Source organism: Chionomys nivalis, chromosome 7, assembly GCF_950005125.1.
Source record: "Chionomys nivalis chromosome 7, mChiNiv1.1, whole genome shotgun sequence".
NCBI classification, from domain to species: Eukaryota; Metazoa; Chordata; class Mammalia; order Rodentia; family Cricetidae; genus Chionomys; species Chionomys nivalis.
The window spans coordinates 87,288,714-87,430,710 of record NC_080092.1 but is presented as its reverse complement, the minus strand read 5'-3'; the positions used below and the strand labels follow the sequence as shown (position 1 = coordinate 87,430,710).

At 42.3% G+C, this 141,997-nt stretch overlaps 5 protein-coding genes across 8 annotated transcripts in view; 3 read left to right on the top strand and 2 right to left on the bottom strand.

Annotated features, from left to right (window-relative positions):
* The window catches only part of Smurf2 (SMAD specific E3 ubiquitin protein ligase 2), a 104,715-nt gene extending 38,394 nt beyond the window's left edge, over window positions 1-66,321 (top strand). The window contains exons 2-19 of the mRNA XM_057775267.1: window positions 5,573-5,611; window positions 16,535-16,643; window positions 19,993-20,126; window positions 23,323-23,388; window positions 25,757-25,841; window positions 28,650-28,733; window positions 31,428-31,630; window positions 35,090-35,174; window positions 40,130-40,288; window positions 45,156-45,351; window positions 47,333-47,436; window positions 51,366-51,480; window positions 54,021-54,199; window positions 55,290-55,427; window positions 57,951-58,071; window positions 61,469-61,670; window positions 63,207-63,282; window positions 63,593-66,321. Of these exons, the coding sequence (XP_057631250.1) occupies window positions 5,573-5,611; window positions 16,535-16,643; window positions 19,993-20,126; window positions 23,323-23,388; window positions 25,757-25,841; window positions 28,650-28,733; window positions 31,428-31,630; window positions 35,090-35,174; window positions 40,130-40,288; window positions 45,156-45,351; window positions 47,333-47,436; window positions 51,366-51,480; window positions 54,021-54,199; window positions 55,290-55,427; window positions 57,951-58,071; window positions 61,469-61,670; window positions 63,207-63,282; window positions 63,593-63,692 (2,195 nt within the window). The 3' untranslated portion in view covers window positions 63,693-66,321. The remainder of the gene's footprint in view (window positions 1-5,572; window positions 5,612-16,534; window positions 16,644-19,992; window positions 20,127-23,322; window positions 23,389-25,756; window positions 25,842-28,649; window positions 28,734-31,427; window positions 31,631-35,089; window positions 35,175-40,129; window positions 40,289-45,155; window positions 45,352-47,332; window positions 47,437-51,365; window positions 51,481-54,020; window positions 54,200-55,289; window positions 55,428-57,950; window positions 58,072-61,468; window positions 61,671-63,206; window positions 63,283-63,592) is intronic.
* A 1,825-nt stretch (window positions 66,322-68,146) lies between these two features.
* Cep95 (centrosomal protein 95) lies at window positions 68,147-95,939 on the bottom strand. 3 transcript variants are annotated; one of them, XM_057773514.1, is made up of 20 exons: window positions 95,778-95,939; window positions 94,344-94,472; window positions 92,639-92,746; window positions 88,441-88,551; window positions 87,145-87,250; window positions 85,226-85,341; window positions 81,598-81,723; window positions 80,830-81,020; window positions 78,505-78,617; window positions 78,073-78,202; window positions 77,079-77,232; window positions 75,933-76,072; window positions 74,386-74,484; window positions 72,772-72,901; window positions 71,914-72,083; window positions 71,744-71,818; window positions 70,767-70,919; window positions 69,028-69,174; window positions 68,690-68,761; window positions 68,147-68,453 (listed from the first exon to the last, which is right to left on the bottom strand). In XM_057773514.1, the coding sequence occupies exons 1-20, from the start codon at window positions 95,794-95,796 to the stop codon at window positions 68,262-68,264; spliced, it is 2,481 nt and encodes an 826-aa protein (XP_057629497.1). In that variant the 5' UTR covers window positions 95,797-95,939; the 3' UTR covers window positions 68,147-68,261. The 3 variants fall into 3 exon arrangements, with proteins under 3 accessions (XP_057629497.1, XP_057629498.1, XP_057629499.1); XM_057773515.1 differs by having other exon boundaries at window positions 80,830-81,017; XM_057773516.1 differs by lacking the exon at window positions 72,772-72,901 and having other exon boundaries at window positions 74,382-74,484.
* A 57-nt stretch (window positions 95,940-95,996) lies between these two features.
* On the top strand, window positions 95,997-104,717 carry Ddx5 (DEAD-box helicase 5). 2 transcript variants are annotated; one of them, XM_057773518.1, is made up of 14 exons: window positions 95,997-96,138; window positions 96,646-96,830; window positions 97,998-98,166; window positions 98,546-98,642; window positions 98,726-98,859; window positions 98,969-99,034; window positions 99,557-99,698; window positions 99,782-99,942; window positions 100,025-100,197; window positions 100,644-100,754; window positions 101,004-101,065; window positions 101,150-101,209; window positions 102,479-102,703; window positions 102,881-104,717. In XM_057773518.1, exons 2-14 carry the CDS (start codon window positions 96,787-96,789, stop codon window positions 103,285-103,287), a joined length of 1,851 nt encoding a protein of 616 aa, XP_057629501.1. In that variant the 5' UTR covers window positions 95,997-96,138; window positions 96,646-96,786; the 3' UTR covers window positions 103,288-104,717. The 2 variants fall into 2 exon arrangements, with proteins under 2 accessions (XP_057629501.1, XP_057629500.1); XM_057773517.1 differs by lacking the exon at window positions 95,997-96,138 and adding an exon at window positions 96,251-96,372.
* Window positions 104,718-105,567: 850 nt separating this feature from the next.
* Window positions 105,568-116,867, top strand: Polg2 (DNA polymerase gamma 2, accessory subunit). Its single transcript, XM_057775590.1, has 8 exons — window positions 105,568-106,098; window positions 108,440-108,566; window positions 108,696-108,801; window positions 110,720-110,893; window positions 112,815-112,955; window positions 113,076-113,156; window positions 113,765-113,865; window positions 116,628-116,867. The coding sequence occupies exons 1-8, from the start codon at window positions 105,633-105,635 to the stop codon at window positions 116,791-116,793; spliced, it is 1,362 nt and encodes a 453-aa protein (XP_057631573.1). The 5' UTR covers window positions 105,568-105,632; the 3' UTR covers window positions 116,794-116,867.
* Window positions 116,868-123,120: 6,253 nt separating this feature from the next.
* Window positions 123,121-141,160, bottom strand: Milr1 (mast cell immunoglobulin like receptor 1). Its single transcript, XM_057775215.1, has 7 exons — window positions 141,049-141,160; window positions 140,744-140,785; window positions 137,432-137,698; window positions 132,817-132,927; window positions 129,263-129,352; window positions 124,522-124,590; window positions 123,121-123,734 (listed from the first exon to the last, which is right to left on the bottom strand). Exons 1-7 carry the CDS (start codon window positions 141,152-141,154, stop codon window positions 123,682-123,684), a joined length of 738 nt encoding a protein of 245 aa, XP_057631198.1. The 5' UTR covers window positions 141,155-141,160; the 3' UTR covers window positions 123,121-123,681.
* Window positions 141,161-141,997: the final 837 nt, after the last annotated feature.

The window sequence follows — 141,997 nt, the reverse complement described above, 5'->3', positions numbered from 1 at the left end:
GTCTACCCAAGTTAGTATGCTTCATGCTCATCAACATAAGGTGGAGAATGAGGTAAATATCTCAACCTCTGGCCTTCATCTGTGTGCACACATGCACTCACACACATACAATAATAATTTGACCAGTTCTGATATTTCTTGCTTTAAATCTTTTTTTTTTTTTTTTTTTTTTTTTTGGTTTTTCGAGACAGGGTTTCTCTGTAGCTTTGGTGCCCGTCCCGGAACCAGCTCTTGTAGACCAGGCTGGCCTCGAACTCCCAGAGATCCGCCTGCCTCTGCCTCCCGAGTGCTGGGATTAAAGGCGTACGCCACCACCGCCCGGCTCTTGCTTTAAATCTTATTTCTTCTAGTACTCTTAATTTTTCTTCTTTTCCTTCTTTCTGTCTTCTGTCTCCCTTCTCTTTTCCCACTAGCCTCTGTGAGTGCCAGGATTACAGATGTTTACCAGCATGCCCAACTTTTCTGTAGTTTGTGATTTTTTTCATAAATTTATAAATAAACTGTATCTAGGTTTTACTCTTGAGTCTCCAGTATCATTTTTATTTTATGTATATTAATATTTTGCCAACATGTATGTTGGTGTACCATGTGTGTGCCTGTGGAGGCCAGACAGCCCATTGGGTTCCTTGGAACTGGAGTTGCAGGTAGTTGTGAGCAGCTATATGGGTACAGGAAGTCAAACCTTTGCAAGAGCAGCCAGTGTTCTTAACTGCTGAGCCATCTCTCTGCAGCTCTGACCCTGACTGTCCTGGAACTCACTTTATAGACCAGTCTGGTCTTGAATTTACAGATAACCCTCTGCCTCCCAAGTGCTGGGATTACATGCATATTCCACCACACCCAGTTGATAGTTTATGTTTTATTATTGAAGAAAAATAATCACCATTTTAGTGGAATTTACAATACTTTTGAGTTCTGTTTTGTTCATTCAACAATTACCAGTTGAATGCTGATCAGATGCCAGGTCCAATGTATAGAATTCTGGGGATACTAAGATGTGAAGGGAACATGCATAACTCATGCTGTAAGGTGTTTGCAACCTGCATAGCCACATTGTAAACTTAAAACATTTCTAGTAAAGTGTAATTCTTTGTGGTAAGTATGGGTTGCAGTGAAAATGGGAGAGTTGAAAGAAACATGTTCTGAAATGCTTGCTTCCCTTTTAAGATAGCAAAAATGAGTAGGTGAAGAAGCTTGGGACAGATGCTTTGGGTGCAGGGAGGAATGTGAAATTTATGGTCAAGTGAGAGATAGAATACCTTTGAGAATTATGGTTGGATCTTTTATTGGACTAGGGAACTTAGCTGGGAGTTGTGGTGATGAGAATGAAGTTAGGAAGGTAGGTGAGCAGTAGCCAAGGTTTTGAAGAGAAAGAAAATAAGTTTGATCCAGAGATCTTTAAGGATGGAGAGGGGAAATGAGAGGGTGTAATCAGGTGTCTGGAAAAATCACTCTGTGTCCTGTGTTGGCACATGGAAGCTGGTGAGGCTTGAGACAGAGACCCAGTTAGAAGGTTGTAGTAATTTCTGTGACTGAACTGGCTGGAGAGAAGTAAACAGATGAGGGTATCCCAGAGTTTGTCATGTAGGCGATGATGGTTAAATATACCCATTCACCTCAAACTGCCCCCCTCTACTGGGCAGAGGAATGGGCCTAGGTCCTTGTGCATGCTGAACAAGGACTTCTGAACTACACCCCAGCCTTGTTTACTGAAAGTAAACTGGCGGAGTAGTAGTTTGGGGCTTTGTGATTTATTTGGGAGCATACTTAGTTTTGTGGACCTGAGGCTTAGAGTTCTAGATGTTGAGTTTTAAAAAGTTTAGATGTTATCAGAACTATAGAGTAAATGGCAAAGACCCAGGAGAATATCTAAAATGTGATGTTTTATTTATTTATTTATTTAGATGGAAGAGTTTTATTACTCTGCTAAACTATGAATTCTCTTAGAGGTATGAGCTCTTGCTATAGAAAAATAAGAATATCGGGGCTGGAGAAATGGCTCAGTGGTTTAGAGCACTGTCTGCTCTTCCAAAGGTCCTGAGTTCAATTCCCGGCAACCACATGGTGGCTCACAACCATCTGTAATGAGGTCTGGTGCCCTCTTCTGGCCTGCAGACATACACACAGACAGAATATTGTATACATAATAAATAAATAAATATTAAAAAAAAGAAAAAAGAAAAATAAGAATATCAATAATAGTTTACTTAGAATTTCAAAGTTAATAAAGATGGGCAACTTTTTTTTTTTTTTTTTGAAACAGGATTTCTCTCTTATCCCTGACTGTCCTGGAGTTCTCTATGTAGACCTGACTTGCCTCAAATTCACAGAGATCCACCTGCTTCTGCCTCTAAGTCCGGGGGGAATCAAAGGCATGCACCACCATGTCAGGCTTTGGCTCTCTCTCACGTGCTCTCTCTCTCTTATATACTAAGCCATAGGTATACCGTAAAAGGGGACCTAGGGCATTACCTTAGAGAACCTCAGCTTTCATGGATGGAACACAAGATCTGGCAAAGAAGTCTTAGAATGAGGTGATTGATTTATTGATTGATTGATTGATTTATTGATGCCATTCGAGACTATGCTGTTAAATAGAACCAAAAGAAGAGATAGCTTCCAAAAGAGTGAGTAATCAGTAGTGGCAAATTCCCCTGTGGGATCAAATGCAACAAAGGATGAAAAGTATTCATTGACTGGATTTGATAATTAAGTCTCTGGGCTTTAGATAAGTAATTTAGGTGCTGTGATGAGGGGAAAAAGCTAAATTGTAGAGGGCTGAGGCATTGATGGGCTGTAAAGAAGTGGATCCAGAAGATAGCTACTTGAATTTTCCTTATGAAAGAGCAGAGGTAGCTGGAGGGAAGCTTGGGTAGTCAAAAGAGACAAGACCAGGCTGTCGGTGGTGGCTCTCAAGGTCCATGAGAGGAAGTCAGATCAAGAATGGAAAGATAGTCTTGTACAAGAGAGCAGACTTTGTGAGTGAAGGATGAAAACAGTAAATTTATGGCAGGAAGTTAGGGGAATTCCCAGATTGCCTGTTTCTCTGAAGCTATAAATCAGAATGAATGGCAGTTTAAAAATCATTGCTTTAGGGCTGGGCAGATGGCTCAGAGGTTAAGAGCACTGCTTGCTCTTACAGAGGTCCCGAGTTCAATTCCCAGTGACCACATGGTGGCTCACAACCATCTGTAATGAGATCTAGTACCCTCTTCTTGGATAGCAGGCATTCATACATACAGGCAGAACATTGAATATATAATAAAATAATAATAAAATAAAATCTTTAAAAAAATCATTTAGTCGGGTGGTGTGGCGCACGCCTTTAATCCCAGAACTTGGGAGGCAGAGGCAGGTGGATCGCTGTGAGTTCGAGGCCAGCTTGGTCTACAAGAGCTAGTTCCAGGACAGGCTCCAAAGCCACAGAGAAACCCTGTCTCGAAAAACCAAAAAAAAAAGCAGGGCAGTGGTGGCGCACGCCTTTAATCCCAGCACTTGGGAGGCAGAGGCAGGCGGATCTCTGTGAGTTCGAGGCCAGTCTGGTCTACAAGAGCTAGTTCCAGGACAGGCTCCAAAGCTACAGAGAAACTCTGTCTTGAAAAAAAAAAATCATTGCTTTATTACTGTTAAAGGCTATAATTTGAGACTTACATGTGTTGTGTGTGTGTGTGTTTGTACACACATATAGAAATCAAGCCATTAGGATATATTTATATTGATGAGCTCCCATTAGATCAGTCCCACCGTCTCCATGGGTGGACACACCCCTTGCGGTCCTGACTTCCTTGCTCATGTTCTCCCTCCTTCTGCTCTTCATCTGGGCCTTGGGAGCTCAGTCCAGTGCTCCAATGTGGGTCTCTGTCTCTCTATCCTCATCCATCGCCAGATGAAGGTTCTATGGTGATATGCAAGATACTCATCAGTGTGGCTATGGGAGAAGGCCAGTTCAGACACCCTCTCCTCTGCTGCCCAAGGACCTAACTAGGGACAAAAAGGCAACCTGCTGAATGGGAGAAGATCTTCACCAACCCTGCATCAGATAAAGGTCTGATCTCCAAAATATATAAAGAACTCAAGAAACTAGACATTAAAGCTCTAATTAACCCAACAAAAAAATGGGGTACTGAACTGAACAGAGAATTCTCAACAGAAGAACTTCAAATGGCCAAAAGACACTTAAGGTCATGCTCAACCTCCTTAGCGATCAGGGAAATGCAAATCAAAACAACCTTGAGATACCATCTTACACCTGTCAGAATGGCTAAAATCAAAACACCAATGATAGCCTATGTTGGAGAGGATGTGGAGTAAGGGGAACACTCATCTATTGTTCGTGGGAATGCAAACTTGTGCAACCACTTTGGAAATCATTGTGGCGGTTTCTCAGGAATCTGGGAGTCAACCTACCTCAGGATCCCACAATTGTACTCTTGGGAATATACCCAAGAGATGCCCAATCATACTACAAAAGCATTTGTTCAACTATGTTCATAGCAGCACTATTTGTAATAGTCACAAATACATTTTTAAAGTGCTGAATTTGGTGATTTTTGGTAGATTCAGAATGTTGTGCATGTATTCACATTACAAGGTACTCAGATTTGAGATATTTTAAATTTAATTTACCTTTAAATTATATTTATTAATGAGTGTGTTGGGGTGGGGGGTACGGAGGTCAGAGCAAACAACTTTCAGGAGTTGGTCCCCTTCTTCTATCTTGTTGGTCCTGGGGATCAGACTAAGTAAGGTCAGACTGGCAGCAAGCAGTTTTTTACCTGTTGTGCCATCTAGCCAGCATATGGGAGACCCACCTTGTCACTGAGCTGTTGATGTTTAGAGGAAGGCAGATCTCTCCTGTAAGGTTTCTGTGGTGTTTAGATAAGAGCACAGAATGTTAGTTTTTTAAAATCAAATTATATCAGGAAACTTTTATTTATGATCCTTTTCTGTAGACAGTTATTTCATCTTTAAATAGATATGTTAACCTGAATTTATGTATCTTCTCCTTAGAGTCATTTTCCCCATTACCACAGATCTTTTTATTTTTAATTCATTTTTATTTCTCTCTCTCTTTCTCTGTGTGTGTGAGGCGCGAGCCCACGCGCGTGCATACATGTGTATTCGCACTCACCTCTGGAGTTCAAAAGAGGGCATTGGATCCCTTGGACCTGGAGTTACAGACATTTGTGAATAGTCTGACCTGAGTGCTGGAAACTAAACTGTGGTCCTCTGAAAGTGCAAGTGTTCTAAACTACCAAGCCATCTCTCTAGTAGTTTTATGAAAAATTTCCCTCTTAAGAATAATAGATCTTGGTGAAAATGGGAATTGGTTCCCAGTTAAAATCATCAGATTTGCAATTTTGTTCCTCTGCTGTTACTGGTAATAATTGCTAAGGTTACAGTTGTTAATAATCAGCTTCTTTTGTTGGCTAGACTATTAAAAGTTTACTAACTACCTCATTGTAGTTAGAGTTTAATTATCCACTGCTGTTTTCAATGTTTAAAAATGAAGTAATCCAGTCTTTCCATTTTAATTTAATTTTCCCATGTATTTGTTTTTGTTTCTTTACAGTACTCTGTGCAAAAAACCTGGTGAAAAAGGATTTTTTCCGTAAGTAAATTAACTTTACTACAATCTTGTCTATCCTGTGTAGATTTTGGATGAGTTGTATTTTCAGAACTTCCTGGTTTAGGGATTCAAAACCAGACTGTTATTTTATGAATGCTATAGTTCCAAGTCATTTAGCCCCAGACTTATCTAGAGGATTTGGGGGTTTGTTTTACCCCCTTTCTCTATCCACGTCTGCACATCCATACAAATGTGTGTATGCAGGTAGATAAATGCAAGTGTTTAGGTTTCTAGAAAAGGCTTAAAATTTTTTGTTAATACTCTCTTACTTTAACATTTTAAGGAAAATTCACCTATGCCTTTAGGATTCATTTGGAGGTACAAAATTGAGTCTGCTTTTAGTTTCCAGAGTTGTTGGAAAGAAACCACTGCCAGTTTCCAGAGCAGGCACTGGTTCCACATATATAGTCTATTTGCCAATTGAATGTAGTTTTCTTTTCTATTTTAGGACAGGGTTTTGCTATGTAGCCTAAGCTGGCCTTGACTTTACTGTTAGGATTACAGGGATTAACAATGCCTAGAAGTTGTGAAAAATTTTGTAGCTTTATTTAGGATTAAGTTTTATGAGAGAGGATTAGGAATTCCCTTTTATGTATTAAAAATCTTCAGCTGGAGAGAGGGCTCAGCAATTAAGAGCACTGGCTGTTCTTCCAGAGGACCCAGGTTCAGTTCTCAGCACTCACATGGCAGCACACAGCTTCCTGTAGTTCTGATTCCAGGGGATCCAGCACCCTCACACAGACATACATGTCGGCAAAACACCAATGCACATGAAATAAAAATAAGATATATATATATATATATATATATATATATATATATACCCATAATCTCTTTCCCTCGTCCTCACTTTGTACTTTTTGTTTTGAGAAAGGGTTTCTGTAGCCCAGTCTAGCCTTGAATTCCTGAGCCTGCTGTGTAGTCTCTGCTAGCAGTTTACTGGTGTGCACTACCACATCTAGCTCTTTCTTTTTAATTTTAACCTTGTAATTTCATACTTTGCATTAGCTTTAAATTGTAAATAAAAACTTTTAGTCAAAAATTTTGTATGTAAAATGTTTGAAATTAGAAATAATTGTTTTATTAGATTTTTAAATCTAAGTTCTGTCAGGTAACAAACATGTTGATGTTTAGTATGACACTAGGTAATTTCAGGTTGGTTAAAAGAGTAAATTCTCAGGCCTAGAGAGATGGCTTAGCAATTAAGAGCTCTTAGCTGCTCATCTAGAGGATCCAGGTTTGATTCTCAGCACCCACATGGAGGCTCACAACCCTCTGTAACTCCAATTCCAGGTGATCTGATGCCCTCTTATGACCTCCACAGGCACTGCATGGATGTGGTACACAGGGATACATGCAGGCAAAACATTCATACACATAACAATAGTAAGATTTTTTTAAGGACTAATAATTTTTAACGCATGGATGTGGTACACAGGGATACATGCAGGCAAAACATTCATACACATAACATTAGTAAGATTTTTTTAAGGACTAATAATTTTTAACAAGTTTAAAATACATATTGAATTTCACCAGTTACTTTACATCTTTCTATAGTAGAACTTGACTGTAAGCTTAAAGAACATAATTTTATATAGTTATAGTTATGGATGTTTATGTTATCTTTGTGCTTATATGGGGAAGTGTGAAATAGAATAGCTTGAAGCAGACGAGGACAATTGGGAGTACCTTTCCACTTCTGTTTGATATACTGTCTGCCCCACAAACATTTCACAGGAGAGGAGGGCCCAAGGGCCAGAAAACTCCCAACTGTGTCTGCTAACACCAATTTTATTCTCTCCTGGGCTACTGCTCAGTTTTACCTCCTTATCACTAATAAACTAAAGGCCAAGCTGTAGTTTCTAAAAATTCTCCTAAAGTTGAGTTTCAGTATTTGTTTCATATTGACTTCCTTTTCACATTTTTTCCCTTTCCTCACAGCACCATTCACAGCTTCCCTCATAAAACATCCAGATATTCTTGTCTTAGTGTTCCTCAAAAATCTGGAAGAGTCTTCAATCCTTTGTAAGCCTCTAAGAATTGACAGTGGTACTAAATAGTAGCTGAAGGGAAGAAACCCTTTTTCATTAGTGTCGGCAATAAATACTGCCAGAAATAATTTAAGAATGTGAGCTTGCTTCATGCATAAGGTTTAGAGGCAGCATAATTATCTTTTTTTTTTTTTTTTTTTTTTTTTTTTTTTTGGTTTTTCGAGACAGGGTTTCTCTGTGGTTTTGGAACCTGTCCTGGAACTAGCTCTTGTAGACCAGGCTGGTCTCGAACTCACAGAGATCCACCAGCCTCTGCCTCCCAAGTGCTGGGATTAAAGGCGTGCGCCACCACCGCCCGGCAGCATAATTATCTTTAAAACTCAGAGTGGAAGATACCTGATGGCCTAGAAAGGGGAGCAGCAACAAGCCAGCTCTTTAGCTTTATAGAGGAGCCAACCAAGGATGGAAGTCATTTGCGACTCACCCTGACCAGCATTCCAGATTTCTGCTGGTTTAGGTTCATACCTGCACTTCAGTGTAGTTTTGTCTACCCACATTAATCTCAGAGAAAGACAGATCCTAAATTCTTTCAATTTTAGTGTGTTTACTGATTAAGAGTGGCATTAAAAATATTTATTATCTCAATTTTACGTATTTTTCTTATATGTATGTAAGTGTACTGCCTGCACCTTAGTGCCTTGGAGGCTAGAAGAGGGTACTGGGTTCTCTGGAAGTGGAATTATGGACAGCACCCTCATGAGTGCTGGGAACTGAACCTGATTTTCCTGCAAGAATAGCAAGTGTTCTTAACTATTGGGCTCTCCAGTCCCCAGAGTAGAGTTGCTAATAGTAAATATAGCCAAGTTTTGTTTGTGAGTTAGGTTGTCTTAAGTGATTAAAGTCCATTTTAAGGTGGAACATGAGTACAAGTTAGGAAATAAATATATATTTCACTGTAGGGAAAAAAACCTGTCATGTGGTTTTTATATGCTAATTTATATGTGAGATGGTGCTGTTTATTTCCAGTTATAACCCTTGTAAGGAAGGGGGTTTTGTGTTTTTTTGTTGTTGTTTTGGGTTTTTTCTTTTTTCTTTCTTTTCTTTCTTTTTTTTTTTTTTTTTTTTTCTGAGACATGGTTTGGAGCTTTGGAGCCTATGGTGGAACTAGCTCTTGTAGACCAGGCTGGCCTCAAACTCACAGAGATCTGCCTGCCTCTGCCTCTCAAGTGTTGGGATTGGAGGTGTGTGTCACTACCACCTGGCTAAGAAAAGTTATTTTGGCTCATACTTTGGAGCTGTTTTCAAGCTTCTTGACCTTTAAAAATCAATCTCTCCCTACCTTCCCACCCCCGTTCTTTTACATTTTCTGCAGGAAAAATTTCAACTATGAAGCAACAGGTAAAAGAATTTTATAGTGAGTTATTTTACAAGTAGATTCTACAATTAAATTGATGACACATCTTTTCATTTATCCATTATCTGAGTTTTCTTTAAGGAATGTTTTATTGGTGTCAGTTTTTAAAAACATTAGTATGAATTGGGTGTTGACTTGTGTCATGATCCTGGCATTTGGGGTGTGGGGGTGAATGATCAGCAGTTTAAGGCCAGTCTAGAGTAGTGAGCTTCAGAGATCCACCTGCCTCGTTCTCTGGAGTCCTGGAATTAAAGATGTGTGCCACCACACTAGACTGAAAGTAACTGAGTTTTAAGTTTAAAATTTTTAAAAATGATAATTTACTTATTATGTGCTTGTATACATGAATAAGTCAAAGGATCCCATTCTCTCTTCCTCCCATGTCAGTCCTGGAGACAGACCTCAGGTTGTCAGCTTGGTAGTAAGCACCTGCTGAACCAACTTTCTGGCCCCGTTTTACGTTTTGATTTTATAATTATTTGCAGCTCACTAGTGTATTTGTCTGGTCAAATGAACCTAACCCTTGCCATCTTACCTGTCTGAGGTGATGGGAGAATGAACATTTTTTTACAATTTGGGAAATGTAGTGACTAGTTTGTATTTACCATTAGAAGTCTCTCTAGCTTCTGAAAACTTGACAGCTTTGGGTATAATTTGTCCTTGATGATAAATTTTTGTACAAAAGTGATACTGCCAGGTTAAGGGGAAGCTAATATTTCTCTTTGAGTTAAGGAATAAAACAAAGTATTGAGTTGTAATTATTTAGCAGAAAGTAAACCATAAGAGCCTGTGACAAAGAGTACTGCATAAATAACAATCTAGAAGCTATACTGAAGAGGTTTTTGTGTGGAAAACATTTTTTTTCTTTTTCTTAAATTTTTTTCTTGACATTGATTTATTTTGTGTTTGTGTGTGTACAAAAGCAGTCACATATAGGCACACACTATGTCAGGAAAACTTGTGGGAGTCAGTTATTATCTTCCACCATATTGCTTCCCAGAATCCAACTTAGTTTGCCAGACTTGATGGCAAGTGCCCCTAACGCTGATGCATCTTGCTAGCCTAGCATTTTTTTTCTTATAAGTGTTTTTCCTGCTTGTATGTATGTGTATCACATATGTGTCTAATGCTTATGGAGGTAAGCAAGGGCATTGGATCTTCTCAAATAGGAGTTATAGACAGCTGTGAGCCATCATGTTGGGAACTTAACCTGGATCCTCTGCAAGAGCAGAAAATACTCTTAACTGCTGAGCCCCTTAATTATTTTTAAATTATTTATTATTATTTGTGTGTATATTTATGTGTGTGTATATTATATTTATTATGATGTCTATATGGGTGCATGTGTCATGACATTCATGTGAAGGTCAGAGAACAGCTTTTGGAAGACAGTTTTCTTTTTCCATTGAAGTAGCATCTCTCTTGTTTCTGCCATGCTGCATACTCCAGACTAGCTAGCAGACCTGGGAACTTCTGGAAAATTATCTTGTCTTCACCCTCCCTCTTCTAATAGAAGTGCAGGGATTACAGTAGTGTGCCGCTGCATTGGTGTTTTTTTTTTAATATGGGTTCTGGGCATTGAATATGGGCTATCAGGTTTGTGTGGCAGGAACTTTTATCCATTGATCTCTTTTGCTGGGCCACAAGCCTCTTTTAATGAATCATTTTTGTTCTATTTTTTGTTTTAGAGACAAGGTCTCAATATGTCATCCCAGTTGTATTGGAGCTTTTTTAATGTACATTAGGCTAGCCTCAAACTAACAGAAATCTGCCTGCCTCTTCCTCTTATGTGCTGGAATAAAGCAGTGAACCACCACATCTAGTGTGCCACCGCATCTTAGCCTTTTCTGTTTTCTCTCTTCAGTAATAGTTTTATTTTATTTTATCTTTTTTTTTTTAATTTTCCAAGAAAGGGTTTCTCTGTATATTGCTCTGGTTGTCCTGGAACTCTCTTTGTAGACCAGGCTGGCCTCAATCTCAGAGATCTGCTTGCTTCTGCCTCCCAAGTGCTGAGATTAAAAGCATGCACCCTTCACCCCTTGCAATAGTTATATTTTCTAAATATATAGTTTTTAAATGTTTGTTGTTTTTTATTTGTGTGTATGTTTATATTTGAGTGAGTTTATATGTACCACACATAGTGTAGGTGCCCTCAGAGGCCAGAAGGTATTGGTTTCCTGGAACTAAAGTTATATTCAGTTGTAAATTGACCAAGTTGAGTGTTGGGAACTGAACCTGAATCCTCTTAACCACTGAGCCTACACCTTAGTACACATTCTTTGGTTGGACTCCTTAGGGTCCTGTAAAAAAAAAAAAGAAGAAGAAATAAGGTTTTCCAAGTACTATCCTCTCTTCAGAGCTCTACTGTGTTAAAGTCCTCCCGCCTCTGTGCTTTGCAGCCAAGTTGCATTCATTGCCCTTTCTTCCTATTCACATTCAATCTGTTCTCTGGCTTTCTGTGCCTTAGCCTAACTCACTTTAGTGTAGGAGGCTGCTTATTCATTTTCCAGCCTCCCAGACGTGAAATAATCACATAGAAACTGTACTAATTAAAACACTGCTCAGCCTATTAGCTCAGGCTTCTTATTAACTAACTCTTACATCTTAAATTAACCCATTTCTATCAATCTATGTATCTTACCACGAAGCTTGTGGTTTACCAGTAAGCTTCCTGGGCATCTGTGTCCTTTGGTGGCTACATGGTGTCTCTCTGACTTTGCCTTCTTTTTTCCTCTATCTCTACTTGGAATTTCCACCTTATTCTTTCTATTCTGCTCTGACATAGCCCCAAGTAGCTTCTTTATTAACCAATGGTGATAAAACATTCACAGCACACAGAGGGGAATCCCATATCACCTCCCCTTTTCTGTCTAAATAAAAAGATAAAAAGGAAGGTTTTAACTTTAACATAGTAAAATTATGTATACCAAAACAGTTACCAAGCAAGAATTATAGTTAGAATATTTAGTCCATTTACATTTGGCAAATTAAGGAAAATATTTTATTATTTATCCTATCTTTGTGGGTCTAAAGTTTTATATCTAATTTATCTTTTATATTTTAACTATCTTTCTTCAACGTCATCAAAGACTCCAGAAGGATATAATATTACCTGAGTAGCCGGGCGGTGGTGGCGCACGCCTTTAATCCCAGCACTTGGGAGGCAGAGGCAGGTGAATTTCTGTGAGTTCGAGACCAGCCTGGTCTATAAGAGCTAGTTCCAGGCTCCAAAGCCACAGAGAAACCCTGTCTCGAAAAACCAAAAAAAAAAAAACAAAACAAAACAAAAAAAAATTACCTAAGTAAACATGAAGTACATTGTGAACCACTTCCAAAACTTTAGAATTGACAGAGATATCTTGCTGCCTGGACAGTTACCCAAAGGTCTTCTGAAATGTTGTGGCATCCATCTTCAGCCTACAGGCCCATAGTATCTGGCAGCCTTTTCCATGAAGCAGGAAATTTCAAAGACATTTCCACCTATATTGGCAGTTTGTCAGTCACTTTCTTCTATATCCTGCAGAATGTCTTACAGACTCTTTCATGAAGTAGGAACCCTAAAGTACTATCTCACCTTCTTTAGGCAACTTCAGCAGTCATTTTTCTGTGGATACTGCATGTCTAGTTTTCACAGAGTACCATCAAGCAGTCCAGGCAAGAGTGGTTTCTTGCCTAAATGGCTAACCAATTCCATAAGGAACCTCTTCGATGCCCATCATCCTTTTGAAATAGATTGGTGCTGCCAAAAGCAGATGTGTCTCATTGTTCATAAAAGTTCTAATTTCTTTTTTTTTAAATATTTATTTATTTATTTATTTATTCTGTATACAATATTCTGTCTGTGTGTATGTCGCAGGCCAGAAGAGGGCACCGAACCTCATTACAGATGGTTGTGAGCCATCATGTGGTTGCTGGGAATTGAACTCAGAACCTTTGGAAGAGCAGGCAATGTTCTTAACCACTGAGCCATCTCTCCAGCCCCCAAGTTCTAATTTCTTAAACATTTTAAATGCCATATTCTGTTAGTCTTTGAATGGTTTGAAGAATAACTATCCATCTGAAATATATCTTTGTACATCTAGAAAATCTAACATGACTCCAAGCTTGACTATTATAGGTGACTATCTATTAATCTGTATTTCTTAATTATACATTATATTTTTAAGTGAGCTGCACAAACAATACCTTAAACAAGAACAGAAATATACATATGACAAAATTGGCCTTAAATTTGTATCAATAAACCAAGATCCATATCAATGCAAAGTATTCATCTCTATAGCATATTCCCTTTTAAATTTAAACATTTATAAACAATCATTTAGAGAATTTGGGTGTTGTTCTCTAGACTACTTCCTTCAGATTAGGGGTGCTGTTAATCATGTCTTTAATGGGGTATCCTCTGTGGTAGGTCCATCTCATCTAGCAGTCCTGAAGCTATCATGGATGTTGGACCATCTGGGCCATTGCTTCGGGGGGTCTTGCTTGACCAAACCATATTAGCCAGTAAGATAACATACATACATACATACATACATACATACATACATACATACATACATACATATATTTAGCTTAGCAGCCAGTACAATGAAATGCCTCTCTGTATTTAGCTCATTCACAGTCAAAAAATTCAAAGAAAACTCAATAATATACATAATCTAGACTCTCTGTGAATTTTCTATCTTTATGTGATTTAACTTTTACTCCTTTAATCTATGACTACCTGTACTCTGTCTCTTCAAAGACTTTGTTTTATTTTTTAAAACCATTTAATTTTTTTAATGATTTATACTCCTTTTCTTTTCTTTCCCATGCCTATGTACATGTTTTTTTTTTTAAAGACTGTGACCCATTTAGAGGTCTTTTCCATCCGAATTTGTCTTATTGCATGTGTATCTATAATTATTTTTTGACCAGGAGCACTTTTTTCCTTTTAAATGCTTAGTGGGCGTGGCTAGGTCCAGCTCTGTGGCCCTGCCTCTTGACTCCACCCAGTCCAACATGGTGGAGGCATGTTTACTGCCTCTGAGAGCCATTCACATTGCCCCAGCTCCAGGGCCACAGCGGGTCTCTCACCATTAAGCAATTTGTAACACGGCTGCTCACAGACCCCATTTAAGTGCTTGACCTCCTGAAAGAGCCAGAGCTATTTGTGCAGCTAGCATGAATCAGCAAGCCCTCACCTAATGAAGCTGTGCAGCCTCCACTGCCAAATACTGAGTCAGGAAGACCTCTCTTAAAGGAGCCGCAGTGCCCCTGTCTCTCCACCAGCAAACAGCTCCATCTGGGCTACCAAGAAGCTGTGCTAAATTCTGTTCTTTTGTGTCTAGAATTCCTTTTCAAGCTCTCTTAGGTTTTACATGGATGTAGTTGCCCGCGTTGGTAACACTTACATCTTAAATTAACCCATTTCTGTTAATCTGTGTATCCTACCATGAGGCTCATGGTTTACTGGTAATGTTCCTGGGCATTTGTCTCCTTTGGTGGCGACATGGTGTCTCTCTGACTTTGCCTTCTTTTCTCCTCTATCTCTGCTTGGAATTTCCACCTTGTTCTATTCTGCTCTAATGGTAATAAAACATTCACAGCATACAGAGGGGAATCCCACATCAGCTGACTCTTGAACCAAATTGTAAATTGGTGGTATGTCCGTTTTCCATTACTGACAGAATATCTGACAGAATCAACTAAAGGAGGAACTGATTTTTGTGTTTGGTTTTTTGGTTTTTGTGGCTCACAGTTCTAGAGGTTTCCAACTCATGTTTAACTGGCTCTGTTTGTCTGGGCCTGTTTTACCAGCAGAACATAGTGACAGCAAGAACATGGTGAAACAGCTCACTTCATGGCTGCAAAACACAGATAAGAGGAAGGAGGAGGACCAGGGCAGGGACAAGGTATACCTCAGGGACCCAGTTCTTCAGTGAGGTTTTATCACCTCCCAGAATAGCCTATCATATTATGAAGACATCAGTGGATTACTCTGTTGATAAGATCAGAGCCCTCATAAACCAGTCCTTTCCCAACCACCTCTGAGTATTGCTTTGTTTGGGATGAAACCTTTAACATAGCCTTTGGGGGCCGGGCGGTGGTGGCGCACGCCTTTAATCCCAGCACTTGGGAGGCAGAGGCAGGCAGATCTCTGTGAGTTCGAGACCAGCCTGGTCTACAAGAGCGAGTTCCAGGACAGGCTCCAAAACCACAGAAAAACCCTGTCTCGAAAAACCAAAAAAAAAAAAAAAAAAAAAAAAAAAAAACATAGCCTTTGGGTTACATTCCAGATCCAAATTATAAATACAGCACGGTGGTTGAGAACTAGCCAGTATGTGCATGGGTTCAGAGTCTAAACTTACAGTGGTTCTCAACTTTACTAATGCTACAAGCTTTTAATACAGTTAGTTCCTCATGTTGTAGTGATCCCTAACCATAAAAGTGTTTTCGTTACTACATCTTGACTGTAATTTTGTTACTGTTGTGAACTGTAATGTAAATCTCTGTGTTTTCTCATGGTCTTAGGTGACCCTGTGAAAGGGTTGTTTGACCTCCACCCCCAAGGTGTTACAACCCACAAGTTGAGAGCTGCTGCTTTAGACTCTGTCCATACTTTTCACTACTGTGTAGCATTGAGCTAGTTATTTAATATTTTTGTTCTTTGTTAATAAAATATGGATTAACAACATTCATTTCCATCAGAGGATTATTGTAAAGATTTAAGATGAAGCATTTTGAGTAGTCCCCATTGTTTGCTGTTTTAGTCAGTACAGCCATTTACTTGCTGTCAGTCACCTCTCCCATGTTTGCTATTTTCATTTCTTTTCTATTGAGTCTCTTATTACTTGTAGTCATTCGTTATTCAGTAACAGTTTTTAGCTAGTTTGACTTTTCTATAGTTAATGTTCAGTATGACAGCCTATGTTTAATAAGCTCTTTAAATGAACTAAGACAGTTGTGTGGAGAGAGTAGATGTTTTGAGCATTCACCTTCTCAGAGTTCAATGACTGCTTACAATATTCAAGCACTCAGGCACCCGCTAGACCCTGGTAGTATGTATGTGATTTTTTAAAAATGATTTATTAATTTTTATATTGGTGTTTCGCCTATCTGCATGTATGTTTGAGGGTGCTGAATCACCTGGAACTACAGACAGTTGTGAACTGCCATGTTGATGCTGGGAATTGAACCCAGGTCCTCTGAAAGAGCAGCCAGTGCTCTTAACCACTGAGTTTTCATCTCTCCAGCATCAACCCTGGTAGTATTTAGCAGAATGTTCTGAGTTGGGAACAAGAAAAAAAGTACAGTTTGATATCAAATATGTAAGTGACTCCAATGTCTGGTTTAAAATAGGTCTCTGTGTGTGTCTGTGTGTCTGAATGTTAGACTTTAATAAAAGAATGGAAAAATCCTTTATCTTCTATAGCAAATGGTAATTCTTAATAATCTTCTATTTTACATGTCAAAGTATTTTTTAGTTTAACATACTTCCTTTTTTTTTCACAGGACTCCCTGATCCATTTGCTAAGGTGGTAGTTGATGGTTCTGGGCAGTGCCATTCTACAGATACTGTGAAGAACACACTTGATCCAAAGTGGAATCAGCATTATGACCTGTAGGTGTATATGATTAGTTGAAATGAAACACAGAGTTAATGTAATATAATCTTTGAAAAGAACCATAGAAAGTGTTTTTAGTTTGTATATTATATAGATCGATCATTTTCTTTTCCTTTTTCAAAATAGTACTAAGGATTGAGCCGTGGGTCTCAAACATGGTAGGCAGTCACTCTAACCCTGATCTGTACCCCCACCTCATTTATCCCCTTTTATATTTGTATGCATTTTATCTCCTTGAACTTGGAATCTTCCTACTTCGCCCTTCTAAATAGCTGGGATTGCAGGTATGCCAACACCACAGGTTCAACCTTACGATTTTACGTTTATAAAAGAGGAACAAAACCCAGTGGAAAAGTGCTTTGGATTATTGAAGTGTGCGCGTGCACACACACATGCATGCATGCACACACTTATAACCTACACGAATAATAAAAACCAAGGGACAGAAATTGGGGTTCAGCCCGAAAAGCAAAGCAGCCAAGCCACTAGAGAAGTCTTATCTCTACTAAGACTGGATGACCGTAAACTAAAGCAGACTAAGCTTTTCTCTCTTCCCATTTTATATTTTCTCTAGTGCTGGGGTTAAAGGTGTGTGACTCCCCAGGACTGGGATTGAATGTGTGAGCCACCACCACCTGGATTTGTTTCTGCATTGATCTTGTATAGCCCAGGGTGGCCTTAAACTCACAGAGATCCATCTGACTCCCAAATTCTGGGTTTAATTCTGTCACCATTGCCTGACCTCTAGTGGCTTTAGCTTTGCCTCTGGTATTCAGGCTAGATTTATTTATCAAAATACAAAAAATAGACCACTACACACACAGTAAGAAGAAAGTAAACATGTTACAGCTGTACTTCAGCTAGGTTCAGTTTACCTTTTCCTGAAGACTAGTGATGTTGAGATCTTTTCACATTTTGATGGGACTAACTGTATAGCTACTGTTAACTGGCTACCTAGGGAGGTCTGTCTTACATGTTTCAAATGCAATGAAGAGATCAGAATAATACTTGGTATCATTTTTATCAAATCTTTTCATTAGATTGGGTAGGTCTATAAAGTATAACAGTTATATTTGAGCCAAAGTCTTGGCTGTATATATATATATTATTTCCTCTTATAGAGAAATTCCTTGTTAGAACCTCTTGAATTTTGTTTATAAATCTTATACTTGTTGGGGAAGTTGAGGTTCTAATAGAACAAAGTAGAGATTTCTGTTTAACTTTAAAGCTGAGTATAGTGGTGTGTACCTGTAGGACTATCTATCTGTTCAGGAGAATTGCAAGTACTCAGCCCCTTGGACAACAGAGCAAGATCCTGTCTTAAAAACAATGGCAATAGCACAAAAAGTGTTTAATTTACATGTTTAAAAGAATTTATTTTTCTTCTAACTATGTGTTAAATTACACGAGTTTTCCTTAAAATGAAGGCAAAGACACCTTAAATGCAATTTCTGGTTAGTTTCTGACCCTCAAAGATTTTGACAGAACACTGAACACTTTGACCTGTAAAACCTAAGTACCTTCCAGTTATTTTAAATAATTCAGTTATTTTCAGAAGACCAAAACTTAAGAAATTATTAGTTTAGAATTTCAAATATTTTTGTATCATGGTATGCATAAAGAATATGCAGATACATTGTACTAAATAGAGTTCCTTAGGCCAGTAATGGACTACCCTAGGCCTCACGAGTCAATGTTAGAATAATTACAAACTAGTTAGGAAACACTAATAATTTTTTAAGTGTTTGTTTTTGGGTGTTACTTGTTGCAATGTGATATAACATACAGTAGTTACTTACCAGTATATATCTGGTAGATGTATTTGAAAATTGATGCATGCATACTAAATGATAGTTTAGAACATCTCATTTGTAAACAATAAAAAATTAGCTTAATTTTAGAGCCAGGTTTGATGGCCCACCACTCGGGAGGCAGGAGGCAGGAAGGTTAAAAACTATACTGGTCTAATCAAACAATAACAAAGGCCTGGGCATGTAACTTAGTTGGTAGAATACTTGCCAAGCATGCATGAAGCTCTGGGTTTGAGTCCCAGCACTACATAAATTTAGTTATGGTGTGGTTTGCCTGTAATCCCACCTAGCAAGCAAGTTCAGTAGTTCAAGGTCATCACAGTGAGTTCAAGGCCAGACTGAGCTGCTGTTGTTCCCCCCCCTCAAAAAAAAAACCCACCACCACCACCAACAAAAAAAACCCACGGTAACAACAAAAGCAAAGGACTTGCATGATAAAAGCTTCCGAGGTTGAGGTTGTCAGCAGCATGGTGGTGGTGGTTTACACCTTTAATCCCACCACTTGGGAGGCAGTGACAGGTGGGTCTCTGAGTTTGAGGCCTGCCTGGTCTACAAGAGCTAGAGGAACTGTCTTGAAATCCTGTCTCAAAAAACCAAAACCAAACCGAACAAAACAAAAAAGCTAGCATTTTTTTTAATACAACTGGATCCAGGGCTCAAGTGAATCTTCCATATTCCTTGTTTTAGTTTTATAAAATGATAGTGTAAGATCAAGGTTGCTGGACCAAAAATTTGACCTCTTAGAATCACTGAAAGAAAGTTAGGTTCTACTCACATGATTATGTTATTAACCATGTTTTTGCATGACTTGATGCCATGTTAATAATTGGCCATGATAGAGCTTTTGCATATTTGCAGGCATATGCACAAACAAGTACAGTAACGCTTTTCCCTGCTCTGCTTGTCTGCAGGCAGTGAAGTGAAACCTACAAGAGTCCTGCTCGCTCAAGGCCTGCATATAGGAAAGAAGCAGGGGAAAAGCGTTACAAGCAGCTTTTGTTCTGCAGCATTTAAAAATATAACAGGTAGGTCAGAGTTTTGGTCTATCAGCCTTGACAGTGCCTTTTGAAGGTGAACTAAGTATCTGAGGTAAAAACTAAAACCTGTCCAAAATGGGACTGTGATAAAAGTTTTTAGGATTTTTAGTCTTATAATCATTATAAAATGCCTTAGTGTTATGGAGTAGTAGCTATACTTTTTTTTTCTCTTTGGCTGTGCTGGGGACTCAAACCCTGGGTCTTGCACTTGCTAGGTGACTATTCTCTCTGCATCTCAGTGACTTTCCCAAACTCTAAAATAGCCTTATTTTTTTTTTTTTAAATTGTTGCCAAATCTAAGATTGGAAAAAAGGGATTATATTAAAAATTATTTTTGAATATTTTTAAAATTTTAAGGTGGATTGATTGAATTTAAGACAATTTGCTTTTTTAGCTGTACTCTGAAATATACTTATGACTTTGAGATATTAAAAAGTTAAATTTTGTACTACTTATAACTACCACCAAGTCATTCATGTAGCATTTTTTTCTTTCAGGTATATTGGAAAGTCTGATTCAGTTACAATCAGTGTATGGAACCATAAGAAGATCCATAAGAAGCAAGGTGCTGGATTTCTTGGTTGTGTCCGTCTTCTTTCCAACGCCATCAACCGCCTCAAAGACACTGGTTGTGAGTGATTGTTTTAAATGAGAAAATATGTATGAGAACTTTTATGTAGTAGGTGTCCAAAAACTGAAGTTTCCATATATATTTGAATCACTGATTAAAAATACCTGGTCTATATTTATTTAACAGACACAAAAACTGAAAACATTTTGGACTGGCAAAATGGTTTGGTGGGTACCAACCACTAAGGCAATAGCGCTCTCTCCCTCTCCATCTCCTTCTCTCCTCCCTCCTCCCTCCCTCTCTTTTCTCTTTCTCTTCCCTAACACATTCTAAATAAATCCTTAAATGTATTTTTTTTTTTCAAAAATGAAACATTGTAAAGATGTGATCCTGGAGATGAATCAGAGATGATACTTAGCTTCCAGTAAATTTGGGGCTTCTCTCAGCCAGAGGAAGGTAGCTCTTAACCTTAAACAGAAAACCCTCTCCTTGCATAAATGGAGTTAAATGCAAAAACCCATGACAGTACAGGATACTAAGAACAAAGGATGACTGAGTCCTGACCTCTAGGCAAAATTTGCACCATTCCTTTACAGCTTGGAAACTTTGAGGAAGAGGGCTAGAATAAATGTGAGCCACAGAATGGGGAGAGGGAGCTCCAAAATGCCACGTGCTAAGCACAGCCTGCCACAGTGGCCATGAACCCACAGCAACTGTGTATACGGACACTGGGGGCACAGAGGTCCAGCCCTCCTAACATTTAGCTGTGGAGACTCTTGGGACCTACCACTCAGTAGGCAACTAACAGATCCTGGAGGGAGGAAGACTAGTACACAGGCTTTCATGTGGTTAGCTACAAACTTGGAGTTACCAGATGGCCTTAGTTAATCTAACAAAGCAAAACAAAACCACAGAGTTGGCAAATAGGCAAAAGAGATTTGTAGAAAAGAGAGATGGAGGGGTGGTAGAGGTGGATAGTGTCATGTACGTGTATGAAATTGTGAAAGAACAAGTTTTACTAATAAAAGAGAGAGAAGTGATTGATAATCCAGAAGGTTAGAAAGAAAGGAATCAATATACATGCATTTATTATTTTCTTTAGCACCTAGTTTTGGTGGATATTTGAAATGGAAGTGAGAGTTTTTATAGGCAATTGTAATCAGGTGGCAATTAAAGAATAATTATTAGTAGCAAAATGATAGAGTAAATAAAACTGCTGTGGTAAAAGTTTTAAAAAAGACATTTTGAGAATAAAATAGTTATATTAACTACTTGACTATAGTCTGTTTTTCACCATCCTGCATATTAGAAAACAAAGACATTAGAAATGATTTCTATAGTGGATTGATAAATTGACTTACCATGTCTATTTCATATAACCCGTGACAAAGAGTCTTTTGTAGGGGTTGTAGAAATTGAGGACATGGCTACTCTAATGTATGGTTGAGGGGGAAATTTTATTGTAGATATGAAGAAGAGAATAGCCAGAGGCATTTGGAAAAGTCCAGAACGGGGGGGGGGGGGGGAGTAGTAGACTAAACATGTCCAGCAGATTAGACCATGAGAGGAGAAGAGGAGGTGGCAGGCAAGAGTGGAGGACCTCTAAGAGAGAAAGAGAGCATCAGGAGGGCCTATGGCTGGAATGACAGAGTAATATAGGAATGAGAAGCTGCGGGGAGGGAGTCCCATGAGCTGGAGAAGTGTAGGGCAGTAGGTGGGGTGCAAAGGGCTAGGAAGAGTCTGTAACCGGTATTTGTTGTGTTGAGAGAGCCCAGAGGCTAGCATGTACCTTGGTATGCTAGTAGGCACCACAGCCATTTGTTTGGTTCGTTTTGGCCCTGCCAAGAGTGTCTTTTCATTGGTACATAGTTGGAAAGATCCTTTTCAGCAGATGTTTTGATTGTATGTTTCTATAAATTTTCTTATATAATGTAAAAAAAAAAAATCAGTTATCTAGGATTCCTGAGCTAATAAGATGTTGAAGGACCTGCAGACTGTGTTCCTGCCACCCAGCTCCCAGATGCCTGGCTAGCTTATGCCCCGAAATAACAACACACAAATTGTATTCATTTAAACACTGCTTGGCCCATTAGCTCTAGCCCTTACTGGCTAATTCTCATATCCCGATCAACCCATCTCTAATAATCTGTGTAGCACCACTCTTACCGGGAAAGATTCAGCATCGTGTCTGCCCCGGAGAGCAGCGGCCTGGCATCTGTCTGAGGCGTCTTACCTCACTTCCTCTTCCTCCCAGCATTCTGTTCTGTTTACTCCACCCACCTATGTTCTAACCTATCAGGGCCAAGCAGTTTCTTTATTAATTAACCAATGACCTTCCTCCCTCAAGGAGACTCACATGAATTTTATCTAAGGAAATTAGTTAACAAAACCACTATAAATTTAGCTTTGAATGCTAGATTTATTAAGAGATGATTTTTTAAAATGTTAATATGATGTTATAATGGTATGTATAAATATTGGCCTCTTACAGAAGGGGGAGATGACTGAGGTGCAGGTTCTGAGTCAGAAGAACTCAAGCTATTAAGTGGCTGAGAAAAATCTTAGCTTCTGGGTTAGCAGAGTAATGAGCTATAGGGCAGAAATGCTCGGTTTACAAAGTTCTATACGTGGATGCAAACTGTTACACTGTTGAGTTAAGCAGGAAGATTTAACATTTATGAACCAGGCCAGCTTGCTGTGGGGACATTGTACCTTATAACTTTGAGGGTAAGCCAGTATTGTATTTACCTTACAGATGAAGGCATCTGAAAGAGCTGTCTCCAAAATGATTACCTCAAGCCTAGAGCTTAACGTTTTTTTCTCCTTGGCTTCTTACTGATACTTATTTTGTGTACCTTTTGGGATAGTTATATTTAAAAAAAACAGGTATTGTTATTCAGCATTTAGCCAGGTATTGAGAATTTTATATAATTTATTTAATCCTTGAAAACTTATTAGGTAGCTTCTGTTACATATGAGAGTACCAGGGCTTGGGATCTGAAAGCTTTGGAGAGAACTGCTAGTTACCAATGTAGTGTACCAGTGCTTCATGGTGTTTGGAATCTAAAGTTGATAAAACTTGCTGTGATGTGTAACTACATATGCAGTTAGAGAATTTTAAACATTCGTTTTATAGTTAAAACGAATATTTAAAAAGTATAGGTCAGGTTTTCAATGGTTTGTGAAAATTAAATATATCACTTATAGATTATAGATATTATAATTTCTGATACCAGCTAACTTTTTATTTGAATAGATCAGAGGTTGGATCTATGCAAACTGGGGCCAAATGACAATGATACAGTTCGAGGACAGATTGTAGGTAAGTGTGGGATTTAAAATTCTGAATTTTAGCTTTATTTGTATTGCCATATGTCTAAATAATTTTTTTTCCTTTTCAAGATAAGGTATCATGTAGCCCAGGCTGTCCTCAAACTTGCTGTCTAGCCAAAGCTGACCTTAAACTTTTGACCCTCCTGCCTTTGTCTCCTTGAGTACAGCTTTTGTGAGGTGCGTGACTCAAATCCAGGGCCTTATGTATGGTAGGCAAGTTCTACCAATTGCGTCTCATCCCCAGTCCTCTAAATACCTCTAAATACTTTGTATTGGCATGAAATAAATATGAATCATATAAGAAGCTACAATGGGGGCTAGAGAGTTGGCTCAGCGGTTAAGAGCATTGCCTGCTCTTCCAAAGGTCCTGAGTTCAATTCCCGGCAACCACATGGTGGCTCACAACCATCTGTAATGAGGTCTGGTGCCCTCTTCTGGCCTGCAGACATACACAAAGACGGAATATTGTATAAATAAATAAATTAAAAAAAAAAAAAAAGCTACAATGGCCCAGAATCAGCCTAACTTAATTTAAAATATATACATAAAATGGGTGGGGAGATAGCTCATGTGGAAGCATGAGGACCAGAGTCCAGATCTCAGTACCCATGTAACAAACTACCATAGTACCCACAGTCGTTAAGTCCTAAAGAAATCACACAGAGGTCTACTTTAACTATAAACTGATTGGCCCATTAGCTCAGGCTTCTTATTAACTCTAATAACATATTAACCCATTATTTTTATCTATGTTAGCCATATAGCTCGGTACCCTTTTCAACAAGGCAATCACATCTTCCTTCTTCTGTGGTTGGGACAGGACCAGGGAGGAATGGGCTTCCTCCTTCCCAGAATTCTCCTGTTCTCATTGACCCGCCTCTGCTTCCTGTCTCGTTGTCCCGCCTTTACTCCTGCCTGGCTACAGGCCAATCAGCATTTATTTAAAACATAATTGACAGAATATAGCCAATTGTCCTGCACCACTTCCCCCTCTTTTTTAAAAAAAAAAAAGAAAAGATAAAAGAACATCCATAGTCCATTTTTTGGGAATGTGGGCATAGTTTTCCAGGCTACTTCCTGCTGGTTGGGGGCGCTGATAATCTTATGGGGACCTAAAGAAAATTTAGAATTATGGTCAAGTCTTGACTGGAGTATCCTGTGAGGCTTGATCATCTCAGGCAGCAACTTAAATCTGTTCTGGATGTAGAACAGATGTCTGGGCCATCTGTTCCAACTGGAGATTTTTCAGTTGGTCTTCCTTGATCAAACCTGATTTTTCTTAAATCAGAATGAATCCACAGCCTCTCATTTCCTATGGAAACAAAAGCAAAATCTCTTCTCCAAAGTAACATACCTTTTGATTTCAATTTTGAAGTCAAGTAATTTTCAAAATACCTATCTTGGTTTAATTCAGCAGCATTTATAAACAAATATCTTTTGGCAGCTGTTGCTCCTTCCCCAGCATTCAAACAATTCAAAGAGAATATAATAACATACAGTATCCAGAATCTCTGTATATATTTCATCTTTACATGGCTTTATTTTAACCTCTATTTCTTTTATTTTTACTTTTAATGTTTGACTTTTTGAGAAAGGTTCTCTGTGTATCTTTGGCTGTCCTGGAACTCACTCTGTAAACCAGGCTGTCCTTGAACTCACAGAGATCTACCTGCTTCTGCTTCCTAAGTGCTAGGATTAAAGGTGTACGCCACCACCCCCAGCTTGTGAAAACATTTTTGGTTTTTTTCTTTTCTTTTTAGTTTTTTGGGTTTTTGAGACAGGATTTCTCTGTGTAACAGTCCTGGCTGTCCTGAAACTCACTTTGTAGACCAGGCTGGGCTTGAATTCATTGAGATCCGCTTGCCTCTGCCTCCCAAATGCTGGGATTAAAGGTGCATGTCACCACCACCTGGTTTTTGAAAACATTGATTTTTAATATCACTTCTAAAATGAAAAAATCTATGGGAAAAGAAATGGCAAATTTTAGTAGAAACCAAGGAATTCCAAATGCTTTACTTTGGTTTTTGCAGTGCTGTGTATTGAACCCAGAGCCTCATGCATGCTAAGCTAGAACACTATAACTGAGCTACTTCTTCGTCTCAATCTTTCTAAACTATTAAAATAATCTACGTGTTATGTTATTTTTATTTTCTGAGACAAGGACTCCTCAATATGTACAGGCTGGCCTTAAACTTACTATGTGCCCAAGCTAACATCAATCTTGCAACAATTCTTCTAATACTGAGCGTTGGGATTGCAGACAAATACTACCTCACTGGGCTTAAAATGGATATTGAGCTTGACAGAACTGGACAGTGCTGTCATGGACTTAGTAATGTTATTTGTTTTTTTAATAGTAAGCCTTCAGTCCAGAGATCGAATAGGCACTGGAGGACAAGTTGTGGATTGCAGTCGTTTGTTTGATAATGACTTACCAGATGGGTAAGTGAGCGTCATTATAGTCTTTAGAGAAATGCTGGTGTCCATGCTGTGCTAGGAATGTCTATGGTCCGTTCCAGAATATAGATTTTTTTCTTCTGCTTGGAAAATTAGAAGGATTTGACATAAATTGTATTAAATACCATTTTAAAAAGAGTTTTGAAAAGGAAACAAAGGAAAGTTCTTACCAAATATTACTCTCCTATAAATTTCTTTATTTAAAGGAAAAGATTTTTCTTAATTTTCTAAAACAGAGCATATAAGTACTGTATTTAAATATTGCTTTATTTTTAGAGGTAAGGAAAAGAGAATTGAGTAATCGTAATTATAACATTGCTAGCCTTTCTCATTTTGACATACATTTTATATACAAGTTCTAGTGTTTGCACATTTTGTTTCAACTGTTTAAAATTCTAAAATTGTGGTAGGCATAATGACCCATTCCTGTTCATCTTAGCAACTGGGAGGTTGAGGTAGGAGGAAGTTCATGAGTTTAAGGCCAGCTTGGAGTACATAGTGAGTTCTAAAGTAGCGTGAGTTGTATAGTGAGAGCCTGTCTCAAAAAACACCAAGTTAGGGACTGGAGAGATGTCTCACTAGTTAGTTAAAAGAGCTTTTCCCTCTTACTGAGGACTCTAGGTTCAATTCCCAGTACACATGTTAGGTGGCTCACAACCACCTGTAATTCTGGTTCTAGAAGATCCAACATCTTGCCTCCTTGGGTACACACATGAACATAACACAGATATATACGCACATACATGAAAATAATCTTAAAAATAAATTAGTTGGTGCTGCAGACATAGGTCCGTGGTTAAAGAACACATGCTGTTCTTGGGAAGAACATGAATTCAGTTCTCAACACCCAAGTCAGGCAGTTACAACCCACCGGTAAGTTCAACTCTAGGTAATCTGTTGCCCTCTTCTGGTCTTCTTGGGCACTGCATGCATGTGCACATAGAGACAGACACATTACACATAAGTAAGAATAAATCTTAAAATCAGTTTAAAAATTAGTGTTGGGGGGGTGGGCTGGAGAGGTGGGTCAGTGCTGAAGAGTACTGACTTCTAGAGGACCTGGGGTTGAATTCATAACACCCACATGGCAGCTCACAACTCTCTGAAACTCCAGGATCCAACCTCCTCACACTTAACATCTATACAGGCAAAACAACAATAAAATGCAAAAAAAAAGTCAAAAAATTAGTGTAAGAGCTAGTGAGATGACTTTAGGAGGCAAAGGTGCTTGCCACCAAGCTTGACAATGTGAGCTCACCCCAGAACCCACATAATGGAAGGAGAGAACAGCTTCCCCAAGTTGCCCTCTGACCTGCATACCTGTGTTGTGGCAATGCTCTCCCACACATATTCATGTAGCTATGCACACATAATAAGTAAATGTACAGTTTTTGTTTTGTTGAGACTGGATTTTTCTTTGTGTAGCCCTGTCTGTCCTGGAACTTTCTCTATAGACAAGATTGGCCTTGAGCTCACAAAGATCTGCTTGTCTCCCAAGTGCTGGGATTAATGGTGTGTACCACCACAGCCCAACAAATGTACACATTTTTAATTGGTAGAATTAACTTTATAGATTGTTTTAGCTTTTAAAAATGCTTTAAATTATGTGTAGGTGTGTATATCTGCACAAGTGCATGTGTTCATGTGCCCGTTAGCATTGGACTTACACAGACAGTTGTGAGCCACCTGATGTGTGTGTTGGGAACTGAACTTGGGCCCTCTAGAAGAGCCTCAAGTGCTCTTAACCACTGAGCCATCTCTCCAGTTCCTTGTTTTGGTTTCTTGATAAGTCTGTTCATTTTTGAAAATGAGGAAGTCCGTGGTGTTTTTCACAGGGAAGTTGAGGATGAAGTAATCTTTATTGAGAGACTATACCAATGGGAGAGCTAACCAACCACAGGAGGAATATAGCCATATTTTTATAGTCATTTGGATGTTTTATTAGATGAAATGTCATAAAGAATTTAGGGATGAATAGTATTCTTTGTTTATAAAAGTTGATTTGGAGGATTGGCCCAGCAGTTAAGAGCACTGACTGCTCTTCAGTACCCACATGTTAACTTACAGCCATCTGTAACTGCAGTTACAGATAATAAGATTCCTTCTTCTGGCTGGACAGTGGTGATTTATTCCTTTAATTCCAACACTGAGGAGGCAGGGGCAGGCAGATCTATGTGAATTTGAGGCTAACCTGCTCTATAGAGCAAATTTCAGAACAGGCTCCAAAGTTACAGAGAAACCCTGTCTTGAAAAAATTTAAAAAAAGAAGAAGAAAAAGATACCCTCTTCTGGCCTCTGAGGGCACTAGACATGTATGCGGTACACAGATATACCTACAGACAAAACATACATCACATGCATATAAAATAAATAGATAAAATTTAATAAATGCGTTTCAGTAGGATTATAAATACTTTCAAGAGCTTTTATGTGCTTCCCTACTAAAATTTAGCTTTTTAAAAATTATGGGAACTTAGAAATTTTTAGACTGCTTGTGTTCTAATCTTTCACCATTTGCTTAACTGCTGTAAAATCAGATAAGTTTTATGGCTAATGTGTTAGTTCAGGCATTTACCACAAAATTCTTGGGAAATTACTTCAGTTTAAATGTTATTAAAGTTTTTAAATGTTCTCAGTCTGGCTGATAGAAAAATGTAACCTCAGCAAAATATCTCAAAAGCTCAGAGTTCTATATAAACACTGTTGTACAGTTCTAATGTAAGTTGAAAACAATATCAGCCTCATTATGAACTGATGTTCTAGATGCCTTATTTTTCAATATTTTTATTGCAGTTGGGAAGAAAGGCGGACTGCCTCTGGAAGAATCCAGTATCTAAACCACATAACAAGAACTACTCAGTGGGAACGCCCGACAAGGTAAAAATCATACACGTTGTTTCCTATGGCCTATGCTTGCCCTTTCTGGATTCTTCTGTTATCTGTCACCTTTATTTGATTTTCCCATTAGTTTATGCTAGTATAAACCATTAGATCTTAGAGCAGGTGCTATTATTATTTTTTAAATATATATATTTGTTAATTCTATTTTATAATTAAAGTGGTTATATTTTAATTATAATTACTTCCTTTAGTTTTTGAGACAGGATCTCTCCATATAGCCCTGGCTGTTTTGAACTCACTCTGCAGACAAGGCTGGCTTCAAAGTCAGAGGTCAGCATGCCTCTGCTTCCTGAGTTGATGGGATTAAAGGCTTATGCTACCATGCCTGGCTACTATTATGGTCAACAAAGACTTTTTACAGGTTCATCCTCTTACTTGTATGTCCATGACCTTCAGTGGTGCTCAGTAAATACTACTAACTGAAACAAATAAATGACTGGATTAAACAGTAATTTTGTTTCTGTCATTTTATAGTTCACATTTGAGTATTACTGAATGGCTGTTATAAAATATTTATTCAAGGTTGTCATAGAGGGATGCTGTTATATCATGGCTAAGTAAAGTGTATGATCAAGAAAACCCATATGGAAGTTGTATACCTGAGAGTCAGTGAGGAGGTGGTAACCTTGCAAAGGAAAAGCCTGAACTAGAATTTGACAGATGGTAGATAGATAGAGCCCCCGTCCACGTAGCAGTTCCTATGTAAAGATCTCAGGATGCAAGGTTGTTCTTGGAAACTGAAAAGGAGTGCCGTTAAAGCTGCTAAAAATGAATAAGGTGATTGGTTTGCATCCTTTGTACTACCTTTTACAAGTAAGAATGAAATTGAGCCGGGCAGTGGTGGTGCACACCTCTCATCCCAGCGCTTGAGGGGCAGAGGCAGGTGGATGAGGCTAACCTACTCTACAAGATCTAGTTCCAGGACAGGATCCAAAGCTACAGAGAAACTTGTCTTGAAAAACCAAAAGGGGAAAAAAAACAATGAAGTTGAATTGCCATCTCTGCTAGTGTATTGGTTCCCCCAGTGATTTCTGAGCAGGCCTGGCACTCAGAACAAATTATTAAATGGTTTTCATTAGCTGTATCTACTTTTGATTATTGATGGTTGTTTAAATCAAGTTGAGTTTGTTATTCTTTTTTCTTTTTGTTTGCTGCTATTGTTTTGAAACAGACTCTTGCTCTGTAGCTCAGGCTGGTCTAGAACTCAGTATATGGTCCAGCCTACCCTTGAACTCAAAATCCTTCTGCCTCAACTCCCAAGGACTGAGATTATATATGCATGCCACCACATCTTCTTAGAATATTTTTTATTATGTTATGATTGTCATCAAAGTCTTGCTATTTAAAATTTTTACATATTTTTTTATTTTTTGAGATTATAATAATGACATCATTTCCCATTTCCCTTTCTTCTCTCCAAACTCACCCATGTACTACTCCTGACTTTTTTCAAATTTATGGCATTTAAAATGTGTTACATATATAGATATATATTCCTAAATAGAAAAGTATAACCTGCTTACTCCATGTAATTAATGTTAGTTGTTTGTATGTGTTCAGGACTGACCATTTGGTATTGGATATCCAATTGCTGTGCTCTTCCCTAAGGAAGACTGGTGTGGGAAATCCTTCTGTGTATGTGTTGCTTTTATTGAATAATGAATAAAGCTGTTTCGGCCAGTGGCTTAGCAGAATAGAACTAGGTGGTAAAACTAAACTGAATGCTGGGAGAAACAAGGCAGAGTCCATGAAAAGCCATGTAGCTGCCAAAGGAGACAGACACCTCTGCTGAAGCCCTCTGAAACTTTGTTGGTAGACCATGACCTCATGGTGATGCACAGATTAATGGAGATGAGTTAGTTTAGGATATAAGAACTAGCTTAAAAAATATGCTTAAGCTATTGCCCAAACAATATTGCAAGTAATATAGTTTCTGTTGTAATTATTTTGGGTCTGAGCAGTCTCTGGCAACATTTCTCCTGCACTCAGCATTCTTTAGTTGCCTGAAGCTTTTTGTTTAGGTTAAGACCTCATGAGCTGTCTTGTCTTGCCATTTAAAAAAATATATATACTCAGTTCAAAATTATATTTCTGTTTTGGTTTTTTGAGACAGGGATTCTCTGTGTAACAGCTCTGACTGCTCTAGACTCACTCTGTAGACCAGGTTGTCCTCGAACTCATGGAGGATTTGCCTGCCTCTGCCTCCCGAGTGCTGGGACCAAAGGTGAAGTAAAGTATTAACTGTGTTTTGAATGAGAAAGAACCATACCTAGGAAGAGATACTGTTTCCAAGGACTGAAGGTCAGATGACTCAGGCAAATTCGAGGAGAGGAGAAACACCTGCTTGGCAAAAGCCATGTGGGAGACAGAATGGAGAAATCTGGTCTAGAGGCCAGCCTGTATTCAAGTCCTTGTACTTAGTGACTCAGGAACACATCTCTAAGTATGCATAGAGTTTTTAAACATCTTAATTGAAACAGCCCTTGAGTTTCTTTGGTCACTAGGACTTTAGGCTTGCTCTTACTAAGATTCTTACAATCATTGCTTGCTCTAGTCATCTCATTTCTTGTCTTATTTACTATATTATTACTATAGTATATGTGACATCTAGAGACTCTGTTTTTGATGTCTAAATTGTTAACCTTTTTACCCCTTGTCACTTTTCAATAGACCAGCGTCGGAATATTCTAGTCCTGGCAGACCTCTTAGCTGCTTTGTAGATGAGAATACTCCAATTACTGGAACAAATGGTGCAACGTGTGGACAGTCTTCAGACCCCAGACTGGCAGAGAGAAGAGTCAGGTCCCAGCGACATAGAAATTACATGAGCAGGACACACTTACACACGCCTCCAGATCTACCAGAAGGCTATGGTATGATAACAGCAAAGGGAACATTTCAACTTGATTTAAGAAAGTCAGAAAACTAACTTTTCTATTTTGTTTTTTCAAGACAGGGTTTCTGTGTGTAGCCCTGGCTGTCCTGAAACTCACTTTGTAGACCAGGCTGGCCTTGAACTCAGATCCCACCTGCCCTTGCCTCCCAAGTGCTGGGATTGAAGGTGTGTGCCACCAATGCCCTGCCAGAGAATTAACTTTAAAAGTTGTTATTTTTGCTAGGTGTAGTGGCACATGCCTTTAGGCGGATCTCTGTGAGTTTGAAGCCAGCTTGGTCTACAAAGTGAGTTCCAGGTAAGCCAAGGCTACACAAAGAAACCCTGTCTTAAGAAACAAAAACACACATAAAAAAAGTGTTATTGTTGTCTGTTTTGAGGTAGGATCTTCTAACAGCTGAGGCTGGCCTCAAACTCACAGTGTACCCAGACTGCCCTTGAATACCTGATACTCCTTGCACCCACCCAACACTCATTGGGATTATAGGTGTGTACTATCTCACTCTGCTTTAGAATTAACTCTTGAAAGTTAATAAGGCCTGGGGATTTAGCTTGATGGTAGAGTACTTGCTAGCATGCTTAAGGCCCTGGAAAGGCCCAGTGTTCATCTTGAATGTATGTGTGGAGTGGTCACAGAAGACACATATTACACTGGACATAGAGACAAAAAGAGAGTTACTAATCAGGGCTTAGGGATTCTGTGTGAAAAGAAAAGTAAATATAAAGCCTAACAATTAAAAAAAGTCTGTAATGGTTAGAAGACTAAGCAACAGTTTGTCCTTAGCTAGTTATTTAAGAACCATAGCTTTTATGCTCAATCATAATAAAATGTGATGAATACTAATGACCTAGTTACTTTTAAGAAGCCTAGGGAATAAAATGAGACAACTTTGCAAGTAGACCCTATAAAGTTATGGCAATACTATTGTGAAGGCTCAACTTAAACCTTTAGTGTGATTTTTTTTTGGGACAGATACTAACTTCCTTTCCTTCTTAACACTGTAGATGTTGGCTGATGGTGACACCTAAAGACCAAAATTAGGAATTACATTGTCTAAGTTATTTTTTACTTGTAAATTTTTAAAAACTATTTGCAAATAAATGATTATAATTTTATTTTAAAATAAATTTTAGCCTCTTACTTTGAAAAAAATCCATCTACTCACTGCTGTGTCCCACAAAGTTTGCCTACTACAAAGTGAGCAGTTCCAGAATGGGAAACAGATTTGGTTTTGCCATGTTACTAATTGTATTATTTAACCTCTGAGAACCTATATTGTATCTTCTATAAAGTGAAAGAAATAATAGTAACAACGATTTGTTTTTGCAACAAATAAATGATATATAATCTCCAGGAAAGCATTTGACCATGTCTGGTATAAAAAGCAGGTTAGCAACTTGTCTGTTGTTACTAATATTCAATCTTAGAGATATTCCCTTGGAGGGTCACTCAGTTTGTTGGGATTAAAGGTGGATTTCATTTTTACAGTGTGTGTATAATTTAGGTTCAGATGTTCTTTTGTAAGAATAAAACGGGAATAAAGTAGCTATCAAGGCTGAAATTATTGCAGCCGTTGTCAGCACTGGGTTTTTTCTTAGTGTTTGAGATTGAACTCAGGCAAATACAAGCCGTGAACTTCTTTCTGTCCTTGCAGCTGTCTTCTAAGTTTGAAGCTTTTTTTTTATCATCTTCATTTATAGATCTATAAATATATTCTAATATTAGCAGTAGTTTTATTTAACTTATATATTGAAATTTCTCACTGTATTTTGTTAAAAGAAAACAGGTTTCCATGCAAAATACAACAGCTAAAAAATAACCATTGAAGAAACCCTTTTACAGATTTTTTTTCTTGACAGCTCTACTGCCTGCTTGGCTTTGAACTCATTTCACCTTTTGAGGTTTTTTTCTCTTCACCATGCACTCCTCCTTCCATTGTGCTTTTTAGTCAGTCCTATGACTATATGATGTGCTTTGTTTACATCAGAATCTCTATTTTATACCCTAGGTGGCCTGGAGTTTTGACAGGTAGCCCAGGCTAGACTTGGACTTGTCTCATTGCCTCTGCTTCCTGCCTGCTGGGATTGCAAGTGTATGGCACCTTGCTAACATCCCAGGAAAACCCTTGATATATCTCTGTTAAGAAAAGAGAAATCACAAATTTGGTAATAAAATTGCCATAGGGAGGAAAAATCATTAGCTGGTGCTGGAGAGACTCAGTGATTAAGAACACTGGCTTCTCTTCCAGAGGATTCAGGTTCAACTCCCAGCACCCATATGGCAGCTCAAGTGTCTGTAACTCCAGTTCCAGGGACCTTCACATAGATGTATATGCAGACATTTATGGAGGCACATAAAATAAATAAATCTTTTTAAAAAATCCTTATCTTATAAATCTTTTGAAATTTTAAAAAGTTTTGTTGAAATTTCCTTAAGGTGGCTAATCTCTTCCTCTGGGCTGTCTGCTTACTTGGGTGCTGACTGTATCCCATCATCACTGTTTATACAGTTGTTTCCAGGAGAGATGGGATGGCTCAGAGGTTAAGAGCACTGACTGCTCTTCCAGAGGTCCTGAGTTCAATTCCCAGCAACCACATGGTGGCTCACAACCATCTGTAATGAGATCTGTTGCTCTCTTCTGACCTGCAGGTATACATACAGACAGAATACTCTATATACAATCAATCAATCAATAAATAAATATTTATTTAGTCATTTAGTTATTTATTTATTATGTATACAACATTCCATGTATGCTTGGATGCCAGAAGAGGGCACCAGATCTCATTATAGATGGCTGTGAGCCACCATGTGGTTGTTGGGAATTGAACTCAGGACCTCTGGAAGAGCAGTCAGTGCTCTTAACCTCTGAGCCATCTCTCCAGCCCCCATAAATAAATCTTTAAAAAAAAAAAAAAAAACCATGCAATTGTTTCCAGAGATTGAAGAGATGATTTGTTTTGTTTTGAGATAGGGTCTCACTATGTATCCCTGGCTGGCTTAGAACTCACTCTGTAGCCGGGCGGTGGTGGCGCACGCCTTTAATCCCAGCACTCGGGAGGCAGAGGCAGGCGGATCTCTGTGAGTTCGAGACCAGCTTGGTCTACAAGAGCTAGTTCCAGGACAGGCTCCAAAACCACAGAGAAACCCTGCTCGAAAAAAACAAAAAAAAAAAAAAAAAAAGGAACTCACTCTGTAGACAGGCTGGCCTCAAAACTCACAAAGATCTACTTGTCTCTGCCTCGTGAGTATTAAGATTAAAGGCATATTCCACCATGCCAGTCTGAACAAATAATTTGTGAAGCTTTTTTTTCTTTTTGTAAGAGAATAAACTGGCAATTGCAAGATGTTTATTCTATTAGAGTATCATCCTATGTAATGGTGTTTGATTGAATATGAAAAACCGAGTGTGTATTCATTATTTTCTTTATTTTACAGAACAGAGGACAACACAGCAGGGCCAGGTATATTTCTTACATACTCAGACTGGTGTGAGCACATGGCATGATCCACGAGTGCCTAGGTAAGAACATGTCTTAGACATTCTTGGTTTGGTTTTGTTTTTGTTTTTTTCAGTCTGGGTCTTATTATGTAGCTCTGGGCTTGCTATATACATCACACTGGCCTCAGATTCACAGAGATCCATCCACTTTTCTCTGTACCCCAAGTGTTGGGATTAAAGCTGTGAGCTACTATGCTTGGCTCTTAAGTTCTCTTCATATCAGCCATAACTATCCATTTTACCCAGGGTTTCTTGATTTAAAAAAATTTAATTTCTAAGGACAGTTTATGTAAAAGTTTGGCTTTTCCTGGTAGTGTTTCAGCTCAGTATTTAGTAGATAGTCTAGATACTGTCTATAGTCTCACCCCAGTTCCCTGCTAGTCTCGGACTCCTTTCCCTTGAGCAACCCCTGCTAAAAAATGTGCAGAAAAATACACATCTTTAGGAGTTTGAAATGTAATTTCAGGAAAAACATGCAAAACATACCCATTAGAAAAAGAGCAGTGGGGAGTTGTTGTCTGGTGACCATGTGTAAAGTACTGAGTAGTATGGCGAGGGTGCAGAGCAGACTGGAATTCTAGTGGGAATCAACCCTGTGCTGCACATACATGTTTATATGATGAGGGAGTTGGATATACAAAATTCAATTCAATCCAAAAAAGAAGCCATACCATGTGGGAGTGGGATGGGATCCAGAGATCTTCCCTCTAGAGCTTCTCTGTCCAAACTTCCATTATGTATTTGAAAAACAAGTGGGTCTGCAGATCTAGGGTCGCTTTGGACACTGTCTTATAAACAAAATGAGTATAATGAAAATAGTTTACTTAATAGTTTAGAATTAGAAACTTTTCAGGGTGACAGCCCAAAAAATGTGTTGTCATTAATTATTCTATCAGGTTTGCCAATTCTGTGTCTCCACAAAGGTAGTGTTTTCTCCTCTCGTCTCTCTCTCTCTCTCAATAAACTGAGTAATTTTTAAAAAGTAGTAGTTGAGGGGGAGTTTACATTTATTAAGTTTACTAAAAGAGCCGGGCCGTGGTGGCGCACGCCTTTAATCCCAACACTCGGGAGGCAGAGGCAGGTGAATCCCTGTGAGTTTGAGGCCAGTCTGATCTACAAGAACTAGTTCCAGGACAGCTAGGACTGTTACACAGAGAAACCCTGTCTCAAAAAAAAAAAAAAAAAAAAAGAGAGAGAGAGAGAGAACTCAAGTGTTAAATTGTGTACTCTCCGACAATAAAATTTAAAATGTAAACAAAAGTCAGGTGTGGTAGGGTCCACCTTTAATCCCAGCACTCTGGAAGCAGAGGCTGAAGATCTAGATCTCTGAGTTCAAAGCTAACCTGGTCTACATAGCAAGTTCCAGGCCAGCCAGAACTAGATAATGAGACCCTTTCAAAAGAAAGAAAAAAAGAAGGGAAAAAGAAGTTTTATGTGGAGGGCCCAGTGGAGTTAGGTGTACATATGCAATCCTAGCACTTAGGAAACAAAAGCTAATCCCATGTTTCAGGCCATCCTAGGGTACAGAGTGAGATTCTGTCTCACACTGATAACAAAAGTTTGTTTGGCGTATAGACATCTATATTTGAATAAGACTTTGAAGTAATAATGCTCTATATGATTTTTCCTTATCTCCATGCCCCAATTATTTTTAAACACTGTTTTGTCTTTTGTTTTGGAGCATCCTTTAGCAAATGTGCCTTTGATATGGGAGGTTATAATCCTTTAAAATATCAGGCATTAAAAAGCTTGGCTAAATCTGCTGAGTCTTTAAAGATAGCAGCAAAGCAGTAAGTACAGTGGGCTTCTTTACAGAGCTTTTCCGTGCAGTGTATCCAGCTTGATTCTGCTTAAAGGTGCGCAGAGCCCTCCAATAGCCAGGGTCTTAGAAGTCCCATTTCATCACAGTTTGCATTTCTCTTTTAATTCTTGTTATTCGGTGTACTGCGTACTGACTGAAGTCTTAAAATATGGACATGTCTTTTTTGTTTTGTTTTGTTTTGTTTTTTTGTTTTTTCAAGACAGGGTATCTCTGTGGCTTTGGAGCCTGTCATGGAGATAGCTCTTGTAGACCAGGCTGGCCTTGAACTCACAGAGATCCGCCTGCCTCTGAATCCCGAGTGCTGGGATTAAAGGCATGTGCCACCACCACCCGGCTATTTTTTAAAGCTTTCTAACTTAACTTTTTGTTAATTCTCCATTTGGGCATAAAAAAGTCATTTGCGGGTTTTTGCTCTTTTAATTAATACTTTAAAGCTCTCCCACACTTCACTGTAGATTTATACATTATAAGTAAAATTCTATAAAATGAAATTTTACATTGCATCAATAGTAGAATTATTTGTCCTTGTTTTCCCCTTCTAAAAGCTTGACTGCAATTATGGGGTTCAAATCCAGGGCTTGTACATGCAAAACAAGTTCTCTTCCATTTGCTGTTACTTCTGCTGTTCTTAGGTCATTTTTATCCTACATAGTTTATAATTGTTTTTTAATTTTTATTTATCTTATGTATGTTTTTTTGTTGTTGTTGTGTTTTGGTTTTGTTTTTGCCTACATGTGTATCTGTACTATAAGCGTACCTAGTGCCCATGGAGACCAGAAGAAGGCATTGGGTCCCCTAGAACTGGAATTACAGATAGTTGTGTGCCACCATGTAGGTGCTGGGAACAAAGTTCAGGTCCAGTGGGAGAGCAGCCAGTGCTCAAAACCACTAAGCCATCTCTCCAGCCCTTGTTTAAACATCTCTCTCTCTCTTTTAATATGTTTTGTCTGTATGTATATCTGTGTAATGTTGTCAGATCGTTTGAAACTGTAGTTTAAAACTGTGAGCTGCCCTGTGGGTTCTGGGAATTGAACCCAGGTGTAGCGCGCCAAGGCGCTCTGCGTACCACGGCTCCGTCAGCTGTCGTGTTCCGATGTAGTGCGCCACGGCGCTCTGCGCACCAGGCCGCTTTGCGCACCTCGGCGCTGTCAGCTGTCATGTTCACAGGGTCTGGCACTAAGCCCGTTGCCACCATTTGCTAGTGTCCCTAGTAGTAAACAACTTCTGCGCACGCTCACTACCGGCCCAAGAGTGGTTTGAATCCACCTATCAATTGCTCACACGTCTTGCTCACGCAATTGCATCAGTGTGGGCCGAGCCAATCAAGCAATGACACATCATAGGCGGACCAGGCGCTGTATGTATTCCCCGCGCGGTCGGGCTCGGGGTCTTTTCGCCTCCATCTTATCTTCAGTCTTCTGCGCTCCAATAAAGTACGTTCCAAGAAGAATCCTGTTGTGGTCGTCTTCTCTGCTGGCAGAGTTGCGCGCCGCACCCAGGCCCTCTAAAAAGCAGACAGTGCTCTTAACTGCTGAGCCTTCTCTCCTTTTTCCAGCTTTTTTCCTTTTCTTCTTTCTTTCTTTCTTTCTTTCTTTCTTTCTTTCTTTCTTTCTTTCTTTTCTTTCTTTCTTTCTTTCGAGACAGGGTTTCTTTGTGGCTATCCTGGAACTCACAGCCATCCACCTGCCTCTTACCTCCCTAGTGCAGGGATTAAAGCAGTATGCCACCACCACCCAGCTTGCTTAAACATCTTAAACAACACACCCTAATTATTTTCTTTGTGGTCTCTTGTACTTAGAGATCCAAGATCCAATTCTGTGGCTGCTAGCTATCATAGTGGTGCTCACTTCTAAAGTCTCTATTGATCTCAGTCTCTGTGGTTGTTACTTGAATTTGGTATGGTTTTTGTTTGTTTGCTTGCTTTTGAGGTGGGATTTTACTGTATAGCCCTGGCTGGCCTAGAACACAGAGATTTCACCTGTTTCTGCTAGGATTAAAAGGGTGTGTGTGTGTGTGTGAGAGAGAGAGAGACAGAGACAGAGACATTTTTCTGCTGGGATTAAAGGTATGGAGTGGGGGTTGAAGATAATACGATCTTGGTGTATAGCCTAGGCTTGGCTTGCACTTGGCACATTTCCTATTTCCTTAGCCTTTGAGTGCTAGGATTGCTTTTGTATGCCACCATGCCTGATGTAAAAGCAGAAGTCACAATCACCGTTTGAAGAAATCTGTGAGAGTTGGAAATGACCTCAGCAGATACTGTACATCTTCACATGCAGCCACCAATACCTCGAGCACTCTGGGATGGTCTCTCTGTAGAAGATGTTGATCTAGCAGAGCAGAGGATGAAAATTTGCAATGTTGTTGCTAGTTTCTGAACAGTCAGAAGGGAGCTAGGAACTTCCATGCCTTTGTGCACACCCCAACCAGCCACCTCAGGGTGTTCAGCTGTATTGCTCTTTACAGTCCTGTACATCCTTATGGTGTGTGATGTGCTAACAGTGGTCCTCATCTTTTAAAATTACTTGAGTTTTTCTTTGTTTCAGCAGTAAGTCTAAAAGCATTTTTCTTAAGTGTCTTTACCAGGTTTTTTTTCATGAAGTTTATAGACTTCAAAATTCAAAATAATGTAGTTATCTTACTAAAAAAATATATATATATACTATGATTATTTCCAGCATCAGGATTTCAGTAATGTTTCCAGTTTTGCTTTGTTGGAGAGCATACAGTCACACATGGCATGCATATTTGTTTGCACCAACTTTATGATATAGTAAAGAAAGAAAATAGTGAAGAGAAATTTCTTAATACCCATTGATGCTTGTAAAACAATACTTTATGTCAAACAAATATTGAAGTATAGTTTATGTTGGCAAGTACTGTGATTGCTCTGTTTGAATTCAAAATGTGTATTACATTAAAGCCTAGGAACTTACTAAAATGCAGACTGTGATAAGTTCTGGGCCATTTAGGGACTGGGTGTTGAATGTGCAAGTTTGGGAAACCATTGGGAATTAAAGATTCCAGCTGAACGTCTCAAGTTTCTGAAACAATACATTTTCTCAGACTTCATGGAATTGCTGTGTGTCACATACACTTGCTTGGCTCAGCAGGCCCAGCAATGAGGTATTTCTATTGTATATTTGTTTTGCAGGGATCTTAGCAACATCAATTGTGAAGAGCTCGGTCCTTTGCCTCCAGGATGGGAGATCCGCAATACCGCAACAGGCAGAGTTTATTTCGTTGACCATAACAACAGAACAACACAATTTACAGATCCTCGACTCTCTGCTAACTTACATTTAGTTTTAAAGTAAGTTTTGATTCCTATGTCATACAGTACATGTGGAAATATTAGTCTAAATAAGGGGACATATCTGTGCTTTTGTAATAAATGTGAAAGAGTATCTGCTCCTTTAAATTTATAATGTTGGTTTATTTTTATGATGCATTCTCAAGGAATAACCCAGGCTGACCTTGTATTAATTGCTGTAGCCTGGCAGGAGCATATGTGTCTCACTGTCATGAAAAGTCTTAAGCTCTTAAAACATTTTAAATGCCATATACCATAGTCTTTGAAAGGTTTGAAGAATGCCTATCCATCTGAAATATATATATATATTTGTCCATCTAGAAAATTTAACATGACTACAAGCTTGACTATTATAGATGAGTATCTATTAACCTATATTTCTTAATTATACATTACATCTTAAAATGAACTACACAATCACAATACCTTAATCAAGAGCAGGAATATACATATAACAAAGTTAACCTTAAATTTGTATCGATAAACCAAGATCCATACAAATGCATACTATTCATATCTATATCATATCCCCCTTTAAATGTAAACAAACATTTATAGACAATATTTGGGAATATGGGCATAGATTCTACAAACTGCTTCCTGCTGTTTATTGAGTGAAGTATTTTCTTTGTGGGGATGTTCATAGCAACCTTTCAGGGTGTCTTGTTCCATCAAACCATATTGGTCTGGAAGCAATCCACAGGTTCTCATCTGTGAAAACAAAAGAACCTCTTTTCCAAAGTAACATATCCTTAGACCCAAACTTGGAAGTCATGATACCTTTATAATATACATGTGGTTTAGCTTAACAGCCCATTCAATGAAATGTCTATCTGTACTTAGCTCATTCACAGTCAAAAAATTCAAAGATAACACAATAATATACATAATTCAGACTCTGTGAATTTTCCATCTTTATGTGTCTTAATCTTTGTTTACGTCTTTTAATCTTTGGCTGTCTGTACTCTGTCTCTTTAAAGACTTTACTTCTTTTTATAACTATATTTTTCTTGTCTATCCCATGCCTACATACATTTATCCAACACTGTGACCCATTTACAGGTCTTTTTTATCTGGATTTGTCTTTATTGTATATCTGTAATTCTTTACTGTCCAGGAGCGTTTTTTAAAATGCTAAGCGCCTCTTAAAACTTAAACTGCGCCATTACTAGGGTTTATATAGTATTTCCTGCTTGCCCAGTCTAAAATGTAAGCTGTGCCATTACTATGATATATATGGTACGCCTGCTTGCTCTGCATAGTCTAGCATGGCAGAGCTGTTTATGCCTCTGAGCTGCCCCACTTCCAGGCAAACAGCCGGTCCAAGTTGCCATCAAGCAGGCCACAGCACACTGCCCACAAACCCCATCCAGATGCTCAGTCTCCCGAAAGAGCCAGAGGTCATGCTGGTTCATGGCAGCATGGCCCAGAAAGACGGCATTTTAAAATGGCAGCGCGTTTTTTTTCCTGCTGCTGCTGCTGCTAAGTCAGGACAACCTCTCTTTTTTTTTTTTTTTTAAATTTATTTATTTATTATGTATACAATATTCTGTCTGTGTGTATGCCTGCAGGCCAGAAGAGGGCACCAGACCCCATTACAGATGGTTGTGAGCCACCATGTGGTTGCTGGGAATTGAACTCAGGACCTTTGGAAGAGCAGGCAATGCTCTTAACCTCTGAGTCATCTCTCCAGCCCAGGACAACCTCTCTTAAAGGAGCTGTAGCATGCTGTCAGCAAACCGCAAGAAGCTGTGTTAAGCTCTGTAATTTTTTTTTTAATTTAGAATTCCTTTTCAAGCCCTCTCAGGTTTTATGTGTATTTAGTTGGCCACGTGGGTGCCAATTTGTAGCAGCAGGCCACTTGGCTGCTTGTTCGTTTCCTGGCTGTCCAGACCCCCAAAATAATCACATAAGAACTGTATTAATCACTTCTTGGGGTGCTGGAGAGATGGCTCAGAGGTTAAGAGCATTGGCTGCTCATCCAGAGGTCCCGAGTTCAATTTCCAGCAACCACATGGTGGCTCACAAGCATCTGTAATGAGATCTGGTGCCCTCTTCTGGCATGTGGGCATACATGGAGGCAAAATGTTGCATACATAATAAATAAATAAATCTTTTTTAAAAAATAAAAAATAAATCACTTCTTGGCCCACTAGCTCTATCTTCTTATTGGCTAACTCTTACATCTTTATTTAACCCATCTCCATTAATCTGTGTATCACTACATGGCAGTGGCTTACCGGCTAAAGTTCCAGCATCTGTCTTTGATGGTGGCTTCATGGCTTCTCTCTCTCTGCCTTCCTATTCCCAGCATTTAGTCCAGTTTTCCCCTGCCTACCTAAGTTCTGCCCTATCAACAGGCCAAGGCAGTTTCTTTATTCATTAATGGTAATCACAGCACACAGAGGGAACTCCCACATCAGCCTTGAACTCATAGAGAACTGCCTGCCTCTGCTTCTTGAGTGCTGAGATCAAAGGCGTATGTCACCACAACAGGCCTATGATGATATTAAATTATGTTTTTTGTGATAATTTGTTTGGAGATAAATTTTATCTTTGTTGCTCAGGCCTCCTGAACTGGTTTTATAATCTAGGTTAGCTTTGAACTTTTTATCCTCCTCCCTCAGTTTTCTGAGGGCTGGGCATCTTTAATTTTCATTTTCCTAGCTATTCATGTGGTAAGCTTATTCTTTATGTGTGTGTTATTTTGAGACAGGGCATCCTTGAGTTGCCCAGGATGGTCCTGTACTCTGTGGCCTTAACAGTCCTTGAAGTTGGAATCCTGTGCCTTAGCCTCTTGAGTAGCTAGCCCACATTACCAGGCCTGACTAAATACATTGTTACCTTATTCAATAGCTCTGCCATGGTGTGTTTGTTTCCAGACAGAGTCTTATATACCCCAGCCTGACCTTGAACTACTATCTATGTAGTAGAGAATGACCTGACTTCTAGTATGGAGGTACCATGCCTGCCTTATAATGTATTTTTTCTAACTTTGTATAATTTTTTTAAGCTCATACAGTCAGAGGGATGGTGTGTGTGTGTGAATGGCAAAAAAAAAAAAAAAAAATGTTCTTGGAGCAAATGTTTTGGCTGTCAGTCAAATAATAAAATAATGAAGTTAGTTTAACTATTAGTCTAAATTTTAAGGACCTATTATGTATGGATTTTATATATATATATATATATAACATTAACAAATATTTGTAGATTGCTTTGATTTCAATTTTTTTTTTTTAAATTTTGTTCTTCCTGTTTCAACATTTTAGGAAGTGAGGAAAAAAATTCAGATTCTTATACAAATCATTGAGAGGGTAATTATGCAAGCCAGAAAATAATAGAGTGGGCAAGTTACATTTTAGAGCTGAATTTTGAATTTAAACCAAGAAGAGCCTGAATTAGTTTTTTGAGAGGAAGCAATGGGAGAAGTGGCCTGTTAGAAGTCTGCAGTATGCTTGTGTGTGTAACGTGCTCATGAGGGCAGCCTGTACTGGTGTGGGTCCCTCAACATCCTCATTTCTCTCCTTCAGAATCCCTCCTGAGATACAGTGGTGACTCCCTTTAAAGAGATGTTTTTAATGTTACGAAGTTAAATAGTTCCTGCATATGAGGCCTTAGCATATTATATATATATGTGTGTGTGTGTGTGTATATATATGAGACATTATGTATATATAATGTCAGGATATGACATTATTAAATATATTATCGATGTAATATATTAATACAGTATATAATATTAAAATATAAGCATCATTGAATAAATATATGAATATATAATTAATGTAATGATATAATATATGCACTCCTAAATGTGTATATATTATATATAATATCCAGAATGAGATTATTAAACTATTGCAAATATTGTCATTATGGCTCAGTAAATCACCTAGCCAAGGACAAATATCCTTCTTAGAAACCCTATTAAAAAACTTGCTGAAAAGCATACTTTATACAATTTAATAAACAACAAGTAACTATGTCAATCATAGTGGTTAAAATAACTAACATTGACTCTGCTTGTGCCCTGAGCACTGGGTAAGCATTCCTCGTGCTGTCTACGTTCAGTCCTGTCTTCATGGGTAAGGAAAGTGGAGCCTCAGACAGTGTCACAGCTTGCCTGAAGTACATAAAAAGTGCTGAAGCTGAGATCTGAATTCAGCCTGATGTGGAAGGTCTTTCCCCTTTCCTTTTCCTGTTTTCATCCTTTACACTATTCCTGTTGTTTTGAATGGTATCACAGAAATTCTACCTTAAAAACTAAAGGAAGCTTTTAAAAATCAACTATGAACAAAGACTACAACTTGAATCCTTTCTGTTTATCAGGCTTACTTATTTCACGAAAATAATTTGTGTGATAAGGTCTCTGGACGTTGTCAGAGAACTTACAGTGAGCAGATTGGCATCCCCACTGTCTTCTGACCAGTGTAGACATCATCCCTTATATAATGGCCCCTACACCCTAATATAGCTGAGGAGACAGGCTACTTTACTGTTTTATTCTGTATTTTAGACTGGAACAGTTGTAGGAGGAAGGATCTCCATCAAGCTGTCAGTTCAGATTTCTGTTTCATTTGTCCAGAAAAACGGTCTCTGGATGACAAACAGTGCTTGGCACCCACCTGAATTTTAAATCGAATGATGGGACAATGTGGAGGAAACTGTGCCTGGACAATTGGTCTTAGCATCTGCATAAGGTTTCATGAATAGAACCTCAGTAACCAGTTTTATCAGACTGATGATATGCCCCAATATTAGGCTTAGGAAATGATAAATTTCTTTTACATTCTGATTATGATTTAAATCTAGAATTGCAATCTTTTATGTTCTCAGGCATTTTAATAATACTTCTGCTTATTTCCAGTCGTCAGAACCAGTTGAAAGACCAACAACAGCAGCAAGTGGTGTCATTATGTCCCGATGACACTGAGTGTCTGACAGTGCCAAGGTACAAACGAGACTTGGTTCAGAAACTAAAAATCTTGCGGCAAGAACTTTCCCAACAACAACCTCAGGCTGGCCACTGCCGTATTGAGGTTTCTAGGGAGGAGATTTTTGAGGTAAATATATAAGCCTTAATTTCAACTAGAAGAAAATTAAATTTAGTGTTTTACTTGTTTTCTCTTAGTTTTGAAACAGTTTCACTGTATAACTCTAAGTAGCCTGGAACTCTTCATGTTGACTAGGATGTTCTCAAACACCTACCTGCCTCTGCCTCCCAAATAATACTGGGATTAAAGTCATGCACCATCATGCCTGGACTTTGTCTCACTCTTTCTAAGGAGACATTTTTTGAGATTTATATCTGATTGAAGTAAAAGTATTCTCATTAATTTTTCCTTCCTTCCTTATTTATTTATTTGTTTGTTTGTTTATTTATTTTTGAGGTAGTTTCTCTATGTAGCCCTAGTTGTTCTGGAACTCTCTGTAGATCAGACTGGCCTCCCACTCACAGAGATCTGTCTCCTTATGAACTTTTGTCTCTCAGAGCAGTTCTGGCCTTGTTTATAGTTGTCATTTGTATTTCAAAATGATGGAAAGAGCGTCCCACCTGGAAAACAGTAAATAGTAGGTGATGCTTTTGCACTAAAGTGTCCAGAAGCTCCAGGTTCTTGGGAAGCAGATCTTCAGAGGCTCTGCAAGTGAACTCTGGAGCTGGAATCACAGTCATGGCCAAAGTTGGAGTCTTGGAGCTTGTCGAGGAGGCAAGACTTGAGACAAAAAGTAGATCCTGTCACAATGCTGGGCTATGTGGTCAAAACCGAAAAGATTGGGGGCTGGAGAAACAGGTTAGCAGTTAAGAGCGCTTGTTCTTCTAGAGGACCTGAGCTCAGTTTCCAGCACCTCTGTCAGATGGCTCACAACTTCCAGTAACTCAGGATTCAGGGAATACAATGGCTTCAACCATACATGCACATGAATAAAAATTAAAATATGGGTATGTCATACCCATACATGTACATGAATAAAAATAAAAATAAATCTTAAAAAAATCAAGTCGCTAGCCAGAGATTCTCTTCTCCCTACCCATCAGTGTCAAAGTTAACTTTTTGGGGTATCCTTCATGGTTAAGGTAAAGATTAAGACAGTTTAGAAATAGACTTGTACTGACTGGTGGAACAGGTTCAAGAAGGCATTTGTTAGCAAATGGAGACTATAACGGTGACATTGATGTTAGTGCTAAGTATAACAGTAAGAGTAGCCACTGCCATTCAAACACTCATCATTTTAGATAATCTCCATTGTCTTGGTACACAGAGGCTACCAAGGGAGCATGATAATCGAATCCATACTGTCCCAAGCAAGGTAACAGACCTTTAGTGTAGAGGCACTGATATTGTCTTAGCACCTGTGTCCAGGAAACCATTGATGGCCAGTATTGGCAGTGGCCACCCCAGTCAGCTTTACCAGAGCCATCTTTGATACCATCTCCCAAGACCTGCAGCTATCTCAGACCTCTAGAAAAAGATGTGCTCACCCAGTCTTCCTATCAGGAATGCACAGATGATCTTATAAAACTCAGAGTAGGGTCTCTGTACAGAAGACCCAGGATCCAGCTGTTGGCTAATTTAAAGGAATTTTATACAAGAAAAATAAAGTAAATTAGGCCTATTAAAAAAAAAAAAGATGAAGGCATGTGCTCCATACCTAACTATATAACCCTGCATTCAGGGTTAGAGGACATGAATCTCTGCAAGAACAAGGCCAGTCTAGTTTATATAGCAAATTCTAGCCCATCTAGAGGCCAACATTGTCTACAGTGTTCAAGGCCAACCTGGGCTTTGTGAGAGTCTGTCTTGATCCTGTCCTCCAAATAAAATGAAACTGTCCGTGTAATTAACATACTAATTATTTTATTTACGTTCTTTTAGAACTGTGCTTTATATTTAGTTTCTACTGGTGCCTCTGACTTAAACTTAGATCAACCAAATTTATAAATCAGATTTTACATGAGTTAAATTAGTTTTGTAATTTGGAAAAAAAGAACTCAAAATTAGAGGCTAAAACACCTGATGATAATATGTTAAAATTGTTTCTCAGGAATCATACAGACAAGTCATGAAAATGAGACCAAAAGATCTCTGGAAACGATTAATGATAAAATTTCGTGGAGAAGAAGGACTTGACTATGGAGGGGTTGCCAGGTAAAGTCTTGGCAGTAAATGATATATGGATTTTTTTTTTAAGTTAATCTGTGTGTTTTGCCTGTGTGTATGAATGTACCAAGTGCATGCAGTGCCCACCGAGGACAGAAAAGGCTATTGGATTCCTGAGAATTGAAGTTACAACCATTTCAAGCCAGTGTAACACAACCCAGGTCCTCTCCAGGAGCAGGCAGTGCTCTTAACTGCTGAACATCTGTCTAGCCCCTGTGTGAATCTTTATACTAAACAAAATTAAGATGTGCCTATTATAACTTTGTCATGAATATTTAAGTATAAAACTCAATAGTGTTTGCAATACAGATGAAATCCACAATGAGGTTATGGTGTCAGAAGAGTAGTTTATACTCTCAGGATCATGGAAGCCCTGCGGGACTCTGTGTAGGACTGGCAGCCTCTGTTTGTATGTCTCTCGTCTTCAACACATCTTATTTCCTCTGCCTCACACTGTCAGTTCTAAACTGAGTGCTGATTCCCTTGACATGTTCTTTTGTTTGTCTTACTTTGCTATATTTGTGTTGTAAGCAGCGAGCCACTTGTTGGTTCCTGGATGCCCTGCTAGCTTAGACCCAAAATAATCACACAGAAACTATATTAATTAAAACACTGCTTGGCCCATTAGCTCTAACTTCTTACTGGTTAACTCTTACATCTTAATTTAACCCATTTCTATTAATCTGTGTGTCTCCACATGACAGTGGCATGTCTGACTCTGGCTGTGGCTCCATGGTGTCTCCCTGACTCCACCTTCCTCCTCCCATGGTATAGGCCAAGGCTGTTTCTTTATTCATAAAGCAACAAATAGACAGAAGGACCTCCCACACCATATTTGTTTACTCATATACATCTATATCTCACAGTGGTCCTTAGAATATTTTAATAGAGAAGTATTATGTGCTGTTTCTACTATATTCATAATCATACATTGAGTCCAACTCATTGGTTGTTTGTACATTAAGTCAGCTTATTTCTGATAGCATGTATGCTGTAAAAATTTTTCCAGGTGTTGATGGGTGTAGTCCATCGGTAAGCTAGAATTAACCAGACCAGCTCAAAAACAACAAATATAATTTAATAATTGGAAACCGGGAAAACTCACATGACGGGGTAAAAGTTCCGATGTCCAAGACACCGCGTGAAGAGAGAGTTCACCTGGATTCCCAGGTTTTTCTTCCGTGTCCCCAGGCGGCCACACCCTAGCCAAATGTGATTGGCTGAGCTTCCCCATCATCTCCCCCTTTTGTCTAAATAAGATCAAACCAAACCCAATACAACTATATACAATAGGAACAGTTACCAAATATAAAATTACAAGCAACCAATATTAAGCAAGAAACAAATAACAAAAGTTTTACTAAGCATTTTATTTTAAGGAGTCTAAAAGTATTGAAATTAAGTTTAGCTAAATCATGAGGAGGGTAACTACAATTATCTAATCTTTAACTCCATCAAAGATCTGAGAAGGGAAGTAATATTACTTGAGCAACCAGGAAGTACAAACGAGAAACTTCCAAAATGTGTAACAAATGACAGAGACAACTGACTACCTGGGCAATTACCCAAAGTCTCATTTGCAGTGTTGAGGCAACCAACTTTGGCTAAGACCTAATGTAACTGATATACCATTTTCAAAGGCAAGAAACTTTTCGGAACTATCTTACCCTGTCTTGGCAGGATATGACAATCTCCTGTCCAGTATTATGCTTTAATGCCTTTATTGAGGATTCTAAGGTATGAAGTCTGTTCATTAGAGATAATATCTCATCCTTGGACATAATCCTCATGGCATGTATAGTACCTTCTTGGATGGACATTCTATCAATCGTACCCTTTTGACAAAGTCCGATTTACACATTTAGTAGTTTGAATCCTCTCAAATAATGTTTCATTATTTGACTGGATTTTATGAGCCAAATCAGTCATTTCCTCCTCCAGAACAGCGAATCTCTCCTTAAATGAATTAATATTAGACTGTACCTTTTCAAAATTTAGCTCAGTTGACAGAGTCATATTAGACAAAGATCTAGTCTCCTCCTGAGAACTCCAATCTCTTTTTTGAGGAGGTTGGTGTCAGTCTGAATTGTTTTTGAAATTACCTCAACCGACTGAAACTTATCATCCAAGACGGCCGTGCCCTTCCTTAAATTTTCAACCTCTTTTCTAAGAATCCTGGATTCAGTCTGTAAAGACTGTATCATTTTCCTGTTGTCAAACCATATTGTGAAAAAACTGCCAAATACGAGAGAAAAGGTAAGCCCAAGAAATAGCCAAACAAGGGGGATATCATAAGCATCTTGTAAAACCTCACCCATAGTGTAAGTGAAAAAGCTCTGAAAGCCGTGAATGGTTAAATTGTCCGACATTTTCCTCTTTTTTTTTTTTTTTTAAATCAAAATCTTACCTGTAGGTGTAATAACTGTTACCTGCCAGAAGGTGGTGGGGTTTACCTGAATCCATGTTTTTCTTCCCTGGCCCCAGGCGGCCACACCGTAGCCAAATGTGATTGGCTGAGCTTTCCCATCAAGGTGTGACATTTACTTTATATAAATAAATGTAATAGAACCATAGCCCTGAGCTGAAATACTGTGTGGACTGTCTTGGTTCTACTGTTGTAAGTCCAACTTAAGCAAATTGTATTTTCACCAAGTCCTGTAATTGTTAGTGCCTTACTAGTACCTGTTGTGTTTATCGGCCTTTTATCTAAAAATGAACATTTTCTTTATAGTTTTTTTCATAACCATTATGTTTTTGTAGGATTTCAATATTTTTGTCTGTTTAGGTTATTTTTCTTTTATTAAAAATTTTTAACTAAATTATAATTGCATCACTTCCCTCCTCTTCACTCTAGCCCTTCTCTACCCCTCAAACTGATAGACTCTTTTCCATATTCCATATTCTATCTCCAGTACAACAGAGAAGGGAGAGAGAAGTGGTGTGGGGCACCCCCACAGAATGACCTGTGTGTCTACCTATGCCTTTGGGAGTCTCTGGGTTTATCTCATGGTTTACTTTAGATTTGATACAATAGAAGATGTTAAAATAGGCATTGACATCTCTTTACTAGAACAGTACCACAAAACACTCCACAGTCCAAAAAGTAAGAATTTATGCTGTATTATTTTTTCTTTTTCTTTTTTTCTTTGTTTTGTTTTTGTTTTGTTTTGTTTTGAGACACAGTCTCTGTGTAGCCCTGACTGTTCCTACAATTCACTGGGTAGACCAGGCTGACCTTGAACTCAGGGATCTGTCTGCCTATTGTTTTATGTATCCTTATGAAACCAGTATATATCTGCCCTGATAGAAGCAGATTTCTAGATGAAGTAGATGTTTTGAATGAAAACACATTCTTCCTTTTATTTTTTATTTATCATGGGCTATAAATTTTATTTAGTTTTTAAAGTGATAATTATAGGGCTACAGCATCTCATGAGCAGCTAAACTGCTATACTCACTGATGCTAAAGTATAATAAAATTGCTCCAAATTATGAACAATAACTGTATAATAATAAGTTTATTTGATCTTTAAACATTTATTTTTTTTTGTTGTGATTTAATAGAACCACAGCTAGTACTGTATTTTCTTTTAACTTAAAAGAATTGTGGAAACTGGACAGAATGGAGCAAGGTCCTTGATCCCAGCACTCGAGAGGCAGAAGCAAGTGAATCTCTGTGAGTTTAGGCCAGCCTGGTTAGAGTCCAGTAGGTGTCATGCAATCTGAGGCCAGTCCCCAAATCGCAAAAAATTGGAAGGAGAAAACCGACTCCTCAGGGTTGTCCTTGGACCTCCCCATGGCACATGTGCTCACACATGTCATGCAAACCCATAACAATAACTTTAAAAATTGAGAAATGACACTAGGGTGAGTAATGGCATAGCTCAACTAACAAATTCCTTTATCTTTCCCCCTAGGGAATGGTTGTATCTCCTGTCACATGAAATGTTGAATCCTTACTATGGTCTCTTCCAGTATTCTAGAGATGATATCTACACGTTGCAGATCAATCCTGATTCTGCAGTTAATCCGGTAAGAACTGTGATCACAGTAGTGTGAATGTGCTGGGACCCTCTGCTCTCATCTTTAAATGTCACTTGCCTGATCCTGGCCACATCCTCTGGTTCAGCAGTTCTTCTTCTTGAAAACTGTCCCAGTAAATGATTATACATATGCTCTGTACTCAGACACTTGGGTATCTACTAATGGTTATCCCCCAATGGACACAGCATAGTTGTCCATACAGAAGACTGATTAAATTATGACATAAAATAATATAAGTGGTTCTTCTTGATCTGGGTCTAGTTGTATGTGTCTGGTGGCATATCATGTCACTTAGAAGATAGAGGCTAGACTGAACTGCATAGTAAGACCAAAGAAAGATGGGATGGGAAGTCCTTCTGTACATGTGTTGCTTTTATTGGTTAATGAATAAAGGAGCTGCTTTCGGGCAATGGCTTAACAGAATATAGTCAGGCTGGAAGAGATATATATAGAGAGAATATGTGGAGTCAGTGAGGTGCCATGGAGCCGCCAGAGGAAGCCTTGTGGTAAGATATAAAAATAGAAATGGGTTAATTTAAGATTAAGAGTTAGAGATATGCTTAAGGTATTGTCCAAGCAGTGTTGTAATTAATACAGTTTTTGTGTGACTGTTTTGGTTCTGGGAAGCTGGGAACGAACAAGTGGCCTCCAACTACAGAAAGGAACCAAAGAACATAGCTGATGAAATTAGAAAGACATGGAGTCTCCAGGTGTGTAGGTTCCTACCTGAGATTCGAGTTCTTTCCAGACCAAAGCAAGAGATGGCACAAGTTCTAGGCTAGCCTGGCCCTTACACACAGCTATAGGGCAGCTTCCACTGTGGTAGGAAACCTTTTCTGTAAAAAAAAGAAAAAGCTCCAAAAGATGTAGAATAATATTCTTTTTTTTTTTTTTTTTTTTTTTTGAGACAGGGTTTCTCTGTGGTTTTGGAGCCTGTCCTGGAACTAGCTCTTGTAGACCAGGCTGGTCTCGAACTCACAGAGATCCGCCTGTCTCTGCCTCCCGAGTGCTGGGATTAAAGGCGTGCGCCACCACCGCCCGGCTAGAATAATATTCTTGTTATATAAGTTACTATCTTTGTGATTGTGGGCAAGTTCATTGCCTTAAACCTTAATTATTTTTATTGTTAAAAATTAATAAAAATATTTTGCATCTTAGAAAAATGTTGTAAGACTTACCTGAGACCCTATATATTAAGCATTTAATTATGCTTTTTTAATCCTATAATACATTATTATTAAATACTTAAAAGTGCTGGAGCTGTTGTTCAGGGGTAGTAAGCTTGACTAGCTTTTATAAGGCCCTAGGTTTATCTCCAGAACCAGCTTCCTCTCCAAAAGTTAGTAGTTACTTCTAGTTTTCTGCTTTCTAATTAAATCAGTTATGTTTTCACACAGGGGCACAGGGGCATACTGTGAAATTAAGGAGCATGAGATTAAGATGATGTGTGATAAAGACATGTGTTCATTTTATGTTAAGTGATATTAAGTGAAAGGTTATATAATAATGTGATACAGCTTTGGTAGATATATGTAAGAAAAAAACCTTAGAAGGTCTATGTCATAAAACTGAATAATCATTTACTCTGGGTGTTAAATTATGGGTAACTTTTAATGTTCTCGTTGCTTATGTTTATTTAAATATTTTAAAGAAAGCATGCGTTTATTTAAAAATAAATATTTTAAGATAAAACATGTTTTAAGATGAGATTAAAAATTACTTTAAATGAAAGAAATTACTAAATGAAAAAGCAAAAGACTGTAAAAATACAGCTGTCCAATCAACCAAACAGTATGGCAAAAGAACAGTTGTGTCTATATGTGGTGGTGTTGGCTCATCAGGCAATTCTTTATTAAAGAGACTTGGAGGTGAAGCTGCTTCTTGGGCAGCTCACTACAGCCCATGTGATTGTAAGTTGACCTTTGCTGGGTGCTTCCCAGGAGTGGACACAGACCCCTGGGTCTCATCACCTTGATGTCCTCCTCATAGGTACTCCTGCTGCATACTGTTCTTATCCTTGGATGTCCAAGTGTGGACTAGTCCTACAGGGACTAATTACTTTGTGTTTAAACAGTAGCTGACAGAATGATCCAGGTGTGACACCAGATCCCTTTCTTAAATCCAGTGTCCTGAAATTCAGTATCTGGCTAGTCAAGGAAGCAAGGGTGTTAGGATTAAAAGCTTTATTCCTTGACAAGATACTCAGAGAAAAGCATGTGCAAGTAGCTTTGCACAGGTTGTAAAGGAATCATTTTTTTAAAGGGCCTTTGCCTTGAGAGAGAGACATTGGCATGGTGGCCCATATCTAAATCCCAGCACTGGAGAAAATAAGGCCCTGATCCTAAATTCAGGGCCAGCCTGAGCTACAAGTGAGGCCCTGTCTCTGAAACAAACAACCAAGAAAGGAGGGAGAGGGAAGGAGATGAACAAAGGAAAAATGTTGCTTAAATATTTACTCTTTATAGACAATTTCCTGGGTAGTTTCTAACTTGAGTATTTATATCACGTTTTTTTTTCTTCCATTTCAGGAACATTTATCTTATTTCCACTTCGTTGGACGAATAATGGGAATGGCTGTGTTCCATGGACATTATATTGATGGTGGCTTCACATTGCCTTTTTATAAACAGTTGCTTGGGAAGTCAATTACTTTAGACGACATGGAGTTAGTTGATCCAGACCTTCATAATAGTTTGGTGTGGATACTGTACGTATTGAATCTTACATCTATTTATCATAGCTAGAATCTGAACCTTTCAAAAGATACAAGCTAGGGGCTGGAGAGAGGCTCAGTGGTTGACAGCACTAACTGCTCTTGCGGAGGACCCAGATTCACGTCCCAGGACCCTTCATGAGGCAGCTCACAGCTGACAAGTCTGGTTTCAGGGATCCAATGCCCTCTTGAGCCTTCACTGCCACCTGCACCCACACAATCTACATAAAGTCATATAGGCACATACGGAAACTACTGAGATGGCTCAGCAGTGAAGAGCAGAATGACAGATCTTGAATTTGATTCCAGCCCCCATGTCAGGCAGCTCACAGCTTCCTGTAGCTCTAGTTCCAGGGAACCTTTTTGAGCACTTGCACACACACATAGACACATATCTCCAATTAATAATGAAAGTAAATCTTAAAAATACAAGCTGTGTTTGATAGTTCCCCCTATCAAGCCTGCACTTAGGAGGCTGAGGAGTCAAGGCCAGCCTCCAAAACATATTGGTATGCTATCTCAAAAGCTGGAGAGGTGTGTCAGTGGCTAGTAGCATCTGCTCTTCAGAGGACCTAGGTTAGATTCCCAGCAACCATATGGTGGCTCACAACCACCTGTAACTTCATTTCAGGTGATCCATAGCCTTTTCCTGGTTTCATCAAGTACTGGGCACATACATAGTGCATGGACATACATCTAGGCATAATACCCATACATGTAAGATAATAATAATACACTTTTAAAAACAAACAGTAAAACCAAAAGAAACACTACAAAACTAATATACTTTTTAAAATTTAAAATATGCATAGAAAATGCTAACTTTATGACTTGTGGTTTGTGATTATAATAGAACCAGTCATACCTCCTAGCCCCCATCCCTGTTCTCCTACACATCTCAGATTTTTGAAAGTTAGGGAGACTAGTGCCTTGTGAATACTAGGCAAAGGACTTTACCACTAAGATATCTCCAGACCATGTTATTACTTAAAAAGGTTTTTAAGATATTTCTTATTTTATGTGTATGGATATTTTACCAGCATACATGTCTGTGCATGTTTGTTTTGTTTTTTTTCTTATCCAGTGAAAATGATATCACAGGTGTTCTGGACCATACCTTCTGTGTTGAACATAATGCATATGGCGAAATTATTCAGCATGAACTCAAACCAAATGGCAAAAGTATCCCTGTTACTGAAGAAAATAAAAAAGAATATGTCAGGTAAACACTTGAATTTAAAAAAAAAAATACTAGTACATCAATATAGGAAAACATCTAAGTGTTTAGGAAATATTGCTTACTATTGCAACAGACTTCCGTGGAACTTAATAACCTAAAAAACCCTACTCTTGCCAGGCATGGTGGCAGAGCCAGTTGATGGTAAGGCATACAGCTTTAATTCCAGCACTCGGGAGGCAGAGTCAGGTGGATCTCTGAGTTTGAGGCCAGCCTGGTCTACAGAGTGAGTTCCAGGACAGCCAGGGGTCTACACAGAGAAACTCTGTCTCGAGAAACAAACAAAAAGCCCACCCTTGACTAGTTCCATTATTTCTGGCGTGGTAGTTGGGTAGAGAAAGTGGGTATGGTGCACTGCTGTTTCATAAGCCACCGGCTGGGGCTCAGAGACCAAGGTGGGCCTCTGACTCTGAGATGTGAGGCTTCAACTAGGATGGTTCAAATGACTGGCTTTACCTGAGCTCACTGGTCTCCTGTGTGCTATCAAAGACTGCTCCCTTCTTTGGTCTTTCAGTAAGAGAGGCTTCTTTCTTATGGGGTGTTGACATTCCAAAATGCAAAAGAAGCTGCTAGGCTTCCCCCTACCCCTTTTAGGGACAGGGTCTCATGTAGCCCATACTGGCCTTTAACTTACTGTGTAGCTGAGAATGACCCTGAATTCCTGACTCTCTTGCCTCTACCTCCCAAATCTTGGAATAGCAGGTGTGTGCCACCATGCTTGACTTGTGCCTGTTTTGTTTGATTTTGTTTGGATATGAGTGGGGGTTTTTGCATGTATGTTTATGTAACATGTACATGCCTGGTACTCATGGAGGTCAAATCAGGGCATCAGATTCCCTGGTACTAGAATTTATAGATGGTTGTGAGTTGTCATGTAGGTGCTGAGAATCAAATCCATGTCTGCTGGAAAAGTAGCCTGTGCGCTTAACTGCTGCGCCATCTCTCATTTCCTCTGTGAAGGTCTATGCATACTTTTGGCTAACTTGATTTCTGCTGCATACTTCTGATTGAAGTGAAACACTGGGCATCCTAGGCTCCACCAAACAACGCCATTCTGTAAGAGAGTATTAGACTTGCACCTAAGTATGAATATGGATATTTAGTTAAACTACAGAAATGTTTTCGAGCTGGGTATGTTGGTACATACCTGTGAGCTCAGGAGGCAAGAGGACATATGCGGAGGGTAGAGGGCAGTTTTGTGAAGTCAACTCTCTTTCTTTAGTTGTCCTATAGCCAGCCTGTGAGACCCAATAATACCCATATTTATACATCATGCAAATCATATTAAAACATATATTATTAGTGAGACCCTTTCTCAAAAAATAAAATCTAAAAGGTAGAAGGAAAGTTTCACAGAAGATAATAGTATTCATGCATTGTTGTTGGCAGGCTGCCCTCTTCCACGATTTCACAGCCTCTGGGGAGCAGTGAGCATTGCTCTAGCAACACCTGCTCTGGCTTTTGCTAGTTCACTCCCTGCCTCCTTTCCTGCTCTCTTGTATAAACGGACAGAGCTCCTCACGTACTCATAAATGACCCTGCCCTGGGAATGGTCAGTGTAAATTGATTGGACTCTCTGTTCTTGTTGACGTGTGTCGTATAAATTAAGAAAAATATTGGGGCTGGAGAGACGGCTTAGTGGTTAAGAGCACTCGCTGCTCTTCCAAGGGAACCTGGGTTCAATTTCCAGCACCCACATGGTGGCTCACAACTGCCTGTAACTCCAGGGGACTTGATATCCTTGTACAGACATATATGCAGACAAAATCCAATGAATGTGAATTATTTTTTTAAAAAAAGCATTAAAAGTTTTTGAAAAGGACTGTTATTAAGTTATTATAATGAAATAATTTTGGTGGTAGGGGTTGAATTTCAGACCCTGAGTTCTAGTGGACTTTCTGTTTACTAGGAAGTTCTCTGATTTGAAGAGTTTTTTAATCAGTCAGCAGTTCTGGGGGCTGAATGCAAGGCCTCCTACATATCAGGAAGACTCTGTCACTGAGCTGTATACCCTCCTCTTTATTCTTTTAAATTTAAGACATCTCACTGAGTGTCCAGTCTGGCTTGAACTCACTTTATAGCCCAGGCTGGTCTTAAATTTTTGATCCCCTCTAAGCCTTCCTAGTAACTGGGATTACAAGTCTGTTACATTATGGCCTGGTTTGAAGAGCCCCTCATTGATGCTGCCAGCTAGTGGTGGAAGGGTACCACTTTTTAAGGATGTTGAATTGTCTCCACACTTAGGATCCATTTGTCCCTATTAGTCTTAAACTTTTTTAGACATTAGACTAAATTTTTTTGTTTGATTTGTTTTGTTTTGCTTTTCTTCTGAACTGGAGATTGAACCCAGGGTCTTGTGCCTATGAGCAGGACTCTGCAGCCTGCCTATGTCTGTTGGACTAAAATTGTGATGATAGCTGCTTTAAAGTGTTGCTGAAATAGATATTTATGATAATTACCAAATCTGAATGTATGCAGTCACATGATGCCCCTGCCTAATGTTTACAGGCTTTATGTAAACTGGAGATTTCTCCGAGGCATAGAAGCTCAGTTCCTGGCACTGCAGAAGGGATTTAATGAAGTCATTCCACAGCATTTGCTGAAGACATTTGATGAGAAGGAGCTGGAGGTCAGTGGGTTACTATTCTGATACAATGTGGTGCACTGAGGAAGTCTGGGAACTCTCTTGCTGGCTTTAGTGGTGCTTTCTAATGCTTTCAGAGTTTCATGCTTCAACAGCCTGAGAATTCTTGTAGGAAAATATTTTGGGCTTCAGAATTTCTGTGGGTAGCAAGCAATCTTTCTTATTTATGTGTATGTGAATGGGGGGGATGGGGTGTGCGTATGCACATTGGTTCAGGTAGCCTCAGAGCAGAGAAATCAGATCTCTTGGAACTGGAGTACAGGTGATTGTTAGTGCCTGACATTTGTGCTAGGAACCAGTCTTAACTCTTCTGCAGGTGCAGTAAGCTCTCCAAGCCTGAACCATCTCTCTAGTCCCTTGTTGTTGAAAAGCATTCTTAATTTATATTTTCCTTTTCCTTCTTTGTAGCTAGAGTGGATCTAAATACATAGATGAGGATGACCTTTTGTGTGGTTTTGTGGTTTTTGTTTGTTTATTTTTGTTTTTGTTTTTTTGAGACAGGGTTTCTCTGTGGCTTTGGAGCCTGTTCTGGAATTTGCTCTGTAGACCAGGCCGGCCTCGAACTCAGAGATCCGTCTGCCTCTGCCTCCCGAGTACTGAGATTAAAGTGATGATGACATTTAACTTCTGTCCTTCCGCTTCCTTCTGAATGCTGGGATTGAGTCCAGGATTCATGTACTTCCCTAGCTAAGCTACTTGTCATCCCTGGCCTCTCTTTTCATGTCACATAAATATTCTTCCCAATTAGAATTCTTCCCGTGGTTCATCTGTGGAGGTCAGAGGGCAGTTTTGTGAAGTCAGTTCTCTCTTTGCATCTTTATGTGGTTCTGGAAGAGTTTTTACCTACTGATCCATCTTGCTGTCTGGCCTTCTTCCCAGTTTTTGTCATTTTTTGATTTAATTGGCTTATTTAAGTATAATTGCATTACTTTTTCTCTTAACATTTGAATAAAATACTAAATTCAGCTGGATTTGTGCTCACTTTGCTAGAAAGCATTTAAAAGAAATGAAATAGGATAAATTATGCAGTATTAAGCCATCCCTAGACCTTTTCAAACACCCATAGAAAAACAAGTAATTAGCTCTGTCTTGGGGCTGGAGAGATGGCTCAGAGGTTAAGAGCACTGACTGTTCTTCCAGAGAACCTGAGTTCAATTCCCAGCAACCACATGGTGGATCACTACCATCTATAATGAGATCTGGTGCCCTCTTCTGGGGTGTAGATACACATGCAGGCAGAACAGTGTACATAATAAATAAGTAAATCTTTAAAAAAAATTAGGTCTGTATTGAACTATTAGTATTCCCTTCTGTGTGAAGCCAACCTTTAGAGTACCACAGGAAACACATCCAACTTAATACTGACCTTCATGAAAGAAATAGTGAGACTGCTGGATGTGGTGGTGCATGGCTATAATAAATACAGCTCTCAGACTGAGATGTGAAGATTAAAAATTCAAGGCCAGCCTGGGCTACATATCAAGTCTGTCTAAAGAAAAGTACATAAAAAAGGTTTTATTCTACCAATTTTTCTAGTGGTTAGGAAAGAGCACACTTATTTGAAGCCTACAAATTATTTTTAAATAATTTTATTTATTAATATTACTGGCTGTATTCATATATATTATTATTTTTTAATTATGTGTAGTGTTTGTGTGTGTGTGCATGTGGATATATGTATGAGAGTGCAGGTACCCTGGGCAACAGAGATTTTAGATTCCCTGGACCTGGAGTTATAGGTGTTTGTAGCCATCCACCTTGGTAAACTATTTCCCCCCGGAAGAGCAGCAAGTGCTCTTAGCTACTGAGCCATCTTGCCAGACCTGCTAGTCTCTTATAGACCTGTTTGCAAGCAATTGGTTGACTCAGTGCTATCCCCATTCCTTCTGTGATTGAATAATGAAATGACCAAAGGGAAGGGGGCGCACAGAGAGTGGCCAAGTGGAGTGCATCTGAGACACAAGACCTTTTTAATCTGATTATATTGTAAATCAGGAGTTTGCATTGTAAATGATGTTCTTCTGAAGGACAGGATTTTGGAGGCATCTTTTGTGGTCTGAATTCACTGTTTTAGAAACATGTGGGCCTGGCAATGGTGGTGCACACCTTTAATCTCAGCACTCTGGAGGCAGAGGCAGATGGATCTCTGTGAGTTTAAGGCCAATCTGGTCTACAGAGCAAGTTCCAGGAAGGCTCCAAAGCTACAGAGAAACCCTGTCTCAAAAAAACAGAAAAGAAAAAAAAAAAGAAACATATGAAAGCTTTTTAGGGGGCGGATTTTATTTGGTAGGGGTGAGACTTACAGTATAGTTTTATCACTATTGAAATTATGTAAATTTTTAGAAAGATACATATAATTTTAATACTTAATGCTAGATTATCAAAATCAAGTATATGAAATCTACACAGGTTACATTATGACTTATAAACTCTCATAATTTACTGTTATAAACATTAGATGGTGGGCTGTCAAGGTGACTTAACAGGTGAGGGCACTTGCCAACAAGTCTGATGACCTGAGTTCATTTCTTTTATTTTATTTTTTGGTTTTTCGAGACAGGGTTACTCTGTAGCTTTGGAGCCTGTCCTGGAACTCCCTTTGTAGACCAGGCTGGCCTCGAACTCCCAGAGATCCGCCTGCCTCTGCCTCCCGAGTGCTGGGATTAAAGGCGTGTACCACCACCGCCCGGCCCTGAGTTCATTTCTTAGGACCTAGATGGTAGGAGAAAAATGAGTCCTGAAAGTTGTCCTCTGACTTCCACCTGTGGACTGTGGCATGTGGTCATGAACACACACACACAATTAAGTGAATCAAGTAAACATGTTACATTATACGTATAAAGATTAGTATTAGTCTCTATAGAGATGTGTTACTGGTATCAAAATAATTTTGTGCCGGGCGGTGGTGGAGCACACCTTTAATCCCGGCACTCGGGAGGCAGAGGCAGGCGGATCTCTGTGAGTTCGAGACCAGCCTGGTCTACAAGAGCTAGTTCCAGGACAGGCTCCAAAACCACAGAGAAACCCTGTCTCGAAAAACCAAAAAAGAAAAAAAAAATTATGTACAGTCCATATGTATTGACTGTGTCAGGATGTCAAAGAGAAAAACACATGATTTCTGTCTAGTTTTTAAGATTTTAGAATTCTGTTTTGAAACTATTGAATGTTGTGAGAGTCTATTGCAGTGATTGACAGACCCCCCCAGGGTCAGGTGGTACAGACCTGACTGCCCTGACATACACAGAATCTGCAGCATGGAGGTCGGTTGGGTACGCTTTGAAAAGATTTACAGGTGGTGTGTGCCACTTGAGGGTATCCTCATTGCAAATCTCAGAGGACTTTGGTGTCCACTGCTGACCACTCTTGCAAATATTTCCAACAGCTCATTATTTGTGGACTTGGCAAAATTGACGTGAGTGACTGGAAGGTCAACACCCGGTTAAAACACTGTACACCAGACAGCAATGTTGTCAAGTGGTTCTGGAAAGCTGTGGAGTTCTTTGATGAAGAGCGACGGGCACGGCTACTCCAGTTTGTGACAGGGTCCTCTCGAGTGCCTCTGCAGGGCTTCAAAGCACTACAAGGTAAGGGGCTGAGGGATGGGCAGGGAGGTACCTGGCATCTGCTCTCGCAGGGGTAGGATAGGGTGGGGTAGCAGCGTTTGGTGTATGTTGCTGTTGTATAAGCGCAGTGGTTATAAATATTTTCTTTGACTCTCGCTCTTTTGTACCTCCTGTCTCAGCTCCTTCCAGAGAGGCTTTTTTGAAGGCTTCTGTGGTTGTGATGGGTGCTACATGTAGAAACACGTGTGCTGACGCTCTGCTTTCCACTTTCTGGTCACCTTTATGCACCTGGGATGCCTCCTTCGCTTTTCTTTTAATAGAGGGAGGCATCGTAAATTGTGAACACCATCTGTTAGGTCAGAGTTTACTGCCTGGCTTCAGAGCATCGATTTACAACCGCCTTCAATTTTCAGAATCTTTTTCTGTGGAATGAGCTGTTTGAGTTTTGGTTGAGTTGGTAACATTGCTAATGATTGTGGTGCTTCATTTGGTGGCCATTGCTTCCTTTACCTTTAAGCCCTTCGTTTTCAAAGCTGCTGGTGAGGAGGGAGAACCACAAAGTGAGACCGGTACATAACTCATCAGTGATTGCCCACAGAGCACTCGGAAAGCCTGGCAAAAGTTACTTGAAGTTGTGTTGCCCTTCCCTGTTTGAGGAGCTTAGCATTGTAGTTCTCTTGGGTGTTTGAATGGGGAATGTGTGCTGACTGAGGTGCATCCTGTAGACTGCTACTCTTTGCTCAATTCAGTTTGAGTTATAAAGCCTAAATTTGCATTAGGTTGTCATCTTTTTAAATATGATTCAAATATGAGTATTTTAGGCATAATAGCATATACCTATAATCCCAGCCCTCTGGAAGCTGAGGCAGGAGGATCTTGAGTTTAAGGCCATCTTGGACGACACAACAAGACCCTATTTCAAATTTTTTTAAAAAAGCAAGTCTGGTGGTGGTATTCCGTGCTTCTAATACCAGCACTTGGGAGGCAGAGGCAGGTGGATCTCTCTCTCTCTCTCTCTCTCTCTCTTTTTTTTTTTTTAAATTTTTCGAGACAGGGTTTCTCCGTAGCTTTTGGTTCCTGTCCTGGAACTAGCTCTTGTAGACCAGGCTGGCGTTGAACTCACAGAGATCCGCCTGCCTTTGCCTCCCCAGTGCTGGGATTAAAGGCATGCGCCACCCGGCTAGATGGATCTCTTTAGTTCCAGGACAGCCTGGTCTACAGAGCAAGTTCCAGGATAGCCAGGCTACATAGAGAGACGCTGTCTCAAAACAATAAAAAAGCAAACCAGAATGTGTTCTGTATTGCACTTGCCCTACTCTCTGGGATGTGGATGTTGTATGGCATACAGTTGACAGAAGGACCTCAGTTAAGGTCTCTTGGACTGCAATGCTGATGTTATAGCACCTGGCCTTATCCCACATCACTTACAATCTCAAAACCAGGTTAATGTGCATGGATACAAGGTGCTCCCCAATTCTGTGGTTCTAGTTTATTTTGAGGTGTTGAAGATGGATGTATGTACCTGCTGTGATCTGACCCACATTCTTTCACTGGCAGGTGCTGCAGGCCCACGGCTCTTTACCATACACCAGATTGATGCCTGCACGAACAACTTGCCAAAAGCCCACACTTGGTGAGTTATTTTTGTAGCTTTTCCTCTGTCAGTGCAGGTAGGTGATAGTTCTAAACAGATTTGATTTTTCATTTATTCTTCTTGCGCATAAGTGGACGGTTAAGAGAAATGATGAGCACTTCTTTTTTGTGACTTAAAAATTGAAGTTATTCAGAAATGAGTAAGCAAACCCAAACTGATGATGTCTGTGTTAGAGAATTGCTGGTTCTAACTTTGTGACACCAAGACCACTGTGCTGTGTAACGGCACACTTGCTGTGTCTGTTGACTGGTTTTGAACAAATGATAAAGTCTGATTTGCTTATTCACAGCTTCAATCGAATAGACATTCCGCCCTATGAAAGCTATGAAAAGCTCTATGAAAAGCTGCTAACAGCCATCGAAGAAACATGTGGGTTTGCTGTGGAATGATGAGCGCCAAGGACTTAACCTAGAACTCTTATTTATCCCCGGGCCGACAGCCTCCTTCAGCAGCGCTTCAGAGAACGCTGGAATACAGGGCAGCCCCCTCCCCTGCCCCTTAGATTCTAGGACACTGTGAGGGGAAAGGACAATTTTGAAATTCCTTTTCAAGGAAAAATAAAGGTCTTTATGCTTTGCCATGAGGACACACTCAGCTGCTATTTAAAAATTAATACCTTGAACCTAAAGAATGCTGACTCCCTGCGTTTCCAGAGTTAGGCAGTATTCTACACTTAAAGACTACTACTATTTTTATAAAAGGTTATCTATCCAAATTGCTTCACAGACTCACGTCTCTCTCACAGCAAGACAACTCCAGCAGTCGGTACACATCACATTTCATTTTGACTGAATACATGATTTTTGAACAGCTCCTATACTTGCTCTTTGTAAAAACTAAATAAAATTATTTTGAATTGTTCCACCTTTGTAAACAATTGGCTAAAGGAATCATTACCTTTATGAAATTAAGCCATTTACATGTTTAGTTGTGTTTTTCTATAGCAGAGTGTTATATTTTGCATTATGTGTGGGTCACCCTAGCTTAGGTGGGGTTTTATATTTTTCAAGTGTGACTTTCTTGGAAATTCCTAATACAACCATTTAAACTGAATTTATTTGCTATCCTCCCTGTTTCTAAGACAACTTTTTAAAAAGAAAAAATCTTCATGTTCCTGAATCAAGAGGATCGGGTATTTTGGATTTACTTTCATCTTAAATTGAAATACTGCATTTTTATAGCTTCTCTGCATGTGATGGGGTTTTCATTCTTTGCTGGGTCAGCTTGTCTTTTATATGCTATTTCTATAAACCAAAGTCTCTAATAAGTACATCTAACTTATATTTTAATTAAGTTTCTAAAAGGAAAGTGTTTGCTCTAAAGATTGTTTAGCTTAGAGAGCCCTGCTATTACCTCACTGGAAGAACTGGAGGTGGCAGTTGGCATGGTGGGCAGGGAATGTTGTACATGAGTGAAGTCAGGTATGCTGGCCATGCCTGTGATCCTGCTCCTGAGAGGCTGAGGCAGGGGGAGTAGTTCAAGTTCAAGGCCAGCCTGAGCTACATAGCAGATCTTGCCTCAAGTGAGAGTGACTCTAAGTCTATTGTACAATTTACTCTAAAACTGAAGAGTTCATTTAGAAGAAAGGGAGTGGAGCCCTGGCTGCCACATTGCTGACTTCCAGGCAATCAGGTTGAGTTTTTAAGGTGTGTGGCTCATCCCGTGATCCAGAAGGTAACCAAAATTCTCGGGTGAGGGATTGTAACCATCTAAAATCACATTGGATTTTAAATTCAACCATCCAAAACAACGCACTATCATTTTTAAACATGATGTAAAATAAAAATAGCAAATTTTGATGAGCTTGGACACAAGGACATGAAGAACACTTGATAGAAATTGTGACTAAGCCTGGTGACTGACACCTGTAATCCTATTATTGAGGAGGCAGAGGCAGGAGGATGAGGAGATCAAGACCAGTCTGGTCTACACATGGGTTTGAGGCTACTTTGAGACCCTGTCTCCAGGGGGTGAGGACCACAACTGACTGGGATACAGTGATAATGAGATGCTACTTTTAGTGGTTTTTCCATGCAGTGTAAAGCAGGCAAATCCCATCTCTTTGAGTGCCTTTTAACTTTATAACAATGACTTGACAGAGCTTTAAAGGAGTTCACCCTATGTAACAGTCTGCGGTAGCACATGACATCCAAAAACATGATTTAGATTTCAATTTCAAAATTACGTTACCTGATTACTTCCAAGTAGGTGCTAAGCCAACAAAAAAAAAAACCCCAGTGTCGTTGAACCTGGACTTGCCTTGTGTTTAATGTGAATATTTATATGTTTCCACGTATCCTTCCTCTAGTTGGGCTGTCTCAGCATCCCCCTTCTTTCCATTAGGAAAGCTTAATCCTGACCAGTGGATACTTTGTAGTCCTCAAATAGTTACGAGGCAGGCCACTATTTCTTGGCAGAAAGTTTTAAGGTAGTGCTAGGGATCCTGTACATCGTTTTGCAGTTCGTTGCCCTGTATTTTTACAGTGCTCCTACCCCCATCTAAAGGCCAGAGCACAAATTCCTTGTCTCCTAAATCCGTTGTAATTTGCTTTCTTTGACAACACTAAATCTGCTCTGAACTTCAGTGCGTTGAACGACTAGCACTGATGGTGATGGTGTTAGGTGCTTCCAGCGCCTGCAGGGTCGGCAGCGCCTTGTCTTTCAGCTGCAGCTTACTGTCAGCGGCTACGTGTGGTGGTTAATGTCCTCACACTAGGATGATGATTGTACCAAATGCTGAGTTGCTTATTCTAGATGTAATTAGTTCACTTTATGTAATATTCTTCCTTTTCTCAAACTGACTTTAAAAACAAAGTTTTATCATTTTCATTGTATTTATTGCAGAATGTTTTAGCTTTGATATTCTTTGTATTTTCACTCATTTGTTACATGAGCTTTATCAATAACATCTGTATAAATGGTTTTTAAAAATTAACTATGTATGTATGTATGTATGTGCCCATGCCGAAGTTGAGCAATAAAATGAATGCTGTTTGCACTGCCACAGCAGCGAAGTTTTTAAAAATACTGAGTTTTTACTTGTTTTGAAAAACATTTGGCTTTTCACAGTGATAGCATGGAGTCTTGGAATGAGAAGAAAACAGCTTTTTTTACAGGGCTCCCTTGAGGTGGAGCAGTCAGGTAAGTGGTTCTCTGCTGTGGCACACAAGGAGCTTCCAGCCGTTATTGGGTCTGTGGTTAGTGGAGGGAAATACGGATATCTACATCCAGGTCTGCCTGGGGTTGGTAGATGGCCTAATGTTTACCAGCATGGCTTGGTGTTGAACAGTAAAACCTTCAAGATGAAGAGAGATGAGTTACAACTCTGAATGGAATGCCAGCCTATGAAAGCACAGCTGACTATAGGTAGAACAGAAATGCATGTGGTTTCATTTTTCACCTAGTGTGATCTGCGAATCTCTACACAGCAGAGGCAGCAACAGAATGGAACATCTGGGAAATGCAGAGCAAACAGCAGTGATGTATAACAGACAGTTGTAGACAGTGTTGTATAGCTACTTCCTCTAGTTCTTCCTAGAGGGAAGGAAAAGGGAGGCTCACGGGACCCAGGAAGCCCACGAAAACCTCCAAGGTATGTTCATGCAGTTTTGAAAGGGGAAAAAAAAAAGGAATAAAGGTGGAGAGACTTTCAGGGGAGCTGCACTTGAGTGATACTGCTGTCATTTCAGAACGCATGTGGAAGGCTGTTTGGTAGTGCGCTCCTGTAAATAGCCCCAATAAACTGACTGCTTCATCAAATTAAATTTGGGTGGTACTGTTTCTTTGTTGCCAGTTTCCTGAAGTGGAGAAATGTTTGTTGGAGTCTCCTAGGTGGATGAACATGCTTTACTTTTTCACATTAAGCTTCCCATTGCTGTGTTTTTACTGACTTTATCTAAAACAAAATTCTAGGACATTAAAGATTTTTGGTATTTAATAGTATATTAATCAAACCAGTTTGATTTTATCACTTTGTTTAAAAGTAGTTCTGCTTTGTGGTAGCCAGTAGTTCACCCCTGTGATTTATGATAGAGGGTAAACACATTTGAGTTTTCTATCCCAGATAACCACAGTAGGATCACACAAGAGGCCAAGAGACTAGTTACAGGATAAATGAGGCAATTTCACAGAACAGTTGCCTTTTATGCTAACACTTTAACTGTAACTAAACAAACCAGTTTAAAATTTATTTTATTTAAAAGGTAACCCCAGCACCCAGGAGTCTACTGGAGGGTTGAAAGGTTGAGGTCAGCCTGAATTTCACTAGTTAGGAAGGCCTGTCTTGGAACAAGAGAAAAGCTCTTTCCTAAATGTAACTTGCTCTTCTCATCAAGTTCTATAATTCTCCAGTGTGCTAGGCTAGGCTGATGGCTTCAGAAGATTATCAGTTCAGTGGCTTTTGGATTAAAGTGGATTAAAGTCATGCACTGCTACACCCGGATTATCACCAGCCTTTTCACAGAGTCAACACAGAACTCACTGGTTTGTGTGAAGTCATCCCTGAGTGGAGACCACCTCTTCTGGCCAGGAAGTAGATGAGGCTAGGGAAAACGAAGTCAGCTCCCACCATGGTGGATGAGGACTTCAGGCTAGATAGCTCCTGAACCCTAAACAGTAACCATCATTGGCTTTATCCAGTCTGTTGGATGCTGCCCTTGGTTCTGGATGTTTTCCTTAGCAGTTAACAGCTTTTGTTGGCCTCCATCAAGAGGGTGGAGGATTGGACTGGCAACACTTGCAACTGCTTTAGCATAAAACATGTCTTTGTTCCCTTTTCTCGGGTTTTAGGGTTATAAGTTCAAAAGCAGTAAGCTTTAAAAAAATAGTTTTTATTTTTAAAAATGGTAAGTTTTGTCATGAATACATAGATAACGCATTTTAAAAGTAATTTTGGTTTAGACAGTTTACTTGCTCAGGTCTAGTTCTGTCCATATTATTAAGGTCTCTAGAAACCTCACCTATGACGTTTGGCCTCTTGGGGAAGGATTTTTACTGTACTGGAAGGAAGCCAGTTGCAGCCGAGCTCTGAAGCGCTCCGCTTCTAGTTCGCGAAAGAAAGCATCGTCATCATTCTGGGTTATCATGTACTGCAGCTGCTGGATCTCCTTCTCCATCTTAACTCTCAGCTCCCTCTTCACTTTATGTAACGTCTAAAAGAGAACTCATGTCAGTCTACAGCTCGTGACATACCCAGGCTCCCCGCTACTCTTACCCCTACCTGCAGGCGCCTAGCAAGCGCCTCCAAGACCATAGCAGGTATGTTAGAGCCCATCAGGTATTTTAGAGAAGAGATGGGTCCTCTTACTCATATTCTCTCCATTCTTTTAAAGTTAGTTAACATTTTCTATTTCCTTTTAGGAATAGTTCCTGTCCTGTTAATTATTACCTGAGCCTGAGATTTCTCTCTGGCTTTGAGTTCCTGACGCTCCTGTGATATGGCTTCTGCCAGCAATGAAAACTGAGGAAAGAAAAACAAATCTTCCATCACAGTGCAATGATTCTTAATACTCCATCTTAAATCTCAGTGGAACTAGGATGACACACATTGTACACTGTTGCTAGGGATTAGCTTATTTCATCTTAAATTTGCCTTAGAAATGAGCAGTGAAGCTTACATGGTGCTGCAAAGCTCTGGGCCAATTTGCATATTAACTGGCAGTGAACTAAGCCAACCTGATAGGTGGTTGGGATTGAACACACTAATGGCGGCAGCGGCAAGCCCACCTGGTCCTTATAGTAGTTTTCCATCGAATCCAGCTCATTCTGGTGCTGTCTCTTTTCTTCGTTGCGTTTCTCTTTGGCGTAGTTTCTTAGGTCTCGTAGTCTTTGCTTCTGAATTTGTAAACCCTCTTCAAACAGTTTCTTAAAGATCTGTTGGTTATTTAGTCATTAATTAGACTGCACTTTCGCTGAGGAATATGACGATTTTGCTTACCTAGAGGTACAGACTAATTGTTTTCACAAGAGCTTTTCAATATAACAGCTTTACTCATTATTCAGACATAAAATTAACTCTCTTAAAATGTGCATACATCATTAGTAGGTTTTAGGAGACTCAATCCTGTGTAACCAGCACAAGTTTTCAACATTTCCATCCCCTCAGACACGAAGCCCCACACTCGTCTGCACTAATGTTCTCCCATTCCTGCTCTGGATTTGCCTGCTCTGGACACAGCCTTGACCAGGCGCGCTTTGAAGGTCAGACTGCTTACAGACCTCACGTGTGTCACTCTTGTCACTGTGAATTTAAACTGTGCTCACAAATTCTTGAGCTGACAGACATGAGTCCCTTTTAGCTGTTATAGTTTTGGTTGCTATGTGGATATGAATATGTGTGTGTATGTGTATACATGTATGTATGTATATAAAATCTCCATCCATCCACCCAAAAGTATCAACCCTACACAGCATTCCAGTAACCTTTTAGAAGTGCTGCCAGACCTTCCAAAAGCAATCACGCCATCACACAACCCTACCAGTCCTGCAGAGTGCTCCATCTTCATGTCTTCACCAATCCTCTGTATTTTAGCCATCCTCGTGGGTGTGTGTTCTGTGATTTGTGTTTCCCTACTAATGGATGGTGCTCAGCAACCTCTCATGTACCACCAAGATTCTTTACTGCCTTCAGAATTCTCGAGCATCCATTGTATGTAAGGCACGATGGAAACCAATGCTTCTGCACCTTACTAAATACTTAGCTGAAGGTCAAGGATCAGCATTTGGGCAGCCACCATAAAACAACTGTTCAAGAGGTTTTGACATACCCAGTTGTCTCCCCTTCATAAGGAAGAAATCTTCATAAAAGGCTACAGCTGACAAGTCACACATTCATCATCTTACTACCTTAAGCAAGTTACTTAACTGCCTCAAGCCATAGCAGTATCTTCCTCAAGAAATATTTTGATTTGCCAAGCGGTGGTGGCGCACGCCTTTAATCCCAGCACTTGGGAGGCAGAGGTAGGTGAATCTCTGAGTTCGAGGCCAGCCTGGTCTACAAGAGCTAATTCCAGGACAGCCTCTAAAGCTACAGAGAAACCCTGTCTCGGGGGAAAAAAAAAAAATTGATTTGTATTTAATCCAGTTTAACCATGATCAAGTTTTACTGTAGAAATAAAGTTTGCCAGTAATTTGGAGTCCCCAAACATTGATTAGGCTGGGACAGTCAGTGTATCTTGTGGGCATAGCTCACAGCACAGCTATGTCCTGTGTCATGCCAGCATGCCTTAATTTAGAGTACAGTGTAGGAGAGGAACTTAAGGCTGCATGTTAGAAGGATCATGAAGACTAGGGAGATGGGATGCACAGCTGGGTAGTGAAGCTTGGTCAAGCACAAGTCCTGGCTGCTTTTTGAACTTGGGACTGAATTTTGGATACAAATTGAGGTCAGTTGTAGACAAATTGATCTTGAAACATAACACCAAGTTCACCTTAGCAGAGCTAGATAGACATAAAGGAACACATACCATTTCTTCCCGGGTTCTCATCCTCATCATTTTTGCACGTAACTGAACTCTGTAATCATCATAGTATTTCCGAGCACGAACAATTTGCTGACGATTTTCTTTTATCTTTGATTGGGTCAACCTTTGTCTATGAATTCGGTCCCTGAAGTCTTGCTGGGGAAGAGAGAATACAACAAGCAGACATCCAGCTAGAGCATTCATTTCAACCCCTCAACCTCCCATCAACGCCTTCCAGCTGTAAGTGGGCGTGCAGGAAAGACCACTAAATGGCCACACAAGCTCACTGTAGCTTCACCTCAATATGAAGAGCAGTACTGACAGGCCTGCCCCAGTGTGCAGAGTGAATAGGCCCTGAGCCTGACTGTGGTGGCTCAGATGTTCTTGACTACAGTGAAGATGCACAGGCAATTTTGGAGATGGCGTTTTTGAAACTAAGATTAGAATTTCCATGAGTTAACCCACTTCACACCCAACTAAAGATTTTAAAATCTCTTAACTCAATGGCAGACTGACCTGCCATTTCCCTTCACAATACTAACTGGGGACAACATAAATGATTTCCAACCCAAATTATAACAAAAACTAAACTGGCTCTCTACCTGGGAGCTGAGAAGACAGGAGACCTAAGACTCCTAAGCCCTAGATGGACCGTGGCGGTAGAGACAGAAATGAAATAAAATCTCATTTGTGCCTTCTGATAATCAGAGAGAAAGCCAGGCAAGTCATATTACACCTGAAGGCCTAGGTTTTCATCTCAGAAAATACCATCTCTAATTTGTTACTATAAAGAAGTGAAAAGCAGCCAGATGGCAGGGATGAAAAGAGTGTTCTGCAGCCAACTGGTAGTGTGTTTTCAGTGCAGTGTCCCTAGAAGGTGTCATATATCTTCCCCATCATCAATTTTGAGTTAAAGCCCTAGATAGATACTCCCACAGGCAAGCACTAGAAGTCAGTTGCCTTGTTGGTTCTTGACATACCAATCTCTTGTTATGTTCACATTCCTTCTTGACAAGGGCAGTAAGGAGGTCATGCCTTCTCAGGGCTTCTTCTATCTTTAAGATGAACACAATGCAAGGTTAATAATGCTGTTCAAGGACATGCTCTCCCTGTGTTTGTTTGCTTAGGCTTCAAAGGGACAGCAGCTTACTTCATCCTGGAGTTTCTTCTTGGATCGGTTTTCTCTCTGTGCTTCTCTTTTGAGTTGTTCAACCTGTGCGATTTGCTGCTTCCACATTTTGGTCAGCGTTGGGTCAGAAACATAGAGAAATGGAAACTGTTCCAGCATCAGGGGCAGAAGGCTATGTTCATTCACTTTCACTGTAGGACAATGAGAGATGCTGCTAATCTAACCGGCTTGCTGAACTCTCAACCCCATCTGCCTACTAAAACCAAGCTAATCTCAGGTGCTGGCCTTATGGCCATCTGAAGTATACTGGATACTCTGCATCCCTACTGAGGATGAAAAGTTCAGTAGTTCTGACCCTAATTCCGAGGAATCCATCCGTCTCCTTAGGGGTCTTGGGACCTGTGGGTAGATGCCTCCTGTGTGTGAAAACGGAAAACACTCCAACTTCCTGGTAGGCATATGGTTAAAAGGAAAGGCCCCTAATGGGATATAGTTGGAAGCCTGGCATTTCACCTGACCTTGTTTCCTTGCACCACAGCTCTGACTCAGCAGCACCAACTGTCATCTTATAGAGACTGAGCAGGCCATCTGCTTGCCTTGGAGCATCACCTGCCTTCTACCAACTTCCCAGAAACAAACAGAGCAACCAATGAAAACGGGACAAGAATGAATGAGCAGAGAGGTTCCCACTGTCCATAGATGTCTCCCTAAGGCACCTCTTAGGAGTTTGGTTCTGGTTACAGAAAAACCGAGCCATATGGCAATAATACAAGGGCCTTTCCGCAGCTAACTGGAGGATGTCTGTTTCCAGCAGCCTCTGGAATGCAGCATTCACATCCAGAGGCTGTGGCTGCCATGAAGGACATTGGAGGCTCTTACTCGGAGCTGCCTTGCTTGACTTCAAGAAACCGCCTTTTGGACTTGGAGCTGCAGTTTTTCTGGAGTAAATCTTCTGGACCTGACTCTGTTTTGGAGTTCCTTTAGGAATGGCTTTTCTGTGTGTTCTTTCCTTAGAGGCAAATAAAAGGGCAGAATAAGGGGAAGATTTTTTTTTTTTTTGGTTTTTCGAGACAGGGTTTCTCTGTGGTTTTGGAGCCTGTCCTGGAACTAGCTCTTGTAGACCAGGCTGGTCTCGAACTCACAGAGATCCGCCTGCCTCTGCCTCCCAAGTGCTGGGATTAAAGGCGTGCGCCACCACCGCCCGAAGGGCAGAATAAGAGAGGGGCCTAAAAACCCTCTTATGCAATCACCTCAACACACTGACATTGGCTAATTAACCTTAGCCAACCACACTCTTAATCTTGTTTTCTCTCCCCACCAACTGGCTTCCCTCCCAGATTTAGTAATCATAGTCCCAAACCCTAAATATAACTACTATTAAAATTTTCATGTGCTAGTTTCTTTGACAACCTTTTCTCTGAATATTCAAAAACTCAAGGGGCTGGAGAGATTGCTCAGAAGTTGAGAGTACTGACTGCTCTTCCAGAGGTCCTGGGTTCAATTCCCAGCACCCATGTGGTAGCTCACAACTGAACTACAGTTTCTGACAGCTTTATACAGGCTTACACATACAGGAAAAACAATAATGCACACAAACAATATTTTTTTAAAGGATTCTTTATATATATATATATATATATATATATTTGTTTATTTATTATGCATACAATATTCTGTCTGTGTATGTCTGCAGGCCAGAAGAGGGCACCAGACCTCATTACAGATGGTTGTGAGCCACCATGTGGTTGCCGGGAATTGAACTCAGGACCTTTGGAAGAGCAGGCAATGCTCTTAACCACTGAGCCATCTCTCCAGCCCCCCACATAAACAATATTTAAGAAAACCCTCAAGCAGTTGCACAGTATGTCCTAAGTCTGCTGTGCTGCAGTCCTGCTCTCATTAGCCCGCCAGCATCCGCACTCCCTGCTCTCATCCGGGAACCACTGGTTCTTGGTTTTTTGTTTTCTTTTTTTGGTTGTATTTTTTGGGAGAATTTTTCTTTGTTTGTTTTGAGACAATGTCTATTTAGTCTAGGTTGTCCTGGAACTCATTATGTAGACCATGCTGCTCAAACCACAGATACCCTCCTGCTTCTGCCTCCCAAGTGCTGGGATTAACAGTGTGCACCTCCACACCCGGCTGGGAACTTCTGAGGGGTAGAAAGCAAGGACTTGGGTTTCTTACTCTGGAATAGAGTGCTTGGAATCCTGTCTCCCCTTTCTCCTCTGTCACCTAGATCCTATTTTAACCCTTTACAAACTGGGTATGAAAGAATCTTTGAGGCCAAACAATCTAGGCAGAAGGAAAAACACGAGTCCTCTTTGATAGCATTTCCTCTTGTATCCGAGCAACCTAACTACTCCACAAGTCTGAGGAAATCCTGCCTTCTCTGAGCTAATGACTCAGGCCTGCTAGTTCCCCGTCCCTTTAAAAAGGCCACCTCTGTACTTTTCACTATCTTTGCATTTATTAGAGCTGGAGATTTTTACCCACTGTTTCCTCCTCCTCTTCATCGTCACTTATCCCTCGAAGTCCAATGTTCTCTTGAACTTTATTTTTTCTTAGGTCCCTTTCAAATGCTTCAGTTAATACCTAGAAAGAGTAAGGTCATATGGCAGTGGTCAGAAACATGTGCAAATCTAAATGAAAGGGAAAAAGCATCTAAATTCCTATTCTAAAAATACCAGGTTCATTCCCTTTTCCTAAGTTCCTTTTAGGCTTCTTCATAAAAACACATTGTGCTAACAGATGTAATTGGTACGTAAATGCCATTGAATACAATGGTTTTTCTTTTTACTATTTTCACAGGTTTTATAATTATTATGACACTCCTGAGTGGAAGTTACATGCTGAATGTGTGTGTGTGTGTGTGTGCCTCAATCACTCCTCACCCTATTTTTTATTTTTTTATTTTATTTTATATTTTTTTGGTTTTTCAAGACAGGGTTTCTCTGTGGTTTTGGAGCCTGTCCTGGAACTAGCTCTTGTAGACCAGGCTGGTCTCGAACTCACAGAGATCCGCCTGCCTCTGCCTCCCGAGTGCTGGGATTAAAGGCGTGCGCCACCACCGCCCAGCTCACCCTATTTTTTAATACAGCATCTCTTACTGAATCTTACTGAACCTGGGGAACAGACTCACAAGCCCCTGAGGATAACTATTTTAAGACATCTGAATTAACTCCAGTTTTCATCATTTTAAATGCAACTACATTATAAAAATCCACTATGCCAGGTGTTGGTGGTGCACATCTTTAATCCCAGCACCAGGGAGGCAGAGGCAGGTGGATCTCTGAGTTTGAGACCAGCCTGGTCTATATAACAAGTTCCAGGACAGCCAGGGCTATATAGAGAAACCTTGTCTCAAAAAACAAACAAACAAAAAAAAAAACAAAACAAACCACAAAAATAAAAACCACTTCAGCAGACAACTAAGTGTTCTAAATTTATGGATTTCAAAGTCTCTGTTCCACTGTGGCATCCTCCCTGATGATATCAGAAATGATGGAGCCCTTTAATTAAAAAAAATGCTTTTTTACATTTTTATGTGTATAGGTGTCTTGCCTGCACGTATGTCTGTGCACTGTGTGTCTGCCTGCCTGGTGCTTATGGAGGTCAGAAGGGGACTGGAGCCGTTGGAACTCGAGTTACAACAGTTGTGAGCCGCCATGTGAGTGCTGGGAATCAACCCTGGGTCCTCTTAAAAGCTGAGCTCCCAGTCACCTCCTTTACAGGGTAGCTTTCTCTTCCCACTAAATCTTTCCTAACTCCCTTTACCTATGACTTCTTTCTGAAAATACCAGGCCACATCAACCTCCTCTTTCTTCATCCACTGAATAGCCAGGTTATTTATTTATTTATTTTGATGATTTCATGACTGCATTTCTAATGCTGTATTACATAATTCTCTGCCATCTATTCAACTCAGGCACAATGCATGCACTTTAGATCTTTGGTCAATGGTGTGTATGCTCACTGTAGGGTCCAACTAAGGAAAATAGTATTTGCTGCTGCCTATGTGTATTCAAGGAATGAAGGCGTACCTTTGCTTGGAATCGGCGGGTCTCTGTTCCTTTAGACTTGTGCGGCTTCTTTCTCTCTTTCTCTAATTGTTTATGTTTGTTTACTGAAGATGGGGACAGTGAATGGGACCTGTTAGCTGACTTTCTGTACATGGAAAATCCTGCAACAGAAAAGCCATTCACCATTAGTTCTTGGCAGGCAGAAATGTTGAGCTGGAAACTGAGCAATTGGTTCTTACTGAATCTAAAGAAAATGAAAATGACAAGCTAATGTGCTAATGTATTCTCTTCTAATATGCAGTTGTGTGTTTAGTCAGACCAAGCAAACAGACTGTTAAGGATAGGGAGGGAAGTGTTTGCTGTCTAAGCATGCATTAGATCCCCAGCACGCATGGAAGAAACTGGGTGTGACAGTCGCCAGCCAACCTTGCTAAATCTATGGGTTCCTGGTTCAGTTAGGCGGACCTGTCCCAAAATACAACAGAGAGAGTAAAGAAGGAAGAAATCTGATGTTCATCTCTGGCCTCCACATGCATGTACATACATTTGCACATGTGCACATGAACACATACACCACACACACAAATATGTACTGCTAAGTACATAAGCATTGCTCATTCAACTTCAGGCTGATGGAGCTTGTGAAATGTATGCTATGCACAAGGTTCCATGGAAAGCAAGTGCTCTTGGTCGTACGGTGAGTAACATATGGGCTATGTGTCCATGAGTCTTTTACCTGTCTGGGTCCTGAGGATGAAAAGTAAACACGTACACAGAGCATCCTAACTGAGGCAAAGGTAACCTGGCTAAACACTGTGACCTCTAATGAGCAGTACCACTTGTTCTGCTAATGGGCACTGGATTCAGCTAAACAGCAGCTCAAATGGATGGACTCGATCTTTAAATATCAACGAACATCTCCTAGGTGATAGTAACAGAATGAAGAAGTTTACAGGATGTTTAGTGTCAGTGTAGATTTCAGAAGAAAATGTGCATATTTAGACAATTATAAGCTTTGACAGTATAGAAATATCAGTAAGAAACCACACCCAACTTGAGTTTGCTATTAGTTTTGATTCTTATATAAAATGAAACTGCCATTAACACACAGAACCACCTGAGAAGTTATCCTGGACACCTCATTCCAGGCCTGTCTGGGTTACGTACCTGGCCTAGGCTTCTTCGGTCCATACTCCATGATGCTGTCACTGTGCTGTGACAGTATCTCCTCATTTCCACTGTGCACCTCTTCCTCTCCGGTGTCACCATCTTTACCATCAGTCTTGTCTGTCGCTCCATCACCCAGGGCAGCTTTTAACATCTATCGAGAAAATCTTTTCAGTATCTGTCCTTGACTTCAGCAGGAAATGAAGTAGAAGCGAACAGGCCTTCTAAAAGTTGTCTCTGCCAGCCGCTAAGACCAAGCTTTAGAAACGCATGCACAGCGTCTCATACACCTACAGCTTTTATTGCATCTACTTTATGTGTTTGAGATCGGATTTCATTGCGCAAACCAGACTGGCCTGGAACTCAGGGTCTTCTGAGAGGTACAGTGAAGGCTTTATATTAACATTTAAAGCATGGGTAGACACACTTTTGACCTTAGGCAGGAAAATTACAGCAAGTTTAAGTCCAGGCTGGCCTGTGTAGAAAGTTCTAGACTATCTAGGACTACATAGTGAGACTCTGTCTCAAAACAAAAACCAAAAAGCGACAAAAGGAAAGAGTGGATATCAGTGCTATAAACCACTCAATTTCAATGAATTTTACAGAAAGCCACACAAGTTTCATGCAGTCATTCAATGTTGTTACCCCACTACTTGAGAACTTTTCATCCAATTTTATACCACATCTGTCCTTGTGACAAAGGTGCGTACAGATGGATCTAAAAATGAATGGTTTAACAATTACATTAAGTGACTCCATTTTCATCAATATTCAATAAAATTTAGATAAATCTTTATGCCCTATTTGGCTATATAAGGAAGGTGAGGAGCCATTGTCTGTGTCCCTCCTGCTTGACTTGTGGAGCTTTCTGGCAGAACACAGCCCACAGCCCAGCCTTACCCACACCTAGGTGTCCCTCCTGCTGGGAGATCAGTGTCCTCCACTGAAAGACTAACCACAGAAATCTCAGCCAAGATTAAAAGTGGAGACTTGCCCAGTCTAGTTCAGAGAGCCGCTGAGACAGTTTCTCTGACACCGCATGCAGCTCTTGTTCTGTTAGCCGCGTCCTGGCCTTCTGAGGGAAGGGCGAATACTTTGAGGAGACCACAGCTCTGTTCTCATTTCTGTAAAAAAGTGGCCAATGACAATTAACTGTTAAGAACATACTACTTATTTCAAAATGACTAATACACACTTTAACAAATACTTTATTCTGGTTTTCAAATGCTAACTTTGTAAAGTATACTCTTTAAAAAATACTATTTATCATTGGGGGAGTGACCTGTCACGGAGCATATCTCCACCTACCTTTACATGGGTTCCAAGGATCCATCTCGGGTCACCAGGCCCTTCCTGAAAGCTGTCTCATCAGCCCCTTTGCTTTCCAGTCCCTTTACACTAGACTGTAAGCCCACAACAATGTTACCTTTTCCCTTTAGGAAGCTTCCTCGTCCTGGGGCTTGGAGTCAGAGCTAGACATGACTCCTGTTCATCATCTTTAGATAATGTGGACGTTAAGACAACTTTATCCTCTGATTCCTATTCAAACAGAAGAAAGCTGGTTTGAGACACTGAGGAGATGGCTCACTTAGTAAAGAGCTTGCCACACAAGCATGAGGACCTGAGTTCAGTCTCCAGCACCAAGACACCAACAGAAACTCTCCAGAAACACTCAAAACAAAGATGAAACCCTCCAAAATATAAATGCTTGGCATTTCTAATAGCTTATTTCTTAACCTTGGAGGGAACAGTCTAAAAAATATTTATTTTGGTTTTCTTCCCCTTTGGAGAGAGGGTTTCATAGCTAGTCTCGAACTCACTAGGTAGCCTAGGCTGGATGGACCCTCACTGTTCTCGCAGTCTGTCAAGGCCCGGGACTGCAAGCTTGTGTCACCACAGCTGAGGAAAAGCACCACTCATTTCATATTTGCAGCTGCAGTAATTCTGCTGTATTAGTGCTCTCTGTTTTGTTTGTTTGTTTGTTTGTTTGTTTGATTTTTTTCGAGACAGAGTTTCTCTGTGTAGCTTTAGAGCCTGTCCTAGAACTCACTCTGTAGACCAGGCTGGCTTTGAACTCACAGAGATCTCTCTCTCTGCCTCCCAAGTGCTGGGATTAAAGGTGTGTGCCACCACTGTCTGTCTGGCTCATTATCTCTCTCTTAAATGGGTTATTTTCTAGTAAATATATGCACACATATGTATGTATGTGAGTGTATATACATGTGTGTGTGTGTATATATATATATATATATATATATACACATACATACATATATATATTTGGGGTTTTGAGACTGAGTTTCTCTGTATAGCCCTGGCTATCCAGGAACTCACTTTGTAGACCAGAACTCAGAGATCTGTCTGCTTCTGCCTGAGCACTGTGATTAAAGGTGGCGCCATGCCTGGTACCATTATCTGCATTTTAAAATAATGAGATCATTCCTTACAGGTTTGTCTACCCTGGCACATATATGCCTGGTTTCCTCAGGAAGTTAGGAACAAGATGACAATATGAAAAAAGAACTTTTTCTCAAAGAGAGAAGCAAAAATAGACTAAGATATTAAGTATTTTATACTAATCAGTGAGACTATGGGTGGATTGTTCTTTCCTTTCTAATTTGTAAGGATTTAATTAGGAATATACAACTTGGGGCTCTGCAGTTGTGATGTCACTTAGGCAGGAAGCTCACGTCTCCGGGCTGGCTCTCCCACACATGTGCAGCATCTGCTTCCCACACACCTGCAGCATCTGCTTCCCACACACCTGCAGCATCTGCTTCCCACACACCTGCAGCATCTGCTTCCCACACACCTGTAACATCTACTCACAGCTGCTTTGAAGAATACATCATCTAATACCTATAAAGTACCCAGAACTGTGCTTAGCAAAAACAAAAGCATTCTCTATGTGTTGGCGTTTTTCCTTATGCTCTTCCTGTCCCTATCTGCCTAGGAGAAGAGCCTACAGGGAGACACAGAGGCCACCTTTTTCCTTTTATTTTATTATTTTGCGGATGTGGATGTTTTGCCAGCATGTATGTCTGTGCAACACATGTGTAGGTACCCTCAGAGGGCAGAAGGTGTCTGATCCTCTGGAACTGGAGTTACAGACAGTTGTGAGCTGCCATGTGAGTGCTGGGAATCAAACCTGGGTCCTCTGGAAAAATCAGCCAAGTGCTCTTAACTACTGAGCTATCTCTCTAGCCCCAAATTTTTTGTTTTGTTTTCTTTTTAAAGACAGGGTTTCTTGTAGCTGGGGATGAGTGTGCCTTTCTATCTTCTTGCCTCTATCCCCTGGGGATCACAGGCATGCACCACCACACAGGGTCTACAAATGGCGAAAGCTGTGCTTTCTAGGCAGGCACTCTGCCAGTCAGGACTCATCCCCAGCCTACTGAGAGAAATTTTAAGTATGATGCACCTTTATTCCCAGCACTCAGGAGGCAGAGGCAGGCAGATCTCTGTGAGTTCAAGGCCATGGGGTTTCACTAGCCCAGCCTGGTCTCAAATCCCCAGTGATCCTCCTCGTGGTTTCCCCAGTGTTATGATGGCAGGTGTGTGTCTTTGATTAATGTAATATACTTGACAACCATTCTAAGGAGACTTCTTTAAGTAGATGGACTTCGGGACTTGGGGTAGAGATCAGTGGGACCGTGTGTGCTCAGCATATACAAGGCTCTGGGTTCAATCGCCAGCAGCAAAAGTAAGTAATCTACGGGCTTCTCGTCAATGATAAGACCTCTCCACTCACCACAGAATGTCCCGAATGCTCTCCAGAAGTCAGGGCAGACGAGTAGAGACTTGAACGGAGGTATTCCTTCCCTATGGGACAAGGTGCTCGAGGCTCAGAAGGATGGTAGGGAGGGTGTAAGGGGATGGCAGCTCGGATCGGCTCACCTAATTTTCTGGCACTTGTAACCATACTCACAGAAGGAGTTTCTGCTGTTAAGAAAAATTAAAGTGGATCTCATAAAGGAATTCTCGAAAATAAATGATTTTACACACACACATACAAAGATAGTCACACATACTAAGGGAATTTGTGTGTGAGATGCTGGGGGGAACCCAGGGCCTCAAGTATAGGCAAACTCTAGTCCACTGAACTATAGCCCCAGGCCAGGAATGACTATATGATTGGTTTTGTTTTTGAAAGAGGATTTCACTCCACAACAGCCTTACTGTCTTAGAATTCACTCTATATTCCAGGCTGTCCTCAAACTTTGCACAGCAATCCACCTGCCTCAGCTTCCCAACTGCTGGAATTACATGCATCGGCCACCAGACTCAGTTTAGGAATATATTTTTAATGTAATTAAAACAGGGCATATGGACTGGCAAGATGGTTCAGCAGGCAAAGATGTTTGCTGCCTGCGAATCCAGATGACCTGAGTTCAGCCCCCAGGACCTACAGTGGAGACACTGAACTCTACCAGTTGCCCCAGACCTACATCCTGGCACCACGGCATCTCCACACACACGGCTGCAGTAGTGTAAAGAACTAAAAGCCATAACAACTCACCTTCGAAAATTGTCCGGTTCTTGGAAAGGAAACTTGATGAGATGGGGTTCAACACTTCCTCACACGGTTCAGAGCCTGATGATGCTGAAACTTTTCTAGACTGCAAGTCCATGGAATTTTGAGCACCTAGGAAGAGTCTTAAAGCTAAAGTTTTTTTTTTGTTGGTTTTTTTTTTGTTTTTTTAAGAAAGCTAAAGTTATCAGAGTAGTTTGCGAAATAACTAAGGCCAGTAGGAGCACCATGTTCATGATACAAGTGCCTTTGACAACTGTCATATAGTAAGGCACTTCTCCACAGCCTGAGCACACTTCTACCAATGCTGCATTACTTTGCTTTAGAGAAATAGGTGCCAGATGCAGAAACACCACCGTACAAAGTCAGAGTTGTGGCTAGTACCACTACCTAAAACTGAGGGTTCCGAAATTGATGCCTGAACTAGATGCATGTGAAAGTGAATGACAGCTGACATTTTAATCTAAATATAAAAGGAAGCTGCCCTTTAATCACAGGAAACCCAAACACCATAGCCAGTCTTTCTTTTTATTCTTGTTCTTTAAGTTTTCATTAAAATTTTAGTTAAAAAATTTTCCCATAATTGTATTGATTACTCTGAGCTCTACATAATCTGAATCAAATAATAGGTTGCATACCCCATATCTAAAATGTCTGGACCCACAAGTGTTTAGGATTTTGGAAATATGTACATATACAAAATGATCTTTATTAGAGGGAGGACCCACCTGACTCGTGTTTCATAGGTGCCTTAGCACACAACCCAAAACATTTCTAATGCTCCTATACATAGTGAATTGTCTTTGTAGTCAGATCTGGAATTTAAGTTTTTCTGTATTCTTTCTGTTGTTTTTAGACAAGAGTGTCTACACAGCTCTTGCTGTCCTGGAACTCAAAGTGTAGGCCAGGCTGATCTCTTAACTCACTGACACCCTTCTGTCTGACTCCTGAGTACTAGGATTAAAGGCATGGACCACTACACCTGGCCAGTTTTTCTTTCTTTATTCTTTTTTTTTTTTTTTTCGAGACAGGGTTTCTCTGTGATTTTGGAGCCTGTCCTGGAACTAGCTCTTGTAGACCAGGCTGGTCTCGAACTCACAGAGATTCACCTGCCTCTGCCTCCCAAGTGCTGGGATTAAAGGCGTGCGCCACCACCGCCCGGCTCTTTCTTTATTCTTGAGAATTTTATATATGTGTATCTCTTAGTTAGAATTACTATTGCTGTGATGAAACACCATAACCAAAAGCAACCTGGGAGGAAAGGGTTTATTTTACTCACAGTTCCATACAGCAGTTCATCAACGAAAGCAGTGAAGGCAAGAACCTCGAGGCAGGAGCTAACACAGAGGCCATGGAGGGGTTACTTACTGCTTACTCGAGGTTAGGCTTGGGGTTCTCATGGCTTGCTCAGCCTACTTTCTTACAGAATCCAGGACCACCAGCCCACAAATAGCTCTACTCAAAATGGGCTGGGTCCTCCTCCATCAATCACTAATTAAGAAAATGCCCTACAGGCTAGCCAACAGCCACATCTTATGGAAACATCTCAACTGAAGCTTCCCGCCTCTCTGCTAACTGCAGCTTGTGTCAAGTTGACACAAACTAGCCAGCACAGGATACAATAAAATATGAACCGAGTACCCCTGCAACTCCCTAACTTTTTATATTTTATTCACTTTTGTGCACAGGGTACCAAGGAGTGCATGTAAAGAGTAGAGGATAACCTGTGAGCTCTGCCCTCCTCTGTGGTTCCTTGGGACAGAACCTGGGCGGTCAGGCTTGGTAGCAAGATGGCCTCTGGATGAGCCATCTGGCTGACCCAGGTGAAACTTCCCCCTTGGAGCACGTCAGTCCCACTACAGTTTCAGATTTTGCAACCACACATTTTTCATGGCATCTGAGATCATGTAACCCACTCTAGTCTCCCCATCCCTTCCCTCCTGTCTTTTGGTCTGCAGCTGTCCCTTCGAATAGGACTCTCTGGGGTCAGAGTATTAATGCTGACAGGGCCCACAGAGGTGGTTGAGTACAATTCTCTCACCAAACTCAGAAAAGGCCTCGTCCAAAGTCACAAAGCCAACAGCTGTGAGAACGAAGGCCTCTTGATTCTCAATTTATTCTACTTAGTTCTACAATAGCCTCTTCGTCACTCTCCATTCAGAAACATACTATGGCTGTATTTTGCCAAGTTCTGACAGGCTAAGATAAACAATAATTTTATTCTACATTTCGCCAATTTATCTTTTTTTTTTTTTTTTGGTTTTTCGAGACAGGGTTTCTCTGTGGTTTTGGAGTCTGTCCTGGAACTAGCTCTTGTAGACGAGGCTGGTCTCGAACTCACAGAGATCCGCCTGTCTCTGCCTCCCGAGTGCTGGGATTAAAGGCGTGCGCCACCACCGCCCGGCTTCACCAATTTATCTTGACACACAAACCGCCAGTGCCATAAAGGCAGGCTTTGTGGCTGTTCTGGTCACACGCTATCACCAGGGAAGACACAAAATCAGCACTAGATGAGTAAGTGTGACCTGGCTACTTTTCCAGGAACTCGATGTTTACCTAACAGACTATAATTTTCCACGCAGTGTATAAGCGGTGTTCCGGAAATACAGAGAAGGCCACACCATAGGAACACTGCCTTAGAGCCTGACACGGGTGGAAGAGGCTGGTGCTGGAGCCAGAGCCTGCCAGGAACAGGAAGGACAGATGGAGCAATGTGATGGCAGAGAAGAATGCCAGCTAAGATAGACCAGGAGGTAGAAGAGTTGAAGGAGGCCCAGTGGGGCGCACAACTGAAGCCTGAGAGACACTCTGTGTGCAAGCAATAGACTCTTGGACTCGTGGCTGAATGATTACTACCAGGACTATGACCTTGTCAGTTCAAACCCTGAAAAGTAAGTGGACCAGTTCAGAAAATTATAACTGAGTACTCCAAAGGTGTGACTAAGTTCAAAGCTGCATCCATAATTTTCCATATAATTTGCCCGACAAATTGTACGACAGCTCTGCGTGCACAAACTGTGCATAAGCCTGTGACCTCACACAGCTACGATGGCAGACAGGCACTGTCATGTTTAGTGGGCAATGGTGATACTCTGTGACTTTATTTTGATATTTATTTATTTATTTTGTATACAATATTCTGTCTGTGTGTATGCCTGAAGGCCAGAAGAGGGCACCAGACCTCATTACAGATGGTTGCGAGCCACCATGTGGCTGCTGGGAATTGAACTCAGGACCTTTGGAAGAGCAGGCAATGCTCTTAACCTCTGAGCCATCTTTCTCTAGCCCTATTCTGTGACTTTAATGCAGATGTCTAAATGGGGCTCTATTCAGCTCAACTTTAAGTTATGTGATTCTACTTTTCTTTCCTTTTTTCGTTTTTTTTTTTTTTTTTTTGGTTTTTCGAGACAGGGTTTCTCTGTGTAACCCTTAGCTGTCCTGGAATTCACTCTGTAGAGCAGGCTGGTATTGAACTCACAGAGATCTGCCTACATCTGCCTCCTGAATGCTGGGATTAAAGGCGTGAGCCACTGTTATGTAGCTTTTGTTTTTTTATGATTCTACATTTTTGTGATTGTGTTGAATGACAGCTGACACTGAATGCTGGTCTACTCACCGTTACTTCTCAGGGAAAAGGTGTGTGCGGTGTCTCCAAGCCTAATTATTTCCCCTGTGGATTCAGCGTCATCTCCATCCCAGGTGGGCCCCAACGCATCAGATGAGAAGGAACACCTGAAAAAGGAAGGTCTCGTTCTCACTGTGGCCTGTTTGCCTACAGAGAGTGCTTCAAACACTGACCGTGGGCTTACAGGCATTCAGACTGCTCATTCCTGGGTGCACAGACTGGGGCTTTGGATGTAGCCCAACAATTTAGCACTTGCCTACAATGGCCCTTGGCTTATTCCCAGAAAGGAGGGAAGAAAGGAAGAAAATTACTTTCACCTCTTATCTGTTTGGTTTGAGTGTTACATGCAAGGCAGAAACAGTCTCATGTATCAAGGATTAAAAGGCAGCAAACACTGTTGGATCTAAAGCTGCAGCATTCAGGAGTCTGGGTAAGGGTTCACTTTTGCAACAATTTTTTTGTTTTTGTTTTGTTTTGCGACACAGGGTTTCTCTGTACAGCCTTGGCTGTCCGAATATCCTGGAACTCACTCTGTAGACCAGGCTGATCTTGAACTCACAGAGATCCAGCTGTCTCTGCCTCCCGAGTGCTGGGATTAAAGGTGTGCACCACTACCAGCACTGCAAATATTTTTAAGGGTTGGGGATAGAGTTCAGTTGGTGGAGTGCCAGCCTAGCATGCAGAAAGCCCTGGGTTCAGTTCCCAGCACAGAACAGAACTGGACATACTGTTGCAGGCCTGTAATCCTAGTACTTGGGAGGTAGAGGCAGGAGCATCCTAATAAGTTCAATGTGGCCCATCCTTGACTACATACCAAATTCCGCACCAGCCTGAGCTACAAGAATCTCAAAAAAGGATTTTTTTTTTTTAAATCTCAAGTAGTTTCACTTTTGCTCTTTTTGTTTTGTTTTTAAATTTAATAATGAAAAAGTTAAAATTTTCATGAACTGAGCATGGTAACAAAAACCAGCATGAGACAAAGGTCAAGAGAAGGCTGTGAGTCAGAGGCCAGCCACTGGGGCTACACTGCAAATTCAAGGACAACCCAGTATATATAGTAAAACCATCTCTTAAAAAAATGAGGTAGGCCGGGCAGTGGTGGCGCACGCCTTTAATCCCAGCACTCGGGAGGCAGAGGCAGGCGGATCTCTGTGAGTTCGAGGCCAGCCTGGTCTACAAGAGCTAGTTCCAGGACAGGCTCCAAAGCTACAGAGAAACCCTGTCTCGAAAAACCAAAAAAAAAAAAAAAATGAGGTAGGAAAGCCAGGCGGTGGTGGCACACACCTTTAATCCCAGCACTCCGGAAGAAGAGGTAGGTAGATCTCTGAGTTCGAGGCCAGCCTGGTCTACATAGCAAGTTCCAGGACAGGCACCAAAGCTAAACAAAGAAACCCTGTCTCGAAAAACAAAACAAAACAAAAAAATGAGGTAGGGGCTGGGTGTGTGCACACACCTTTAATCCCAGTACTCAGGAGGCAGAGGCAGGCAGATCTCTTGAGTTTGAGGCCAGCCTGGTCTACAGAGTGAGTTTCAGGACAGTCAGAGCTACACAGGAAAACCCTATCTGGAAAAATAAACAAATCTGTAACATTTTGAAGGTGGAGGCAAGAAGATCAGTTCAGTCATGCTCAGTTACATAGGGAGTTCAAGGCCAGCCCGGGTTATATAAGACCTTGTCTCAAAAAGAAAAATTGATGATCAAAGAAAAAATTAAAAATTAATAGGTAGTTAAATTGAAAATTATTAAATTATTAACTAGAGTTCAAGGTTCCTAAAACTCCCTCAGAAAGGTAGAAAAGAAGCTAGTAAAATGTTCACATCAGCTTTAGAGGGACCATAAGTATACTGGGCTTCATCTTAGACAGTTAAGTGTGACCTGTTTGATGACATTCACAGGCACTGCATACTACCTCCCAAAAGAAACTTTTTTCCATGATGACTTGGACTCCTTGATACTCTCCAGCTCATCCACGGGTTCCTCTCCATGAGAGTCTTGAAAATACTGCTCAGTTTCACCTGTTTAAACAAGATTAAAAACAAACAATAATTGATACCCCAGCCTGTCGTGAGTCAGAGCAAAACGATAAAGAAGCGAAACAAACCACCGCCTGCAGTGAGTCTCCTAGAAAACAAACAAGCTCAGGGCTTTCCCTTCACGGTGGCCGGCGGCAGCTACAGCAGGGCTTTATTGCTGCTGTGTGCACTTGTGTGTAGGGGCGTGCGGTAGCTTGCATGCCACAGTACAAGTGTGGAGGCCAGAGTTATTTCTCTTCTTCCCTGGGGTTCTGGGGTTGGGATTCAGGTGAGCCACACCTTTCCAATCTTCTCTACAGCTTTTAAGTGTTTTTAGCTACTGATTAAAAGTAGGGCACTGGGACTAGTGTCTGGAGACTGACCTCAGGTACCAGAGTCTCTGCATAGGTCTCACCGACAACAGCAGAATTTGCGATGATGAGTATACCCGGGCCTTTTGTTTTCACTGGCATTAGAATTCATGTTTATTACTATTTCTGCTAAAACTTTCTGTTTTAACTCTACAATACAAGAACAGGTAATGTATTATTCCATCCATTATCAATAGAATCGTTTACTCTTAAGTTGTTAAGCTGTAGCTTCTTGCTGGATATGGTGGTACATGCCTGTGATCTCAGCACTCCAGAGGCAAATTTCAAGCGCTTAACTGTCTTTAGTATCACTTCCTTAGGATAAGTTACTAGATACAGAATTTATCAAAAGTGAGAAACTGATTTTAAAGTATGGCATACTGATCTTCATGAAAGAAATTTCTCATGGTAAGTCTGAGGTGGGTTGCTCCAAGAAGAGTAAGATTAAAAATATTCAGGCTGTCACAAAATGCCAGTTTAGGCTCAAGACTGACAGATGATGTACCCAGTAACCCTGCGGATGCCTCAGTAACATCCTCACTAGATGCATGATGGCTGTTCTGACAGGAAATTAAGGAACAAGAGATTTCATGTAATAGGACAATAAATAATTCAACTAGAAATTCAACTTTCTATTATTGATCGGTTGTAATTTAAAGGCCACATCCAAGTTAGCAAAGAATATGATGGGAATCTAGGATAGGTTCTAACTATTCAAAACAGAAAGAACTGGAAATTTATCATGACATTTACCAGCATTTTGTATTAGAGATTCTGTTTCCTAAGAGCAATGGGCAAGCTGGCATCCACCCTTAAACTTACTTTTATTGTGAGACGTTTCACTGATGTGTTCTGTCAGATACTCCAATAATCCATCAAATATTTCTAGGAGATTCTTGATAGATTCCTTATCCCCTTTCACTATGTTTTCTCCTAAACACAGAGATTTTAAGACATTTAAAAAGGAAATCAGAAAGCCTCATTGTTGTTATTACTTTAACTATGTACAGATATGTTAATTTCTTTATGTTGCAGAATATTACTTTAACTATGTAAAGGTGTGTTACATTTGTTTATGCTGCACTTGTTTAACAAGACACCTTGATGAATCTAATAAAAAGCTGACTGGCCAATAGCTAGGCAGTAGAAGGATAGGTGGGGCTGGAGGGCAGAGAGAATTAGGAGGAATCTGAGCTCAGAGAATGAACAAGGGAAAAGAGAGGGAGATGCCTGAGGCCACTCAACCAATTAGGCAGCCACTAGTCAGCCAGACACGAAGTAGGGCATACAGAAGGGAAGAAAGGCAAAAAGCCCTGAGGCAAACATAGATGAAGAGAAACAGGTTAACTTAATTATAAGAGCGAGTGGGCCAAGCATAAAACTGAACATTCATAACTAATAATAAGTCTCTGTGTCTTTATTTGGGAGCTGGTTGGTGGCCCCAAAGAAAGCCTATAAACTTTGAAATGAATATATGAATGCAGTTTGAGAATACAGGCATAAACCAAGGAAAAGCAATTATAAATATCAAAAACATCCGTTTCCTGTTGATTATCACTGAAGAAACAAGGGATGGGGGAGCCTGAGTGTGGTAGTTAATCATTTGCTCGCATGTTCTATTCTCTAGCAGCTAAGTATCTGGCCCTAAGGAACAGCCTCTGGGGCAGCAGTTCTCAACCTATGGGTCAAGACCCCTTTGGGGATCTCAGATATTTACATTACAATTCATAACAGTAGCAAAGTTACAGTTATGAAGTAGCAACAAAAGTGATTTTATGGTTGGCGGTCACCATGAGGAGGTGTACTAACGGGTCACAGCAATAGGAAGGTTAAGAACCACTGCTCTAGGGAAATGGCCACCAAAACAGAAAACAGCAGAGACCTTTCCAGTAGCTAGTGAAAGAACAGCGTAAGCCTGTGGCGCCTGCTCATCAGGGCTGCACTGTGAAAAGTTATAAGACAAGATGGACAACTTGTTGGGATGCTTCTTCCTTCCATCAGGAATCTCTGTTCTTATATCTACTTACTTTGTGTAAGTTTTCCTTTTTTCACACCTTGAGACAGGGTAGCCTCGAAGTTTCTATACAGTAGAGGGTGACCTTCAACTCTCATCCTCCAGCCTCCACCTCCCAAACGTTAGGATTATAGTCCTATATTGGTATATCTGGTGTAGATGATACCGAAGAGCAAAGGCCCTGCTTTCTGCAAGCTAGCCAAGCACTTTCTGCCTCTAATTCCCAGAAGTTAATTTTTGGAAAGTCTTTAGCACAACGCCTGGCCCATAAGAGACCACAGATAAATGTTAAGGTGGGATGTGCAGAAGCGAGCTGGTAAAACATGTAAGCCTGACTTGTTTAATGTCATCTAAAATGGATTCTAATCAACATCAAGTCTGGATGGAATTTATCTCCCTGTACTCTCTGTCCTTTGGGAAATTATGCCTGGCATTCGAAAAATACAGCAAAGGAAGACTCAAAATCTGTTAACTGAGAATCTAGTCATCTACTTTAACCATGACATAAAACAAACCTACACCAGAATTCTGATGTTTTCCTCTGCTGCTGGTAAAAACAGACAAAATTTAACAGGCTTTTTAATTTTTAAAACAACAGACCAGAAATTATGTTTTCAAGTTCTGTTTTTTTCTGGCTTAAACGATGTGTGTCCCAAGGGCATCCTCAGCCGTCTTCGTTTCCAGGATGGGGAACGCATGATGTCAACCCAGCAACTAGACTGCCAGCAGGGCCCACAGCTTTGAGGTGGGGGAAAGTGCTTTAAAAAGAGACCTGAGCAGTAAAAGCTGCTCCTCAGTGGACCTGAAGAGGTAAGCAGATCTGACACTGCTCGTGCTGTGCTGTCTGGGCAGTGCTATACTGAAAACCTTACAAACAGGTGTTCTCAGAACCGTGCTCCGGTGTATTCATAAAGCACAAACACCGAGCTGTTCACAGAAACCTGGGTCTATAATCCCAGCACTGAGGAGATGGCGATGGGAGGACTGCCAAGAGTTGGAGGCCAGCCTGAGCTAACTAGTGAAACCAGTGGTCTTACCCCAGGCTAGAGTTTGAGAGTCTGTCTTTATAAAACAAAAAGGGAGCTCAGTGTGCTGACACAAAGCTTTAATCTCAGCATAGGGAATGCAACTGGATCTCTGAATTCTTGGCCAACAAGACTACATAGTGAAGCCGGCATCAAACAAACCGGTGACTGGCCTCACTCAGGTGATAAAGCAGTTCCACTGAGTTGCAAGAGCAAGGCAACTCCAAAATCATCCCTCCAAATTAATCACCTCCAAAGTGAGCAAAACCATTTACTCACCTAGAACTGAATTAAACAGAACCGTGTATGGCTCCTGTCAGTGTATTAAGAGACATAAACGACCTATCTTAACATCTAACTCCTTGTGGCTCACACCTTTGATCCCGGCAATTGGGAGTCAGAGGCAAGCAGATCTCTTTGAGTATGAGGCCAGCCTGGTCTACACTGTGAGTTCCAGGACAGGCAGAATTATGTAGAGAGAACCTGTCTCTAAACAAAATAAAACAAAAACAAAAAGAACAGAAAAACATTTACCTCCTTGAAATGTCAAAGCCGTTTTTATGATAAAATATACTTGGAAGTTTCTATGATTCTTGCTGTTCATGAGCTTCAGCTCCTTTACTAGGATTCTTACCCATCAGTCTGCAATTATGAATGCATGTGGTATGTTTGTATGTTTGGTTTTGAATGCAACATAGTGTACCCTATATTATTCAGAAAAAAAAAACTTTTAAATTGTATCTGTGTCTATGTGTGGTGCTAGAGATCGAACCCAAGGCTTCCTACACTCTAGAAGGCACCCTGCATATTAAATTATATCACCAAGTGTTTTAAGTAGATAACATAGTTCAAAATTTAAAAAATAAAATCTCAGGGGCTCGAGAGATGGTTCAGTAGTTAAGAGCATTGACTACTCTTCCACAGGACCCAGGTTCGATCCCCAGCAACCACATGGGAGTTAACAATTGTCTCTAACTCCAGTTCCAAGTGGACCCAATACCCCTTACATGCTAGCAAAACACCGATACATATAAAATAAAATAAATCTCAAAAAAAAAATTTTAAGTTTTAAAATTGCTTAAGGAAAATTCTTTTGTATACCCTTTTCCGTATCCATGAGTCTTGTCGGATGCCACCAGAGTAACATGATTCTGACATACTCTTCTAGAAAGTCTTTCTGAATACAACCAAGTACATACAAAGTCTCACCACACCTGTCCTAACAAACTGTAGCATGTGCTATTATCATCAGAAAGACACGTTTTTCTACCGCAGTGTACCCTGAAGACTTTTCTGTAATGTGCAACTGTATAGTTCGAATCTCCGCAGTTGCTCATTGCTGTGGAGTGCCGCACTGTAAGGAGCTTTTGTAATTTAATCAGCCGCTAACGTGACATTTGGGTTCCGGTGTTTCTTTTAACTGCAACAGATATACAGCATGGTATGCTTTAAAACAAGCATGGTGGTATATAACTTTTTTTTTCGTTTTCCCATTTTTTTTTTTTTTTTGAGACAGGGTTTCTCTGTGTAGTGCTGGCTGGCCTCTAAGAAAGCCACCTGCCTCTGCCTCTGCTTCCCGAGTGCTGGGATTCAAGACTGCACCAGCATATGGCACACACTTTTAATCCCGACACCCAGAAGGCAGAGGCAGACGGAGCTCTTAGAGGCCAATCAGGTCTACAGAGGAAATCCATCATGACAGCCAAGGCTACACAGAAAAACCCTGTCTCAAAAGAAAAACAAAAAATAAACAACTACTACAAAAGACTCAAAACCATCAAATACAAAAAACACATAATTAAAACACATTTGCAGGCCAGCACTAGCGCAGACTTAGTGGCCAGTGTTCCAGGGCTCTCATGGCACACTGAATGTTGTAGCTCAACCTTACAGTTTTTGTGTTCAAACCTGTTAAACAACAGCTTAGATTCTAACACTTAATTAAAATATATAATTATCTGATGGGTAAGCATATACTAACCTGTTATGTGAGACAAGCTGACTTGAAGGTAATCCAAAGCTAGTGAATCAATCACTGCTTGTACATTGTGGGCATCGTCTTCTTGACTCCTGGAAATAACTATGAGGTCTGTGGGGGAGGGAAAGTCACGTCATTTTAGAGCTTTGAGGGGCCAAGCTGTGAATAGAAATATATATATATATATATATTTGTATTCATCATATATATGTCTGTGACTAGGCTACAAAAACAACTCAAAAGAATTATAGAGCCTAAACTCGACGTACTAGAGTCTGTATTGGTTGACTATTTATTTGTTGATTTGAACTTACTCTTCAATACTCTCTATATAATAGTTGAGTATTTTTCACCCAATGTATGAGTATATTCTATACACATACCATGTAAAGGAATAGAGCTCCTTAAAGGTATTAATGCCAGGCAGTGGTGGCACACGCCTTTAATCCCAGCACTCGGGAGGCAGAGGCAGACAGATCTCTGTGAATGTGAGACCAGCCTGGCCTACAAGAGCTAGACCCAGGACAGGCTCCAAAACTACAGAGAAACCATGTCTCGAAAAACAAAAAACAAAACAAACAAAAAAATTAAAGGCATTAAGATAGTCTGATAACAACAGCAAGGCTGGGTATGATGACACATCTCTACAATCTCAGCACCGGAGAGATTGTAGCTATATCAGGAGTTTGTACCTACACTGCTCTATATAACAAGACCTGTCTCAAAACAAACAAACAGATGCTTAAACCCCTAACTATGGGCTGCTTTCCTTGACAAAGTAAAGCAAAAACTAAAGGCCAAATCAGCCAGGCATGAGAGCACACACCTTTAATTCCAGCTTTCAGGAGGCAGAGCAGAGTCTGATCTACACAGCAAGTCCTAGGTCAGCTGTGGCTATATGGCAACACTATGTCTCAAAAACAAAACCAGAAGACCAAACCACTGCAGGTATTCAAGTGGTCGTCTTTCATACGCCCTGTTACAAGCATCTTCTGGGGATGACTGGCTAAAGCAGAGATGAGAATATAGAAAGATTTTAATGGCAAGACAAGCATCTCATCTGGGTGGAATAGAGAACCTTTTAATCCCAGCACTTGGAGGCAAAGACAGGTGGGTCTCTGAGTTTGAGGCCAGCCTGGTCTACAGAGCAAGTTCCTGGACAGCCAGGGCCACGTAGAGAAACCCTGTCTTGGAAAAACACAAAAACAAAAAACAAAACTGACTAACATCAAGTAAATGTTAATTCTTTTTTTTTTTTTTTTTTTTGGTTTTTTCGAGACAGGGTTTCTCTGTGGTTTTGGAGCCTGTCCTGGAACTAACTCTTATAGACCAGGCTGGTCTCGAACTCACAGAGATCCACCTGCCTCTGCCTCCCGAGTGCTGGGATCAAAGGCGTGCACCACCACCGCCCGGCGTAAATGTTAATTCTTATCTATAATTAGTAGTCAAATAAGACCCAACAAATTCCCAAGACCCACTCAAATTTATAACCTTGAATTGAAGGTAGTTACAGAAATAATGACTCTAAAAGGCATGAATTGCATGGGATTAAATGGGGATTAACTCAAATAAATGCCAGACTATTTAATCATGGCTGTTATTGTGGGTGAGGTCCAAAATGTGCTCATTAAAGCAACTACTGTCATAGTTGAATAAGACAGAAAATTCATTATGAAAGGAAATTATTCTCACTTTTCAGTACCCTTACCTGGTACCTTTTCTCCCAAAATGGACTGATAAAGTGCAATAAAGACATTAGCATCACAGTCTTCAAGTTCGTGTATCCTCAGGTGTATGTGACATTTAAAAAGAAGATTATTGGCAAGTGTTACCCATTCTGTTGGGGAAGAAGGGGGGATCAGTCTTCAATAGCAATAGAAAAAGTCATATGTACATTTAAACAAAAATCACTGCCACAGAACATATACATTGAAAACTGTAGAAGATAAGGACTTTGTCATGAAATTTCAAATACTCAACTGGGCAAAAGTTTTCAAAAGATGTACTTAATTCCTTGGGATGATTTCCAGTGCTAGTTCTTACACAGTCAAAACTATTGTGCCAGTCCAACTTTTACTCTTGTAACCTAAGATTACACCTACCGGTATTTTTATAATACTGACATAGGTGTTTTTAGTTATAATATATTTATAGGTAAGAACAAATGTCATAAGGCAGTTGTAAATGATAATCTAAAGTTGCTAGAATCTAACCGAGATGGATCCAAATTCCCAATGGTTTTATCCAATTAGCCTGTGTAAGTTAGGATCTCTCTGGTGCCCAAACAGGTGATTGATTTGGACTGTTATGAACTGGAATAATGACAACACCGACACTGATGCATTTGTTAGCTTTCTTTTTTATTACAGTTGATGTATACGAAGGTAAACATGAGAAAAACGAACACAACGCTAAGCTCTGAACTAGCACATTAATATTGCTCAAGTTCCCCGTTGGGTTATTGTCTGTCTGTCTGTCTGTTTGTTTGTTTGTTTTAAACATCCCTTGCTTTCCTCTATTCAGTTCAGGACCAAGCTTAAGGGTTTCAGCAATAATTCTGAAAGCTTGAAACTCCTGTATTCTGAAACGATTGGGTATTAGAGAAGACACCATAGAACTGGGCAAGTCTCCAGTATGAGATGGACAGGTATTCTGGAGACAATAGTCTGAATGTGCCATCCATGTCTCCGTCCAATGCCCATTTCTCACAGCAGACCAAGCCATGACAACCATTTTGTGTGCTGTCCGGGAGAAGAGGGAAGCGTCCTAGACAACCGAATCAACTGGCTTTTCAAAGGCAGTACTAGACAAAGCCGGTTACTCTAGAGAACATCAAAGGGTCTAAGGAGTGCTGTGCCTCAAAAAAAGAAAAAAAAAATACACGTCCTACAAAAATCGGGTCAGAGCAGGATCCTCTGCTCTGTAAAGACAGGATGCGGGTGTTCCAGCCTCGCCACAGAACCCATCTGTCACATCCCAAGTGTCCGTCCCGCGTCTAGAAACCCCAAGAGGTCTCGAGGCTGAGACCCCCAAATTCAGAGAGCCCCCCGTGACTGCGACTACTCCGGTCACGGTTCGGGTCTGCCCGAGGCCAGTTGGATGCTGCAGCACACAAACACTAGGGCTCCAGGCCGAGACTCACCAGCCTCTGAGCTGGCCATACTGCCAAGAAAGGTCGCGGCCGGAGACGAGAGCGCGGGCGGGCGACGGTGTCCTGGAAGGGCCGAACCGGAGAGCGCCGAAGCGGGTAGGAGGGGGTCGGAACCAGAGAGCGGGGACGGAGGGCTGGGAGAGGGAGGGACGTTAAAACGGCTTCTCGCCGCTGATTGGTCATCAGAGAGGCACTTCCTCTCGCAGCTCGCGCTTCGGCGGCAGTTTGCGGGCTCTAGCTGCCTTTCCCCGCGGGCAAGATCCCGCTTGAGGGTTCTCAGATCGGCGGGCCAGGCAGCCAGGTCACCCAGCAGCCCGGCCGATCTCCCCGGGGCGTCGAGGCCGCGCTTCCGGTGAGTCTGCGGTGAGGTATCCCTCCGCCGCCGCCAAGCGGAGAAGTAGTGCGGTCCGCCTAGCCCTGGGGTGCCACCACGTGACAGCGGCAGGCTCCACCTCCCCGTCCTCCCCGGTCATGGGCGTGGGGGAGTCTTTGGCGACGTAAACATCTTCAAGCGGAGCCTGCCAGCTGGCCGGCGCTGGCCATTTTTTTAGTGACCGGCTGGCCCCGGGGAAGCGGCTCGCTTGAGGTGCGGGGCGAGGCATCCTAGTGGGGTCACCGCCGTCGGGAAGGGGGTAATAAACGGGCGCCTGTGAGGGAACGTCCGCGGGGGGGAGGGGCGAGGACATGGCGGATTCCGGAACGCCAGCGGGCGTTGGAGCCTCCAGCCAGGGGGCGGGGCGATTAGGTCACAGAGCGGCTCCCGGCAGCCTTTGCGGCGAGGAGGCGGTCCAGGCTATAAAACCGGCCGCCGGGACGCAGCCGGCACCTCATTCATTGCCATCGGTCCCTGGGTTTACAGCTCCGGCTTCGTCACCGCCGTTCCCTCCGCTGGTGACGCCCCCGCAAAGGCTTCGCCGTCGCCGAGGCCTCCTCTCCGCGACTCGTCGCAACTGGATTCCCTCTCACTGGGTCTTTCCCGCACACCGCAACCATTGACGCCATGTCGAGTTATTCTAGTGACCGGGACCGCGGCCGGGATCGAGGGTGAGTGTGGCGAGGGACCTGTCAGGTCGGGCGGGTGGGGGATGGGAGGGCGGCGCGGCCGGAGCTCGGGTTTCCAACCGACCGCCCCCGGGGTTTTCTGTAAGGAGGCCTGGCGTTTTCTGATAGCCGATTTAAAAGCCGTTAGAGGCGACGCTTCCTGGTCATCGGGCTGAAGCCCGCTTTTGTGGCCTGAGAGGACCGGGACCCGCGGCGCCCCCGGCGACCTCGCGGCTGTTGAGTCCGGAGGAGTGGGGCAGGGAAGGGAGCGCCGCGCCGCGCCTTTGAGGCGGCCCGAGGCGTTGTTCCGCGCAACCTTCCGGCCGGTGTTTTAGGGGCTCCCGGTATTACCGGGGAGTAGAGGGATCGTTTCGAGGCCATCCGTGCCGGGGAGGGTGGCCAACGTCGGCGGATTCAGCCATGCGGCTGAGCCGCGGCCACAAAATGCCGGCCTCGGACATGGCGGCGACGCCTTTGTTACCCCGCCCGGCGGAGGCGCTCAAAATGGCAGCGTCGAGAAAATGTGGCGCAGAGAGAAATGCGAGACAAAGAAGGAAGCGCCGCCCCAGCGGGAACGCCGCCCGGTCCGGGACTCCTCCCCCGGTTGTCGCCGGCTCCTCCTCTTTTTTTTTTTTCTGCTCGCGTTATATAATTTTGCTACCTTGATGTGCAGCGCTTCCGCGGTTCGCGGCGTTCCCCAAATCGCGGCTCGCCGGCGTAGGCACCCCTTCCTACCCTGCCGGACACCCTCACTAACCTCACATCGCCAGCGCGGTCCCGTTATTTAAGATCCGTTCCTTTGGTCGAAAACAGTGGCAAAAATAATCTTGTTAAGCTCCTCCCTTCTTGCCCAGCTCCTAGACTCTAATTCCTAAACTCGGAGGGGGGAGAGTGTATGGAGCCTCAAGCTGTTATCTGTCCTTGTAATCCGAACTTCCAAAGGTTTGGGCAGTTTCCGACCTGATAAATCCAGACTGTTTGCTTGGCCTCAATAGAGTGCGCTTGGGGACTACAGTAAAAAATACTGTGCCAGTTGTGGCTGTCTAGAGAATGGCATTTGGGAGGGATTCCAGAAATGCACTTTGGCTCGAAATCAAAAGGCATTAAATAAGACGTGGGTACAAACCTGTGTATAGGACTCTTCACAACTCGACTTTTTTTCTCCCGTAGATTTGGTGCACCGAGATTTGGAGGGAGTAGAACAGGAGGACCCCTCTCTGGAAAGAAATTTGGAAATCCTGGGGAGAAACTAGTTAAAAAGAAGTGGAATCTTGATGAGCTGCCCAAATTTGAGAAGAATTTTTATCAGGAACACCCTGATTTGGCAAGGCGTACTGCAGTGAGTAATGTGGATTTTACTCAGTTGATGGAAAATGACAGGTGTCTTGCAAATGTCTAGGTTTGGAGAGTTATTTGTGGTATGACTCCCAAACATGTCCTATTGAGTTATTCTGTGTAAAAAAATGTGTGTTGGCCAGGTTTAATAGCATGGGCCTTTAATGCAATCACTGGGGAGACAGGCAAGTCAATCAGTTTATTTGGGTTACACAGTGAGACTTGTGGTTTTTTTTTTTTAAATATGTATGATAAAGTAATTTTTATTGCTAAATGGATTTTTTATGTGTCCAGATTTTAAGTACATAAAAAAAATCGTTAGCTGTGGGGAGCTTGTCAGTGCAGTTGGCTAAGGTTTGACACTGAGATCATTTGCTTTTCAGCAAGAGGTAGATACATACAGGAGAAGCAAGGAAATTACAGTTCGGGGTCACAATTGTCCAAAGCCTGTTCTGAACTTTTATGAAGCAAATTTCCCTGGTAAGAATTAATTTTCATCTTCGTCTTTCATTTATTTTCTCTTTTTACCTAAAAGTTTTTTACTAAAATATTACTGGTTACAGCAAATGTCATGGATGTGATTGCGAGGCAGAATTTCACTGAACCCACTGCTATTCAAGCTCAGGGCTGGCCAGTTGCTCTAAGTGGATTGGATATGGTTGGAGTAGCTCAGACTGGATCTGGGAAAACATTATCTGTAAGTTTAAGACAACTTGATACATTCTGGGAGAGAGAGGATCTGGTAAATCTTTTTTAAAGCATTTTTTAATGCAATTTCTCCTGTTTCTATTCTTGTTCTCCAATAGTATTTGCTGCCTGCCATTGTCCACATAAATCACCAGCCATTCCTGGAGAGGGGTGATGGGCCTATTGTAAGTATGGCTTCTAATTTTTCTTTGGTTCTTAGACTAGAGATTTGTAGACTACATAAATCCCCATTTTGCTAGAACTAGTTTGACTTGTTCTTTCTGGAGAATGGAATTTGATTTTGCCTAAGGACAGTAAGCTCGAGGCTTGCCATCAACTCTGATGCCTGAGTTCAATATCTATAACCTACAAGTAGGAAAGAAACAACTCCCAGAAGTTGCCTTCCACTTCACATGTGCTCCCACACACAAAAAGTAAATGTAAAAGTTTCCTGGAACCAGTGTTTCTTTATTCTGAGCATAGTGGTCCCTGTTATAATCTCAGTACTGTAATCCCAGGAAGAAACTGAGGATCCAGGAATTGGAAGTGCACTTCAATAACAGAAGGCCCTTGTAAATTTTAAAAAAATCTTAAGTCCATCTAAATTCAGTTCCCAACACACATCCCCTACCTCAAAAAGACATGACACTCTAGTATGCTGGTTTGTACTAAAACTTTCTGTTTGTTTTTTAAATTTCTTTCCTTAGTGCTTGGTGCTGGCACCAACTCGAGAACTGGCCCAGCAAGTGCAGCAAGTTGCTGCTGAGTACTGTAGAGCTTGTCGCTTGAAGTCTACTTGCATCTATGGGGGTGCTCCCAAGGGACCACAGATTCGCGATTTGGAAAGAGGTATGTGCCCATAAAGGGGCTCTTTGTCACTGATAGGGTAAAAGTTTTGCATATTATAGTTAAACTTGCTCCTTTAATTAAAGGTGTGGAAATCTGTATTGCAACACCCGGAAGACTGATTGACTTTTTAGAGTGTGGGAAAACCAATCTGAGAAGAACAACTTACCTTGTTCTTGATGAAGCTGATCGAATGCTTGATATGGGATTTGAACCCCAAATACGGAAAATTGTGGATCAAATCAGAGTATGTATCTTTACGTTCTTTTAAAAATCAGTTCTAAGTTTACTAAGTGTTGTGGTCTAATTTATTTCCCCCAATTTTTTAGCCTGATAGGCAAACCCTAATGTGGAGTGCAACTTGGCCAAAAGAAGTAAGACAGCTTGCTGAAGACTTCCTGAAAGACTACATTCATATCAACATTGGTGCACTAGAGCTAAGTGCAAACCATAACATTCTTCAGATTGTGGATGTATGTCACGATGTAGAAAAGGATGAGAAGTAAGTTTAAGTCTTAGCAATTTGAGGAAATCTTGCTTATACAACAGACTGGTTTTGAAAGTTGTATGAATGAAATTTAGTGTGGTATATGTTCTTTTTTAAATGCTTATGGGAATATACATATTGGATAAATTACTTCCCTGCCTGACAGGCATGAGCAAAAAAGCTTGAGTTTGAACTTAGCCACTACACAAGCACACAAAGTGGTATGCCAGTCTTTTTGAAATTCTTTATTCTTTGGGTGTTGATGTTTGCTAACAGCACTTCCTGTAAGGAAAGGAAAGCCACGTGTCATTAGCTTTCCCTAAAGGACAAAGAACAGAATTGACTTAGTGGGTGTGATGTTGACTTCCATGATATGCATTCAACTGTTTCACCTATCTTTTTTTTTTTTTTAGTCGATTGTTCCTTTTAAAAAACTGACACTTTTTTTTTTTTATCTTTAGACTTATTCGTCTAATGGAAGAGATCATGAGTGAGAAGGAGAATAAAACCATTGTTTTTGTTGAAACCAAAAGAAGATGTGATGAGCTTACCAGAAAAATGAGGAGAGATGGGTATGTGGTTTCCTGCATCAAGGCAGACTTCAGGAAAGGGCAGAAGTACTTTGTTCAGAAGCAGGGAGTTTTGTGGGGATCATATGCCACAGCATAGGTATAATTATATGAATTAATTTCAGTGACACTATAATGGTAACAGCTCAGTGATAATAGTGCTTCGTGAGAGAGCACTTTGATGAAGAGCTATAGGGTTAAATATTGGCTTCAGGTTTTAAATGAGTGCACTAATATAACTTGCTAATACAGGTGGCCTGCCATGGGCATCCACGGTGACAAGAGTCAACAGGAACGTGACTGGGTTCTAAATGGTATGTATTTCAAATAAGATGAGATTTGTAATTTGATAACATTTGCTTGGATTAATAGTCATTTTTATGTGTATGTCTTTGTAGAATTCAAACATGGAAAAGCTCCTATTCTGATTGCTACCGATGTGGCCTCCAGAGGGCTAGGTTAGTACAAACTCGAATTCGTGGCTTGGTTTCCCAGAAGATCTCCATGTAGTTTTTTTTAAAGAAAGTTTATTGCTTTCTTTAACCTGCATTTTTTTCTAAGTTTTTTTCACATAAAGGTGCAGTCTTTGTGGCAAGGCCTAGGCATGACAATCGGAGGACTCGAGGGGGATGGAGGACTAGTGATCGGCTGGCTGCTTCCAGTCGATTAGAGAGGTGAAAAGCTGAAAGTGTGCCAGTAATCTTCAAAGGGCAGAACATACCACCTCTGCCCCATAAACTGTTCTCTCCGGGGGAAAAAAATGGAAGTTACCTCACAGTTCACTGCCGTGGTATTTCATCTGTCCCATGCTTTGCATGATTGCCATGGTACAGCATTGTTTCAAACTGTTCACTGTGATCTGTGGGTCTTTGAGTTTCAGTGAGTTTGCTGAAATGTCGAAGAAATATTTCCAAACTTCAATGTTCAATGAAATTTTTGTTCACGTTTGAAATGGAGAGAGCAGCTTTAAAAGGTACTAAGCCTTTTACAAATTGGTGAGTACTGGCACATGAGACCTAGAGCAGGATCAACTTCTCACACATAGTCAGTGGGAAAAGAAAGTGCCTTGAAAGTTCCTCCCTCACCTACACAGTAGTCGTCATGTCGAGACCTGCCAGAGAGAGACATATTCTCAAGTGAATCCTGGCTTCTTGGAAGCGCTTGCCTAGACGAGACACAGTGCATTAAAACAACTTTTGGGGGACAGGTATGTTTTTCTTGCAGCTGCAGTTGTAAGGTCTTGGCAAGACAAGCAGTGTGGCCAGAATTTTGAACTTCTGATGAGTGTTAATGCAAAGGACCTTGTACATTTTTTGTTTAAAGGTCCTCAAAAATGAGCACATGAAGAGGTTGCTGTGAAACTTTTAAGTGGCCCTACTGCGCAGAAGCATTCAGATGTCACTTGATGATCTGTAAGGGGACATTACCAATTTGGGAATGTGCTAAGGAGAACACACATTCCCTCGATAGGCTGTCAGTGGGCGGGTGATAACCTAATACAGCTGACATGTGCTTTTTTGTTTTTTGTTTTTTTTTCTCCTGCCCCACCCTCTTTTTTTCCTACCTCAATGGTATTCCTACAGGAAATGGATAACCATTTTAACTGTATTTTTTGCAGCCCGTACCTTCTTGGGAATACAATTGTCTAACTTTTTATTTTTGGTCTGGCTGTTGTGGTGTGCAAAACTCCGTACATTGCTATTTTGCCACACTGCAACACCTTACAGATGTGGAAGATGTGAAATTTGTCATCAATTATGACTACCCTAACTCCTCAGAGGATTATATTCATCGAATTGGAAGAACTGCTCGCAGTACCAAAACAGGCACAGCATACACTTTCTTTACACCTAATAACATAAAGCAAGTGAGCGACCTTATCTCTGTGCTTCGGGAAGCTAATCAAGCAATTAATCCCAAGTTGCTTCAATTGGTCGAAGACAGAGGTTCAGGTAAGATGTTACAGTTAGTTGGGTTAACCTCATTGTCTACAAAACCTGTATTAGATGGGATTGGAGGGGTAAGTAGTTTATTTTGAAACCCAAGAACTCAAAAAGCTACCTAACTTCTATGCTAGCACATTAACATCATAGATAAAATTGACCCATTTTCACTTACTTTCTTGACAGGTCGTTCCAGGGGTAGAGGAGGCATGAAGGATGATCGTCGAGACAGATACTCTGCGGGCAAAAGGGGTGGATTTAATACCTTTAGAGACAGGGAAAATTATGACAGAGGTTACTCTAGTCTGCTTAAGAGAGATTTTGGGGCTAAAACTCAGAATGGTGTTTACAGTGCTGCAAATTACACCAATGGGAGCTTTGGAAGTAATTTTGTATCTGCTGGTATACAGACCAGTTTTAGGACTGGTAATCCAACAGGGACTTACCAGAACGGTTATGATAGCACTCAGCAATATGGAAGTAATGTTGCAAATATGCACAATGGTATGAACCAACAGGCATACGCATATCCTGCTACCGCAGCTGCTGCGCCTATGATTGGCTATCCGATGCCAACAGGGTATTCTCAATAAGACTTTAGAAGTATATGTAAATGTCTGTTTTTCATAATTGCTCTTTATATTGTGTGTTATCAAACAAGATAGTTATTTAAGAAACATGGGAAATGCAGAAATGACTGCAGTGCAGCAGTGATTATGGTGCACTTTTTTCGCTATTTAAGTTGGATATTTCTCTACATTCCTGAAACAATTTTTAGGTTTTTTTTGTACTAGAAAATGCAGGCAGTGTTTTCACAAAAGTAACTGTACAGTGATTTCAGATACAATAAATGAAGGCAATGCATGGCCTTCCAATAAAAGATATTTGAAGACTGAATTAAGTGGAAATTGTACTTTATTTTACACATATAATGTCATGTAAAACTTGGCTTAGTATGTTTTGGGGGGATTTTATTTTGCTTTGGTGTTTATTTTTACACAAAAACTAAAAGTTGACTACTTGCCATTATTTGATTTAGGACTTAGGAGGAGGGGGAATCAGAGGCCCTTAAGATATGTTTATATGGGAAGAATACTTTGTCAGCTTTCAGTATCAGGGATAACATGGTGACTGTTCTTTTGCAAAACAGTTTAAGCAATGACATACTTTATTCTGGCTCTTGGCTGTATTGTCACCTGCCAAAATGCACAAAGCTCAAAGACTGTTAGCCCAAGAGCTGTGCACTGTGTCCTTAGTGCAGCTTACTTTGTGGTTCCGATCCTTACCTACTTGCCAGGGTTGTTAAAGCCACACTGGCGGTCAGGAAATGGTTCCACATTATTTCAGGACATTATAGAGGTCTTAAGATTGTAGGCTAGTCAGTACTCCAACACAAGAAAGAAAACTTCAGAATTAACCAATAGTCAGGCAGCAGAACCAAAAGCACAGTAAGAACAGTTGTGAGGTTAGATTCAACATGTGCTTACTGCTAGAAAGATAAAGGGGATAGCCATAGATTTAAGTGGGTTTACCAACAGCTTTATTTCACAATGGCTGTAAGGTCTAATTGTCTTCCCAGAAAAATGAAGTGATTTTGCCCAGGACAAAAGTCTTAAAGGAATTTCATTTTTGTTTTTTTAAACAGGCTTTGGTGTTAATTCCTTATTTATAAAATGTAAAACAAATTAGACTGTGCTGGGGGTAGGAGCTGGGGTTAATGGTGAATGTTTTCCAGGGCTGATATGTTGAAAATTGATTCATCCTTGAGTACCCTGAGTGGTTTTTCAATGGCATGGCTAGTCACATTCATGATTTTTAAGTATAGGGGTAGATTTGAGCATTTATTACATACTTTAATGTTCAATGTCTTAATGTGGGCCTTTTATTTTGTAAATATTATGGAAATGATTGTGGGGCTTGGAAAAAATTACCTTTGAAGTTTTAAAAGACAGTCCACTTTTTAGCATGTGTGTTGTGTCCAGCCTGTGGTTGTCTTAACTAATAAATGTGGTTTTTCTCCCCATTCTCTCCTTTTATTTATTTGCGTAGAGCCATCTTACCTGGGGTTTTGCAGCCCCCCACTTCCCTAACCTGGCTGTCTTGGAACTTGACACAGACTATGCCGGCCGTCAAATCAGATTGCCCCTCCTGAGTGCCCCTCATAACACTAAACCCTGTTAACTTGTTTGCGCTTAAAACCGGTCACACAAACTGCTAAGCTTACAGATAAGCTGCTGTCTCCTGGTCAGGTGTTGCATGTCTTCTGCTAGGTCTGCTGATCTCCCAGGCATCCATAGTCACTTTAAAGAAAACACGGACAGGCCTTTAATCCCAACACTTGGGGAGGGAGAGGCAGGTGGATTTCTGTGAATTTAAAGCCAACCTGGCTTATGAATCAAGTTCCAGGACAGCTGGGGTTGTTATAGGGCAATCCGGGGAGTTACGGAGGTTAAAGGTCTGGGAAGTATTTTAAGACCTACTGTTCCTCTCCAGCCACACACTCGGGAGCTGAAGTAGGCCACCGGTAACAGTACTGCCAGCATCAGGGACGGTCGGGTTTAAAGAACTAAAGAACAGCCAGGCTATGTGCACACGAAGTGAGTGCATTTCCCTTGGGGATTGAACGCTAGGCTTTAACGCCAGCGCCGGGACAACATTTTGGTAGTCCTGGAAACTCGGAAAAACATGAGTTGATGCGAACTCTGCAGTAGTTACAGAGTGGTGGTAAAAGCTGAAGTGAGTGGAGCTGCCAAACGCGGAAAGTCCCCAAATTAGTAAACAGACAGGCGGAGGCCGGGATACGCCCAAGGAGGCTGCGACCAGAGCCGTGACGCACTTCCGGGGGGCGCGGCTTGCCACTCGTTCGTTTCCGCCGCGCCTGCGTCTTAGGGTCTACTGCTCCACTTGTCTAGGCGCTGGCGTACCGGCTCGGGAAGACATGCGCTCGGGCGGCGCGGTGCGGGTTTACCGCCGCGTCTGCAGGCGCTGGCTCTCCGGGTGCGCGGGTCCCGCAGACGGGCCGGAGCGTGCGGAGGACCGCGAGGCGCTGGTAGACCTCTGCCGGAGAAGGCACTTCCTCAGCGGGACGCCGCAGCAGCTCAGCCCCGCTGCTCTCCTGAGCGGGTGCCACCCGGGCTTTGGACCTTTGGGTGTCGAGTTGCGAAAGAATCTAGCTTCCCAATGGTGGTCCTCCATGGTGGTGTTCAGGGAGCAGGTCTTCGCGGTGGACGCCCTCCACCACGAACCAGGCCCTTCGCAGCCCGGGGACAGAGCCTTCAGGTTAGTTTCTACAGAATGTATACGCGAAATCTTGCAAGACAAAGAGCTGAGTAAGGAACAGCTAGTGACATTTCTTGAGAACTTATTAAAAACTTCTGGGAAACTACGGGAGACTCTTCTTCACGGTATGGCTCTTCGCGTTTCGTGCTTCTGAAAAGGTTTGGGGTGGAAATGCAGTCTTGCATGAATCTGAAGACGACAACTGGCCCTGGGTTTCCAGGGAAAGAAATAACCAAGTTTTCTTAAAAAAAAAAAAAAAAAAAAAATTCAGTAACTTATTTATTGTGACCCACCTTCAGGCAAATGTCCGTGGCATCATGCCCGAGGAAATGGGTAAAACATTCCGTTTGAAGATGAATCCCCTTAGAGGTCAATCACGCAGAATTACGGCCTTAATTCAGTTGCATATTTGAAATTTCATTGATACCAAGACATTTTCAAAGAACATCTACTCTTCTGTTTTATGTACATGAAATTGTAGACTTATGTCAGTGTTTTTTTTCCTTTCTAGGTGACTTTTTAGCTTTCCAGCTAGGAGATGAAGCCTTATAGATTTGTATTTTTTAGGTATGGGTGCTCTGTCTGCATGCATGCCAGACAAGGCTACAGATCCCATTATAGGTGGTTGTGAGCCACTATGTAGTTGCTGGGAGAAACTAGAAAAGCAGTGAGTACTCTTAACCGCTGAGCCATCTCTTTAGTCCCCGCATCTTTCTCTAAAAGTCAAATACAACATGATGCAGAAATTCTAAAAAATAAAAGTGAGCGATGTGATTGTGGCATATGCCTTTAATCCGAGCACTTCGGAGGCTGAGGCAGGTGGATCTCTGTAAGTTCAAGACATGCCTGGTCTATGGAATGAGTTCCAGGACAGCCAAGGCTACACAGGAACTCCCATCTCGAAAAGCAACACAGAAAAGTGACTAATTTGTATTTTATTTCATATTCTTGACGTTGATTGCATTAAATAAACTTCTTTACCATGCCCTCAAACATTGGTCTTATTTACTCCCTCCAGTCTCTTATGTCTCTACCTTCAGGTTACGCAGAATCTTGAGATTTTTTCAGTTCAGTAATGATAACCTAAGTGAGACATTGTTTCAATAAAACAGAACAAAAAAGCAAAATTGACAGGAGTTCTTATTTATTACGTTTTTAAACTCCTGTGTATGTGTATATGGTATGCCACAGCACACTCGTGGAAGTCAGGACAGCTTTTAGAAGTCGGGCCTTCAGGTTGGCAGCAACTACTTCCACCCACTGGCCATCTCTCCAGCCTTGGGGAATCAGAACACAGCCCGTGAACCTTGTCTAATGAGCCAGTAAAAGTAAAACCTGAGGTTTGGGGTGAAAATTAAAAAATATACCAGCCATAGGGTGTGTGTATTTTAATAATAGAGAATATTTTTAGTTTGCAGTGAACGAGAAAAAAACATGGCAAAATGTAAATTGACAACTCTAGGTAAAAGAGTATCAGTCAGTGTCTTTTGGTTGTTTGGCGGTGAGATTTTCTTGTTTTGTTTCTTGTTTGTTTTTTTTTGTTTTGTTTTGTTTTGTTTTTTTAATTTGAGACAGGGTCTCCTGCAGCAGAAGCTGTCCTCAAACCCCCTGGTAGCAGAGGATGAGTTTGAACTCCCGATCCTCCTGTCTCTACCTCCCAAGTGCTGGGATTACAGGTATATAGCACACACCTGGCTTTTTGCTTCAAAAATGACAAACTTTATTTCATTCTTCTGTCTCTCCTCCTGAGACAGGATTTCATTATGTACCCTGTCGCGGGTAACATGGCACGGGTGTGTGGGTTCACACAGGGCCGTGAAGACTCTGAGACCACAGGGTCCCCAGCCTCTGTGGACTGAAGCACTTTCCCTTCGCCCATGACATTTTTATTTTTCTCTGTGTTTACACTTTAGCTAGTAGATTTCCATATGCCCAAAACAACCTGAATGAAGCTTACAAAAATACACTTCCAAGTGCAAACACATGATGTGAGCTACCACGGTTTTCTGGATTTCCCCTAACCAAGTTTGCATAGGCTTTGTACCCATGGGAAACTCTCAGACTAGATTCACACGGGGCAACAAAAGGCATCTGTAACACAAAGGATGGAGTAGGGCTGGTGCTAACTCCAGGTGTGACCCAGCGGGGGGCAGGGAGGGTGTGTTTTCTGTCCCTCTTGGCACCAGACCAGCAGGACATTCATTTTGTCACTGTACCCCAAGTTGGCCTTGAAATCACTATGTAGTCCAGGCTGGCCTCAAAGTGTGAGCGTGCCAGGACAACACACGCGCATTGACACACCTAGCACATTGTCCTAGTCTTTCTGTGTATTGTAGATTGGAACCTCTCACACTAAAGAGTTCAAGAGTCACTCCCATAAGTTAAGCGGTAATTGCGGCTCAGAGTTCATTGGCCGTTTACACATGCGGGATAGATCTATACAATGATTGGTTTGTTTTTTGACAGGTGCCTTGGAGCACTATTTTGATGGCCTGGATCTGGTAAACAGAAAGCTACCTTATGGTCTTGCTCAGATTGGAGTGTGTTTCCGTCCCGTTTCCGACACTAAGCAGATACCTGGCAGTGTTAAAAGGTACAAAATGTGACAGATAACCTGGTTTGGTACCTAAATATTCAAGAATCGGTCATTCCCACTTTGGGATACATTATATAATCTTCATAAAAGCTAACTTCCTGTTGTTGTTTTTTTTAATACACAAAGAATTGGTGAAAAGACTGAAGCTTCCTTGGTGTGGTTTACTCCTGCAAGAACCTCCAGCCAGTGGTTTGATTTCTGGTTGCGCCATAGGCTTCTGTGGTGGAGAAAGGTACTGCAATAACAATTTCAGTAATTAATAATGAATTCTTTTTATTTATTTGCCTTTCTGTTCTTGGTTTTAAAGCAGGGCCTCATGTCACCCAGGCTGGTTTCAGACTCCGTCTGTAGCCTGGAATGACCTTGAATTTACCTTTCTGGGATTATAAAGAGAGCTAACACCCTCGAGTGCTGATTTGCTTACCTAATCTCTGAGTACTATGCTTACAGGCCTGCACCACCACACCTGGTTTATAAATAGAACTTGAGGTAGCTGTGGGGTTTTTGTATGTGTGTTTGCCTTTGTTTTAGTAGCCAGGCGGTGGTGGCGCACGCCTTTAATCCCAACACTCAGGAGGCAGAGACAGACAGATTTCTGTGAGTTCCAGGCCAGCCTGGTCTACATAGCGAGTTCCAGGACAGGTTCCAAAGGTACAGAGAAACCCTGTCTTGAAAAACCAAAAATAAAGTTACTGTGTAGCCGGAGGGATGGCTCAGTTGTCTTCTAGAGGACCAGAGTTTGGTTCTCAACATCCCAGTTAGGCAGTTTACAACTGCCTATATATAACTACACCTGAGGTTCTGACTCCCTCTTCTGGCCTATGAAGGCATCTATAAACGTGGCACACAAAAGGTCCACATAAATAAAGTAAATCTTTAAAAAGAAAAGTTGCTGCATTGAGGGGGGCAGGCACATCACAAATGTGTGGCATTTGGGGGGAGTTCATTCTCTCTTTCCACCATGTGGATTCTGGGAATCCAACTCAGATATTCAGGCTTAGCAGCAAACACCTTACCCTCTGAACCATCTCTGTATCAAGAATTCTAATTGGGGGCTGGAAAGATGGCTCAGAGGTTAAGAGCACTGACTGCTCTTCCAGAGGTCCTGAGTTCAATTCCCAGCAACCACATGGTGGCTCACAGCCATCTGTAATGAGATCTGGTGCCCTCTTCTGGCCTGCAAGCATACATGGAAGGAATGTTGTATACATAATAAATAAATATTTAAAAAAAAAAAAAAGAATTCTAATTGGTCTTAATAAAAACCCAGAGTCAGCTATCGGGGTGAAAGCTGAAGGACCCGAGAAGCTGAGCGGCAGCCACGAGAGTTCTTACCTCTACCAGTGCTCAGACCAAAGGGGCGATCCTGTCCTGACTGCCTGCTGCCACAGACTGTACTGAGCTCCTGGCTCCACCTCCCTAGTGCTGGGATTAAAGGCGTGGGATCCCAAGTGCTGGAATTACCTTTGTGTGAGCTCTTTCTCTTAGAGACAGATTCAATCTTGCACAGCCCAGGGTGGCCTTAAACTCACAGAGATCCACCTGCTTCTGCCTCCCAGTTCTGGGATTAAAGGTGTGCACCACCACTCCTTGACCCCTATTTCTGCACTCTGATCTTCAGGCAAGCTTTGTTAAAACACAGAATATCACCACACATCTCAGTGACTCTGATTTTTGCCTTTTTTGAAACAAGGCAGCCCTCAAACCTGAGTTGGCCTGGAATTCACTTTTAGCTCAGTCTGACCTACAGCTGGTGGCCACTTAGTTTAGCTGGGATTACAGGTGTGAGCCTCCAGCTCACCTGTTTGGGTTTTTTTTTTTTTTCAGTTTGATGAGGTCCTGGAGTTGACGGGAGGCTGTCTGTCGTGGTACTTATTGTTCCAGTGGATATCAGGGTGCCCTTGGCACAGATACACTGAGCTCAGGGGCCACGGCTAAGCCTTTACGTTTGGGGCTTTACTTTCAACCTGTTGCTGGGTAGAAGTCCCAGGCAACCTTAATTCTCAGAGATAAGTATGAAACTGAAAGAAACTGATCCCGCCACTCAGAAGCAGGTGGATCTTTGGCCAGCCGTGTCTATAGAGACCCCTTCTCAGAAAACACAAGTAAATCGACATATCATTAAATCAGTGAGACGCTTTGTTTTGTAGTTCGCTATGAGTCCATCTGACTTCAGTAGCACCGACTGTGAGGACGAAGCCGGACGGAAGGGCAGCAAACTTTACTACAGCTTTCCCTGGGGAAAGGAGCCAGTAGAGACTCTGTGGAACCTAGGAGATCAAGAACTGCTGCACATGTATCCCGGGAGTACATCTCGGTTACAGGTGTGTGTCCTCTGACCAGATTCTCTGTTGTCTGAACCCCTGAAGGATAATTGTATGGTGTCCTGTGACCAACCCCCAATAACTCTGTGTACCTTTTTGTTTTGTTTTGTTTTGTTTTTGGGGTTTGGGTTTTTTTGTTTGTTTTTTGAGACAGGGTTTTTTTGTGTGTGTAGCTTTGGAGCGTGCCCTAGAACTCACTCTGTAGACCAGACTGGCCACTTGCCTCTGCCTCCCAAGTGCTGGGATTAAAGGCGTGTGTCACCACCGCCCGGCTCCCACTCGACTGGTGTGTACATTTTTTTGACCGTGTCCTACTACATAACCGTAACTGGAGCTGTCAAAGACAGGAAACTAACAGTTACCCACCACTATTAGCCATTCCACAAAGCCCATGAGATTTAATTGAATATCCCAGTAATGTGCTTTACAGGCCCAGGATCCAACCCAGAGCACGGGTTCCATGGGTTGTCCTGTCTCTGTTCTCCAGATGAACACCTGTTCTTGTGTTCCTGGGGCGGGGGGTTCCTCTAGGTATTAAGTCTTTTATCACTTAGTTAATATAATGTCTTTATTTTACTTTCTTTTGTGTGTGTGGGGGGGGGGTTCAAGATAAGGTTTCTTTGTAGCTTTGGAGCCTTTCCTGGAACTAGCTCTTGTAGACCAGGCTGGCCTTGAACTCACAGAGATCCGCCTGCCTCTGCCTCCTGAGTGCTGGGATTAAAGGTGTGCGCCACCATCACCTGGCTTTTATTTTACTTTCTTTTTTTTTTTTTTTTTTTTTTTTGGGTTTTTTCGAGACAGGGTTTCTCTGTGGCTTTGGAGCCTGTCCTGGAACTAGCTCTTGTAGACCAGGCTGGTCTCGAACTCACAGAGATCCGCCTGCCTCTGCCTCCCAAGTGCTGGGATTAAAGGCGTGCGCCACCACCGCCCGGCTTTTATTTTACTTTCTGTGTGGGTGTTTTGCCTGTGTGTGTGCAGTGCCGCGGAGACCAGAGGAGGCCATCAGATCCCCTGGACCTGGAGTTACAGTTGTAGTGCACCATGTCGGTACTGGGAATCGAACCCTGGTCCTCTGCAAGAACAAGTTCTCTTAACCCCTGAACCATCTCTCCAGCCCTGTCCAGTGTACGTTCATTTATATCTTGAGATGAACCCAAGACTTGGTGAATGTAAGTCCAGGAACTGGGTATATAATGCCTGCCTTTAATCTCAGAATATCTGAGGTTGAGGGCAGCCAAAGCTACATAGTGAGTTGCTGGCTCAAAAAACAAACCAGGGTTTTAGAGATGGTTGAGCTGGTAAAGCACTTGCTGCTGAGCTTGACAACTAAGTTCAGTTCCCGGGACCCACGTGTGAAAATAGCCACAGGTGGTCCTCTTACCTCAGATGCATGTATTGGCACCTGAGCCCCCACCACCCCATTATCAAACACAAGAACAGTAAAGGGACTATTAAATAGCAGGCCTCTCCCAGGGAGCACTGAAAAAGTTCTGAGGCCTCGGCCCCCTCAGGTGAGTCAGCTCATCCTCTCAAGGAGCGGAACTGCTAGGTCTGCCGTTTACAGGTAATGAACTTGAATTAGAAGACAGCGTCATCATCCTCGACCCAGTGCTCAGCGCAGTCCTGCATGGGCTAGGGCCTTTAGAAGATGAATTTGTGATTTTTCTTTCCTGATTGTGTAAGTCTAAAATATATAACTTTAAGGGAAGTTCTGCTAGCTGGGCATAGTGGCACACACACCTTTAATCCTGGCACTCGGGAGGCAGAGGCAAGCAGATCTCTGAGTTTTAGGCTCTATCCTGGTCTATATGTAGCGAGTTCCAGGATAGCCAGAGCTATACAGTGAGGTCCTGTTTTGAAACACACACACTCAAGAAAAAAGTTCTGCTAAATGGTCTTTTTTTTATTCTCTTCTATGAAGGGTCGAGATGGGCGGAAAAACGTGGTTCCTTGTGTTCTGTCTGTAAATGGAGATCTAGACCTAGGCACGCTGGCTTACATCTACGATTCCTTCCAGCTCACAGAGAACTCCTTTGCAAGGAAGAAGAGCCTTCAGAGAAAGGTGCTTTTGCTATTTCATGGATTCGAAAACTAAAATTATGTGGGGATCTTTGTTGTTGGTCCCCCCTTCTATACATTAACTGTGCTTTTCCTTATTCCTCTTGTCCCTTAATTGCCTCAGGTGCTTAAACTTCACCCTTGTTTAGCCCCAATTAAGGTGGCTTTGGATGCGGGGAAAGGCCCGACGGCAGAACTAAGACAGGTGGGTTAAATGAATTTAATTGCCATGACTTACTGTGTGTTCGCCTGTGGTATGGAGGTCAGGACTACTTAGGGGGTGGTTCTGTCCTTCCACTGTGTGGGTCCAGGCCCTGGGAATAGAACTCAGGTGCCCAGGCAGTAACTGCCTTTCCCCACTGAGCCATCCCTGCTGCCAGTTGCTTGGAAGTTGTCAGGAAGCAGTATGCGATTGACTTCCTGAGTGCAGTGCTGGGGTTTCTCAAACTGTCCCTTCCTTCTCATCCTGATGTGGAAGTGAGAGCTGTACCCTGTCACAAGCCTTTACAGTTTCATGGCTTTTCTGCAACCAAGAGTTTTTGTTTGTTTGTTTCCTGTTTTGTGTTTTGAATGATGATGGTGATAATTCTTGATTGGTATAAAACTGTTTCTTGGAAGATTTGCAGTCAATATTCAGTTGGCATTGCTTAATTTCTTCATTTTTAGGAAGTATGCATTTCAGTCAGGCATTCAGTGCATAAACTCTTAACATTGGAAAGCTGAACAGTTTACATGGGTTTTAGAGACTGAAGAAAGTGGTTTATAGTTTCACAGACTTTCTTTTCATATTTGAAATCTATGTTTTTTCTCCAGGTTTGTCAAGGGCTACTTAATGAATTACTAGAAAATGGGATTTCTGTGTGGCCTGGTTATTTGGAGACTGTGCAGTCTTCATTAGAGCAACTCTATGCAAAGTAAGGATGATCTTCCTTGTCATTATTTAATTTATATTTCATTATACTAATAGAATCAAATCTCTTCTAGATACAATCTTTAAAATGAGGTTGCAGCCAGACGGTGGTGGCGCACACCTTTAATCCCAGCATTTAGGAGGCAGAGACAGGTGAATCTATGAGTTCAAGGCCAGCCTGGTCTACAGAGCGAGTTCCAGGACAGCCAGGGCTACACAGAGAAACTGTCTTGAAAAACCAAAAGTTAAAATGGGCCTGGAGAGGTGGCCCATTGATGGAGCACCTGTTGCTCTTCCAGAGAACCCAGGTTTGGTTCCCAGCAGCCACGCTGAGCAACTCACATCACTCAGTTATAACTGCTGCTCCAGGGACTCAGCAGCCCCGTATGTCCGCAGGTGCTGCACTCATGAGGCATGTACATATAGACACACGTACATAGAAGTAAAGCCCAAATCCTTAAAAATCATAGCAGCTGAGGGGTCACACAAGGAGCAATAACTCATCGTGAAGAGCATCTGCTTCTCTTGTGTACTAGTATGGGTGTGCCCATATATGGAGTTTTTTGTTTTTTGGTTTTTTTTGGTTTTTCGAGACAGGGTTTCTCTGTGTAACAGTCCTAGCTGTCCTGGAACTAGCTCCTGTAGACCAGGTTGGCCTCGAGCTCACAGAGATCCACCTGCCTTTGCCTCCCAAGTGCTGGGATTAAAGGTGTGCACCACCACCACCCCCCTTTTTTTAACGTATGGGTGTTTTGCCTATGTGCATGTCTGTGTACCGTGTGTGTGCAGTTCTCACAGAGGACAGAAGAGAGCATCAGATGCTCTGAAACTGGAGATACAGGGTTTTGTTTTTGTTTTTGTTTTTTTGAGACCACATCTACGGAAGGGTCAGGTCCCTGCCAGTTCTACAGCCTGCATCAAAACAGTCCTTGATCCTCAGAGAAACAAGAATGAAACTCAGATCAGCCCGGCTTAGTTAGCTGTTGCTCGATCATCCCTCTAGACTCTGACACCAGGTGGTTTAATGTAGCCATGTTTAAGCACTGCTCAATTTGGAGGGGAAAAAGTTTCCTGATGACAGTTAACTCGGTCCCTAGTGTACAACAAAGCTTAAGACATGGTAACGTTGAAACTCTTTACAGAGTGCTTCTGACTTCTCCCATAAAGGGTTCTGATGGCTTAGAAACATCGCTCAAGATAAGGGTGTAGGGAGAATGGCCGAGGCGAATGTGGCGCCCGTGGGAGTCCGGATTGGCCCGGCCCTAAGATAACATAGACGTTACGTAGGCTGTTGTCAGCACAAGTGCCGTCTCTCCCAAGGATGGTTTGATGGACAGAGAAGCAGTCTGTAATAAGTCTGTAATGAACAATATTCTGGGGGTTTCAGGTGAAGCTTGGCCCTGCAGACAGCAAAGACCACAAGGTTGTGAGCTATAGCCTTTCCCAGCATTCCGGGAAGAAGGCAGGTAAACATCCTTTGAAGAGATAAACATGACCTCCTACCCCCTACGCACATCTCGTCCATGTCCAGGCTGACTTTGAACTCAATATAGCTGAGGATTACCTTGATCTTTGATCATCCCGCCTCCTCTTCCTGAGTGCTGGGATCACAGACATACACACCATGCCTAGTTTTGAAAAAAATGAATGTTTGGCCGGGCGGTGGTGGCGCACACCTTTAATCCCAGCACTCAGGAGGCAGAGGCAGGTGGATCTCTGTGAGTTTGAGACCAGCCTGGTCTACAGGAGCTAGTTCCAGGACAGGCTCCAAAGCTACAGAGAAACCCTGTCTCAGGAAAAAAAAAAAAAAAAAATATATATATATATATATATATATATATATATATATATATATATATATATATATATATATATCGGGGCTGGAGAGACACTCAGTGATTAAGAGCGCACTAGTTGGTCTTCCAGAGGACACAGATTTGATTGCTGGCACCCACATGGCAGCTCACAACTTTCCATAAACTTCAGTTTCAGGGGTCCAGTGCCCTCTTCTGTCCTCCACAGGCATCAGGAACTTATGTAATACACAAGTATATATACAAGCAAAACACTCATACAAATAAAATAAAAATGGGTAAGTAAAAAAAAAGTAAAAAATGAATGTTTAATCTGATTTGGAAATCAGGAAGGCCAGTGTAGATTTATTGAATGATTGATGAATTAAAAACAATAGGTTAGCATGTTAAGTCATAAATGAAGTGCGGATTTTTTATAATACCAAATAATCTGTTGTATATCAAATCTTTGGTTTTTTTTTTTTTTGGTTTTTCGAGACAGGGTTTCTCTGTAGCTTTGGTGCCTGTCCTGGAACTAGCTCTTGTAGACCAGGCTGGCCTCGAACTCACAGAGATCCACCTGCCTCTGCCTCCCGAGTGCTTGGATTAAAGGCGTGCGCCACCACCGCCCGGCTCAAATCTTTGTTTTTATATAGTTTATTGAGAGACGTTAGCCTGCATATATTTTTCTGTCATTAAAGCCAAATTCAGAAGGCTGAGATCACTGTGGAGTTCATTCATAGCGCTCCCCAGGTGCCAGAGTTCAGAGTTCATTTCTTAGGTTTAGTTTTTCTGACTTTGAGCCAATACGGTAAATTCAAAACTTCACTTTGAGTGTGCTTCAGAAAAGGGAGTGTACTTTGGTCCCGCTATCAAGGCCTGACTGAAGTGAACGTGGCTTGGACGCTGGGGTATCAGATGGTGAGGAACTGATGTCCGCGTGGTGCTCATGTGTTTTGTTGACCGCTCTCAGGTACGATGAAATGAGCATCCTCTTCATGGTTCTGGTTACTGAGACTACTTTGGAACGTGGGTTAATCCAGCTGAGAAGTCGAGACACCACGATGAAGGAAATGATGCACATATCCAAACTGAAAGACTTTCTCATCAAGTACCTAGCGTCGGCCACGAAAGTGTAGGTCTTCATAGTTCTGTAATAAATACTCTTTTTGTTAGCTTATATTGATATGGTTTTGACCGTTTTGCATTTATAAAGTGGACATTTTTGTCTCTTTTCTTTGATTTGTTTCTTATTATCCTTTTGATATGGCCTATTAGGAAAACATAAATCCTGATCTGCCAAATAAGCAAGATCAGGTTGGGCCGCATGGTGAGACCTTGTCTCAATAATTAAAAAGAAAAGAAAAAATCCTGAAGCTGGACGTGCTCATTCCTGTAATTCCAACACTTGGGAGTGTGGACAGAAGGCTTGTTGAGCATCCTAGGCCAATCTAGGCTGCAGAGAGAGACTTCATCTCCAAAGCAAACAAACAAATGAGAAGGTTGTTGAGGTGGCTCAGGAGGGAGAGGCACTTGCCATCACTCCGGAAGAATTTGATACCCTGTGTATATGGTGGAAGGCGAGAACCAAATCCTCCAAATGTGAACCATGGCAAGTGAACCCTGTTTTGGGGGTTTGTGGGGTTTTTTGTTTTGTTTTGTTTTTGAGACAGTTTCTCCATAGCTTTGGAGCCTGTCCTAGAACTCACTCCGTAGACCAGTTTGTCCTCAAACACAGAGCTCCGTCTGCCTCTGCCTCCCAAGTACCGGTATTAAAGGTGTGTGCCACCACCACCTGGCCCAAAATCAATTTATTAAGAAACAAAAGGAAATCAAGAGGTTGGAAGTCCAAAGCTAGTGTGACAATAAGTAGCTGGGCACTCGGGTGCGTCCTGTTCTGCTATTTTAACATCCAGGGTTCATTCTGGCTTGGGGGAATAGGATCTCAAGTAATCCAGGCCGGTCTGCATTTTGACATGTAGTCGATGAAGACCTTAAACTCCTGATCCTTCTGTAATCCCACCTTCTGAATGCTGGCATTGCAGGTATACACTACCACACCGTTTAGGTAGTCCTGGGGATTGAACCCAAGGCTTTGTACATGCTAAACAAATACTCTACCAGCCTAGCTACATCCCCAACTCCTGATGGTAGGGATCCATTAGAATGGAAATGCACCACTGTTTTTGCAATATCCTTCTTGTTCGTAATACTGAGAATTGAGGGGCTGAGAGATGGCTCAGAGGTTAAGAGCACTGTGTTCTCCCAGAGGTCCTGAGTTCAATTCCCAGCAACCACATGGTGGCTCACAACCATCTCTAATGAGATCTGGTACCCTCTTCTGGCCTGCAGGGATACATGCAGGCAGATGCTGTATACATAATTAATAAATCTTTTAAAAAAAGAAATACTGAGAATTAAACCTAGGACCTGACATCCTCCTGTTTGAGCCTCCCAAGATTATTGATGTGAGCCACCATACCCAGCTCTGTGTGTGTGTGTGTACACAAATGCAGGTACACGTGTGTGCGTATGCGTGTCCCAGGAAATCTGAAGGATTCTCCTGTGTCTACTTTCCTGGTGCTAAGATTGCAGCTGTATGACAGAGAGCCTGGCTTTTAGTGGGTGCTGTTGTTTTTATCTAAGTTCTCTTTACTAATAAATACTCAGGAGTTTGATGTTGGGGTGAAAACCTGCTAGATCAGAGAAACCAAGAAGCAACCAGGTGACCTTCCTTTTTGGCTGAAGACCCAGCAAGAAAATGTCTCTCCACACTGTCCCAAACCAAAAAGGACCACAAATCTCTTCAGTCCCTCCCTACTCCTTTCTCTGTGTGTCTCTATCCATCTTAACAGGTTCTCTGTACTCTCTGTGGCCAATTCTTGTCAACTAGTTGCTGCCTCTGCCCCCTGATCCAAGGTTAATTTTTTTAATAGTCTCAGAGTTTCACAGTGTGATCAAATATCCTGCAGCATTTCCCACTTTTGTTTAAATAAAAAAGTTTTTAACTCTTAACACAGTAAAAGTATATACAAAAAGAACAATTATTAGGTATTGTCCAAATAAAAAGGTTTCAACTCTAACACAGTAAAACCATACAGCAAGAACAATTATCAGGCAAGAAGTACATTCACAATGTACAGTCTATTTGTATTTGGAAAATTTGGAGAAAGTACTCTATTATCCATCCTATCTTGGTGAATCCAATGTTTTATACCTAAACCACTTTTTTTTTTTTTTTTTTTCGAGTTTCTCTGTGGCTTTGGAGCCTGTCCTGGAACTAACTCTTAGACCAGGCTGGTCTCGAACTCACAGAGATCCTCCTGCCTCTGCTTCCCGAGTGCTGGGATTAAAGGCGTGCGCCACCACCGCCCGGCTCCTAAACCACTTTCTATCATAACTTGCATTACAAACCTAAAAATATCTTTTTAGGTCTTAAAACATTTTCTTAGATAAACAACTTAAATTTTTATGTCTCTTAACCTTATACACTTTGCATTTTTTGTAGGTTTCTTTTCTGAATTAGGTAACAAGAAAAACTTTATCTAGTTTTCAATTCCCATCAGAGACCTGAAAAGAATATAATTTTTAACTGAGTAAACAGGAAGTACAAAGCAAGCAACCTCCAAAACTACAGAAATGACAGGGACAGCTGGCTACCTGGACAGTCACCCAAGGTTCCTCTGTAACGTTAGGGCATTCATCTTTGTCCTACCAACTAGAATATCTGACAGACTTTTCTGTGAAGCAGGAATTTTGAAGGACTGACCCTACTTGTCTTGGCAAAGTTCAGCATTCATCTCCTTTGTGTCCTGCTTGTCCACCTTGAACAGCGTACAGTCAGCAGTCGAGGGCAGTTTCTTGCCCAGTGGCTAGCTTTGCCATATTGAAAGCAAGCCCCATATGGAGGTTATTCGATGCCCATCATCATTTTTTTAAGTAAATTACTGTTTTATTTCTGAAATTGGAGTAAACTTTGTTTTTTGTTTGTTTGGTTGGTTTTGGTTTTTTGAGACAGGGTTTCTCAGTAGCTATGGAGCCTGTCCTGGAACTCACTGTTTATCACAGAAGACTAAATCTTCTTCCCAGAATTCTGTTCTCATCACCCTGCCTATTCCTGCCTAGCTACTGGTCTATCAGCGTTTTATTAAAATACAATCAACAGGGTACAGACCATTGTCCTGCAGCATGTGGATAAGTCTGCAGGGTGTTTTTTTTTTCCTGTCTGTTGTTTTTTCAAGACAGGGTTTCTCTGTGTAGCCTCGGCTGTCCTGGACTCTCTGTAGACCAGGCTGGCCTTGAACTCGTAGAAATCTGCCTGCCTCTGCCTCCTGAGTGCCACCCAGGCCATGGCCCAACTTAAAGGGTATTTTCTTGATTAGCGATTAATGTGGGAGGGCCTATCACCCTGTGGGAGGTGCCACCCCTGGGCAGGTGGTCCTGGGTTGTGTGGAGAAGCAGTCTGAGCGAGCTTGCCATTAGCAGCATTCTTCCGGGTACTTGGCTTCAGTTTCTGCCTTGAGCTCCAGCCCTGGCCTCCACCTCACCCCACGATGATGGATGTAACCTGTAAGTTCTTAAACATACCCCAAGTTATCTGGACCCACGTACTGCTGTGAAAGACCTGACCAGGTCATTTCTGGGAAGGTTGTGGAACTTTGGGCTGGAAAAACCACCCAGCGCTTAGAGCTTGGTGAGCGGTTCTGTGGGGGCTTGGAAGCTGACGCTGAACCACCTGACTTGTGAGGGTTCTGAGGGATTACAGGTGTGCAGCATCAAGGCCAGCTTCCAACTTGCCGGTCACTTTAAACAATCCTAGCTCCAGTTTGAATCCCCCGTGTCGGGGAGGATCCCCCATGCTCGAGAGTGGTAGATTCCCCTTCCATTACAACACATCCTGTTGGTTCGAGTCTTATGTGAGGTTGCCCCTGTCTGTAGCCCCCACCCGAGGTGCTGTTTATGGGGAACGCTATGGGGGGAGGAGGGGAACTCCTGTTCAGGGGGAAATCGGAACTCAGGGAGATGTAAATTATATTTGAGTTTATTTATACCTTGGGCCAGCATTTTCATTGTCCCTGCCCCAGCTGACATTGTCTGTTTGGACAGCTGGTTGTAAAGTCAGCCCTGGCGCTGCTAGTCACCAGCTGCGCGAGCTTGAGCCTAATTGCAGCCTTTTCCTCTTTAAAGACTGAATCCCCCGGAAAGCCTTAATACTGTCTCCTGTATTTGGATTTCTTTGATTTCTTTACTTTTAAAATTACATTTACTTGATTAGTGTGTGTGTGCGCACGCGTGTGTGGATATACACATACACACTCCCTGGTACCTGTGTCGAGGTCAGAGGACAACTTGTGGGTCCTGGGAATTGAACTCAAACTACACACAAGTGCCTTTAACCACTGAGTAGTCCCGATAGCCCAGGCTTTCTGTAAAGAAGTGCTGCACTGAAAGACCCAGGCGTTCCATTCTTATGCACACACAACAGACTGTGCGTACACGGGCATCAAGAGCCATGTTTGCAGTGTAAAAACTCCCATAGCTGCATTATTTGTACCAGCCCAAAGCTAATAACAACCCCTAGTAAATTATCTCTAGGATTAAAGGTGTGCACCACTACCACCTGGTTTCTATGGCTAACTAGTATGGCTCCTGGGATTGAAGGTGTGTGTCACCATTGCCTGGTGTGTAAGACTCACCAGTGGGGCCTGCTTTAGTCTCTGATCTTCAGGCAAGCTTCATTTATTAAAACACAAGTAAAATATCCCTCCAGAATGCACCTTGGGATGTACACAGTTGATATCTGAGCATTCTTAAATCGACTGATCCCTCTGAACAGGCAAAGATGATTTCCTACCCTTGCTGGGGACAACATCCTCCTCCCTTTGTACCTTAACACAATGCAAGCTTGGTGCACGAGGAAGATACTTTAGTGTGTTTGTGCTACAATGAAGAAATCAGTTTCAAGCCGGGCAATGGTGGTGCACACCTTTAATACCAGCACTTGGGAGGCAGAGACAGGCAGATCTCTTTAAGGCCAGCCTGGTTCCAGGACAGGTTCCAAAACTACGACAGAGAAACCCTGTCTCAAGGGGAGGGAAAAAAAAAACAAATCAATACTAAAAGATTTGTTTTCTTTTTAATTAGGTTTATGTGTCTATGTGGGGGTATATGCTCACATGAGTGCCTAGAGTCCAGAGACGGTATCGCATCCCCTGGAATTGAGGTTCAGGCATTGTGAGCTGCCTAACGTGGGGGTTAGGAGCCACCCAGTGTCTTCTGTCAAAGCATCAGAGGCTTTTAACTGCTGAACCATCTCTTCAACACCAATACTAACTTTATGTGTTTGCAGCCACGTAGTCACACACACACGAGGTCTGCTCCCCTATACTACAGGGGTTACAGGTGTGTGTAACTACACCTGACTTTTTACGTGGGTGCCGGGGACCTGACACCGGTTCTCATACTTGCGGAGTAAGTGCTCTTTCCTGAGGAGCCAGCACCCCAGACCCTCAGACCCATTTTCAAGGTCACCTATATTTAGACAGGGATTATGCTTTGTGGTGATCTTTATTTGTAGCTGTTGGTTGTGTTTCTTTTTCCTTCCTATTTTTGAGACAGGGTCTCACTATGTAGCCATGGCTGTCCTGGAACTCACAGAAATCCACCTGCCTCTGTATCCTGAGTGCTGGAATTAAAGATGTGTACTACCACACCTGGCCACACTTTGTATTTTTGTGTTTGAACCTTTGGTAGGCAGGGGGACAAGGGATCATGAAAGATGATTATTGTAATCCCTCTTGGTTCACTCACAAAAAGCACTGTTGTCTAAGATTTAACTCTTGTTTGTTTGTTTTCGAGACGGGGTTTCTCTGTAGCTTTGGAGCCTGTTTGGAGCTAGCTCTTGTAGACCAGGCTGGCCTCAAACTCACAGAGATCCACCTGCCTCTGCCTCCCGAGTGCTGGGATTAAAGGCGTGTGCCACCACCGCCTGGCCTAGATTTAACTTTTTAAATTTTTATTATTTATTTTTAGATGAGATTGGGCATGTTCTGGGTGATATGGCTGTAGGTTTATTTATTTTTAATTAAGTGTTTAGGTGTGTGTTTGTGCACATGAGTGTAGTGCCTGCAGATGCCAGAAGACAGTGATGGATCCTCTGGAAACAAAGTTATTGGCAGCTATGAGCTGTAGGATGTAGATACTGGGAATCAAACTCCTGTCCCTTGCAAGAGCAGTCTGTGCTTTTAACTGCAGAGTTGCCTCTTGAGCCCCGAGGTAATTAAATAGTGTGGGAGAGTGAGAACAATGGACGCCCACAAAATCAAATACTTAATAACTATTATCAAGCCTGGCTACTTAGATGACGAGATTAGATGCCCAAAATTAGCCAAAGGAATAGTGTTCAGATGTGAAAAATAGAAATTCACTTTGGTAACTAGCTTCAATGGTTTTGGTTTTTTTTTTTTTTTTTTTTTTTTTTTTTTTTTTTTGGTTTTTCGAGACAGGGTTTCTCTGTGGCTTTGGAGCCTGTCCTGGAACTAGCTCTGTAGACCAGGCTGGTCTCGAACTCCCAGAGATCCGCCTGCCTCTGCCTCCCAAGTGCTGGGATTAAAGGCGTGCGCCACCACCGCCCGGCCAATGGTTTTGGTTTTGTGGGTTTTTGTTTGTCTTTTGTTTGTTTGTTTGGTTGGTTGGTTTTTTTTGTTTTTCGAGACAGGGTTTCTCAGCAGCTATGGAGTCTGCCCTGGAACTCACTCTGTAGACCAGGCTGGCTTCAAACTCACAGAGATCCTTCTGCCTCTGCCTCCTCAGTGCTGGGATTAAAGGTGTGCGCCACCACTGCCTGGCTAGTTTTGTGTTTTAAGACGGGGTCTTGCTTTGTAGTCCCAGTTGGCCTTGAATTCAGGGTCCTCCTTCCCCAGCTTGGTGTGAAACTGTGAAGCGCCGGTGAACTGGCTATTTCCTCATACACACCGGCTTACTAGAAAGTCTTTTTTTACACAGAATGCAATCGGTTTCTTCACACTTCAGTAGGTGAGGTCAGAATAGATGTAATCCGTTTTATTACCAGCATGGCCCTCTGTAACAGAAAAGAGAAAAGAACTCAGTCACTTCCAGCGATAAACTCAGGCAAAGCCTAAATGGGATCCCCATTTCAGGAGTGTGGGCTCGGGGGTAACAGCGCTTGTCACCAAGCTTGAAGACCTTAGTTCTATCCCAGGGTCCCACAGGGAGGAAGGAGAGCGCTGACACCAAGTTGTCCTCAGACTGTCAGTGGGCCCCAGCAGGCTCCTCATCTCAGCACTGGGGTCACAGGCCCGAGCATGGCTGCTGCGCCAAGCTTTTTGTGTAAGGGTTGGGGGTCCACACTCATGTCCCATGCGAGTGAGGCGGGCAAGAGCTCCAAACGTAGAGCCATTTCCCCAGCCCCCAACTGCTCCTTGAAAATGTTTTAGTAGTGACTCTGAATCCTCTTGGGAGTTTTGATTTTTTTTATTTTTATTTTAATTTTGTGTGTGTGAGGGGTGTATGCACACGTGGGCACAGGTGCCCTTGGAGGCCAGGTGCTGAAGTTACAGGCAGTCGTGAGCTGCCTGACTTGAGCGTGGGAAGTGGACGCAGGTCCTCTGGAAAGGACAAGTCATCTCTCCAGCCTGTCTTGGAAGTATTTAGAAGACAGTCTCTACCTTGTCTTTTTCTCCTCCAGCCTCAGCACCTGACATATTTGTGGGAGCTGTTATTGGTTACTGTTGACTTTCTGGGCACCTGAGGTCCCCATATCCCAGATACAAAGTCCCTGCTCACGGTGATGTCGTAGGGACTCTTGTCTCATTCCAAAAGCATCTCTTGTCCCCATCATGGCTCACCTTGTTTCCTGGGTGCCCCCTCCTTGAAGACTGGAGTGGCATAGTGTAACTCCTGGGGTTGTCCTGCCTCTGAGCAAAAACAAAGAGAACGAAAAAGGAAAACAATGCATAGCATTACTGAGCCAATTCTTGGATCCCCTGACCATGTAGGGGTGGTGGCCTGGGGCCAAGAGGGAGCACTTTCCTTTTGGGGGTGTGTGGAAACGTTGTAGCGAGCTGCGTGAAGCCACACCTGATGGCAATGTAGAGAGCTGCGTGGAGTCGCACATGATGGTGCTGGCTCCCGCCCTCCGCAATCCCGAAAGCGAGTGCTCTCTGTGATAATCAACTCCTATGGCTAAGGCCTGACTTATGCTATTATCACGCAATGATTGTCAGCTGCTTGCATATGCATGGACCTATGGGCAGTGCCCACCTGGCAATCCGGGGTTGGTTGCCCATGCCTACTTAAGGGCTGGGAGAGGTTTGCCCAGGGAGAGAGAGAGAGAGAAATTTTACAATTGTCAAAAGGTCCTGAAATAAAACTGCAGTGAGAAGAGCTCCGGTGGTCGCGTCATCCTTGCTGGACGAGGGGGGCCGCGACACTTGGTGGCCCGTACGGGGATAAGACAAGAGGTGCCGCGTACGGGGATCCTCCAAACCTCTCTCCGTGGAGCCCAGAACTTGCTGCAGTCAGGGGGTGCACCAGATAATCCTCAGGTAAAGGCTGGGGATCCGCGAAAAAAGCGGGTTTTCTGCTCTCGCCGGTAGAAGGGAGAGTGGGGGTAATGAGATCTGCGACTATAGCAGACGGATCAAAATGAGAGCCACAACCAAAGTGGACAGTTTAAAGTGAAAATAAAAGAATGGGATTTTAGAATGGGTGCTTCAACATCACACCTGATTTTTCTGGCTCTTAACGAGCTGTTAAGGAGCGCATTGGAAAGGTTTTTGACTGAATGTGACACAATTGCTCCTTGGTTTGCCATCTCTGGCAATCTTAATGTGTCATCCTGGGACAAGCTTGGTAGAGATCTGAATTTTGCTGCAGAACAAGGTACGCTAAGGAAGGGAGTTAGATTCATGTGGTTTGAATTACCGAGACCTCCTGAGTTTGCAGTGGAGAGTGAGCAGCTGCGGCTCCATGGCCAAGCAGCACTGAGGGTCTGCGAAGCTGCAAACACCCAGGACCTGCCTTGAGGACCTACAAGGCCAGAATGTTAGGCCACTCCCAGCGTGTGCCTCAGGGCATAGAAGTGCAGCACAACCACAATAAGATCTGTTAAGGGCAGCAGGCCGAGACGTGATCCGCCCCACCCTGATTGGGTCGGGGTGTCTGCTCTGCGCTGCCACGCCACCTTCCAGTTCGGTGTGGAGGTAGTCTCTGCCTCTCCCCAGTCGCTGCCGTGACCTGCATCCGAGCGCGGCTGAAAATGGCAGTAAGAATGCAACGTCCCCGCTCAGCAGGAAGTAGCCAGAGAGACTGACAACATCCAAATTCCCTATAAGATAATTTAAGTGGGGTCCCTTCACAGCAGCAAGCCTGCTTTCCTGAGTTCTGCTCCACTCCATGCACCAGTCTGGACCCAGAACGAATGCAGCTAGGGCAGAAAGGCAGCTGGAGCAGAGCTGGAGCAGAGTTTTGCTAGGTGGCTGTGGTGGAAGGCACATTGCCTCAGCAGTCGGTGCCTAGCCTGGCGGATGCCACAGCAGTGCTAAGAGTATCAGCAAAGCAACAAGTGCTGGAGCTGAGACAAGCTGGAGCACAGACGCCACAGGGCTGCCCGAGAACGCAGCGTAGTTGCAGGGCAAGGAAAAGGTAATGGCAGTTTTAGGCTCTGCACGCTGCTGAAGAGTCTGCGACAGAGCGAATTTAAATCAAGAGACTGCCCTATTGTAAGAGCAGGTACCTGTGTGTACTGTTTTAGCCAAAGGGTTGGTAGAATACCATAGCCCAAATGGGAGGTTGGGTCTAATGGTGATTAGGAACCCTACTGCTGGCAATCTCAACACCTGTTGTCATGGGCATTTATCTTTAAATCCTGTGTAAGATCAGACAACTCATGAGAATACAGCATATGGTCACTTAGCAGAAGCAAGATCAGCTGAGCTGCTAGGGAAGCCAAAGAGGTGCACGAGGGAGAAGGTGTCTTCCATGCACTCAGCTGACAAGAATGAATGTGCCACTGGGGTATGGCAGCTGGGGTATGTTAAGAGAGGCAAATCCATACCCTAGTCTGTCAGACATTTCTATCCATCCAGGGCTGTGTGTGACCAGCATTCAATATGACTCATGCAGCTAATCTGTCTAAAGAATTGTCTAGATATCTTTTAGGTAATTGGTCTGGTGAATTCAAAAACAACTGGAAAAGCTGCGGATGACGATTGCGACTGCAGATTCCACACGCATGGATACCAGCCTGGCAGAAGGACTATCCTCCTGGATCACTCCATGGATCATCTGAAGGAGTGGGCGGGAGTAGGAGCCCTAACAGGCTTAATGGTGCTTGCCTCCCTGGTATGCCTGTGGTGCGTCTGTCACATAAGGGTTTCACAGCATTGCAATGCAGTTATGATCATTCAGGCCTTCACAGCCATTGAAGCAGGACAGTCTCCCCAAGTTTGGCTATCTTAAGATAGAAGCGAGCACAGGATGCGAGGCTTGCGCACTGCACTTGAGGTAAGCATACATCAACCTCAAGAAGAGCAAGTCTGATTGCATGTGGGTTGGTGTCTAACTCCCACCTCTGTAAAAAGACACCGGACAGGTCTAGTGTTCTCTGGGTGGATGACACCTGGACAGACACTAGCACATGTTCCATTTTTAACAGAGATCAGACCTCTACTCTTGCCTGTAGCTTTACAAAACAAAAAGGGGGAACTGTAGCGAGCTGCGTGAAGCCACACCTGATGGCAATGTAGAGAGCTGCGTGGAGTCGCACATGATGGTGCTGGCTCCCGCCCTCCGCAATCCCGAAAGCGAGTGCTCTCTGTGATAATCAACTCCTATGGCTAAGGCCTGACTTATGCTATTATCACGCAATGATTGTCAGCTGCTTGCATATGCATGGACCTATGGGCAGTGCCCACCTGGCAATCCGGGGTTGGTTGCCCATGCCTACTTAAGGGCTGGGAGAGGTTTGCCCAGGGAGAGAGAGAGAGAGAAATTTTACAATTGTCAAAAGGTCCTGAAATAAAACTGCAGTGAGAAGAGCTCCGGTGGTCGCGTCATCCTTGCTGGACGAGGGGGGCCGCGACAAAACGTTGCTGTCCCTCCAAGTCCGATCCATGCTCCTACTTGGCAAGATGGGAATGGCAGAAAATGGGAGCTGGTGCTAGTGTGTCCGGGCTTGCACAGTGCTCAGAGCATGACCGGGAGCTCAGAGTGTGCCGGGACCAGTTGAGCTGCCCAGGACGGAGCCCTTAGCTAGGCCTTTCCACCACAAAGTATCCAACATGCAGTGTCTGATTTGATAAGCGGCTAAATATTGTACGGTGTGGTGACTCTAGCTAGTCATTAAATACTACCCTCTTGAAGACTGCGGAGGACCAGTTTTATGCTCTCACTCCAGCACTTGGCTGGCATGTGTGGAGCCCTGGGTTTGATTCTAAGTATTGCAAATAAGCAAGCAAACAAAAATGAGACGTGCTTGCTCCTGCAGCATGCAGACTGAAGTAGATACAGAAAAGGTTATCATGGCCTCTGGGCAAGGATGAAGCAGGAGGATTGTCATGAGTTTGAGGTCATCCTTGGCTGCATAGCAAGTTCAAAGTCAGCCTAGACTAGATGCTAAGAAAAAAGTGAACAAGCAAACAGAAAAAAAAAAAAACCCTGCTCCCAAATAACCAAGTTGCACATAATAAACATATATAGTTTTTATTTGTTATTAAAATAGATGTTTTTAAAGATCAACTTAGACATAGTATCACATGTTTGTGATTCCAGCGCTCAAGAGGCTGAGGCAGGAGGATTGCGAGCTTGAAGCCAGGCTGGGCTACATAACAAGGCAGTCACAAAACAAAACATATTAACAATAAAAACTTTTTTAAAAAGATGATCATAGCCAGGCAGTGGTGGTGCACGTTTTTAATCCCAGCATCGGGAGGCAGAGGCAGGCTGATCTCTTGAGTTTGAGGCCAGCCTGGTCTACAGAGCAAGTTCTAAGACAGCAAAGGCTACACAGAGAAATCTTATCTTGAAAAAAGCAAACAAAAATATGATTATGAAAGACTTTGGGATACAGCATGGGTCATCCCAAGCTAATATAAAGTTATCTTTAAGTATATTAAAAAGAATCGAGGCTAGAATGGCCGACTGGTGACATGCTACATCTGGCCATCTGGAGAGTAAGATGGGAGATGGGATACTCTGTTACTTTTCCTTCCCTTTTTTTTAACCCATCTTTCTGGAGAATCTTTTTTAAAAACTAATTTTTTTTTCATAACCAGAACTGTGTAGAGTACTTGTCTAGCATATGTGACCCCTTGGGTTCGAGTTCCAGCACCATACCATATATATATATATACACATACACACACACATATATATATTATATATATAATACTATATATGTACACAGTCACCCCAAACCAACCAAACTCATCAAAACAGCATACCATATATACATATTATACTATATATGTACAGTCACCCCAAAATCATCAAAACAGCATACCATATATACATATTATACTATACATGTACACAGTCACCCCAAACCAGCCAACCAAACTCATCAAAATAGCCTGCCAGGCTCCTAACCTGTCTGAATCTCACAGACGTTTGCATACAGCTCGCCTTGCGTGACTGCATCTCCAGAACTCTTGGACTCGCTCGCTCTCTGAGCTTTTCCTGACCAAAAAAAAAAAGGCAGAGTTGTCACATTTAACCAGTTTAGACATTTTTCCTGTCTTCTCTGCCAAGGTGCAGAATTTCCCATGATTCTAAGAGGCATGCCTCAGTTCTGGCCTGAAGTAATGCGGACACAACCACAGATCTTTATAGGATAGCCACTCCTCTGCCCCAGGGCCTCCTGACCAGGCCTGTCTTAGCCTACAGATGTTTTCTCTCCTTCCTGAGAAGAACAGTTGGTAGGGAGCCTTGAGTTACCTTCCAGAGATGAGTGATGCCACTGAGTTCTGTCAGCAGAAATTTTTTAAGACAGGGTTCCTCTGTGTAGCCCTGGAACTTGCTTTGTAGAACAGGCGGGCTTTGAACTCTGAGACCTCCTGTCTGCCTCCCGAGAGCTGGGAATAACAGCGTGCACAAATCTTTTTTTTTTTTTTTGGTTTTGCGAGACAGGGTTTCTCTGTGGTTTTGGAGCCTGTCCTGGAACTAGCTCTTGTAGACCAGGCTGGTCTCGAACTCACAGAGATCCGCCTGCCTCTGCCTCCCGAGTGCTGGGATTAAAGGCGTGCACCACCACCGCCCGGCGCGTGCACAAATCTTAATGCCACTTTGACAATGGTTTTGTTTGCAGAAAAGGGAGATGTTCTGGAGATGTTTGAGGAGCTGTGTTAAGTAGGGCACCCACTTTCAAGGGTTTTTAGGGCATGCGAGCTCAGCAAGGACCTGTCCCAGGGGCTTTTCAACTATTGTATCAATGGAGTGCCTGCCCTCTGTGACCTTTGTCCCTGTAGAGATGGAGGGAGGCACAGGGGCCTGACATCTGTGAATGAGTCTTACTAGTTCAGAGTTTCTCCATAGCCCTGTTCCACAGACCAGAAGGCTGAGACCCAGAGAGGCAAAGGCACTAGGTACTCAACAGCCCTCTGCTTGGAGCCTTCTGTGCTGAGACACAGTGCTGTCTTGTGCAAATCTAGCTCTTTCTTCATGTGTGTGTGACCAGGGAAGGGGCCACTTTGAAATCTTTACCAGAGAAGGGCTTAGAGGTAAATAGGGAACGGGAAAGCCTCCTAACTGAATTGTGAAGGAAGGGTTTCTTTCCTTCTTTTCTTTTTCTTTTCTGAGACAGGGTTTCTCTGTAGCTTGGGACCCTGTCCTGTAACTCCCTCTGTAGACCAGGCTGGTCTCGAACTCACAGAGATCCGCCTGCCTTTGCCTCCTGAGTACTAAGATTAAAGGCGTGCGCCACCACCGCCCGGCTGGTGAAAGGCTTCCTGTTGCTGTCATGCATCACGTGGGAAGAGAGAGAGATGTCCCCATCCAATGCCACACCCCAAGCTTCCTGAAGGTGGCTGAGAGAGTAGAGGCTCCACCCTTTGAAGGGCCCCTGCTCGGGACCACCTCTATGACACACAGTGAACTTCAGGAGTCTCTCGCTGTGAACAATGACATCCATACACACATGCCCAGGTGCCCAGAAGCACTGTTTATCACTGCCAGATGTATGCCACCCAAGCATGAGATGCAGGGGCAGGAAGATGACATTAGGTATGCACACAGATCAGAGTGTTCCCCAGCCTAAAGAGGAAAGAATTCTGCTATGCACAGGGAGCCACACACCAAAGGACAGTCCCTGGGGATGGGGCACAGTTGGTAGAGTTCTTGCCTAGCAAGCAGGTTCATTCTGCACTCCTGCAACCCACCCACTCAGGTTCAAGGCTATCCTCAACTACACAGTGAGTTTGAGGGCAGCCTTGGGAATATAGGAAACCCTGTCACAAAATAAGACAGGCAACTGCTGCAGAATGCCGCTGGAACAAATAGAGCTGTAGCGACAGAACACAGAAAGGTGGCTACCGGGCAGGGGAGACAGAGTGAGGGACTGTCTCAGGCACTGGGTTCCAGCAGGGGAAGCTGACAAGGGTGTGGGGTCACTGATGGTCTCACAGCAGAGTAAAGGTCTGGAAGCCACTAACAAGCACACCTGAGGAGCTGAGATGTGATTCCGTGTAGAGCTCTGGTTTAGCACATGGCGATCCATTAAAAAGAAAGATGGGGGAGTAAAATTGCGGATTTCATTGTGTGTATATTTTTAGCATAATTTTGTGAAGAGACAGGCTGGTGATGCCACTCAGTTGGTAGAGTACTTGCTTGGCGTGCACGACGCCCTGGGTTTCATCCCTACTGTCAAATTGAATGGAGGGGCCTGTGCTTTTAATCCCAGCACTGTGAGTTCAGAAGTCACAGTGAGTTCAAGGCCAGCCTGGACTACAAGACCCAGTCTCGAAGGAAAAAAAGTATAAATCGGGAGTGGTGGTGCATGCCTATAAGCTCAGCATTCCTAAGCTGAGACAGGAGCATCATTGTGAGTTCAAAGCCAACCAGGCATACATAGAAAGATCCAATCACAAAATAAAAGTACAAATATTATTAATAATTTAGAGACGGTAGCTGCAGCTGCAGAATTCTAATTCAGTCATGGGGATTGGGGGCATAGGGCTGTGTGTAAGCTGTGTCCAGGCAAGGTTGGCTCTCCAGACAACCCCCATCAGAAGGGCCTCACTGAGGACTTGAAGGTCAAGCCCTGTGAGCCTCATGAAATCTGTCTCTTCACCTCTTCATTTCTTATCTCTTATTTTTGCTTGGTTTTTCAAGACAAGGTTTCTCTGTAGCCCTGGCTGTCCTAGAACTCACTCTGTAGACCAGGCTGGCCTCAAATCTGGAGATCTGCCTGCTTCTGCCTCCCAAGTGCTGGGATTAAAGGTGTGCATCACCACCTGGCTTCATCTCATCTCTTTCTAAATTTTTTTTTAAAAATTACATTTAGTTACTTGCTAGTGTGTGGTTATAGGCACGCCACACAGCACTGTGGAAGTCAGAGGACAACTCACCGGAGTCAGTTTTCCCCTTCCGTCCTGTGGGCTCCAGAGATCGAACCCTCCTCTTTATTTCCTCCCTACTCCGTGTCTCCCATCCAGGCCCTAACCAGGCCCACTCTCCAACCATCTGAGATCAGAAGACCATAGTTCCACTGCTCCACTTCTTTTTATTTAAGTATTTGTTTTAGCCGGGCGGTGGTGGCGCACGCCTTTAATCCCAGCACTCGGGAGGCAGAGGCAGGCGGATCTCTGTGAGTTCGAGGCCAGCCTGGTCTACAAGAGCTAGTTCCAGGACAGGCTCCAAAACCACAGAGAAACCCTGTCTCGAAAAACCAAAAAAAAAAAAATAAGTGTTTTAAATTTTTAATTCTTTTATGTGCATAAGTGTTTTGCCTGCATGTATGGACCTCCTGTGTGTGCCCAGTGCCCACCACGGGTCAGGAGAGGGCACCTGATCCCCTGAAACCTGAGTTACAAGGACTCGTGCCACACTGTGGGTGCTCCCAGCTGCAGAGCCATCTCTCCAGTCCCCCCCTTCCCCTCTGCCCTGCTGAGTCTGAACCTCACAGGACCATACCAGGGAGAACTCACCTCTTTTGTACTTTGTTCGAATGAAGAAAACCAGAACTAGGATTATTACCAGCAGCCCCAGTAACACTGCTGGCAGCAGCTGTGACAGCAGACATGAAGGGCAGCTCTCTTCTGTAAGAAAACAGCGTTCGCAGGTCACCATTGGCTAGAACACTGAAAGGCCGCCATGGCTGTCTCCCGAGTTAACCAGTACACTCTGTACCTCATGAGAGTTCCCTTGCTGGGCCACGAAGTTCTTAAAGTCATAACCGCATTCTCCCTCCCCCACAGGCATCACAGAGCGGCCCAGCTCTTTATGCTTGGGTTCCTCACAGCGCAGTAAGGACAGGCACAGGGTGCTTAGGGGCAGCTCTTAGTTAGGCTTGCAGGATGCGGGTCACCCAAACAAGTCCCACGTGTTAGGTGTTACATGCAGCATGGAGTTAGATTGGTGTGGGGCTGGCGGAATGACTCAGCAGCGTTAAGCGCTGTCAGGCAAGCCGGAGGATCTGAATTCGAGCCCTGGAACCCACACTGAGGAAGCAGAGAGCATCCCCATCGAAACTGTCCGCTGACATCCACTTAATGCCGCATGCACAGCCGTGCATGCACACATAATAAATAAAATCAGTTTAGACCTGTTCCCATCTGACTGCCCAGGGCAGCTGCCAGGTCTATAAGGATGAAAGTGGGCACTCAAACAATATCCAACCATACCGAGTACTCCGTCCATGCACACAGATCAACCCCTTACTCCAGCTCACTGGCCTCAAGGCTAATGACCTGATGAGGAGCCACACACACCTGGGGACCAGAGAAGCAGCTAGCCTGACTAACCGCGCATGCGCAGTGTGGCCCAAGCCAAGTGTTCAGGAATTAGAGGGTGGAGCAAGGTCGCCTCTTAGCTCAGACTTTATTAAGTCTTGTCTTGATCTTGCTATGTAGCCGAGACTAGCTTTAAACTCCTGACTCTCCTGCTTCCAATTCCCAAATGCTGCATTACAGGTGTGTGTACACACCCGGCTATTTGTTTGTTCTTGTCTTGGTTTTTCAAGACATGGCTGACTGCCCTGGGACTCACTCCTGTAGAAAAGGCTGGCCTCAAACTCAGATTCACCTACCTCTGCCTCCTGAGTGCTGGGATTAAAGGAGTGTGCCACCACAACCCAGCCAGTTTGTTCATTCTTGAGAATGACTGCAATCAAAATTTATTTAGGGTGTGTACATACACACACACACTTATGTGTGCATATAGACGCCAAAAGACAACCTATGGGAGTCGGTTCTTTCCACTATGTGGGTCCCAGGGATTGCACTGAAACGGGCAGACTTGGTGCCAGGCACCTCCACTCACGGAGCCATGGGCATGACTGTGCCAACAGTCCAGTCCCAAGTATACGGTGGTAGGTCAACTTTGTTCTAAACCAAAAGTATCACATTTCTCAGTGTTTCCATTTATAGAATTCAGTTGTACAAGTATTTTTACTTCCTCCAAAGAGCAGAAGTGGCCCTACTAAATTTATTCAAGGGAAACTCAAAACAGGAACTCCTACTCTTTCTTTTCTACAGTTTGGTGGTTTTCTTTTTAAAAATAGATTTCTTTAGATCTATCTATCTGTCATCTATCTATCTATCTATCTATCTAGCTATCTAGCTAGCTATATGCTTTTTGTGGCAGGGTCTCTCTCTGTAGTCCTGGCTGTCCTGAAACTCCATATGAGTCATCCTTGGCTACAGAAGTGAGTATAAAGCTAGCCTTGGCTACAGAAGTGAGTATAAAACTAGCCTTGGCTACGCGAGAACCTGCTTCCAAAGGAAGCCAAGGTCACGGTTCTGACAAATGCAGACTGGCCGCAGAGCCCTGACCCCCACTACTCCAGACCCCTGCAAACTCGATGCCCTGTGTCTGAAATTTCCCCTGCGCTCACCAGCTTCTCTGACCTTCAACCACCTCAAACTAGCTTGGTCCCCACCCCAGGCCGGAGCCCTGAATGTGCTGAGAACTTCAACCAGAGCCCTCTTTTCCCAGTCTCCCCGCATAGCTAGCTCCTTCTCATTCTCCCAGCCCCTTGGACAGGCCCTTCTACCTCGGCTATGTGGGCCCTCCTCCAGGCCTTGCCTTTCTCCACGCTGTGCCAGTGTCCTTAACAACAGCTGGCACAGTTTCCTAGTCATTTGTCTGGGTTTTGTGTCTTCCCCCCAGACCAGAGGTTTCATGAGGGCAGGAACCACCCAACCAGAGCAGGGTGTGGTTCATCCAAGTTCTCGAGCCTTAGCTGACAAGTGAATCCCAGAGGGAGGAGCCTGTGCTTATGGCTCCAGCCATGGGACTCAGGGAATTACCATGGCTTAGGTACCACTGATGTCCTGGAAGCAATTTAGCTTCAACAAACAGCAGCCTGCACCAAGTGAACCGTCGATAGAGACGTACCTGTGAGACTTCACTGAAGATGATCGTGTTTTATAATCCAGCAACAGTTTGATGAGACAGATTGTCACTTGAAAAAACCGCAGGAGCCAGGCAGTGGTGGCGCACATCTTTAATCCCAGCACCCGGGAGGTAGAGGCAGGCGGAGCTCTATGAGTTTGAGGCCAACCTGTTCTACAAGAGCTAGTTCCAGGACAGGCACCAAAGCTACAGAGAAACTTTGTCTCGAAAAAGCAAAAGCAAAACAAAACAAACAAACAAACAAACAAAAAAAGGAAGGCCACATGCAGGGAATGCGTGTTTGGCGGACTTACCATGCATAGTAGAGGACTCTGTTAAATCACTGTGCACCACAGCTCCACGTCTGTGTCCTCCTCCCACTCCATCCTATGACAGCCACAATTGCCACTTTCATTATACCTGCTGCCTCCCACCTGGAGCCCACAGCATGAAACTCTTGTAAAAACCTGTACCTCTGGCCGTGCTGGCAAAGAGTGGTGTCACCTTGATCGGATCCAGAATCCCCTAGGACTCGAATTTCTGGGCAAGTCATGAGGAATTATATAGATTAAGTTAACTGAGGTGCACAGATCCACCCTAGGCATGGGTGGTGCCATCCGATGGGAAAAGTCCCAGGTTGCATAAGAGGGAAAGTAGCCTGCTGGCACCTCCCTTGGGGTAGAGGCGGGTGGATGGATCTCTGTGAGTCTGAGGCCAGCCTTGTCTACATAGTGAGTTCCGGGCTAGGCAAGGCTACATAATGAGACTGTGCCCAAAATAATGATAATAATAATAATAATAATAATAAAAAAATAAAAACTGAGCACAAGGATTCCCCTCACTCCCCCCTCTCCCCCCCCCCTCTTTCTCTCTCTCTCTTTCTCCTTCCTGTATGTGGATGAAATATGACCCACCACCTCCCGCTCCTGCTGCTCTGACTGTCCCTTTCTAGATGACTGTGTCACTGGGGACCCAAATTAATCCTTTCTCTTTAAAGGGTTTGGCCAGGTGTTCCTGGCCGACACCCTGGTCCCCTGAGCATCCCCTGTGCAAAGAACGCCCTGCTGTGCTAGATTAGATTAGGACATTTGTACCTAAGATTCAGAGCCTTTGACCTGCATTTCCATCTGACAAAACCTCCTGTAGTGATAGACATCTGCTATGTTGTCCAGCATGGCAGAGTCACCGGTTACCTGTGACTCTTGAATACCAGAAATATGACAAGGTTGTGACATCGAGGGTTTTTTTTTTAAATTTTATTTACTTCTTTTATGACAGTGTCTTACCACGTAGCCCTGGTTAGCCTAGAACTAGCTATATAGACCAGGCTGGCCTCTGTCTCCTGAGTACTGGGGTTAAAGGTATACCCAGTACTATGGTATTGAGTTTTTAAAACGTATTAATTGTGTGTGTTTGTGCACAAGTGTGCACACACCTGGTGCTCATGCCACAGCATGCATATGGCGGTAGAGAACAGTTCTGTGGAGTCAGCTCTTTCCTTCCACCTTTATGTGAGCTCCAGGGATCAAACTCTGACTTGCACATCAAGTGCCTTTACCCCACCGAGCCATCTTGCCAGCCCTAGAATTTTTTACTACCATTTTGATTCATTTGAATTTAATTTGGCATGGATGATTGTGCTTGGGGTCCCCACACTGGTAGACCCGGAGAACCAGTGGTTCTGTATGAGGTTTGACGAGACTGTAGATCTAATGTCTTTAGATCGCTTCCCTCACTCTCCAAGGGGCTCACTATCAAGGTCACCACAGACGAGGCAGCTGGTTCTGGGCTAAGAGAAGCATGGGAAGGCAACAGAGAAAAGCAGAACGCATGCGGTGTGGCTGGGCGGGAAGGGTGCTGGCTCGTGGGACTTCAAGCTTCAAGAGAAGAAGAGTGGAGAGCTGGCTGATCTTGGTTAGACGAGGGAGGGACTAGGAGATCAGCAAAGCACTTCTGTAGAGGATTAGCAAAGCAGGGAAGACAGTCCCCATCCTTGAGACTGAGGGCCCAGACAGAATAGGGAAGGGGAGAGAAAACCTGCAGCAAGGGCTCTACCCTGCTGTGTCATGTCTCCAGTCCCTTTGCACGTTCTTGAGTGCTTCGAATTGCCAAGAGCCCTTCATAGCACCAGAGAGAGTCCCTTCTGCCTCCCTCCTCCCCTACCCCCACCCCCACCCAGGCCTCCATTGTATAGTGAGAGGCACTTACGGGCGATTGTGAAGTTGAAATCCTGACTATATTTCAGCCCACTGGAATCATTGGTTTTGCATTTGTAGGGGCCTGTTTCGTTGGCATTGGAAATCTTCAGGTAAAAAGTCACAGTTTGCCCACTTATCTTGGTTTGTAGGTGTTTCCTACCCCAAAATAGCGAATAGGTGATGTCCACTGATGTGTTCTTGCTGGAACAAGACAGAGATACATTTTGGCCCATGCTGACCACATTCATACTTGAGTTCAGCTTTGGAGAAGGTAAATCTGGAAAGACAAAATGACATGACAGTCTTCGTTAAGACCGCTCGACGGGGCTGGAACTGCAACGGAGTGCTTGCCTAGCCTAGCATGCACAATGCCCCGGATAAATCAGGAATGGTAGCTCATGCCTGAAATTCCAGCTTGTGGGAGATGGAGTTGGGGAGGATCAGGAGTTCGAGGCCATCCTTAGCAATACAGGAGTTCAGAGGCAGGCTGGGCTCCAAGAGACCCAGTGTAATGGTTAACAGTGTCAAGCTGACAGGCTCTAGGACCACATAGGAGACCGCCTCTGGGACATCTGTGAGGAAGCTTCTAGACTGGATTAACCAAGGTGGGGAACGTGAGTGTGGGTGATCCACCAAAGGTCTGGGTTCCCAGTCTGAATAAAAAGGAGTCAGGGAGCCAGTGAGCTGAGCATCCATCTCTCTCTGCTTCCTGACTGTGGAGACTCTGTGACCAGCTGCCTCAGGTCCCGGCCATCACGACTTCTCAGCCGTCACAGGAGCTGTAAGCCCGGTTGACCCTTCTTGCCTTCAGTTGACTCTTGTCTTGATATTGGTCACAATAGTGAGAAGAGTAAGAAACACCCCCTTTTTTTCAAGACGAAACAAACACCTTAGGACAATTTCGTTTCCCCAATCCTTTCCTTTGTTCTTCAGGTATGCCAGATGCCACCCAGTGTGCACAGCCACGAGGCCACCCAGCGTACGCACCCATGAGGCCACCTGGTGTGCACACCCATGTTCCATACTGCGGGCTTGTTTGCTTGTTCCCAGACAAAAAGACTCCTTATGGCTATGCTATGTTTTGGTTTGGCGTTGACCAGGGCTTTCACTTCCCATTTGTGTTGCTTTTCAGGTAAGCACTGCCAAATTTTCTTATCACGGATTATGTTTCCCATAAACCAGGGACAGACCTGCAGCTTTGACTCTCTCATGACATCACCCACCACAAACCCAGTTCCCACGAGAAGTCCTTTCCCGCTCTATTCCCAGGATGCCCCCAGAGTCCCCAGGGTCTGTCTTCCCCTGTTTAATCACAGCTGTAAATTCAGCATTTGGGGGATGGAGGCAGAAGGATCGAGAACTCAAGGTCAGTCAGTCTCTACTACATAGTGAGTTCTAGACCAGCCTGGGCTACACTAGACTGCCTTCAGGTAAGGCCTCTCAGAATTCCTTGAACTCTGTCTGCTGTGGCTTTGGTAGCCAGTCTGTAACCTGTATACATACATACATACATACATACATACATACATACATACATACACACATACATACATCATACATAATTTTTTTTTGAGACAGGCTTTCTCTGTGTAGTTCTGGCTGTCCTGGAACTCACTCTGTAGACCAGGCTGGCCTCAAACTCAGAGATGTGCCTGCCTCTGCCTCGCGAGTGCTGAGATTAAAGGCGTGTGCACCACCACTGCCGACTCTACATGTATATATTTATTGTAAGATGTGTAATATGTGATCTGAGTTCTAATATTAAATTTAAAATTGGAATGAAAGAACTGTGTTTGCTAACTGCCAGCTATCAAGGGAAATCAAGACTACTTGAAAAATTACAGCCAAAATTAAGCCAAAATGACATAGCTTGTGAATTGATTGCTATTCAATAAATCCTGACGTCACAGACGGATCAGACAGACACAAACGTGCTCAGCCACACTCAGCACTTAAGAGGCCAAAGGAGGAGGATTCCTTCCTATTCAACACAGCCTGGGCTACATAGTGAGTGCTAGTCTATGTAGCAAGATCCAATCACAGTTGGGCGGTGGTGGCGCACGCCTTTAATCCCAGCACTCAGGAGGCAGAGGCGGGCAGATCTCTGTGAGTTCGAGGCCAGCCTAGTCTACAAGAGCTAGTTCCAGGACAGGAGCCAAAGCTACAGAGAAACCCTGTCTTGAAAAACAAAAAAACAAAAGCAAAAACCAAAAAAATGATCCTATCACAAACAATCCATAAAAACAAAAATGAAAAAAAAAAACAAAAACAAAATCAAACAACCCACTTACTGGCTGCTTCTGGAAGTAGAGGGGAGACAGGCCGGGGTACGCAGCTGCTCTGACAATCTTACGTGGTTAGCATAGCTGGGGAGTGCTGTACAGCAGATGCTGTGCAGAGGAATAAGCCCGGGGGCATTCCCACCTCACAGATGAAAGAAATCAAACTCAAAAGTGATCAGCTCAAATGCTGGTGGCACACACCTGTAATCCAGCACATGGGAGGAAGACACAGAAAGCCAAGGGCTCTAGCAGACCCGAGCATGGCGAACATGGCACCAACAGGGGTTGCCTTTTGCCCTTCTCCCCATTCCCTCTGCCTTGCTCTATCCCAATTAGCATGCCCAATCAAAACAAACCAATTCATCCTAACACAGCATTTCCCCTTCTCCCTTTGTAAACCACTGTTTGCTATGGGCCACATCTGTCTCCTCTCTAGCCAGAAGCAGGTCCTTTGTCCCTCCAGGGCGAGCATCCTTCCCCCCTCCCTATTCCTTTCCTCTTCTCCTTTGTCCTCTGTGTCCTGTCTTTGTCTATTAGTCCCTGTCCTTTGTCCTTCTGGGGCAAATAAATCTTTGTGCTGAGAACTTGGTCTTGCTGTGTCCGGGGTGGGGGGGTGGGTGGGGGCTGTCCTTTCCTTAAGAAGGATTACTTGGGAGTTCTAGTCCAGCCTTAGCCACATAATGGAGTTTGAGGCCAGCCTGAGCTACATGAGACTCAGCCTCAAAAGTAAGTAACTTATAACATTTATAATGATTATGCGAGGGTTTTCTATCTAAAAAGAAAATGATAGATAGCAAGGGGAGTTGGAAGTTTTTCATGGTAAAAACTGTCTCAAGACTTTGCCACTGAGTTTCAGGTGGGAAAAAAAAAATCTACAATTACCCCTCTAAAGTCAGCTCATTTCCTTCCTAGCAGATAACTGAGGCCTTTGCTCTTGGTTGCTGAACTGAAAACACAGAAATCCTCGTACGGGAATGCGCACATCCAAAGCCAGTCATCCCACCTTTCTGAAGAGCATCCTTTTAGGAGATGAGACTTACCGTTTGTTCTCACCCTCTTACAATCCACTGCAGCATTCTGAACTGAAAGAGAGAGAGAAAAAAAATGAAGATTAAGAGGAGCTCATTTTCCATGTGATGTTTTGGAAAGCCAATTTTTGTTTGTTTTTTTGTCTGTTTTTTGAGACAGAATCTCACTGTGTAGTCCTGGCTGGCCTGGGATTTTCTATGTAGACTTGAAACTCACAGAGATTCTCCTGCCTCTGCCTCCCAAAGGCTGGGATTAAAGGTATGAACCATTACTCCTGGCCTGATCATTAATTCTTAAAATATTGAATCAGGCTTACGTGCAGTAGAAAGAAAAATAGCCCAGAGTAACGGTCTGTCCAGCCAGCTCCTCGTTCCTTTGAATGAGGCGAGAGAGAGGCACATGGGAGAGCCACCTGCACCCATCCTTAGTGGTGCTACTGCAGAGTGGGGTGTGACTTCTGAGAATCCTCTTCCCAACCCCACACAGGAAGTGAGGGCGCTTAGACAAGTTTGCGCAACTTGACCCGTGACCTCTTGGTCTAACCAGCCTTCCTGCTACTGGGACACGCACGCGCGGCAGCTGCCCTCACAGAAAGCCTTCCTTCCTCTCTTGGACCTGTTTTGTGACAGCGGTTCTTTTGTTCTCTCTCCCTCACCCCCCATACACACTGGGATGGCTAAAGTTAATGTTTTAAGTTTAAATCATTGTGCTTCAGAGATCTATAAACCAAAAATGCCTCTAATGTGTAAGCCCCACTTGCCTAAGGACAGACAACTTTCTGGAATGCTGGGGGCTGTTGTTCATCTAAGATAAAAAGGCCCTTGTTTTCACTTCTGGAAACAAGTTTAGTTGCCCCAACTACAGGGATGTGTTTGATCACATGGAGGCTGGCAGTACTAGGCAGGAAGTACGCCTGGATGTATGCTTGCCCCTGATTGGGTGAATGTGGGAAGTGCATAGCATGGTGGATTTTGCCTTTATAAGCCTCTGACTAATATAATCTGGTGCCAGACTCTGGGAATCCCGAGAATGGACCTGATCAGTGTCGGTTGTCCCAGCCAGTATTCAATAAATTTGCTTCACATTTGGCTCAAAAGTTGGGGTAGTGGACTTATTCTTGGCCAGTGGGATTAACAACACCCCCACCCTGTTCCTAACTCCCTATGAGGTGAGCCGCAGACTCCAACACTGTACATTCATGTGGGTGCCAGCTGGGACCAGAGAGAGCATCTGGTCCGTAAGAACTGAAGGTACAGGTGGTTGTG

What these genes read in the sequence shown, in the direction of transcription:
- Cep95 (XM_057773514.1), bottom strand. An exon ending in GAACCGGACAATTTTCGAAG is followed by an intron (nt 81,021 to 81,597) that starts GTGAGTTGTTAT and finishes TTTTCTTAACAG; the next exon opens with CAGAAACTCCTTCTGTGAGT. An exon ending in GTCAAGCAAGGCAGCTCCGA is followed by an intron (nt 72,084 to 72,771) that starts GTAAGAGCCTCC and finishes ATTGTCCTACAG; the next exon opens with TGAAAGTGAATGAACATAGC.
- Ddx5 (XM_057773518.1), top strand. Translation starts at nt 96,787, where the DNA reads ATGTCGAGTTATTCTAGTGACCGGGACCGCGGCCGGGATCGAGG. An exon ending in TTATGAAGCAAATTTCCCTG is followed by an intron (nt 98,643 to 98,725) that starts GTAAGAATTAAT and finishes TACTGGTTACAG; the next exon opens with CAAATGTCATGGATGTGATT. An exon ending in AGAAAAATGAGGAGAGATGG is followed by an intron (nt 100,755 to 101,003) that starts GTATGTGGTTTC and finishes TTGCTAATACAG; the next exon opens with GTGGCCTGCCATGGGCATCC.
- Polg2 (XM_057775590.1), top strand. Translation starts at nt 105,633, where the DNA reads ATGCGCTCGGGCGGCGCGGTGCGGGTTTACCGCCGCGTCTGCAGGCGC. An exon ending in GGCTTCTGTGGTGGAGAAAG is followed by an intron (nt 108,802 to 110,719) that starts GTACTGCAATAA and finishes TTTGTTTTGTAG; the next exon opens with TTCGCTATGAGTCCATCTGA. An exon ending in CGACGGCAGAACTAAGACAG is followed by an intron (nt 113,157 to 113,764) that starts GTGGGTTAAATG and finishes TTTTTTCTCCAG; the next exon opens with GTTTGTCAAGGGCTACTTAA.
- Milr1 (XM_057775215.1), bottom strand. Translation starts at nt 141,154, where the DNA reads ATGGGTGCAGGTGGCTCTCCCATGTGCCTCTCTCTCGCCTCATTCAAA. An exon ending in TATTTTTCTTTCTACTGCAC is followed by an intron (nt 140,786 to 141,048) that starts GTAAGCCTGATT and finishes TCTCTCTTTCAG; the next exon opens with TTCAGAATGCTGCAGTGGAT. An exon ending in CGTCTGTGAGATTCAGACAG is followed by an intron (nt 124,591 to 129,262) that starts GTTAGGAGCCTG and finishes GTTTTTGCTCAG; the next exon opens with AGGCAGGACAACCCCAGGAG.